This window comes from Quercus robur, chromosome 9 (assembly GCF_932294415.1).
Source record: "Quercus robur chromosome 9, dhQueRobu3.1, whole genome shotgun sequence".
Lineage (NCBI taxonomy): Eukaryota > Viridiplantae > Streptophyta > Magnoliopsida > Fagales > Fagaceae > Quercus > Quercus robur.
Genome location: NC_065542.1, coordinates 24,112,001 through 24,256,179, shown reverse-complemented (window position 1 = coordinate 24,256,179; position 144,179 = coordinate 24,112,001). Strand labels below are relative to the sequence as shown.

General features: G+C 35.0%; 6 protein-coding genes across 9 annotated transcripts in view; 1 reads left to right on the top strand and 5 right to left on the bottom strand.

The window, feature by feature from the left end:
- Positions 1–948, bottom strand: part of LOC126699951 (norbelladine synthase-like) — a 5,881-nt gene extending 4,933 nt beyond the window's left edge. The window contains exons 1-2 of one of the 2 annotated variants that reach the window (XM_050397922.1): positions 734–948; positions 1–455 (exon numbers count right to left, since the gene is read on the bottom strand). The exon at positions 1–455 is cut by the window's left edge and continues 77 nt beyond it. In XM_050397922.1, coding sequence (XP_050253879.1) covers positions 154–455; positions 734–914 — 483 coding nt within the window. In that variant the 5' untranslated portion in view covers positions 915–948 and the 3' untranslated portion in view covers positions 1–153. The remainder of the gene's footprint in view (positions 456–733) is intronic. The other variant, XM_050397923.1, reaches the window with a different exon arrangement.
- Positions 949–46,714: 45,766 nt separating this feature from the next.
- On the bottom strand, positions 46,715–91,632 carry LOC126699953 (norbelladine synthase-like). Of its 2 annotated transcripts, XM_050397926.1 has the most exons (3): positions 91,561–91,632; positions 47,520–47,670; positions 46,715–47,249 (listed from the first exon to the last, which is right to left on the bottom strand). In XM_050397926.1, the coding sequence occupies exons 1-3, from the start codon at positions 91,588–91,590 to the stop codon at positions 46,948–46,950; spliced, it is 483 nt and encodes a 160-aa protein (XP_050253883.1). In that variant the 5' UTR covers positions 91,591–91,632; the 3' UTR covers positions 46,715–46,947. The 2 variants fall into 2 exon arrangements, with proteins under 2 accessions (XP_050253883.1, XP_050253882.1); XM_050397925.1 differs by lacking the exon at positions 91,561–91,632 and having other exon boundaries at positions 47,520–47,749.
- Positions 74,113–133,129, bottom strand: LOC126699954 (norbelladine synthase-like). 2 transcript variants are annotated; one of them, XM_050397928.1, is made up of 2 exons: positions 132,788–133,129; positions 74,113–74,616 (listed from the first exon to the last, which is right to left on the bottom strand). In XM_050397928.1, exons 1-2 carry the CDS (start codon positions 132,966–132,968, stop codon positions 74,315–74,317), a joined length of 483 nt encoding a protein of 160 aa, XP_050253885.1. In that variant the 5' UTR covers positions 132,969–133,129; the 3' UTR covers positions 74,113–74,314. The 2 variants fall into 2 exon arrangements, with proteins under 2 accessions (XP_050253885.1, XP_050253884.1); XM_050397927.1 differs by lacking the exon at positions 74,113–74,616 and adding an exon at positions 131,290–131,780.
- On the top strand, positions 88,673–89,977 carry LOC126699948 (uncharacterized). The gene is made up of 2 exons (XM_050397918.1): positions 88,673–89,100; positions 89,188–89,977. Exons 1-2 carry the CDS (start codon positions 88,745–88,747, stop codon positions 89,834–89,836), a joined length of 1,005 nt encoding a protein of 334 aa, XP_050253875.1. The 5' UTR covers positions 88,673–88,744; the 3' UTR covers positions 89,837–89,977.
- LOC126699949 (norbelladine synthase-like) lies at positions 90,612–91,625 on the bottom strand. Its single transcript, XM_050397920.1, has 2 exons — positions 91,410–91,625; positions 90,612–91,144 (listed from the first exon to the last, which is right to left on the bottom strand). Exons 1-2 carry the CDS (start codon positions 91,588–91,590, stop codon positions 90,843–90,845), a joined length of 483 nt encoding a protein of 160 aa, XP_050253877.1. The 5' UTR covers positions 91,591–91,625; the 3' UTR covers positions 90,612–90,842.
- Positions 133,130–134,968: 1,839 nt separating the features above from the next.
- On the bottom strand, positions 134,969–136,565 carry LOC126699947 (norbelladine synthase-like). The gene is made up of 2 exons (XM_050397917.1): positions 136,277–136,565; positions 134,969–135,379 (listed from the first exon to the last, which is right to left on the bottom strand). Exons 1-2 carry the CDS (start codon positions 136,455–136,457, stop codon positions 135,078–135,080), a joined length of 483 nt encoding a protein of 160 aa, XP_050253874.1. The 5' UTR covers positions 136,458–136,565; the 3' UTR covers positions 134,969–135,077.
- Between the last annotated feature and the right edge of the window lie 7,614 nt (positions 136,566–144,179).

Sequence of the window (144,179 nt, the reverse complement as noted above, 5' to 3'; positions counted from 1 at the left end):
TGGAATTTCTTCCATCCAAACTACCATCTCCTAAATACATTATTTATATCTATCATCTTCGAAAACTTCATCACATACTTAAGTACATATAAAGATAAGAAATACCACGAATTTGTTATTTTATTCCATAACGTGGTATATTATTGTTCATAATCACTCTGCATTTTTAGTAGCTTTGTTTTTGATGAGATAATTTTTGGCGATTTCTCCAATTTTTGCTACTAGGTCAGTAGTGACGTACGAGGTATTTGCAATAGCTTCTTCCTTGATATCATACTCAATTATGCTTTTCATTATGCATGAATCATTGTCCTTGTCTATGATTTCAAAGCGAACACGAAAAAGAGTAAGGCCTAAATCAAGATATCCTCCTTCCAGCACCTCTAGTTCTTTCATGCGTTTCTCATTGTCATACTTTGTGAACTTCTCTCTTTGCACAGAAAACCCATGTGAGCCTAATTCATTAGAAAGGAAGTTTAATTAATGAAAAAAAAAAATGGAAGTAACTATTCAAATTGAAACTTTAAAGAGAACATAGAAGCAAATAAAGCAGTCATTCATTTCTGACTAAAGAGAGGGGGGAGCTATTTCTCCAAAGTCAATTCTTAGATTGCTTGGTATCATTCTTCTCAAAAAAAAAAAAGAAAAAGAAAAAAGATTGCTTGGTATCATTGGTTGGGTTCAAGATTACTTCTATGTTTATCAGTTTGTATTGCTTTATCAATTATCATACCTGGTGCATATGTTTTCTTCAGAATAGTCCCAATCCCTCCATCACCTTCTATGACCTCAATCTTCTCAACGATACTTCCATCTTCTACAAGAAGTTTGGCTAACCCAAGCCTGCCATAAAGCTCCCATGCTTCACTAGCGGGCACATTTACCTCCAGCTCGTGTGAGAGTTGCCCAGACATCTTTTTTTAAATGCACTTGCAAAAGCAAATATGTTGGGATGTGTTAGGCATGTTCTTTCCTTGTGATATATATAGGCTCCAAATTTGTGTGAAGTTAGTAAAGTGTCTTATCATCGAATAGGGTTCGAATATTGCCTACACCAAAAATCGATTAGTGTCTTAGCCTAATGATAAGAGCAATCATTATGGAATATAATAGACTTCATATGTTGAAATTCTAACCTATTTATTAAAAAGTTTATGTTTGGACTAGAGAAAAGTGGGTGAAGATTTAGGTATAGTACATTAGATGTTATACATTAGGTTTCTCATTTGAATGAACACTTTTGTTACTTTCACATTTAATTTTCTTTGAAAGGAAGAACACTATTTGGATGTAGCCCAATTAGGTTGAACTCATCAGGCCTTTATTAAAAAAAAATTTTAAATTTATATTTTTATGATCCGTTTTCTATGTAGGTTTGTATACCAAGTAGTGGTGGCTACAACATTTTTTGTCCAAGGGGGTTAATAAGAAATATAAATTATATAAAATCTAAAATCAAATAGAAATTGAATATATCAACCTCACAAAATGAGATATTTTCTCATTGCCTCGAGTCCGAAGGAAGATTATGTTAACACGACTATGCTTAGAAGATAAATTTTGAGTAAGAAATAAATCTTGCGGGCTACATGATTTCCTTATTATGAATAGATTCATAGTACTAGCAAAAGAATAAAAGATAAACTATAAGTTGATTTAACATTTTTTTTTCTAATACAATAAATATGTTAATTATTGTTGTTAAATAAAACTTTAATAATTATTACTTAGAATATTTTAATTTATTAGTTTATGTCTTTTAGTCTTTACCGTTCTTTCATTGAACTCAAAAGACATTTTAAGCCAAAATGTTTACAATTATCTAATTTTTTATTAGTTTACAATTCTTCAATTCGTTTTCAATTCTTTAATTCGTTAGTTTACTATTTTTTGCTAATATTAATTTATTAGTTCACAATTCTTTAATTGTTTCATTTTCTTAGTGTTAATGCTCCTACTGTACTGATTGATCCACTCAATTAGCCAACAACCACCCCCACTCACAAGTCACAAATTTGGTAAAAAATTTACAGTGTGGAAATATTTTAATTTATCAAAATCACTATTGCAAATTCACTTAACAATGTAATTGCCCATTGACCTCAACTTGCAAAAACAAAAACAAAAACAAATTCAACACATAACTCAATGAATTGATATTAAACAAACCAGCATCAATTTTATATAGAGAACCAAATATCGTGATTCAAGTGTAAGATTTAACAAAATAGATGAAAATTAATTAATAATGTTAAATGTTTTAATTTACCTCTGGTACCATAAGGTGATGCATGATGAGAGAGAGAGATTGTTTAGTATATGAGTGTGACCGATAGAATGATTGATAGTGACAGTTCACTGTGTGGGAGACATTCCCAAGAGATTTTTGTGTGTGTATTTTTCCGTGTAAAACGTTTTAATTGAGTCGGATTCTCATTCACCCACAAATTTTTGGTTCCTTTTTCTATTGGTTCCACTAATTTTTTTTGGGCGGTGAGTTCAATTTTTGTCTTCACAATTTCTGAGGTCTTTTTCTATTGGTTCCACTCATTTTTTTTGGGTGGTGAGTTCAATTAATGTTTATTGGTTCTACTCATGTAAAACGTTTTAATTGAGTCGGATTCTCATTCACCCACCAATTTTTGGTTCCTTTTTCTATTGGTTCCACTAATTTTTTTTGGGCGGTGAGTTCAGTTCTTGTCTTCACAATTTCTGGGGTCTTTTTCTATTGGTTCCACTCATTTTTTTGGGTGGTGAGTTCAATTAATGTCTTCACAATTTTTATTTTTATTTCTATTTCAAATGGGCCCTAGGTCATGGCCTAAATTGCTTCGGCCTTGGCCGGTCCTAACAACCTTTTTTTTTTCTTCGCATAAGAAACAATGCATGATTTTATCAAATCAAGTAAGGATCTGGCAGTTTTCTTTTCTCCGCTTTTTATTTATTTATTTATTTTTTTTTTAAGAGAAGATAGAAAAACTTTACTAATAAAAGAAGATAATTACAGAGTGATAATAAAAAAAAGGGTGGATCCCCTGTCCATAATTGAAAAACTTAGTACAAAAAGAGCTAGAAGAGGACCTAAAACCATGAATATATTATCACATGTTAGAGGAACTCAACGACGAGGACAATAATGATACGTAACCTTCATCATTGATCTTGACAATATAAACAAAGAAAAATTCTAGTGCTACAAAAGTTTTCACAACTTCTTGCCACAACTATGATGTGGCAGAGTGTGATTAATGAAAAAAAAATTGTGAATTTATGTATAAGTGATGATTAATCACTCACAGTCTGGCACGTCACAGTTGTGAAAAAAAAATTGTGAAATAATTTATGGTCCTAGAACTACTCATAAATAAAACTTTAGGTACTTCAAGACAAGGTGTAAGTACCATTTGGTGACACTGTTGGAAATATAATAGTAAATAAACAAGTTTGATTCAACCAATACCATCCCAAAGAATTAGCAAGAATAGAAAATAAGGAGAAAAATTGAAGAACAGACTTGTAGTGCTATAGAATCATGCATAGAGCGTTGCTCTTAAAAGTAAAATTTTTTCATTCAAAGTAAAACTCAGTGCGACTAGTTTTCTTGGCCAAACAATCCCTCTTGATTAGACTATAATGTCAACTTTCGTGATTGGTGCACTTCCACTCACGAGGTTCAAGAATAATCTTCTAATGCCTTTATGTAGAGCAAATATAAACTGTCGAAAAAAAAAATATGTGAGAGAGAAAGAAAACCATGTCTGATGGAGAATAAGAGCAAAAGAAAAAAAAAAAAAAAAAGGTTAGGGGAAAAAGCATTCCCCCCCCCTCTATGTTTGGGGTAATTCACAATTTCCCTCATTATATTTGAAACCAACCACCCTCTATGTTTGGAAAATGAGTAAATACTTCAAATCTATTACTTTTTGAGTTAAATCTAATGAAATTACAATTATTACAAATGCAATTTAAGAAAAAGCAATGCAATCTTCAACTTTTTATCTTCCTTGTGGTGTACAACTAATAATTTCTTTAAAATTTTTTGTTAGATTTAACTGAGAAAATAACAAGTTGGGGGTATTTGCTTATTTCCCAAACATTTTGGGGGGGGGGGGGGGGTTGATTTCAAAAATATAATGGGGAATTGTGAACTATCCCAAACATAAAGAGGGGAAACAAGAAAAATGCTTTTTCCCTTTAAAGTTGGATTAAGATTTTTTAGAGTTCCTAGAGTACTCTACTAGATAAATTTATTTTAATCTTGATTCTTCATTTTATAATAAATGGTTCTGATAATGCCAGATTATTAATTTAATAACAAAACCTTAAAATAATGATCTCATATCAACTAATTAAAATAAACAAATTGACATGTCAGATCTTAAGCACCGTGTTTGTGACAGTAGACTATGTTGTGGGAGATTATTCTATAAACACTCATGTTTGTTTGTTTGTTTGTTTGTTTTTTTTTTTTGTTTGGTGAAATAATATAGGATATTATTTGAGTTGGTGAAGACAATAATTGATTTTATCACCATCAGAAAAAGGCCCCAATAATTGTGGATGTGGGTCAATGAGAATAAATAATATCCTATGGTCTCTCAAAAAAAAAAAAAAAAAAAATCAATTATTGTCTTCACTATTTTGGGGGGTTCCACCGGTCCTTGTTAGTAGTCCTATTGACAATTCATGTTTTTAATTTTTTTCATAAGCGACAATGTAAAAGAGTTGGTGGTATTTTAAAGGACCTAAACTTATGTCTGTGTTCTCAAAGCTTGAATTACATGTTAGAAGAACTCATCGATGAGGACAACGATGATATGTAAATTAAAAAAAAAAAAAAATAGACAAAACCATGTATCGTTTGCTTATCAAAAAATGAAGCATTCGAACCTATGATGGTGTGAACTTTGTGATCACGTAATTTAAGTAGTAGTGAATGACGTGATGAATACAATCAAGGCGCAAGGCCAAGGTCCATTGTATTATATTAGACATATAGGTTGTCATTTCAAGTAATATTACCCTTGCACTCTAATACAGAAAAGCTGATCACTAGGCTAAGCACTTTGATGTGTCATTCTTGGATTTAATATTTTATTTATTTTGAGTTTAAATTATACCTTTTCAATTTCTCATATTACCCCTTCTCAATCTATTATTATTATTTGATAATTTTATTAGTGGTTCAAGAATTTTTCTTTTTACATGTGAATATACAATTTATTAATTTATGTTGAAAATGATTTTATTTTAGACTAAAATTTTGTTTATTTGAAAGAATACTAAACACAAATAGGTACACTTGTTTATGCTTTATTATTTTCTATTAACCTTATAAAAATGGTGAAAATTCATTTGAAAGTTGTTTAAATGTTTTTATACATGTTTTTACTAAAATTTTGTTAATGTTTACCATTTTAATACCTTTATTTTGTCAATCTCTTATTCGACGATAAGAGATTTTATTAGTTGAGCTAATTGGAACCCACAACACCCAGACTTTTTAATAGGCCTAAAATCCTCCTAAGATCGATCTTTGAATATGTATGAGAGCTTTTATCTGTTGTGCTCCTAATAGGATGGAAAACTTTAGATTTTTTCTTTTTTGCTTAGATATTAGGGTGAGCTAATTTAATCATAATTTGGGTAATTTGTTGATTAATCCTGATTTACTAAACCTTTTTGGGCCAAAACGACAACTAGGGATTCTACTAAATTTGCCGAAGTTCGTTAACGAGCATTAAATGAAGTTGGCATGCTTCTTATGGGTAAATGTGGTCAGGCCAAATTTTTAGTCACATAGAGCAGCTCAGGTATCCTTTTGGGTGTAACTAGCCAGCACTATTTAGGGTCAAACAAAAGTATCTTGGTGGTTAGGATTTATATTTAACAGAAAAACTAGCTCAGAAATCACAACCTATTTCACTTGACTAGTGGACTACTAATGGGTCTCAATAGTACCAGGTCAGGCTGTGTGTCATGAGTTATTTGGTGATGCATATAAATTTACTAACCCTTTTTAATCCAAATGAATTGCATAAATATAAGACATTTATATTTTATTTATTAATTAATATTAAAATGTATCAGTAAAAACACATCACACACTTTTTTTTTTCCTGAATTGAAACTTCTTCACACTTTTTATTTATTTATTTTTATGTTTATTTATTTTATAAAGAAGTCATTCGTCTTTATTGTTATAAAATTAGGAAGATACATCAAGATGCAACTGGTGTTGGATGAAAGATGGAATTTCTTCTATCGAAACTACCATCTCCTAAATACATTATTTATATTTACCATCTTCAAAAACTTCATCACACACTTAAGTACATATAAAGATAAGAAATACCACGAATTTGTTATTTTATTCCATAACGTGGTATATTATTGTTCATAATCAATCTACATTTTTAGTAGCTTTGTTTTTTATGAGATAATTTTTGGCGACTTATGCAATTTTTACAACCACCCCCAACCACTTGGGGTATGGGCTGACACGTGGACGTTGGAGGAAGGGTAAAGGCTAATATAAAAAGAGAAGTGAGCAATCCAGAAAAGGGACTGGGAAAAAAGGCCAAGAACTAGAGCCTCCCAGGCCATGCCGAGGAGAAAGACTTCTTGAGCAAACATGGTTCTCCTCTGTATGAGTACCATGATCATCCATTATTCGGTGACCAAGGCCTTACCTTTCAGCCCACGCTCTACAAATTATATTGTTTGGGCCCTTAACGTACGAACCCAATACCATTTTGGGATCGTTACAAATTGAGTCCTTACAATTGGCGCCGTTTGTGGGAAAGGCTTGTGTGTTGGCACAGGCGGTGGGTCGAGCTCCTGTCAAGTAGGGGCTTGAGGAAGTCTCTCCGTTATTTCCAGCAACACGCTGTTGTTGTCCTAATATAAAATTCCACTAGGGGCTACGCTTTGAAGCACCGGTGGCATGGGTAGTTCTAGGGGCTTCCAACATCAAGTTAAAGCCCCACACCTTGGCCGAGGGGCTGATCCCCTAAACTTAAAGAAAATCTAAGTTTTGGATAGAATTAAGGTATTGCATGGTCCTTGGACTCAAACCTATGGGGAGACCAACTACTTAAAGAAAATCTAAGTTTTGGACAGAACCAAGGTATTGTATGGTCCTCGGACTTAAACCTATGGGGAAACCAACTACTTAAAGAAAAATCTAAGTTTTGGATAGAACCAAGGTATTGCATGGTCCTCGGACTCAAACCTATGAGGAAACCAACTACTTAAAGAATTCTAAGTTTTGGACAGAACCAAGGTATTGCATGGTCCTCGGACTCAAATCTATGGGGAACCCAACTACTTAAAGAAAAATCTAAGTTTTGGACAGAACCAAGGTATTGCATGGTCCTCGGTCTCAAACCTATGGGGAACCCAACTACTTAAAGAAAATTCTAAGTTTTGGATAGAATCAAGGTATTGCATGGTCCTCGGATTCAAACCTATGGGGAAACCAATTACTTAAAGAAAATTCTAAGTTTTGGATAGAACTAAGGTATTGCATGGTCCTCGGACTCAAATCTATGGGGAAACCAACTACTTAAAGAAAAATCTAAGTTTTGGATAGAACCAAGGTATTGCATGGTCCTCGGACTCAAACCTATGAGGAAACCAACTACTTAAAGAATTCTAAGTTTTGGACAGAACTAAGGTATTGCATGGTCCTCGGACTCAAATCTATGGGGAAACCAACTACTTAAAGAAAAATCTAAGTTTTGGACAGAACCAAGGTATTGCATGGTCCTCGGTCTCAAACCTATGGGGAAACCAACTACTTAAAGAAAATTCTAAGTTTTGGACAGAATCAAGGTATTGCATGGTCCTCGGACTCAAACCTATGGGGAAACCAATTACTTAAAGAAAATTCTAAGTTTTGGATAGAACTAAGGTATTGCATGGTCCTCGGACTCAAACCTATGGGGAAACCAACTACTTAAAGAAATCTAAGTTTTGGACAGAACCAAGGTATTGCATGGTCCTCGGACTCAAACCTATGGGGAAACTAACTACTTAAAGAAAATTCTAAGTTTTGGACAGAACCAATGTATTGCATGGTCCTCGGACTCAAACCTATGGGGAAACCAACTACTTAAAGAAAAATCCAAGTTTTGGACAGAACCAAGGTATTGCATGGTCCTCGGACTCAAACCTATGGGGAAACCAACTACTTAAAGAGAATCTAAGATTAGCCATTAGAAAATGGATTAAGTCCTAGACAGAATGGAAGTCCCGACCTATCCTCGGATCCCCAGCTCTAAGGGAACTGATGCTAATGAGTGTTTAGGTCTGGTACAGTCATACCTCGGTCCTCGGACCGGATGCCAAAAATGGTTAAGGCTATGAATGTTGTTAGGAACGAGGCAAAACACCCTAGTACTCGGTGATCCTCTCGGATAGTTCATTTTGGGTTACCCATCCTCGAATGATCATCTCATACGCAATACAGAGCATTCAGCTGTTATCTCGGTTAGTTTTATATGTATAACCTTTTCAGGTCGGCATTATTGTGCCTGTTAGTCTCAACAAGTTCAAAATAATAGCTTTGTGTTAACAAGGGTTTCGGCCCTAAGTATCGTTCAGAATAAAAAAAAAAAAAAAAAAGATAATAATATAGCACATCCATTCACAATATAACTATTGCAGAAAAGAAAGAATACTTAGAATAAAATAAAGCCATTTTTTATTAATACAAAGAAATAGTACAGCGTACTATGAAGGGCTTAAGCAAGCCTATACCAGAAGCTAACTACAAAAGCAAAAGGAAAAGCAAAAAGGAAAAAGATATAAGGGAATGATAAATCCTTCAAAATTCTGCTCTTATGGCGACTAAGCGTGTTAGGATGACCCCATTGATGTAAGGGGAGAAAAGGCAGAAGAAGAAGTAGAAGCACCAGGATGCCCCTAGTGATGGAAGAGAAGAAGAAGCGGAGGCAAAAGGAGGCACCAGAAAAGGAGGAGAGGAGGAAGCGAGGATGCCTAGTACCCGTGCCACCTCTGACTCCCATCAGGCCAGTGCCATGTTAGCAGCGCTCGAGAGAGAGCGGATGGTACCAACGATGAGCAACCCCAGTGCTGTCGCACCAAAAATCTGATGCGACCAGCACCTGCTTCGGATTTTGGCTAAAGGAAGAAGAGGCTTCTTTCCCGCCTTGTCAAGGGGGAGAAGCGTTTTAAGTCTCTGTCTCCCTTGCCCTGACCGGGCCATCTTGAGTCTCGGAGAAACCCAGTGCTTCTGGAGAGGGTGTGGTCCCCTCACCCCCATCTTCACCCTAACCATATCACTCCCTAAGGCTTAATCCCACTGGCAGTGAGGACTTTAAGCGCAGCAGGTGGTTTGGGAATTTGAAAAGATTGAGGGGTCTGTACGTAAAGAAAATGACCTCCTACCTTGCTTCTTATGTGGAAGGCAAGTTTGGTGGCATTTAATCTGTGCAGATTTCCAAGAAAAGCTACAAACGAGATAATTCCCACTCAACTCCCAACGCCGTCTACAACCGTTGGATGGACGTTGCTTCGTAAAGGGAACTTGGTAAAGACGCGCCTTGTGTAATGAAACGGCAAAAGCACGACGTGAGTAAAACTCAAGGAATGTCTCATAACCAAGAGCATTACCTAGGCAAATGAAGAGACATCGACATTAATGGAGGACAAAGCTTGACAAGCCATGACATAGACTCGACGTTACCAAAACCCTACTCTCCGTCCGAGGGGACGGACAACAAGATTTTGAGGGGCTATTATGGGGCTAGAGAACTTGTGACCCCGACTCACTTTACTTTAGGGCTCAAGGCCCGAGTCGAGGAGGGATATAGCCAAGGACATACAGCGAAAGTCCAAATGGCCTAGAGATATAGCCGATGATGATTCTGTTCTCGGCATCCCAACGCGCTCATGAAAGAAAGGGCAAGTACGGTATAGGAACAGTTTAAGGAAAAGCTGAACACCTCCACATTGATGGAGAAAGGACCCCTGGATAATATGGCGACAAAGGACAAAGGAAAGGTTGCCATTACTGCAATTAAATACTCTGCGCCAGACAGAGCAATGCTTTTCAACTTTTACAACCATCCCCAACCACTTTGGGTATGGGTTGACACGTGGACGTTGGAGGAAGGGTAAAGGCTAATATAAAAAGAGAAGTGAGCAATCCAGAAAAGGGGCTGGGAAAAAAGGCCAAGAACCAGAGCCTCCCAGGCCATGCCGAGGAGAAAGACTTCTTGAGCAAACATGGTTCTCCTCTGTATGAGTACCATGATCATCCACTGTCCGGTGACCAAGGCCTTGCCTTTCAGCTCACGCTCTACAAATTATATTGTTTGGGCCCTTAACGTACGAACCCAATACCATTTTGGGGTCGTTATAAATTGAGTCCTTACATGTATTATTAAACTTTTATCTTTGAAATTTTTCGTTGTATATATTGAAATAAATACGAAAAAGAGGTTAGATAGTATATTAAATGTTTTTATCAAGAGCCTTATAGTTCAACTAACATTTTTTTTTCTTTTTTAACTCCAAGTTTCAAATCCCTTCGCCCCTAATTATTTAATTTTTTTTTTTATAAAGTAGGCTAGAATGTAAAATACACTTTTGAAGTTTGGATATTATTTTGATTTCATTCCCTAATGTTATATACTATTCTGATCGTTAGCCCACCTGTCCATTTTTTGTGGATTAACTTGCCACGTGTGTATATTTCGTCCAATGAAAAGATGCCAAGTCAATTAGTGATGCCACATCACTTAAATAATATCAAAATCATTATAAAATTATTATCTAAATATAACAAACCTACATAAATTAAAATATAAAATAAAATAAACAACTTTTTCTTGCCACCAAAGCATCAGCCAATCTAACAAACACAAAAAATCCCAAGCCAATTCGGCTCACAACAACAACCCAACCAACCGCATGAACCATCGTTACAACTTACAACCATCAAACCCAAGCCCAAACTTCAAACAAACCTAGCCACCATTTCTTTCACGCACACGTGCAGCCATACCAATTTCACTCATCCTCGGTTTATGACCTTTTGGAACTCCACTTTTCATGCGCCCTTTAAAGTCTCGTTCGTTAAGCTTTGATCAAAGAGAGACAATTGAATTGAGAGCTTAGGCTTTAGGATTTTAGAGAGAGAAGGAATCAAAAAGAGAGTAAGATTGATTCAGTCTGAGATGGTTGGGTTGAGATGGGGAGAATCGGCCATGGTCGGATCGGGTTAGAGAGAGAGGTTGCAAAGTCTCTTTCAATAATAATAATGTTACTTACAATTTGAATAAAGTCTCTTTCAATAATATTAATATTTTCTAATATCTATTTATAATTCAAAATTACATAAAAGTACTATTTACAATATAAAATTATGGTACAACAAGAATAAAAATAAATATTACAGTGTGGAAATTTTTTTTAATTTATCGAAATCACTATTGCAAATTCACTTAACAATATAATTGTCCATTGACCTTAACTTGCAAAAACAAAAACAAAAACAAATTCAAATTCAACTCATAACTCAATGAATTGATTTTAAACATACCATGATCAATTTTATTTAGAGAATCAAATATTGTATATCAATTGTAAGATTTAACAAAATACATGAAAATTAATTAATCATTTTAAATATTTTAATTTAAGGTGATGCATGATGACGGATAGTTGAAATCTAATTTCAATTTTATATTGGTTGAGAGAGAGAGAGAGAGAGAGAGAGAGATGACGGATAGTTGAAATCTAATTTCAATTTTATATTGGTTGAGAGAGAGAGAGAGAGAGAGAGAGAGAGAGAGATTGTTTAGTGTGTGAATATGACAGATTGAATGGTTGATGGTGACAATATACTGTGTGGGAGACAATCCTATAAACACAGTTTTTTTTTTTTTGTTTTTTGTTTTTTGTGTTTTTATTTTCCTTGTGTAAAATATTTTAATTGAGTTTGATTCTCATTCACCCACAAATTTTTGCGACCTTTTCTATTGGGCTCATTCAAATTTTTGGGGTGAGTTCAATTATTGCCTTCACAATTTATATTTTTATTTCTATCTCTAATGGCCCCTAAGTCATGGCCTAAATTACTTAGGCCTAGGCCGGTCCTAACAACCTTTTTTCCCCGTAAGAAACAATGCATGATTTTATCAATTCAAGTAAAGATCTGGTGGTTTTTTTTTTCTCCTCTTTTTTGGTTGAAGAGAAGATAGAAAAAACTTTACTAAAAAAAAAAAAAGATAATTACAAAGTGATAATAAACAAAGGGTGGATTCCCTGTCCATAATTGACAAACTCAGTACAAAAAGAGTTGGAGAAGGACCTAAACCTATCAATCTTGAATTAGGAACTCATCGATGAGGACAACAATGATATGAAACCTTCAAGATTGATCTTGACAATATAAACAAAACTTCAGGTACCTTCAAGATTGATCTTGACAATATTAAAAAAAAAACTTCAGGTACTTGAAGATAGGGCCGACCCTAGGCTTAGGCTGCATAAGGTTACATACTAGTAAAAATAAATTTTAAAGCGTGAAACAATTTTAATTTGTCAAAATTACTCTTGCAACTTCACTTAACAATATAATTTCCCATTCACCTCAACTTGCAAAATCAAAGATGGATTCAACACATACCTCAATAAATTGATATTAACCAAACCAAGATCAATTTCATTTAGAGAATTTCGAATATCATGATTTAGGTTTAATATTAAAAAAATGAAAAAATAATTATTAATTTTAAATGTTTTAATTAACCTTTGGTAAGGGCCATTAGGTGATATTGTTGGAAATATAATAGTAAATAAACAAGTTTGAGTCAACAAATATCATCCCAAATAATTAACAAGAATATAAATTAGCAAGAATGTAAATTAGTGAGAATAGAAAATAAAGACAAAAATTGAAGGACGGTCTCATAGTGCTATAGAATCATGTATAGAGTGTTGTTTTTAAAGGTTGTTTATACTTTATTATTTTCGATTAACCTTATAAAAATGGTGAAAATTCATTTGAAAGTTGTTTAAATGTTTTTAGACATGTTTTTAGTAATATTTTGTTAATGTTTACCATTTTAATACATTTATTTGTATTTTATTACTATTAAATTAATAATAACGTCATTACGGTTCGATCTCGGTTGAACCTAGGTTCAATCTTAAAAATTTTGAATCTCTCACTTTTTCGGTTCTTTGAATGGTCCGCATTGAAAACCATGGACCCAATTAAGTCACAAGACTCTTGGAAAATTTCAGGACTCAATAAGTAACTTGTAACTGACATCCTCAAAAAAAAGAAAAAAAGAAAGAAAGTAAATTGTAAATGTATATATATGTAAAACTTTCTTCTGAAGACTTGAACCTCAACCCTATAGAATCATGTATAGAGTGTTGCTTTTTAAAGGTAGTTTATACTTTATTATTTTCTATTAACACTATAAAAATGGTGAAAATTCATGTGAAAGTTGTTTAAATGTTTTTAGTAAAACTTTGTTAATGTTTACCATTTTAATACATTTATTTGTATTTTATTACTATTGAATTAATTATGAAATCATTACGATTTGACCTCGGTTAAACCTTGGTTTAACCTTAAAAATCTTGAACCTCTTATTTTTTCAGTTCTTTGAACGGTTTGCATTGAAAACCATGGAGCCAATCAAGTTACAAGGCTCTTGGCAAATTTTCGGACTCAAGTAACTTGTAACTGACATCCTCAAAAAAAAAAAAAAAGTAAGTTGTAAATGTATATGTGTGTAAAGCTCTCTCCTGAAAACTTGAACCCTTATCCCCCCAACCCACAAGAATTTATATTTTTAAAAGTGACTATTATGCTAAGGGTGTGCGGTGGTATTCTATATGTCTAATAAAGGCTAATGGTACACAACAAAGAATTAGTCCGAAGACATGAACTCGCAAGAGGAAAAATAGGTGAAACAATACTTTCAATATTGAGAGAGAGAGAGAGAGAGAGAGAGAGAGAGAGAGAGAGAGAGAGAGAGAGAGAGAGAGAGAGAGAGAGAGAGAGAGAGAGAGAGAGAGAGAGGTCACTACTGGGTATATACCCTTAGACATGGACGGAGCCATTCATGGAGCCCCCCTATTTTTTTTTAAAATAATATAATTATATAACTATATATTTAGGTACTAATTTTAGCAACTTCTCTCTTATTGATCATTGTAAGAGAAATGCTACAATTACAAACTTTTTTACAACATTTTTAGAGGTAGTAAATTTTTACTGGTTTGCATCTGGGTCCACCACTTAGATCACTTTTTTACTTATTAATATCCACTAATCACAAAAAAAATTTGTAGATTTAGTATTTTCCTCCTTTTAAAGTCCATAAAAAAAATGTATAGATCTAAAATCTAAAAAAAAAAAAAAAAATATAAGTCCAAAATATTAGCCCAACAACAAAAATTACCAATAGGTCTAATCAACTAATTTTACCAAAACCAAACAACTTAGCCATTTAAAAAACTTTAAACAAAATAATTTTGTCCTTACCAACAAAAAACACACTCTACACACACATAAAAAAAATAAAAATAAAAGAAAACCTTTGCTGGCTAAGCAATAGAGCCAAAAGCCGAAACCACTGCATATAGCTTGCAATAAAACCACCCCCCAAACTCCAAATCGTGGCTCCATCCCTGACCTTTGAGCTACTACTTCAAATGGTTTTAATTGTTGCAGTAAGATAAGTGTGTTTGGTAAGATGGGTTTTAATGGTTGATTAATGCAGGGCTTGGCACCAAGGCTTTTTTTTTTTTTTTTTTTTTTAAAGAGAGTTTCAACTTATAGTGTCCACTCCTAATGATTACTCTTTATTATCAAACCAAGACACCAATTAGTTTTTGATATATGTGAGGATTGAATCTCTGATATTTTATTTGATGACAAAAAACTTTACTAGTTGAACTAACTAGAATCTACAACAACAAAACTTTTTAGTAGGTCTAAGATGCTCCTAGGATCCATCTTTGAATATGTATTAGAGCTTTTATCTGTTGTATTCCTTATGGGATGGAAAACTTTAGATTTTTTTTTTCTTTTTTGCGTAGATATTAGGGTGAATTGATTTAATTATAATTTGGGTAATTTGTTGATTACTCCTGATTTGCTAAAACCCTTTTGGGCCAAAACGGCAACTAGGGAACCTACTAAATTTGCCGAAGTTCGTTAACGAGCATTAAATGAAGTTGGCATGCTTCTTATGGGTACTTTAACAGGGTACATATGGTCAGGCTATATTTTTAGTCACATAGCTGCTCAGGTATCCTTTTGGGTGTAACTTGCTAGCACTTGGGCTTATTCATGGGCCTTTTGATTTTGCAAGTAAAACTAACCAAGTTTGCAAACTTTATATCTTGTGCCCATGTTAAACCAAAAATAAGTTGTAACACCCCCATAATTTTATTACTAATTTCTTTCTTATACATAAATTAAAAAGGAGGCACATAATTAAATGAATTTAATTGATTTGGGCTTAAAATATTTAAATTAGATAATTATTGTGGTATAAGAGGCCCAAGTGAGATGATATAAGTAAATATATGAGTTTTAATAAGTTTTAAAAACCTTAGCCTTTACCTCTTAAGCTACGCGTATATATATAAGAGGTTTCCTTTTGTTTTAGCCGCAACACACGATTGAGCTTTTCTTTTCTTCTTTATAGCTGTGCGAGAGAATTTCAGGTATTGTTTTCTCCTGCTCTAAATTTAGAAAGTTGGAATATTCAATGGCTAGTAATTGTTCTCACGCTTATAGAAAGATATGAGCTTGTGCATCTATTATTTTTGGTACCTAGTAGAATATAATTGGGAAGCTGACCTATCATCATATTAATGGGAAAGCTGACTTATGATTGTTACAGTATTAAAATAGGCATGGAACATAGCCGTATGGCCCTCCATAGGCTTTAAGATTGATTAGATAAAAATAGTATATATACCCATATGTCTTGGAATGGAGCTAATAGGAGTTAGTTTCATGAATATCTATGATTATATTATGGTTATTAGATACCTTCCTCAGCATCGTTCTAGTGACATTAGTTATCATTTCTAAGCCACTGCGATATGCAGCAATGATTTTAAGCCAAAAATCTGATTATGCAGCAATGGTTTTAAGCCCAAAATCTGAATCTATTTAGCCACTGTAACATAGATATTATAAAGAAGTCATATACTAGCTAACTAAGTTCACCAATCTGTCATGCATCTACGCACCTATCACTGTTCAAATACTAGTCCAGCCTTATCATTTATGTTTTGCGGCATCAAGGGAATAATGGACTATTGGATTGATCAATTCAGATTATAATATGAGGCTTCTAAAGAAAAGTACTAGATTATATGATGGTTAGACATATAATGAAATGCTAGAGTGCTATAGAATTGTTGTACCTTCATGCCAATTTATAGATAGTGAAAATATGTGAAATAGAACAATCTGATCAAAGCCGAAAGTGAACAATAAGTAAATAAACGGAAAATTTTGGAAATATTAGTGTTGTCCAGGATTATACTGTTTAAGTGTGAAAACAGATTTTTAAGGGAAAATTGCGTATTGATGAACCTAATATTGGTGTTACTAGGTTCTAATTTACTGATTTATTGTGACTCAAGGGTAGTTTGTTTCATTTTTGCAAATAAGAGGTAAGTGGTATTTACTAATTTGGGGATTTTCCCAAAAATAGTTTTGATTATGAAACGATTCTTATATCAAAGAAATATGTTGATATTCTATAAATATATTGATATTCTATAAATGTTTGATGTGCACATTGTATGGAAACATTGACTATTTGTAATATGAAAAACTTGTGGGACAATCTAAACTTATTTAAACTTGTATGTGTGGATAAATCTTTGTATTTTTTTTTTTTTTTTTGAGTATTATGACTGGATTATTTGTTGTGAGCATCTTGAATTTGTTTTGAATCCTAGGACAAGTCGTGATTAAAAGCTCAATGTTGTATTTAGTTCTTTGCAAGTTACAATCATACTGTAACTAGTTCTTAGAAAGGGATGGTCCCAGAGAAGAGGATAGTGCACATTTGGTAGCTCCTTAACAAGGGAGTATACCATTAAGGACCTATAAAGGGAACTCCTTAGCAAGGGAGTGCACCTTTAGGTTCCAAATGAGCCATCCTTAAGAAAGGGGATGAAAAAGGGGTTCTAGTCCTAAAAAGGGGATAGCACAACTTTGTCAACAGGGTGTAAACGTTAACTACCAGAAAAACTTAGGAAATTGTTTGTATAATGGTGTTGGTAAATCATAATGGCTCACAATATAATGATATTTTTTTATATGAAATATTTGATGTTAAAATATTGATGGGTTACAAGTTATAACTTTGCTGTATGAATTATTTATTTAAAAGGTTTGTTCCCACACCCCAATATTAGTGAATTCCACTTATTGAGTTATCTCACCCCCCCCTCCCCCTTTTATTCCCCCTTACAGATATATTAGAGTAGAGATTTTTAGAAGACAACAGTTACAAATTATATTGTAGAATTGAAGATTTTATTATTATTTTAAGATTTTAGGTTACTGGTTGCAATATATATATATATATATATTTTAATTGGTTTCTCTCTCTTATTTTATTAAATTAATCTTTTCTCTCTCTTTCTTTCTTTTCTCTTTCTTCGTCACTGAACCCAAACCCAGCACTTCTCCTCCCTTTCATATTTTTTGTTTCTTCCTCAGCCACTTTTTCTCTATTTTTTCTTTCTTCTTCAATGAACTCAACCCTTCCCTTCTCCCCTTCATTTTTTATTTCTTTGTTCCTCCAACTCCTTGCCACACATTAGCCCCTGCCCACCAAGCTACTACTGACCCAAAACAATATTCTTTGGCGAGCTACTGCATGCTATAATATAAGACAACACATTATCGGTCTTTCTTTGATGGGATTTTTTTTTTTTTTTTTTTTTTTTTTTTTTTTGAGGAGAGGGTTTGATGAATTTGGGATCTAGATTTAGAATAAATTTGGAGAATTTGATGATTTGTATAAATTTTTTGTTGGATTCAAGAAGATAGAGGAGCAAGAGAGTAGAGGGAGAGAGAGAGTCAGATGAGAGAGGAGAGAGAATCGGATGAGAGAGAAAAAAACAATTAAAAAATCAAATAGAAAGCTAAAGTAACTGTCAAAATTTGAATGTATATACCACCGTAATTCTAAGCAGTAACATAAGGATGGGATCATGCTATAAGGATGATTTTGTTGCAAATTTGGTGGATTTAGGTTGTGGTAATGGTGGAGGTGGCTGTGGGTTGTGGGTGGCAATGGAGGTGGCTGGGATTTTGGGTATCTTCAGATGAGAGAGGGAGAGACAAATGAAGTGAGGTGTGAAAGAAATAATATTTAAATGAAGAGGTAAAAAAATAGAATCACTAATGTTGGATGTTTTGTAAAGTGAGAAGTTAAAATAAATAAAGTAGCTTTTTGTGATGCTAAATAACTAAAAAAATAGCTCCACCAATGTGGATGCTCTAAAGGCAGATATTAACTACTAGAAAGCAGAGACTTAAAAAAGGTAGTTAAGAAAAGGTGAAAACATTCACTAGAGAACAGTCCCCTTTCTTCCATCACCTTCTATTATCTCAACTTTCCCAATGAGACTTAGCTCTTCATTAATAAGTTTTGCCAACCCAAGTGTGTCATAAATTAAAGCCCCCATGCTTCACTTGCGGCCACATTTACCTCCAGTATGTGTGAGAGTTTGCCCAACCATCTATAAAGTCTCTTGCTTCTGAGCAGCTATCTATTCAGATGTATATACTTATTTGAAATTATATTTTGAAATTGCGAAAACATGATTTCAAAGGGAGTGTACTCGGAATGTGCAATAATGAGTGTATAACAAGATTTTTTCTATATATAGAATCAAAATTGTTTGGTTGATATTATAATATTGTGCCACCTAAGATTTTGAAACTTTACAATTTTATACTTAATTATTTTAACTAGCTTGTAACTCCATGCAAATGCATGGATACATTTAAAAATATACAAAAAGATGCATAATATAATTCATATATGTATAATTTAAATATTATTGATAGTCATTTTTATATTTTGTCAACTCTTTAAAAAAATTTGTAAGGATATTATTAGGAATAAAATGTAAATTGTCCATGTATTTTTTCAAATTATTGTAAAGAACTTTTATTTTTTATTTTATTTTATTTATTTTATGATTCATTTATTCTAGACTCTTTATTTTTTATACTTAATAATTCACTTGGATGAATATTTATAATGTGGTCACATATTTGATTCTAAAATTAAGAAATAACACTCTTTAAGAAAAAAAATTTAGGACATATGGTGCAAAATTGAAACTCTAATTTAGAATTCTAATTTAAGTTTCTCTCAGTTTCACCTATTATTATATATATAGATGTATAGTATTTTTTTAGCAAAATTTTATTTTAGTGATTAGGATATATATTTAATAGAAAAAACTAGCCCATAGCTTATCCTATTAGACTTGTGGGCTACTCTTGGGCCTCAACAGTAAAAGTTCATGCTGTGAGTCATGGGTTATTTGGTGATGCATATATATTTAATTACCAACCCTTTTTAATCCAAATAAGTTGCATAATTATATGACATTTTATATTTTATTTATTAATTAATATTAAAATGCACAGCCAGAAACACATCACACCTTTTTTTTTTTTTTTTTTTTTTTTTTTTTTTTCACAAAGAAGTCATTTTTCTTTATTGTTTTAAAATTAGGAAGATATATCAAGATTCAAGTATTCAACTCTACTTTATTCTCTTCACTCCCTCACAATCCAAATAGACCATAAATGTAATCAATAGTTGTCCATTAACAAATCATGGTTTGTTTTTATAAGCAAACAATTCCTGGTTTTATCTAATCGTGCATTTAAAGAGTCGGAGTAACCTGAAGGACCTGAAATTATGTTTACGTTGTCAAGATCAATCTTTAATCAAATGTTGAATTTTTCCTCAAAAAAAAAAAAAAAAAAAAAAAAAAAAAATTCACTTGTCGGATTTATAATAAGAACTCATCGATGAGGACAATGATGATACGTCGCTATCAGGATTCATCTTGACAACATATACATAAGTTTAGGCCCTTCAGGATACCACCAACTCTTTACATCATTACATGATTAAATTAAAAAATAAATTGAAGCATTGGATCCTAAGGTTCTTGTCTTCTTTATACAAAAATATTTCATTCCATAAACAGAATACAATAAATACCAAGACGGCAAGACCCAAATATTGTATTACTATATATAACTGTAGTGTACTAGACATATGGGTTAATGTGGCTATATTAATGTCTCCAATTCCAGACCATTATATATATATATATTACTAATTTCTTGTAAATTTATGAGTAATGCTACAACTACAAACTATTTTATAATATTTTTACAAATTGTTGATGTGACTAGTTTCTTATTAGTTTTTATCTAGGCTCACAATTAACATCACTTTTTCATTTACCAATAACCATTCACCACATCAACAGCTTGTAAAATTTTTTTATAAAAAAATTTGTATTTCTAATATTACTCCAGTTTTATTAGAAAAAGGTTTGCAAATTGATGTAGTATTGGACACGACTAGTGTCACTTCAATAACATAATAAGTAAATATTGAAATAGTTTTTGTGAGTGGTGAAACATAAATATATAAAACTTATTTAGTAAAATTTGTAGTATTTCTAACTAGTTGAAATACACTATTACTCTAACCAATTTCCGGAAAAAAAAAAAAAAGTAGAAAGAAATACACTCTAACTATCTATAACTTTACACAACACATGACAAAATTAATTGTAGCACATGTAGGGAATAATGTACAAAGTAATAAAAGAAGAATAATGATAACATAAAAGACAAAACGAAAATAGATAACTTGGAGGTACAAAATTGTTATCCTTAGACAATATTTGCCTCCACACTAATGTTGCTAAAGGGTGTAAGGGTCCTTTTTTGGACAGTACCCAGGTCCAAGTAGAAACAAGGATCCTAGGCCCTTTACTTGTTTTGGTGGATTGGGTTTGGTTTATCACAGCTAAATGAGACTGATTACAAACCAAGTTGTGCGCAAGTCACATAGAACTCAACAAGACGAAAAATTTCCTCCTAAGCAATAAAATACCATTATAAGTGTTTTAGTGTCATAAAATGACCTTTTACTCTTACGAAACAAGTAAAATAATTATTCATAATATTCACAATGAAAAAGAGATTGAAATAGAGTATTTAAGGCTTATCTTTTATTGTGTAAACATTTAAAAAGGTTCCTTCACTTGGTACCCCAGGTGTACTATCGTGGTACCCCGGGCATATTGTTGTGGTTCCTAGGGGTATTAGGCCTATAAGAACCCAGAATGCTGATTCTCTGAACTATACGACCTTTCTCCATGCTTATTATGCAATAGAGTTTTGATCATTTCCCTTTACCTCTATAGGTCCTTCATAAAAAACACACTATACAACACACATATCTTCAAATAATTGTTAGTTTCTTAGATTAGGATATACATTTTAATACATATACATATATGTAAATGAATTTCATGAGAATGATTCAGCTACGAGGATCCTGGCCCCAATTCTCACAGACTTAGTGCTTTTGCACAAGACTTGTGGGATTTGGAACTCAAGTCCAAGTGGCTTTGCTTGGGCATTGCCTTTCAAGATAGTTAGGTGAGGAGGATTTTTATGGGAGAGAGTGATATTTGCTGTATGCATGTTTTGGCATATGTTTCTTTGGGGGCTAAGTGATATTTTGAATGATCTCAAGGATATAGGACAAATTCCTTCACCTTGGCTCTCTTATTTTGTTTCTTTCTTTCTCTTCCTTGCTGGGCTATTAAAGCTCTAAGAATATATCTTTTGAACCTCTGAACTATCCCTCTAAATCCCCATTTTTCTTCCTCCGAAAAATCCCCCTTTTCTGCTATGCCTTAATGTTCTTTTTATAGCAAACCTGGTTTGGTACCCCGGGCGAGGACACCCCAGGTCTTCTGGGTAAAACCATGTCCTCTAGAATCTGAAAAGGTGAATTGGGTAGAGGTTTAGCTTATTTAGGCAATTATAACTCAAAAGGGGCATTTGGCTTTAGTTATAAATGAAAGATTCCTTCTTGGAAAGTCAAAACAATGGGTGGGTTGCTCGATGTACTGTGGTAGCTTTGTTAAAAATGATAGTTGAGATGAAATTGTGGGGAGGTGTCATGCACATGGGGGAACTGAGTTTTCCATTGATTCTTGCATTCCTAGCAAATATATGAATCAAGGGAAACCCTTCGGGATCCTCCTTTTACCAGAAATCACTCCCCTACCGACCAAAGCATTCCTCCCTTACTATCCACTTGGGATCCCACGGGCTTGGACTATGGGTTACAAAGATAATACCTGGTTTTTGCTGGATTTTTAATGGCCTTTGTGTGGGTTTGAACATACATAGGGCCTTGATGTTGATTCTTCTTACTGCATATCCTTTGGCCTGACCAAGATTCTTGCTGCATGTCCTCTGACTTGACTGAGATCCTCTTCTTTTTTCTTTATTGCTATTATTATTTATTTCTTTTTTCTTCTTTATGGGATTTTGGGCCTTCATGGTCCTTCTTAGCTTCATGAATTGGGCCTTCTTTTGTTAAAACCCATGGTCTTTTCTTACTTATGGAATGGGCTTTCTTGTAAAATTTTGGTCCTCAACAAAGGGTTATCGCAAACTTGTTCCCAAGATACAAGTTGTTGGGTTCTACAAATAACAACGATGGAGAATAACCACAAAATTTGTTGTATTTCTCCCTAACTTACTATTTTGTGGAATTATTTTTCAAGTGAACATAAGCCTCTATTTATACCCATAGAGTTAAATTTCATCAAAAGACACGTATGGAAAGTTAAAATGCTTCATAAAACCGTTCATAAGGCTTGAATACACATATTATTGCACACTTATTATTTTTTAAACAAAAATTGTAAGTTGAATACACTCTTTTTATTGGAAAAGGTTTCTCTCAAGCTCGATTGGAAAATGTTTCTCTACAAATTTGTTTAGAGAGAAACCCTCTAAACTCTGTTAATATCTTTTTTATTTAATGTAAATTTTGAAATTCTAATCGTTGGATTGTATGTTTTTATTATGTCCTCCATGCTTGCAAAATTTTAAGGAGATCAAATATCAATCGCTATGTCATCAATCAAAAGTTTAAATTTCAAGTTTTTGTGGTCCAAAATTATGCAAAAAAATAAGTTTAATGATCAAATAGTAAATAACATCCAATTTGAATGAAATTTGGGATGTGTGTTAAGAACATACGGAGTATGCAATTTAATGGTTAGATTTTCAAAATCCACATCCAATAAAAATATATAGGAGTTTGAAGGGTTTTTCTCCAAAATAGTTTGAAGAGATACCTTATCCATCGTCGATTATAGCAAGTGCTTGATTTATACAAGGATTTCCTTACCACCTCTCTCTCTCTCTCTCTCTCCACAACACAAACTAGAATTAAGATAATAGCTATGTTATGATAACTTTTTACACAATCATAGGCTATGTTTTGGTTTTAAAAATAAAGGACAATCATTAGGGGTGGATGCCATAAGTTGAAACTCTCTAAAAAGAGTACTTAAAATAATTATGTGATAAGTTGTGGTTAAAATATTTTTTAAAAATAAGTTGAGCTTAGAAAATCACTTTTACATGGCCTTATTACTAATACTATTTTTATTTTGTGCCAATCGCAACAATTATGAAAAAAATTGTGAAAATTTTTGTATTCTTAAACTTAAACTCTCACTAGTTTATCGTTTTACAGACTTCTTCCGAAGATTGATCAATTAAATCATCATTTGTTTAGTAGCCCATTTAAATTCAAAACTTTTGAAACAAAAGTGGTTCATGTAGCATAAAGTAGTCAGTATTTTTATAAAAAAGTTGGTTAGTGTTAAGAATATCCAAAAGCTTTAGTTAAGAGGTCTAATGTACAACTTTTTACCCAACTTAGAGCATTCGCATCAATCCGTCCAAAAGTTTCCATCTATTTTAGCATAACAACCTATTTTTTCTATTTTACACAATCACTTTATAAAAAAACACACATCAGATTATCTATTATACACCATTTTTTTTATTTAAATAATATTTTTTCACTATTTTTATTTTATTATTTCACACCCCACCCACCTTCACACAATCCAAACTTTTTTCTCCAAACACAGTCTTTCTTTCTTTCTTTTTCTATTTCTCCTTCTTTTTCTTCTTTCTTTTTCTCCTTCTCCTTCTTAGTCTCCTCCTTCCTCTTCTTCTTCTTTTGCAATTTGGGTTTGATTATTTATATGGGTTTAATGTTTTTTTTTTTTAGGAGAGGTTTTGATAAATTTGGAATCTAGATTTAGAATAAGTTTGAAGAATTTGATGATTTGTATAGATTTGTTAATAGATTCAAGAGAAGATAGAAGAGAAAAAGAGCAAAGGAAGAGAGAGAATCAGATGAGAGACAAGAAGAGTAGGATGAGAGAGGAAAGAAAAATAAATAAATTAAAAAATCAAATAGAAAGTTACCGTAACCGTGTATATATACATTGTTACTGTAGCAAAATTGGAATTGCACAGTAATATAGAGGCATCGATATAGGTAGATTTTGAGCAAAAATGTGTAAAATTATGCACTTTTTCTATTTTGCACTAACTAGTGCAAGTACTTAATGTGATGAGTTGTGATTAGAAGATTCTAAAAAAATAAGTTGAGTTAAGAAATCAATTTCACATGGGGCCATTACTTACCATTTTTATTTTGTATCAATCACAATAATTATGAAAAAAGTTGGGAAAAATTTGTGTCCCTAAACTTATTGGAGATGAACAGGTCCATAATCCAACCAAAACCAAAACAAAGACTAATTGGCCTGACAAGTTGAGTCTAAGAATTAATGGATTCGGACTTTGATATCATGTTAGAGCATCCAATCAAAAAGCTTAAGTTAGTAGATGGAGTGATCTGACAAATACATGTTTCTATAATCAAGAACACACTCAACTAGAATTTTCTTATCAATTAATCCTCCATGAGTTCTTTTTGCTGCAAAAGTAATTGATTTATAAGAGGCATTGAAACATTTAAGTACATAGAAAGATGAGGAATACCACAAGTTTGTTATCTCATAAGGTGGTTTTTCACTGACAAATTCCAAAGATACATAATTAGTGTTCATCTTTAGCAGCTTTGTTTTTGGTGAGATAATTTTTGGAGAGTTCTGCAATATTTGCCACTGCGTCAATAGTAACATACGAGGCATTAGCAGCAGCCTCTTCCTTGACATCATACTCTATTGTGCTTTTGATTATGCATGAATAATTGTCTTTCTCTATGACTTCGAATCGAATAAGAAAAAGAGTAAAGCCTAACTCAAGATATCCTCCTTCGACCACTTCTGTTTCTTTAAGGCGTTTCTCATTGTCAAGCTTTGTGAACTTCTCTTTGTAAACAGTAAACAAAGGTGGGCCTAATTCAATAAAAATAAAGTTGAATGACAAAGATAATGTAACGATGCAAATTGAAATTACCTTCAAAGAAAAAATAGTTGCATAATCAGTCATTCATTGATTTATCAAAAAAAAAAAAAAAAAATCAGTCATTCATTTCTTTATTTTTCCAAGCAATAAAAGAACCTAAATCTCTTGAGTCCGGATCTCATTTACATCAAAAATTAATTGATATATTAGTTATTTAGCTTGGTGATAAAAAACAATCATTATACGGTGGACACTATAGGTTTAATTCTTTACTTAATTGAAATAGAGCATGAAATTGATTGCATATTTTTAATATTGACCCAAGATTGTCCTAAAATTTAGTCTTTGCTCTAAATAAGCAATTAATTGACATTATAAAAACAACATTTTAATGCTGCACAAACAGATCTTATCTAAATGTCTTTAAGGTTCCAAGAGGTGGTATCTAACAATTTTCGCATAATAATTCTAGGAATATACCCAAATTCACAATATACTGAAGTGGTCATTTGAGACTCTAAACGATGGACACTTTTTGCCCCCCACTTTTTACATAAACATACCTTTTTTTTGTTCCATTACACACAATGGGTCACTCCATTGAGTTGAAAAAATTTGGCTTGTTCATAGTATTGTTGATTTTCGCAATTGTAAACATCCTCATGACACTTTTTTACTATACACTCCATTGAGTTCCATTACACTTTTCTGTTCCATTAATTTTTATTATATTACATATCATCGATTATATTTGATAAGTATATATTATATGTTACTAAATAAGTTAAAAAAAGTAAATTGTTGCTCAAATATTATATTGTTTCTTTATATTCACCTTTTTAAAAAAAAAGTTTAATTAGATGATAAGAGATCAATAACTATTTTATTTGTAAAATACTTGATCAAATCATGAATAATATTCGATAATATAAAATTCGGCAATATAATTTGGAATATATCTAACCAATAAAAAAATATTGACTAGTGTAACATTAACAAAAAGTTACACATGTACTTGATTGTGTTCCTATACACACACATATAACCTTAGCTATAGACTACCGCACATCCTTGGTGCCGTGGTCACTTCACAAGTATAAGTACTTATGGAGTGTGGGGGGCAAGGGTCGAGGTTCAAGTCTCTAGGAAGGAGCTTCACACACATATACACTTAGATTAAGCTAGAGTATAAATTCTATCTTGTATCAAAAAAACCTTAGCTATAGTGGTCTAATGTTCTGCCAAGTGTCACATTTCTTGATAATTCTCTTCATTTGGCCCTCCGCATCATCAAACATTCGCATTTATATCAAAGTATTAGTTCATTATCTTGTGTTAATGGGTAGATTCATTATCTTGTGTTTATGGATAGATGCATTTATACTTTGACAAATCCACTCAATAAATTTTTATTGGTGGCAAATTTTGGCAAATATACTATTGGTGTAAAATATTCTTTTTATGTCCTCCATGATTGCAAATTTTCAAAATGATCTGATCCTAATAACTATATCATCTATAAAATGTTTAAATTTTAAGTTTTTGTACTTTAAAATTATGTTTAAAAAATAGGCTTATGGATTGAATGGTAAATATCATTTGATTGGCACAAAATTTGGCATGTATGTTATAGAAAACATATAATCCAACAGTGGCACTTAAAAAAAAAAAAATAGGTGGTGTAAGTAATATTGCTTAAGAGTAATGCTAGAGATACAAAATTTTTTAACAAAAGTATTTACAAACTACTAACATGGTGAGTGATTATTGGTAAATAAAAAAGTGATGTTAATGGTGTGCCTAGATGAAAACCAAAAGAAATTGGCCACATCAATAGTTTGTAAAAATGTTGTAAAATAGTTTGCGGCTGTAGCATTTGAAAGTTCAAAAACGTGTACAAAAACACTTTTGAACGTTTAGACCCCCAAAAACCAACTTAACCAACCCAAGCAATATGTCAAACAACTAGTGTGCGGAAACTTAACATATGCTATAATATGGAATTGATTAAACAACTATCTAAGCCACAACAAAATAAACCACAGCAGATAATGTAAAGGCAGAGATAGAGAGGAAGGAAGATGCAAACACAGGGATAACACCAGATATGTTATCGAAGAGGAAACCGAAGACCTCGGCGAAAAACCTCTCCGCCGCCCTCCAAGCGGTAATCAATCCACTAGAAAATACAGTTGGGATACAAGGACAGCAATAGACCCTCCAAGCCTAATCTACCCAATGCACCTAAGCCCTCCAAGCTTCTTGCTCCAACGAGGTTGCGCCGAACCTTTTTCTTTTCTAACTTTCCGGATTCCGCTACTACACCGTAGCATCAACCAATAAAGATTGGCTCCTTCCTAACTGCTTCCCAGAACTCCAAACGTCTGTCTCACAGAGATGATAATGGTGAGAACCAGGTTTGGTATAATGCCTCTCAAGGATTTGACAATGGAGAGGAAGAGAGTGAGGGAATTTGATGAGACTCTAAGGTAGAGATTGTGGGTGAAACAATCTGGTTTTTCTTTAGGGTTTCTCTCTCAAAATTCTCTCTAGAAGCTCTCTTTCAATCGTGGGTTAAAAAGGTATTTATACTAGAGTGAAGAGGAATGCAAAACGTCAGGTTTTTCCAAAACAGGGGTGGCTCGCGGCTTGACCTCGCGGCTTGACTAAGTCGCGAGTTCCAGTCGCGAGTTAACCGTATGGCCAGTTGTCCTGTTTTGTCCTGTAGTGCTCCAGCTAGCATGACTGTTCATCTTCCAGCATGCTTGGCACGTGTGCATCTTCTGGCGGGTTGAAGCCGCGAGTCCACCCGCGAGTCCCAGCCGCGACACTCTGTTTTCTTGCACACTTTTGAGCAATCTTCGTACTATCTCACTCACTACCCTTACAACAATCCCACCTAAATACAGGGTTACTAAATGCTGAATTACAAGCAAATTTGGCACGGAATAAAGCCAATTAGATGGTTGAATAAATTCAACCTTACAATCTCCCTCTTTGGCTATTCCGTGACAAAACCCTAAAACAGACTCTAGACTTAACATGTGAGTTGGGAACAGTTGAACAAAACTCACTCACACCTAACTCTAGAAGTTGTGAAGCACTTGAATCATATGAACATAAACTCCTGAAACACAACAATACACCATGATCATTGAAAGCAGAAAATTATAAATGCATATGAAACAGGTAGAATGAGATCAAGCAAAGATGGAGTTAATAAACAAACCATGGCTTGATCAACCAAGTGAACACCACAAGGTAGTGATCACAGTGCTCATTCACACTTGGAATGAACACAAAGACATACAAGTTAACAAGCACAAGGCAAGACACTTGTATGCACAACACTCAACCAATGCATAGCACACAAGGCATATGCATCTAGGAACAATCCTACAAGGGCACAAGAGTGACAGTACATAGACCAAAATGCAGAACATTTAGATTAAGTACTGATTTCAACATAGCATAAAGGCTGCACTTAAGCATGGTACATACCATAAAGCCTACAGACTATGCATAAAACAATAACCCTAAAAGCTTACATAAGCATATGGGTACAAACCAACAAATACCTGAATAACATCATCAAACATATATTAAAGTTTAAACCAAGAGTATATGAAAAGAGTTAGAAACAGTTATACACCAAAACACAGTGTATCTAAAACCATAAAAACCATAAGTTTAGAAGATAAGACAAAAAGCAAAAGTATGACAGAAGTATGTGTGTACTCCCCCTATCACTATGCACACTTCCCTTTGAACTTTTCTCCCCCTTACTGAATGCTCTCCCCCTTTTTGTCACGAATAGCTAAAGACTCTCGTCCAACTTTCGTTGAATCTCATCTAGCTGATTCTCCATAGTCTCGAGGCGCATTTGGACATGGTTGTTTGTGGAGTAGAGAAGTGCCACAAGCTCATCAACGCGTTTCTGAATATGCTCAAGAACACTGCCAACTCTGTCAGTATGAGAAGCAGTTTGTGCTTGCGGAATACCAGCCGGTGAAGCTTCAGGAACATCACGAGATGCAGATGTGGTATGTGCAGGTGTCTCTGAGTCAGGGGCAAATGAAGGAACCGGAGAGATGTGAGCACTTCTTGGTGATTTGGAGGAGTGACTTCTGCTCGCTTGAAGAGTGAACAAAGAAATGGGACGTTGACGAGTCAACATTTTACCATCTGCAGGAGGAGTAATGCCTGCACTAAGGATGAGCTTCATGACGAGACTGCAAAATGGAATGATTCCTCGAGCTGTAGATCGACACGCGGTCTTCCTCAAGTTGTAGTAGATGTGAGCACATATATCAATGGGGGCTCCGGTAATGAGATCACACAGAAATATAGCTCTCCCAAGATTGATGAATGTAGTGTTGGACAGTGGGTAGAGATTGGTGAACATGATCAACTTCAGTGTGGTCAGCTCAGGTGCAAACTTTGCGGTGCTGATGGAAGTTCCTGCACTTGATACCTCATGATCGTGTCCTAGGATTTGTAAGATTTCCCCAACCTCTGGATTTCGTTCATCATAGGGAGTTAAATTCACATTCTGAGGTCTGGTGATGCCGAGAAGATTTGCGATGGAGTCTGGGGTAACACTAAACTCTGTTCCTCTGACCCAGAAAACGAGGACAGGTCCAAGATCAGATGCATTGGAGAAGCATTCTTTGACCAGCTCATCCATTGGATCATCAAAGTTTCCGAACAAGTTTGCCCAGTCTCGTTTCTCAAAGATTCGAGGGATGAAAGTAGTCCCTAAGGTGTTGAACTCTACTACCCGCTCCACTATAGTTGTTGACTTGTCAAACACATTTGAGTAGGCGTGTGAGTTCAGGGGAACTCTGAATCTATCCTCATTGGGATCTTGAGATGCTTGAGATGATAGACGAGTCCTTTTAGCAACTGGGGTTGCTGGTTCGTCAGCAACAATGTCTTTACCCCTGGAAGATCGACGAGACATCTGCAAGAGAACAGGCCAACAGAAAAGAACCAAGCAACAATACCCCACAAAAAATTGTCAACAAGATTCAGTATAAACAATATTTCAATATGAAAACCAGACTTAATATAGTGCAGACCCAACCAATCCTTCCAACAATACACAGAAGCACAAACTAATACGTGCATCAAACTTGGTGAAAGTGCACCAAGACAAAGAAAGACATCACAACTGTCATTGAGACAGGTTAACATGACCATGATATGCAATAAGAAACAGCATTTGAACATTTAGAGCAGATAACATAAATCACTCCATCAGAGACATGAACATGGGGAAAATATTTCAATCATGAAGAAACCAAACATCCACACAGGAGCACGTGGTTGAGAAACAAACATTATGTTATCAGATCAACTCAGAAACCAAAACCAAACACCAACATCAATATTCAGGCAAGAGTAATGAGTAAGTCACATAGACACCAAACCCATTTCAGAAAAGATTCTCAGATTCAATAACAAGCAAAAATCAGAACAATGAAAAACACATTGTGATTGCTCAGCATGAAAACAGGTGAGAACAATATCAAACAAGACACTCCATACCCATTACACATAGAGATAAGTATAACGAATACAATACCAGTCCAAACAGCAACAGAAATATGCAGGAAAAAGAAAATGAGATTGAGAAGACAAAACCCATACCTTTTCTTGATGATTTGGAGAAGAAACGAAGCACCAAAGGGGTTTAAAAAATGGATTCACGAAGAGTTTTGGGAGGAAACAACAGTTTTAAAAGAAAATGAACAGTTACAAAAGTTCGAGGGAAAACTGAAAGAGGTTTAAAAACTGCTCCTGTTTCTGCAAAACACGCGATTTTCGCGACTGGATTAAGTCGCCACACAGTCGCCAGCTCAAGCCGCCAAAGCACTCAAGAACCAAATTTTGAAAAATTTTTCTAAGTGTTTTTCGCGACTGGAAGGTCTACCCGCGAGTGAGTCGCGAGCTGAGCCGCGAAAATCTCTGAGTGATCCTCGCGACTGGACCTTCCACTCGCGAACAAGTCGCCAAACATGACCAGCGAAGATGCGACTGAGGCTCGCGACTTGACATACCCGCGACTGAGCCGCCAAAACAGGGCAAAACTGTATTTTTGAAATTTTCAGATTTTTCCAACAAAACACATTCCAAAAACACCTAAAACACTCAAAAATCTTTTTGTGCTTGAATTAACAAAGATTGAGCATGTGAAAACACATTTTATCAAGTACAATCACACAAATGAATATGGCATTTATTGAATATAAACTTGTGTGTTGTGTGTGGATATCAACAATGAGATAGTCCTTTGTCTAATGTGAAGCTTCAATGATCAATTCAACCAAGGCATACACAATTAGCACTAGATCATGTGACCAATCTCAATTATAGAAATATGAATATATGACCTCCCACATAACTTGATAATCATAACTTGGAGTTTTTCATTTGACTCCACTTTCAGCCTTAACATTTGATCTTTTGAGGCAATCATCTCTCATTGTGAGAGGGATATGTAACATTTCTCTTTGAAGAACAGGCCTTTGGCCTTTTTGAATAAAATTTCACTTTTAATATAAGGTCGCTTACCCTTTTTCCTAGTCAAATACTAGAATGTGCGACAGGCTTTTGCAGCTCAATATCTCTTTTCATTTGGAGATTTACATTTGGTGAGCTCTTTTTAGCAAAAAAAAAATAAAAAGTGGGAAGAGATATAGACACAAGTCTATGCATGTTTCAAGATCAACATAACCATTCACTAATCATTCATGACAAGTTTGAAGATCTATTTACAACAATCACATAGATGTCAAGATTTTTCCCATAGTGATATGAGTGCATGAAAACAAGTAATGCTCGAAAATGCACAAAGCCATTAGCACAAAGGTACAAGGCAAAACGAGTTTTAAGACAAAACTCAACAAAGTCAATCAAGCTTTTTGATTTTCAAATTTTTATGTAATTTTTTGGATTTTTGACATAAGAAACAAAAAGATTGATAAAACACAATTTAGAAATATTCACAAGAAGAATAATCAAGCAAACAGCCAAAATCAAAAACAACAAGCATACCAAACAAACATAGTCACAAAGCATAGGAAGTATTAATGCATGGACATGTTGTAATGCTTATGCATGAGTACCCCTTTTCACCCACACGTCACTTGCGTTTGGGGTGATTTCCTTAAAGGATTGGGTACGGGAGTTAGGGCTTTCAAACCTTCGTGAGAAGCTTTCCAAGCAGTTGGTGAATGCACCAATCATCTTCATCACGTTCATCATTCCGGGATCTCCATTTTGCTCTCTGGGTTGATCACCTGCCCAAGTTCTCCTATCAATTCTTGGTCCTCCTGACCTTTGAGGAGTTGCACTGTTCTTTGCTCTCATCTTTTGGCAATTTGGTCGAGTGTGCCCTTGAAGTCCGCAATAATGGCATACATACACTCCTCTAGGACCTCTTTGTGGTCGTGGACGTGACTTGGCACGAGACTCAGACCTGCCCACATACTGATTACGATGATTCAGCATCTGTTGGTCCACCACATTCTTCTTCTCCTCCACCTCGAGCTTCACACCAGTAGGGTCAGCTACAACTGGATCTTTGGCTTTGACAAACTTCACTTCTTTGGTGACATATCCAGTTGAACTACTTCCTCCGGTATATCCCAGTCCAGATTTGTCTGAGAAGCTCTTTTGAGAAGATATAACATCGTCTAGCTTCTTGGTGGTGACCCTCTCTATTTTTGCATTTGCTTGAACAACCTCATTCTCAAGAAATCTTACTTTAGTGTAAGCTTCGGACAGCTCACCATTCAGAGTTTCAATCTCGCATTTGGCCTCCCTATACCGGATTAGGAGACTTTTGTAGTCCTCCTCAGCCTTCTTCATCTTTCTCACAGCAGCCTTGGCAACCCTTGTGTATTCACCTGACTTCTCCAAGAGTGAGTTGTAATTTTCTTGAAGAGTTGCTGTGCTTTCTTCTTCTTCAGCTTCTGACTCTTCAACAATTCCTAGTGAGTCATCATCACTATGTTCTCCAAGGTCTTGAACAAGCAAATTCAATTCATCCGAAGACTCAACATGAGCAATAGTCATGAAAGCTGAATAGTTCCCTTCTCCATCACAGCTCTCTTCAGATTCTGAGTCGGACGAGTCTGAATCACTCAAGGTCGTGGCATACACCTTGCCTTTCGATTTCAAATAATTAGGACATTCCTTCTTGAAGTGTCCATGCCCGTTGCATTCAAAACAAGTGACACCTTGTGTGGATTGGGATTCTTTTCCATCTTTCCTATTGAAATCCCTCTTCTCTCTTCCAGAATTTTGGAATTTTCTCTTATCATCAAATTTTCCATTGTTTTTGAATTTCAAAAACTTTCTGAAATTTTTAACAAGATAGGCTACATCTTTGTCCACCATGTCTTCTCCCGATGAGCCTTGATCTTCCACCTTCTCATTAGTGGTCTTTAGAGCAAGGGATTTGCTCTTCCGTTGATTTGGCAGCGACATCTCATAGGTCTGCAGAGAACCAACCAGCTCCTGTACTCTGATGTCGTCAAGATCCTTGCTCTCTTCAATGGCTGTCACCTTAGCACGGAAGCTTTCCGGCAATGATCGAAGGATCTTCCTTACAATCTTTGAGTCCTCCATCTTCTCCCCCAAGTTAAACTTACTGACAACCACTTCATTTAACTTCCCATAGAAAGAGTCGAAAGACTCATCCTCACTCATCTTGAGCTCCTCAAACCGAGTGGTCAGCATTTGTAACTTGGTATCTTTTACTTTCTTCGTGCCTTCATAAGTTGTTTCCAGAATCTCCCATGCATCTTTGGCAATGGTAATGTGAGAAATCCTGTGAAATTCATCTGGAGACACACCACAGAAAATAGCATTTAGTGCTTTACTGTTAGCATTAGATGCAGCAAGTGCTGCCTTATCCCATGTGGATTTGGCTGCCTCAGGTTTGGTCCAACCAATCTCAACAGCATCCCACACGGATTCATCAATAGAGCATAAAAAAGCTCTCATACGAACCTTCCAAAATGCATAATTACTTCCATCAAAATATGGAGGTGCATTAAGGGATTGAGACCTATCCATCTCAAAAAAAAAAAGGGAGTCAAGGATCACACAATGGTAATTAAACCAAACAGCTGTGTACCCGCTCTGATACCAATTGAAAGTTCAAAAACGTGTACAAAAACACTTTTGAACGTTTAGACCCCCAAAAACCAACTTAACCAACCCAAGCAATATGTCAAACAACTAGTGTGCGGAAACTTAACATATGCTATAATATGGAATTGATTAAACAACTATCTAAGCCACAACAAAATAAACCACAGCAGATAATGTAAAGGCAGAGATAGAGAGGAAGGAAGATGCAAACATAGGGATAACACCAGATATGTTATCGAAGAGGAAACCGAAGACCTCGGCGAAAAACCTCTCCGCCGCCCTCCAAGCGGTAATCAATCCACTAGAAAATACAGTTGGGATACAAGGACAGCAATAGACCCTCCAAGCCTAATCTACCCAATGCACCTAAGCTCTCCAAGCTTCTTGCTCCAACGAGGTTGCGCCGAACCTTTTTCTTTTCTAGCTTTCCGGATTCCGCTACTACACCGTAGCATCAACCAATAAAGATTGGCTCCTTCCTAACTGCTTCCCAGAACTCCAAACGTCTGTCTCACAGAGATGATAATGGTGAGAACCAGGTTTGGTATAATGCCTCTCAAGGATTTGACAATGGAGAGGAAGAGAGTGAGGGAATTTGATGAGACTCTAAGGTAGAGATTGTGGGTGAAACAATCTGGTTTTTCTTTAGGGTTTCTCTCTCAAAATTCTCTCTGAAAGCTCTCTTTCAATCGTGGGTTAAAAGGGTATTTATACTAGAGTGAAGAGGAATGCGAAACGTCAGGTTTTTCCAAAATAGGGGTGGCTCGCGGCTTGACCTCGCGGCTTGACTAAGTCGCGAGTTCCAGTCGCGAGTTAACCGTATGGCCAGTTGTCTTGTTTTGTCCTGTAGTGCTCCAGTTAGCATGACTGTTCATCTTCCAGCATGCTTGGCACGTGTGCATCTTCTGGCGGGTTGAAGCCGCGAGTCCACCCGCGAGTCCCAGCCGCGACACTCTGTTTTCTTGCACACTCTTGAGCAATCTTCACACTATCTCACTCACTACCCTTACAACAATCCCACCTAAATACAGGGTTACTAAATGCTGAATTACAAGCAAATTTGGCACGGAATAAGGTGATCATGATCCACATACATAGGTTGTAAGATTCAACTATTTATAGGTTCACAGGTTGTATTCAATATAAATGAGAATTATAACTATTTATTCACAAATATATATATATATATATATATATATATATATTGAGAAACAAACATACACACATACACACATACACAAGGTAGAGGGAAAGAGGTTCTAACACAAAAGCATACTACAAACTCCACTCAAAAGCCATGGTAACTTTTAAGAGAGGGTAGGGTAAGTTATACTACAAAAAAGAAGAAGACCATGCACATAAATATTATACTTATTAAATATTGGGAGTTAGAATATAAGCCACTAACTCTTAATTAAAAAATTTGAAACTCCCATACATATAAGGGTCTGCAATGAACTCGGTTGGGCCGATCTGACTTGTTTTTACTTAGCCCATGGGCCTAGTGGGCTATTGACCACTCAACTGGCCGAGTTAGTTTGACACAGCCCAAAAGGGAAAATTTCAATCCATGGCCATCATTGACCAATGCTAACCAAATCAATTTAAGTATCCTAAATCCTAATAGTTATGATATATCAACAAAAAAAATCAGTCCTTGACTTATTTCATAGGGCTAGTGGTATACCCATGGTCCTCAAAAGCACCAGGTTGAGGCTGTGGGCTATTTGGTGATACATATACATTTGCCAACTCTTTTTAATCCAAATCAATAGCATAATTATAAGAAATTTTACATTTTACTAATTAATTAATAATAAAATCCACCAATAGAAACACAATGTACATTTTTTTTATTAAATTTATTTTGAGAAGAAGTCATTCGTATTTATTTCTTGAAACTTTGGAAGATACGTCAAAATGCAACTGGTGTTGGATGAAAGATGGAACTTCTTCCTTCCAAACTACCATCTTCGAAAACTTCATCACACACTTAAGTACATATAATAAAGCTAAGCAATATCATGAATTTATTATTTTATTCCAGAGCGTGGTATATTATTATTGTTCATAATTAAGCTGCATTTTTAGTTACTTTGGTTTTAGGAAAAAACATCATTTTGGTCCCTACATTTTGGATTCACAGTCAATTTAATCCCTACATTTTGATAAGAGTCAATTTGGTCCTTGTTATTTTCAACTTGTAATCAATTTGGTCTATACCATTAACTCACTAATGGAAACTGCCTACGTGGCAAATGGTGTACTTAGTTGGCACACTTGAAGCTGACATGGCTACTAAAATTACAATAAAAAATGCCATGTCAGTATCTAAATAAAATAATAATAATTTATCAATTTTTTTTTTTAAAAAAAAGGAAAAAAACCAGATGATATTGAACAAGAACCCACATCTCCATAAATCAAAATCAATATCTAGCAAACTCAAATCCAATTCTAATCAATCTCAACAAATTCCAATCAACTTTAATCAAACCCAAATCAACTTCCACAATTCTCGGTTCATCAGTCCCTTGCCTATATCAACAAAAACCATTGACAACAAACTCATCAAACTAGCGACCTATGTCCCATTCTTCGAACCTAGTGATCTCAGATATGGCATCGTGTTCAAGATCAGATGGGTTCATGATAGAACAATTCCTTATTTGAGATTGAGAGAGAGAGAGAGAGAGAGAGAGAGAGAGAGAGAGAGCTTGTTTACTGTCGGGGGCGATTTTTTGTACGTAGCCACGTGTCTCCTACTGGAAGTGTGACTTTCCTAAGCCCAGATTTGTTTTAGGGAGTCCAACCCGGAACTTGACATTGGGCCGCATAGACCGATGACTTCCGGTATATTTTTAATCCTACAAAATAGATGAAACCCAAAGTCTTAGAATCATGATAATGGTTGAAATAAATAAATAATATAATTAGCGTGATAGCTTTGATTAAATGGGGAGTTGATATGCTATTATTATGTTTATTAAGTGATGTCCAATATTAGAAAATAATTAATTAGGTATCAAATGTCCAATAATGGGGTGAGTCCAATAGTCCATATCCAGCCGCAGTTCATGATTTATGTTCAACATAATAAGGTATGTTCGGCAATGGTCCATGTCCAAATAATATATGTCCAATGGTAGTTCATTTCCAAAAAATATGTGTCCAATGGTGGTTCATGTCCAAATAATATATGTGCGATGGTGGTAGATCGATTTATTAATATGTATGTTCATTAATGAAGTATTAGTGAGATCATCTTCATTAAATAGTGAGATGATATTAAAATAACTTGCATCCAGTGGTAAAATAATAATGAGTTAACATATACTTAATAATGTAATTTCAAAGATGAAGAAAGTATTGACTTATCTATCGATTTATTAATATGTATGTTCATTAATAAAGTATTAGTGTGATCATGTTTATTAAATAGTGAGATGATATTAAAATAACTTGCATCCAATTGTAAAATAATAATGAATTAACATGTACTTAATAATGTAATCTTGAAAATAGAGAAAGATTGACCTATCTTCACAGTTTGTAGCTCTAGCCGTAGAACAGCAGTGGACTTATGACGTTTCAGTAGCATGATAAAATGAATCCAGCGGTACAATATGATATTATGAGTCCTTCGATGGTGACTTCATGATTGAAGGGGAAAAATGAGTGCAACTAGAGGGAGAGAGAATATGTCTAGACGTGTGCATTGGTTGGTTAAGTTCATCCTCTTTGTCATGCATCTAAATAATTTTCTCCATGTAATGTCCTTTTAGTTTTTAGTCAAGTATGAGTGATATTGCCTTCCATAAGAAGGGCTTTTAATTTTATAAGTTTTTGTTTTTCATAAGAAGGGCTTTTAGCATTATAAATATATGTCTTCCATAAGAAAGGGCTTTTAGTAATAAGTTCTTGGAAGAGTGTTTGATATGTTTTAAGATGTGTGGAGATGATAAGATATATATATATATATATATATATATATATATATATATAAATATATTTTGTGAGACATGGTGTTTGTAATACGTATAGGAATTATATGTAGATACTTTGTTGGACATGGATCTTGTATATGTATACTTTGTGAGACATGGTGTTTAAAGATATATGAGAAGTATGTATGGGTATTTTGTGAGGAATGTTTTTGTAAAATATATGAAAGTGTGAGATAGATAATATGGAGGTTAATTATAGTAAATACGTGAGATTAAAACTGCTGCTAGAGTGGTTTTTTTATGTTATGTCATGGGTTATGTTGCTTTCTAAGAAGGGAGATTTTGTATGAGAAATAAAGAATGAGATAGAGATGTGTTTTTGGACAGCAAAATGATGAAGTTTCAGAATATTAAAGTGTGGGAGAGATGGATAGTGTGTAATGGTGTGGTGTAATAGGTGTAATGTAATGGTGTTATCTAAGAAGAGATATCTTTGTAAGGGAGATGGAGAAGTATGGAGGAGTTTAGAGATATATGCAGCAAAGTGAAGTTTCAGAATATTAGGGATGAGATAGGGGATCCTCCCTGGTGTGTGGCTTGGTCCTCTTTATATAGAGCCAAGCATGTAACTAGATTAGAACTAGTTGAAGGGAAATTTAGCAAATAAGGAAAAGTCTCTGACAAAGTAAGTGGTTTCATTAGTGGGATTTTGTTTTTTAGCCAAAAGAAGCAAAGTTAGAGACTTAAAGGTGTTGTCACAGCTGTTAGCTATCAAATGATGCCATTTGAAATGAGATCTTTTGCTCGGAGGGAAAATATTTGGCATTAAATTCATGGTTTAGCTAAAAATGGTAAGATAATCTTTATGAGATCCTTCTATTTCTGGTACCACAGCTGGAGCCACTGTAGAATGTGCTGGAGCTGTTTGCAGCTTTTGCTGGAGTTGTTATTGGTATTTTTGGCTAAGTTTCTTCTTTTGGAAAATTATATGCTTAGTCCATATATAATTTTGGTAAGTAATAGACTAGTTGGTTGATATTTGATGAAGTTTTAGAGATGTAATTATGGTCTTTTTGTATTTTAACCAAATCTTGGAGAGTAAGGAGAGCATTTTAATGCTAGAAATGAGATATTAATATATATTTAGCCATGTGAAGATATTTCTTGAAGGCTTTGTGAATGAGTGAATATAATGTTGTCGGCTGCTAGAGATTACAGTTGATAGTACTATTAGAGTAGTAAAATAGGCGTTGTTGGACTTGTGCGCTGCATTGGCTATCTCATAGGTACAATGATAATAGATTAATGTAGCTGAAACTTCCATAGATGGAGTAGTAGCTTCGTTGAACTTAAAAAGCTTCATTTTATTTTTGGTAGATTGATTGATCTTTATCTAGATCCATGTGTAGCTTTCTTGAATGAGCTGCTGTAATAGTGAAAGACCAAGCCCCCAAGTGTAATATCACCGCAACTTTGGTGATGTATGAGATTTTAAAGATTCTAGCGGGGTGATGGATATGATTATCATGACTTGAATATGTGTGGGGGCTGCCACAGCTTGATATAATAGGACTCCAACATAAATCTTTGTTGATAAATAGAGCTTTATTTGGTGCTTGTAACTTTGTGATGAATGCCAATTAAAATGTTCTTGAAAGAGATTGGCCATTGTTGGACCAATAGAGTTATGTAGTGGAAGTGCCTCTATTTACATATTTAATACTTTTTTGATCAATACCCAATTGTAGCCCCCAGAAATGGAACCATTGAATCAATGAATTAAGCCCCCAAGTGTGTAGAGGCATTGGATAAGCATAGATGTGTGATGTGAGAAGCACCTTGACAAGTTCAATGGTGGAATCTTGGCACTTTGATGTTTGAAATAGCTCTAACACTTGTGGTAATGATCTTGTATAATGATGTTTTGCTTGAATATGCTTGATTAGTAGAAATCTGACTGCTGGAGGTGCTGTATAGACTGTAATACCGTTGGTATTCTGAACATGAGCAGCTAGAGTTTTGATTTGGATGTAACCACTAGATTCCTTTCTGAACTAGGACATGGCGTACCTAGCAGTCGAGATGATCAATTTTTGTAGCAAATTGAGACCTTCCAGCCATAAGGAGCTTGTTTTGTTTGTCCAGGCAGGTTGCTGGATATGTGTTCAGTTATTGCTGGAGTAATCTTTTCTTGATTTGAATAAATGGTTCCTCATTCCTTGGCGGCTTTGTGACTTGCTGAATGTATTAATGGTTGTCGAGTAGATGATGATAATTGAGAGCATTGGATCTCCATCTCTTTGTTGGTGAGCTCTTAGGAAGGTATGGTTGGTATGAGTTCCAGTGGTAAAATAGTATGAGCTAGATTTGCTGCAGGTATCACTGCTGAGCCGCTAGCTATTTCTTCTTAACTACACGAGCTTTGTTAATTAATTTGCCATGGGTTTGAACCATGGGTTTTGATTATGGGATTGAATTCCATTGATAAAATAACTTTGCCATGGACTTGAATCATGGACTTTTCAAAATATTGCCAAGTTGTATTGGGCTTGGGCTTTGATGAATAATTTGCCGCGGGGTTTTGATAAGATATTGCCGAGCATTACCTACAAAAACTTATATTTGTGAAGTGATTATCACACAAAGGGTGTACGGTGGTATTTTATATATCTAATAAATGCTAATGGTGCACAACAGAGAATTAGTTTGAAGACATAAACTTAGAAGAGAGGAAAAATAGGTGAAACAATACTTTCAATATTTATGAATCACAAATACAACAGAATGAGGAAAATAAAGAAAATGGTGAAGAGAGAGAGAGAGAGAGAGAGAGCATTGTGTTGCTACTCGTATGGAATATATACCCTTAAGCTACTACTTCAGATGGTTTTAACTTTTAATTGTTGCTCATGGGCCTCAATAGTATTAGGCCCAGTTGTGGATCATGGTTATTTGTTGATGCATATAAATTTACCAACCCTTTTTATTTTAAATGAATTGCATAATTATAGGACATTTTATATTTTATTTATTAATTAATATTATAATGCATCAGTAGAAACACATCACACACTTTTATTTTAATTTTTAATTTTTTTTTTAATAATGTGAAGTCCTTCATATTTATTGCTTTAAAATTAGGAAGATACATCAAGATGCAACTGGTGTTGTATCACAATCTACCATCTCCAAAAACTTCATTACACACTTAAGTACATATAAAGATAAGCAATACCACAAATTTATTATTTTATTCCAGAACGTGGTATATTATTGTTCATAATCAAGCTGCATTTTCAGTAGCTTTGTTTTTTATGAGATAATTTTTGGCGACTTCTGCAATTTTTGCTACTAGGTCATTATTGGCATACGAGGTATTTGCAACAGCCTCTTCCTTGACATCATACTCAATTGTGCTTTTGATTATGCATGAATCATTGTCCTTCTCTATGATTTCGAAGCGAACACGAAAAAGAGTAAAGCCTAAATCATGATATCCTCCTTAAATCACCTTTAGCTCTTTCATGCATTTCTCATTGTCAAGCTTTGTGAACTTCTCTTTGTGCACAGTAAACCCATGTGAGCCTAATTCAATGGAAAGGAAGTTTATTTATTTATTTTTTTTTATGGGAAAAAGGAAGTTTAATTAAAAAAAAAAAAAAAGAGATGGAAGCAACTATTCAAATTGAAACTTTAAAGAAAACATTGTAGCTAGTACGTGTCTAATAAAATTTTCCATATTGGAATTAGCAGCATTGACACTGCCTATTTGTAAAGGCAATCACTTACTAAAAACTTTTATATATGTACTTGATGGGACTGACGAACTCAGTTTACCTGGACGATCTCATCAAATACACTTGTCCACTTCGGTGTGACACACACGAGGACAGAGAAACCATTAATGGGAGCATTCAATACCTTGAGCAGCTACCAAACAGTTGGTAGACCGTTAAAATTTCATCAAAACCCATATTCATGAGCCTTGAGGCGTTACAAAGAAGGCACTAAAGCCACAATCAAGGCCCCCAACGGCTAAGAACCACAAAGCTGTATATATACACTTCAAACAACTACAAACCAGGTACATAGATACACACATCCAAAAGCACTCATAAGTAAAACTGATATTCTTTGTATTCTTCAAAAAGCTTTCTGATACTGACTTTGGCATCGGAGACGTTGTGGCAGACACCACACCCGTGACCACTTTGAGGGAGCAATCTTACTGTATTCACAGGGTCCCAGACGAAGACCTAGCTCCATCTGAATGCACTCATAAGGACTGACGATTTTGGCATCATCAATACTAGCTACACACTTCATGTGTGTGTATATATATAATTATTTTTTTTAAAAAATTAAAACATTGACAAGCTTGTAACCTGGCATAAATGTTTTCTTGAGAATAGTCCCACTCACTCCATCGCCTTCTAAGACCTCAATTTTCTCAAAGGCGCTTCCATCTTCTACAAGAGGTTTTGATATCCCAAGCGTGCCATAAATCTCCCATGCTTCACTAGCTGGCACGTTTACCTCCAGCTCGTGTGAGAGTTGCCCAAACATCTTCATTTTTTATTTTTCTATTTATTTTATGTTATTTTGCTTCAGAACACTAAGGGTCTGTTTGGGAACCGTTTATTTTGCTGAAACTGAAAACTTTTTGCTGAAAGTACTATAGATAAATGTAAAAGTTAGTTGAAATAGTATAGTAAATTTCATGAATAGTACCAAAAAGTGTAGTGAGACCTATGAATAGTAAGAAAAATAAGCTAAATAATAAAATAAGTTGGCAAAATTCATTTATCCAAACGCACACTAATAATATATGCTGGGATGTTCTTGACTTCTTTACTTGTGATATATAGTGCCCGTTTGGGTCGACTTTAAGGGGGCCAAAATGAGTGTTTTCTAGCCTAAAACTCAAAACGCGTGTTTGGTAAATTTTTTCAAAAGTGCGTTATACAAAAGTGCATTTTTCAGCTCAAAGGATTTCCATGTTTTGGCACGGCAGCTTTGAGCTGCAGTTGCAAAACGTACAAACGCGTTTTCTCAAAACAAAAATATTACTGTTGGTGGGTTTCTCTTTTTCCTAAATTGCCCATAGTTTTTTTTTTTTTTTTTGCTCCTCTATGCTGCTATGTTGCGGCATCTCATCATCTTCTTCTTCTTCTTTTTCTGTGCTGCTTCTTCCTCTTCTCTTCTCTATTTTATTTATTTATTTACATCTTACATATCTAATCTCAAAAAAACCTTTTGAATTCGGTAGAGTTTTTGATAAATGGAACATATGGAGGAGAGAGAGAGAGAGAGAGAGAGAGAGAGAGAGAGCTCAAACTTGTGTGTGTGTGTGTGTGTGTGTGTGTGTGTGTGTGTGTGGAAGGGGGGGGGGGGGCTTTGTGTGGAGGAAAGTAAAAGAAAAGGAAGATAAGAAGATGAGGACAAAGTGAACGAATGGATGAGAAAAAAGTGAAAGAAAAAAAAAGGTTTTTGGGTTTGGGTATGTAAAGCAACGTGGAAGAAAATATAGAGAGTAAGAACACAAATTATTTCACAATTTCTTTTTCACAATTGTGATGTTATAGAGTATGTGGTGGAGAAAAAATTGTGGGTACATGTATAATCCTAGAACAACTCATTTAAAAGATAAGTGTTAATAAAATTTTATTTTACAAAGATTAATTTTAAATTAGTATTGTGAAAATATTGTGACATTTTATTATATCTCTAAACTTTTTAAATTAGTACTATTTTTCTTTTTAAAAAAAATGGTACTATTGACAGAATATTTTAATAACAATTTCATAATAAAGTTTACATAGTAAATTGTTATTAGTTCTCATTTAGACCTACTAGTGACATTTTTTTTCCCTACCATTAACAACTTGTTATATAGACTTTATTGTGAAATTTTTGTGAAAATATTGTGTCCATAACTTGCATTAAGAGAGGTAATTAAAACAAAGAATTCTCTTTATATAGACATTGTCCTTTTTAGTAATTTACTTTTCAAACTGCCACTTTTATAAGTACTAGCCAAACACTCAGTTTTTTCAAAATACACTTTTTAATAGTTTTTACCAAACACTCAACTTTTATGAAAAACCCAATTCGTACCATACTTTTTAAAACCCCACTATTTCAAAAAGCATAATATCTTTTTCAAAAAAGCATAATATCAAAAAGCTGAATCAAACTCACCAATACTCTAAATTTATATATCTCTAAATTTATATATCTCGTAAAGTCTTTTATGATTGGGTGCATTGCTCACAACGTACGTTCCAGCCGACACTAGATGTAATAAACTAATAATAGCTTATATATATTGAGCTTGTCCCTCTTGTCTTCTTATTTCCCCTTACAGAGCTGTCCCCTTGGAAGCATTGTCCCTCTTGCAACCAATGTCCCTCGTCTTCTCAGGCCACGAAGTCAGCATTTGGTTTAATGCAAAGCCAACCAAAGTGTGTCCTACACAGTTACGTACACGCTGGAGAAAAAGAATAGAAGAACAGTTGAAAGAATATCTTAGAGATTGAGAGCTCCACAAAAGCCATTCGGCCATTGTGTGACGGAAATACACAGTGATAGACAGCTCTACAACCACAGAATGTTTTTTTTTTTGACAAACTACAACCAGAGAATGTTAGTTTTTAAAAGAAGATATCAATTATTACTGGGTTTTGTGGTGAGAGGCATGTGGCCTGTCTGGATTTGCTGTTTTCACTCACTCATAACTCAAAACTCAAAACTCATTATTCATCACTTAAAATCAGTAGATCCCACACATGAGAAGCTTGTTTGGATGTGTTTTTATTTTTTGTTTCCATCACTTAAAACTCATCAAATTGAGTTATCAATTTGTGAGAATGAAAAAAAAAATGGTGTTTTTAATTTATGAAAATAGAGTTACGGTGCCAAATTCGTAAATTCCCTAATATAATTATAATTAACGGGTATAATTAACGGGCCTCATGGACAGAGTCTTGTCACCCCCCCCCCCCCTCCCCCCCCCCCCTCTTCACTTTTCAGACCAAACCTATTTCAACTATACTCTTTCCTTTACTTTTCAACCCTAACAGAGTTGGGTATAAGTTAGGGATTTTCAAGTGATAAAAAATAAGTTATAGGGTGATAAGTTTTGAGTAATGAGTTTTGGGTGATGAGTGATGAGATATCACTCACTCACCATCCAAACAAGCCCTTATATTCTAATAGTATTCTAACAATCCCTTTAAACTCATGTTAGGTAAAGTGATATGAACTTGAAGTACAAAAAACGTCCTCCTAGAAGAGTTCTAAAAGTATTCCAACGCAAGACACCAACAACGTTTTTCAAGATTAGAGCATTAACATAGGTAAAGCTATAACATAAAAAAGTAAAGCCAAACTTAAGATATCTTCCTTCATCAATCACCTCTACTTATTTCATGCGTTTCTCATTGTTATGCTTTGTGAACTTCTCTACATGCTCAGTAATCCCAGGTGTGCCTAATTCAATGAAAAGAAAGTTGAATGAAAGAAAGATGAAGTAATGATTAAAATTTAAACTTTAAAGAAATATTATCATGATTTTTAAATAGAGTTTGTAGTGTGCCTTATATTAGAATCATATTCTCTCTTCCTTGTACATGCACATGTGTTTCTAAAATAATGAAAGTCTCCAAATCCACTGTGGAGACTATTTCGAGTAATAGCATATTTACATGCTTATATATGAAAAATTATTAATGTGGTATAAATTTTACTAAAAAGCAGTTTATAAATTGATGTAGATTAGCGTTACTTTAATAATATAATAAATAAATATTCAAATAGTTTTTTGTTTTTTTTTTTTGTTTTTTATGATTGATGATACATTTTCTTTTTGATACAATGATTGATGATATTAATTTATAAAATTTGTAACATTCCTAACATATTAAAATAGACCATCACTAATATAGAAAAGACAAAAGAACTTATAAAAAAAAATAAAAAAAGACAGAAGAAAACAAATACGCTCTAACTACTAGTTAAATTCAAAACTACTATCTCCTAAATAAAGAAGCCATTCATCTTTATTGCTTTAAAATTAGGAAGATACAACAAGATGCAACTAGTGTTGGATGAAAGTGGAATTTCTTCCATCCAAACTACCATCTCCTAAATACATTATTTATATCTATCATCTTCGAAAACTTCATCACACACTTAAGTACATATAAAGATAAGAAATACCACGAATTTGTTATTTTATTCCATAACGTGGTATATTATTGTTCATAATCACTCTGCATTTTTAGTAGCTTTGTTTTTGATGAGATAATTTTTGGCGATTTCTCCAATTTTTGCTACTAGGTCAGTAGTGACGTACGAGGTATTTGCAATAGCTTCTTCCTTGATATCATACTCAATTATGCTTTTGATTATGCATGAATCATTTTCCTTCTCTATGATTTCAAAGCGAACACGAAAAAAAGTAAGGCCTAAATCAAGATATCCTCCTTCCAGCACCTCTAGTTCTTTCATGCGTTTCTCATTGTCATACTTTGTGAACTTCTCTCTTTGCACAGAAAACCCATGTGAGCCTAATTCATTAGAAAGGAAGTTTAATTAATGAAAAAAAAAAATGGAAGTAACTATTCAAATTGAAACTTAATTTAAAGAGAACATAGAAGCAAATAAAGCAGTCATTCATTTCTGACTAAAGAGAGGGGGGAGCTATTTCTCCAAAGTCAATTCTTAGATTGCTTGGTATCATTCTTCTCAAAAAAAAAAAAAGATTGCTTGGTATCATTGGTTGGGTTCAAGATTACTTCTATGTTTATCAGTTTGTATTGCTTTATCAATTATCATACCTGGTGTATAAGTTTTCTTCAGAATAGTCCCAATCCCTCCATCACCTTCTATGACCTCAATCTTCTCAACGATACTTCCATCTTCTACAAGAAGTTTGGCTAACCCAAGCCTGCCATAAAGCTCCCATGCTTCACTAGCGGGCACATTTACCTCCAGCTCGTGTGAGAGTTGCCTAGACATCTTTTTATAAATGGACTTGCGGAAGCAAATATGTTGGGATGTGTTAGGCATGTTCTTTCCTTGTGATATATATAGGCTCCAAATTTGTGTGAAGATTAGTAAAGTGTCTTATCATCGAATAGGGTTCGAATATTGCCTACACCAAAAATCGATTAGTGTCTTAGCCTAATGATAAGAGCAATCATTATGGAATATAATGGACTTCATATGTTGAAATTCTAACCTTTTTATTAAAAAGTTTATGTTTGGACTAGAGAAAAGAGGGTGAAGATTTAGGTATAGTACATTAGATGTTATACATTAGGTTTCTCATTTGAATGAACACTTGGTTGTTACTTTCACATTTAATTTTCTTTGAAAGGAAGAACACTATTTGGATGTAGCTCAACTAGGTTGAACTCATCAGGCCTTTATTAAAAAAAAATTTAACTTAATATTTTTATGATCCGTTTTCTATGTAGGTTTGTATACCAAGCAGTGGTGGCTACAACATTTTTTGTCCAAGGGGGTTAATAAGAAATATAAATTATATAAAATCTAAAATCAATTAGAAATTGAATATATGAACCTCACAAAATGAGGTATTTTCTCATTGCCTCGAGTCCGAAGGAAGATTGTTCATGTTAACACGACTATGCTTAGAAGATAAATTTTGAGTAGGAAATGAATCTTGTGGTCTACATGATTTCCTTATTATGAATATATTCATAGTACTAGCAAAAGAATAAAAGATAAACTATAAGTTGATTTAACATTTTTTTTTTCTAATACAATAAACATGTTAATTATTGTTGTTAAATAAAACTTTAATAATTATTACATAGAATATTTTAATTTATTAGTTTATGTCTTTTAGTCTTTACCGTTTTTCTATTGAACTCAAAAGACATTTTAAGCCAAAATGTTTACAATTATCTAATTTTTTATTAGTTTACAATTCTTCAATTCGTTTTCAATTCTTTAATTCGTTAGTTTACTATTTTTTGCTAATATTAATTTATTAGTTCACAATTCTTTAATTGTTTCATTTTCTTAGTGTTAATGCTCCTACTGTACTGATTGATCCACTCAATTAGCCAACAACCACCCCCACTCACAAGTCACAAATTTGGTCAAAAATTTACAGTGTGGAAATATTTTAATTTATCAAAATCACTATTGCAAATTCACTTAACAATGTAATTGCCCATTGACCTCAACTTGCAAAAAGAAAAACAAAAACAAATTCAACACATAACTCAATGAATTGATATTAAACAAACCGGCATCAATTTTATATAGAGAACCAAATATCGTGATTCAAGTGTAAGATTTAACAAAATAGATGAAAATTAATTAATAATTTTAAATGTTTTAATTTACCTCTGGTACCATAAGGTGACGCATGATGAGAGAGAGAGATTGTTTAGTATATGAGTGTGACCGATAGAATGATTGATAGTGACAGTACACTGTGTGGGAGACATTCCCAAGAGATTTTTGTGTGTGTATTCTTCCGTGTAAAACGTTTTAATTGAGTCGGATTCTCATTCACCCACAAATTTTTGGTTCCTTTTTCTATTGGTTCCACTAATTCTTTTTGGGCGGTGAGTTCAATTATTGTCTTCACAATTTCTGGGGTCTTTTTCTATTGGTTCCACTCATTTTTTTGGGTGGTGAGTTCAATTAATGTTTATTGGTTCTACTCATTTTTTTGGGTGATGATTTCAATTCTTGTCTTCACAATTTTTGAGGCCTTTTTCTATTGGTTCCACTCATTTTTTTAGGTGATGAGTTCAATTCTTGTGTAAAACGTTTTAATTGAGCCGGACTCTCATTCACCCACAAATTTTTGGTTCCTTTTTCTATTGGTTCCCCTAATTTTTTTTGGGCGGTGAGTTCAATTCTTGTCTTCACAATTTCTGGGGTCTTTTTCTATTAGTTCCACTCATTTTTTTGGGTGGTGAGTTCAATTAATGTTTATTGGTTCTACTCGTTTTTTTGGGTGGTGAGTTCAATTCTTGTCTTCACAATTTTTGAGGCATTTTTCTATTGGTTCCACTCATTTTTTTGGGTGGTGAGTTCAATTAATGTCTTCACAATTTTTATTTTTATTTCTATTTCAAATGGGCTCTACGTCATGGCCTAAATTGCTTCGGCCTTGGCCGGTCCTAACAACCTTTTTTTTTTTCTTCGCATAAGAAACAATGCATGATTTTATCAAATCAAGTAAGGATCTGGCATTTCTCAAAAAAAGAAAAAAAAAAAAGTAAGGATCTGGCAGTTTTCTTTTCTCCGCTTTTTATTTATTTATTTTTTTAAGAGAAGATAGAAAAACTTTACTAATAAAAGAAGATAATTACAGAGTGATAATAAAAAAAAGGGTGGATCCCCTGTCCATAATTGAAAAACTTAGTACAAAAAGAGCTAGAAGAGGACCTAAAACTATGAATATATTATCACATGTTAGAGGAACTCAACAACGAGGACAATAATGATACGTAACCTTCATCATTGATCTTGACAATATAAACAAAGAAAAATTCTAGTGCTACAAAAGTTTTCACAACTTCTTGCCACAACTATGATGTGGCAGAGTGTGATTAATGAAAAAAAAAATTGTGAATTCATGTATAAGTGATGATTAATCACTCACAGTCTGACACGTCACAGTTGTGAAAAAAAAATTGTGAAACAATTTATGGTCCTAGAACTACTCATAAATAAAACTTTAGGTACTTCAAGACAAGGCGTAAGTACCATTTGGTGACACTGTTGGAAATATAATAGTAAATAAACAAGTTTGATTCAACCAATACTGTAGGGACACGATTATTTAACGGCCCAAGAATAACGTTGGGCTCGCACATGAAAGATCCCTCACAATATGATTTGTAGAGAGTGGGCTTAAAAGGCTTGTTCTGGATCGCTGGGCGACGGTCTGATCCTGACTTTGGGGAGGGGGTTCATGTAGGAGGTGGTTCGGCCTGAACGTCCGGGCTATACAACGATGTAGCCTGAAGGGTTGGACTCCTCGGACTTAGTCCGAGGAGCATCGAGTTCCTCCCCCTCTCCCTCCCCTTGTCTCTTGGCTTTCGTTTCTTTTTATACTCGTATTTTTCCCTCTCTTTAGGGTCCACGTGTCAGCTTTACCTTCGGGGCAGAGGACTTGTCCTATCAGCCCATATCTCAAGTGGTTGGGAGTAGACGTAAATGTTGAATTGCTTGGTCAAGAATAGGGGCTTGTCAGGCACAGAGTTCTCCACTACAGTAGAGGCAGTCTTTTCACTTATTCTATCCGTGCATTAAGCTTATCATTGACAATAGGTTTCCTCAGATTAGGTCATGGGCCTTGATATATAGAGCGGGCCTGGGCCATGAATTTTCTGGCCCACAAATACCATCCCAAAGAATTAGCAAGAATAGAAAATAAGGAGAAAAATTGAAGAACAGACTTGTAGTGCTATAGAATCATGCATAGAGCGTTGCTCTTAAAAGTAAATTTTTTTCATTCAGAGTAAAACTCAGTGCGACTAGTTCTCTTGGCCAAACAATCCCTCTTGATTAGACTATAATGTCAACTTTCGTGATTGGTGCACTTCCACTCACGAGGTTCAAGAATAATCTTCTAATGCCTTTATGTAGAGCAAATATAAATTGTCGAAAAAAAAATATGTGAGAGAGAAAGAAAACCATGTTTGATGGAGAATAAGAGCAAAAGAAAAAAAAAAGGTTAGGGGAAAATGCATTCCCCCCCTCTATGTTTGGGGTAATTCACAATTTCCCTCATTATATTTGAAACCAACCACCCTCTATGTTTGGAAAATGAGCAAATACTTCAAATCTTTTACTTTTTGAGTTAAATCTAATGAAATTACAATTATTACAAATGCAATTTAAGAAAAAAAAATGCAATCTTCAACTTTTTATCTTCCTTGTGGTGTACAACTAATAATTTCTTTAAAATTTTTTGTTAGATTTAACTGAGAAAATAATAAGTTGGGGGTATTTGCTTATTTCCCAAACATTGGGGGGGGGGGGGGGGGGGGGTTGATTTCAAAAATATAATGGGGAATTGTGAACTATCCCAAACATAAAGAGGGGAAACAAGAAAAATGCTTTTTCCCTTCAAAGTTGGATTAAGATTTTTTAGAGTTCCTAGAGTACTCTACTAAATAAATTTATTTTAATCTTGACTCTTCATTTTATAATAAATGGTTCTGATAATGCCAGATTATTAATTTAATAACAAAAGCTTAAAATAATGATCTCATATCAACTAATTAAAATAAACAAATTGACATGTCAGATCTTAAGCACTGTGTTTGTGACAGTAGACTATGTTGTGGGAGATTATCCTATAAACACTCATGTATGTATGTTTGTTTGTTTTTTTTGGTGAAATAATATAGGATATTATTTGAGTTGGTGAAGACAATAATTGATTTTATCAAAAAAACAAAACAAAGTTTGATGAATCCCATCAGAAAAAGGCCCCAATAATTGTGGATGTGGGTCAATGAGAATAAATAATATCCTATGGTCTCTCAAAAGAAAACAAAAATCAATTATTGTCTTCACTATTTTGGGGGGTTCAACCGGTCCTTGTTTTAGTAGTCCTATTGACAATTCATGTTTTTAATATTTTTCATAAGCGACAATGTAAAAGAGTTGGTGGTATTTTAAAGGACCTAAACTTATGTCTGTGTTCTCAAAGCTTGAATTACATGTTAGAAGAACTCATCGATGAGGACAACGATGATATGTAAATTAAAAAAAAAAAAAAAAAAAGAAAATTAGACAAAACCATGAATCGTTTGCTTATCAAAAAATGAAGCATTCGAAGCATTCGAACCATGAATGACGTGATGAATACAATCAAGGCGCAAGGCCAAGGTCCATTGTATTATATTAGACATATAGGTTGCCATTTCAAGTAATATTACCCTTGCACTCTAATACAGAAAAGCTGATCACTAGGCTAAGCACTTTGATGTGTCATTCTTGGATTTAATATTTTATTTATTTTGAGTTTAAATTATACTTTTTCAATTTCTCATATTACCCCTTCTCAATCTATTATTATTATTTGATAATTTTATTAGTGGTTCAAGAATTTTTCTTTTTACATGTGAATATACAATTTATTAATTTATGTTGAAAATGATTTTATTTTAGACTAAAATTTTGTTTATTTGAAAGAATACTAAACACAAATAGTTACACTTGTTTATGCTTTATTATTTTCTATTAACCTTATAAAAATGGTGAAAATTCATTTGAAAGTTGTTTAAATGTTTTTATACATGTTTTTACTAAAATTTTGTTAATGTTTACCATTTTAATACCTTTATTTTGTCAATCTCTTATTCGACGATAAGAGATTTTATCAGTTGACTTAATTAGAACCCACAACACTCAGACTTTTTAATAGGCCTAAGATCCTCCTAAGATCGATCTTTGAATATGTATGAGAGCTTTTATCTGTTGTGCTCCTAATAGGATGGAAAACTTTTAGATTTTTTTCTTTTTTGCTTAGATATTAGGGTGAGCTAATTTAATCATAATTTGGGTAATTTGTTGATTAATCCTGATTTACTAAACCTTTTTGGGCCAAAACGACAACTAGGGATTCTACTAAATTTGCCGAAGTTCGTTAACGAGCATTAAATGAAGTTGGCATGCTTCTTATGGGTAAATGTGGTCAGGCTAAATTTTTAGTCACATAGAGCAGCTCAGGTATCCTTTTGGGTGTAACTAGCCAGCACTATTTAGGGTCAAACAAAAGTATCTTGGTGGTTAGGATTTATATTTAACAGAAAAACTAGCTCACAAATCACAACCTATTTCACTTGACTAGTGGACTACTAATGGGTCTCAATAGTACCAGGTCAGGCTGTGTGTCATTAGTAATTTGGTGATGCACATAAATTTACTAACCCTTTTTAATCCAAATGAATTGCATAAATATAAGACATTTATATTTTATTTATTAATTAATATTAAAATGCATCGGTAAAAACACATCACACACTTTTTTTTTTCCTGAATTGAAACTTCTTCACACTTTTTTTTTATTTTTTATTTTTTTATGTTTATTTATTTTTTATGCTTTTTATTATGCATGAATTATTGTCCTTCTCTATGATTTCAAAGTGAACACGAAAAAGAGTAAGGCCTAAATCAAGATAACCTCCTTCCATCACCTCTAGTTCTTTCATGCGTTTCTCATTGTCATACTTTGTGAACTTCTCTCTTTGCACAGAAAACCCATGTGAGCCTAATTCATTAGAAAGGAAGTTTAATTAATGAAAAAAAAAAGATGGAAGTAACTATTCAAATTGAAACTTTAAAGAGAACATAGAAGCATAAAGCAATCTACAACCACTCCCACTCAGTGACTGACCCGACCCACACACTTAGCCTACAACTACTCCCACTCACAAGTCACAAATTTGGTCAAAGACTCAAAAGTGTAAAAAGACAAAAACTTAAAACTCAAAAACACTACAAACAATAAACACTGAGAGGATCAAAGACTCAAAACTCGAAAAAAATTAAAAATTTATATCAAAAGACTGTAATCACACACACAGTGAAATAGAGTTTATCTAAAGACTATAAAACACACTGAGAGAGAGAGAGAGAGAGAGCTGAAATCCCAGATCAAGCAGCGGTGGTGGTTATGCAACCTTACTTTTTTTTTTTTTTGAGAAATTATGCAACCTTACTTGGTTAGACTTGGTCTTGCTATTTTTTTTTTCCCTAAAGTTTAGAAGTTAAATTTAGCTGTGCTTAAAAAAATTAGGTTCAAGGTCAAGTTGTGCAAATTTTTATTGTAGGAGGGTCAAATTTTTTTTTTTTTTTTAAAGATATTATATAATTTTTTTTCCAAGGGGTTCATTTGAATCTCTTGCCTTCAACGTAGCACCACCCTTGAATCCTTGATACCAAGGTCATATTAAATTTTCTACATTGTAGATAAAAATATTAATGACACTATTCATTAATTTTTTTTTTGGTTGTTGATAATTTGATAGTTGGGAGAGAAGAAGTTTGAACCTTATACATTTTGGTTGAAAACTCCTGGGAGAGCTAATTGAGTTTGAAGGCTCTCGGAAACATTACTCATTGACTTGCAAAGCTAGTTTCAAATATAAATGTTTTCAATGTCAGTTATAGCTAACATTGAGTGGTTTATTTCATAAATGCATTATAGATTTTCTTATGAGTTATTCACTTTATTCTGTAACATGCTTAATTTTATTTTTATTAATGTAAGGTCACGTTTCGCGACGAACCGCAGTAGAGTTGGGTTCGCACGTGAATGGGCCCAAACAATATCATTTGTAGAGAGTGGATTCGAAAGGCTAGGCCTTAGTTCCCCAGCGGTGGTTCTGGTGGTGTTCATATGTGATTTAAGCGCTTTCACCCTTGGAGCCTTTCTTCTGGAGGTGGACTGGAAGCCTTTCTTTTTTGGCCAGTCATCCCAGCCCCCTTCTCCAGATTACTTATTTTTTCTTTTATACTAGCCTGCGTTCACTTTCCTTCGTTCACGTGTAGGGTCAACCTTTCCAAGACTGATACTTGTCCCGTCAGTCCAAGTCCAAAGTTGTTGGGAGCGGTTGATAAAGCTAAAGGATAAGGTTCTGTTAGGCGCAGAGCTATGCATGGGGAAGGTAGTAAGGGCAGCCTTTCCTAGATATTTTAGATTTCCTTCCAAGTATGTCCCTTTACCGTTTTGCCCCTCCTCTTGGTGGATCTTTGGGTCAGCCGAGGACTGCACTGTCCTCGGCTGCTTCTCCGGGCCAATTGGGTCTTATTATTCTTGAGCTCGGGCCATGACCTTTTTTCGGCTTAGGCCTTTGGACTCCCCATCAGCAAGTGGGCCTGGCCCATCAATTATTGGGCCCCACAATAGCCCCTCAAAACCCTGCTGTCCGATATCCTGGTTGGAGAGGAGGGTTTTGATAATACCAAGCATTTATTATGGCTCATTTAATTCAGCCTTTGATTAACGCTGGCGACTCTTCACCTGACCAGGGAATGTACCGGTCTGCAAGGGATTCCCCTTAATTTTTGCATGATGCTCTTATGCCGTTTGGTTATCCGAAGTGCGCCTTTAATATCTTCCTTTTACGAGACTTCCCAGATTCATCGGTTTTTGATGGCGTGGGGGAATGGAACGGACGCATTCATGTTTGCAGATTTCCTTGGAGATCTGAACACATTAAGTACTCTCCTCTTCGTCCCCTATATAAAGAGAAAAAACAAGAGCTGTTTCTCCCACAGATGAATCCCTTTAATCCCACCAAAATTTAAAAACCTCAGATTCCTTCCTGAGTTTACTTTTACTCTCCGGTCATATTTTAACCTGAAATATATTCTCCATAGAAATAAGCAATGAAAAAACTATTCCCCTCCCAAAAACACCGTGTTCTAATGAAGCTCGAAATGGCTCGGTCAGGACAAGGATGGCGGAGACTCAAAATTTGTCTCGCCTTTCTTTCAGCCAAAATCCGAAGCAGGGACTCGTCACGTCACACTTTCGGCGTGACTGAGCCGAGGACACACATCGTCATTACTACCCGCTCTCTCATGAGCATACCTAATATGGCCCTAGTGTGTTAGGAGTCAGGACTGGGGCAGGGACTAAGTGTCCCTGCTTCTTCCTCTCTTCATTCACTGGCGCCTCCTTCTGCCTCTCTTTCTCCCTTCTCATCTTTTCCCTCTTCTTCTCCTCCTTCTTTTACTCATGTCCTCCATCTTCCTCATTCATCTCCTCCATCTTCTTCTTCCTTTTCCTTCAAATTCTTCTTCCTTCTCCTTCAAATTCTTCTTCCTTCTCCTTCATCTTTTCTGAAGAGGGTTCTTCTCCCGATATGAGCAGTACTGTGGCAGAGATTGGAGAGACTTTGAAGACGAGTTTAAAAGACACCTGACTGTTTACCTATCTGTGTTGCGGATGTTATTGTTGCTTCGGCAGTTCACCTTTTGTATAGGCTTGTTTAAGCCCTTCTTTGTACGTTGTAATAATTTTTCATATTAATAAAAGTTATTGTTATTCTACTTCGCATGTTCTGTTTCTATGTTTTTACAAATATGCAAGCACTGCTCGGCACGATAATATAGCATTTGAATCAATGATAATTAAGGCCGAAATACTCGCTAATATAAAGATGTCACCATAACTTTAATAGGATTATTTGACACAGCAATGCTTGTTTATGAATAACGATGCTTACCTCAAAACAATGCCGAGATTAGAACTGAGTACTTGATGCGGTGTAGGAAGTAACCATCCGAAGACATATTACCCGCAAAATGAAACAGCCTCCTTAAGTTACTGTACAGCGGGGCGTTTCGCCATCCTCTTATCACTCTTACAAGCCTTAACCTTTTTCAGTATTTGAGCCGAGGACCTTCCCCATCCGAGTATTTAGTTTCCCAATAGGCTTGAGTCCGAGGGTTGTAGTTCAGTTTCTCCTTTTCCTCAGGTATTTCGCAAGGTGCCGAGCAGGAGGTTGTCCTTGGCAACGGTTATTCCAAGGCGTGGGCCATTGTCCCTGGGCCCCCATGCAGAACAGGCCTGGGCCGCGAATTCACTTGGCCCACAACTTAAAGGGTATTTATGTAGTTTTTGGTTACGCAGTACTTTTTGGCGTCCCAATGTTCGAGGTGCACCTTCTAGAGACTTCTTTAATCCCCTGGTTGCAGGTGGCGTTGGAGATTGAGCCAGAGCCATCTTGTCTGTAGCGTTCTTTGGGATGCTGCGTGAATTAAATGCCACCACCTTATCTCTTTAAATAAATAGGAGAGAAAGTTACTTCACCTTCGCACCAATTCTTTAGTTTCCTCCCAAATCACAACTCCCACATCTAGTGCTATCCCCCCTTAGCATAACATGTTTGAGGCGAGGGTTGAGGAGAAGAAACTCTCTCCGCCACAGAGGCGCCGTGTCCTCCTGAGACTCAGAATGGTGAGGTACGGGCAAAGGAAGCATAAATTTAAGAGAGTACTCCACTTCAACAGAGGGGAAAGGGTGTTTCTCCCTCTTCTAGTCAAAATCCGAAGCAGGTTCTGTTCATGCCAGAATTTTGGTGTGTCAGAAGAAAGATTCTCCGCCATCAACGTCTCTGCCTTGTCGCAGGCAAATTTTTGGTGAAGGCTTCTCAACTTCCAGCTCCCTGCACCTTTCCTTCAGCGGTGTGAGGCTCAAGTTGGGTTTCTTTTGCTGCCTGAGTTATGGGCATATAAAGGCATTGAGGAAGAACAAGGTCTTGGAGCAGTAGCCAACTTCTCCTCTGATCCACTTCCTCGGCTTTATCTTATTTTCTTGTATCTTTCCTTCTTTGTGGTAATGTGGTTAGCTTTAGAAGCTGACCTCTCGTCTGTACTACCTCTTTTGCTTTGTTTTATTCTCTTGTATCTTCCTTTCCAATTATGTAGTGAGCTCTGACATAAGCTGATTCCAGCTTTTCATTGTACGCTGTACTGTTTCTTTGTTTTAGTGAAAATGGAAACTTATTTACTTGTTTTGAATACTGTTCTTTTGGCAACACCACTTTGTGAATGAGTGTGCTCCATGTGTTTGTTTCTTCTCAGCGATATTTAAAGCAAGAACCCGTGAAATACAATCCAACTAATTCTAATTTGCCGACACTACCAGGCATAATAATAACAATTCACAGTAAGTTGAACTTAGGAAACTAACCGAGATAATGGTTGAACGTTCTGTAATAAGTGCGAGAATACTGTCTGAGAACGACAAATTCTAAATAATTCATCCAAGGGGATGACCGAGCATTGAATGACTTCGCTTATGCTTTTGGAAACATGTTGCCTCATTCCGTACTAGTTCCTTTGGTGTTGAGGATCTGAGGGCAAAAATAGAGAATCCATGTAGTTCAGGAATTAACCCACTTGTTAATGGAGAGTTTTCCTCAGGGAGATTCTAAGGTCCACGTAACGTAGTTTTTCCTTTTAAATAGTTGGTTTCCCCAGAGGCTTGGGTCGGAAGACCATACAAGGCCTTGGTTCTGCCCAAAACTTGTATTCTCTTTGTAAGTAGTTGGTTTCCCCAGAGGCTTGGGTCCGAGGACCATACAAGGCCTTGGTTCTGTCCAAAACTTGTATTCTCTTTTTAAGTAGTTGGTTTCCCCAGAGGCTTGGGTCCGAGGACCATACAAGGCCTTGGTTCTGTCCAAAACTTGTATTCTCTTTCTAAGTAGTTGGTTTCCCCAGAGGCTTGGGTTCGAGGACCATTCAAGGCCTTGGTTCTGTCCAAAACTTGTATTCTCTTTTTAAGTAGTTGGTTTCCCCAGAGGCTTGGGTCCGAGGACCAATCAAGGCCTTGGTTCTGTCCAAAACTTGTATTCTCTTTTTAAGTAGTTGGTTTCCCCAGAGGCTTGGGTCCGAGGACCATACAAGGCCTTGGTTCTGTCCAAAACTTGTATTCTCTTTTTAAGTAGTTGGTTTCCCCAGAGGCTTGGGTCCGAGGACCATTCAAGGCCTTGGTTCTGTCCAAAACTTGTATTCTCTTTTTAAGTAGTTGGTTTCCCCAGAGGCTTGGGTCCGAGGACCATACAAGGCCTTGGTTCTGTCCAAAACTTGTATTCTCTTTTTAAGTAGTTGGTTTTCCCAGAGGCTTGGGTCCGAGGACCATACAAGGCCTTGGTTCTTTCCAAAACTTGTATTCTCTTTTTAAGTAGTTGGTTTCCCCAGAGGCTTGGGTCCGAGGACCATACAAGGCCTTGGTTCTGTCCAAAACTTGTATTCTCTTTTTAAGTAGTTGGTTTCCCTAGAGGCTTGGGTCCGAGGACCATACAAGGCCTTGGTTCTGTCCAAAACTTGTATTCTCTTTTTAAGTAGTTGGTTTCCCCAGAGGCTTGGGTCCGAGGACCATACAAGGCCTTGGTTCTGTCCAAAACTTGTATTCTCTTTTTAAGTAGTTGGTTTCCCCAGAGGCTTGGGTCCGAGGACCATACAAGGCCTTGGTTCTGTCCAAAACTTGTATTCTCTTTTTAAGTAGTTGGTTTCCCTAGAGGCTTGGGTCCGAGGACCATACAAGGCCTTGGTTCTGTCCAAAACTTGTATTCTCTTTTTAAGTAGTTGGTTTCCCCAGAGGCTTGGGTCCGAGGACCATTCAAGGCCTTGGTTCTGTCCAAAACTTGTATTCTCTTTTTAAGTAGTTGGTTTCCCCAGAGGCTTGGGTCCGAGGACCATTCAAGGCCTTGGTTCTGTCCAAAACTTGTATTCTCCTTTATTTATTTATTTTCTGAAGGTTAGCCTGATGTTTGAAGCCCCTAGACTTGTCCATGCCATTGACACTGCGAGGCGTAGCCCCTAGTGGGAACTTATGTTGGCATAACAACACTGTGTCGTCGGTCGTACAGGCATCCTCGTAAACCCTTGCTCGACAGAAGCTCAACTTCACCACCGCTCGAGCTAACGCGCAAGCCTTCCCCACAGACGGCGCCAATTGTAGGGTCACGTTTCGCGACGAACCGCAGTAGAGTTGGGTTCGCACATGAATGGGCCCAAACAATATCATTTGTAGAGAGTGGATTCGAAAGGCTAGGCCTTAGTTCCCGAGCGGTGGTTCTGGTGGTGTTCATATGTGATTTAAGCGCTTTCACCCTTGGAGCCTTTCTTCTGGAGGTGGACTGGAAGCCTTTCTTTTTTGGCCAGTCATCCCAGCCCCCTTCTCCAGATTACTTATTTTTTCTTTTATACTAGCCTGCGTTCACTTTCCTTCGTCCACGTGTAGGGTCAACCTTTCCAAGACTGATACTTGTCCTGTCAGTCCAAGTCCAAAGTTGTTGGGAGTGGTTGATAAAGCTAAAGGATAAGGTTCTGTTAGGCGCAGAGCTATGCATGGGGAAGGTAGTAAGGGCAGCCTTTCCTAGATATTTTAGATTTCCTTCCAAGTATGTCCCTTTACCGTTTTGCCCCTCCTCTTGGTGGATCTTTGGATCAGCCGAGGACTGCACTGTCCTCGGCTGCTTCTCCGGGCCAATTGGGCCTTATTATTCTTGAACTCGGGCCATGACCTTTTTTCGGCTTAGGCCTTTGGACTCCCCATCAGCAAGTGGGCCTGGCCCATCAATTATTGGGCCCCACAATTAAAATTGTATATATTGTATGAGTTTAAATTGACTCGTTTATTTTGATTTTTAAGTTTATTTGCTTATGTACAACTTTTTACAAGTATACATTTTTATGCTAATGTAATCTTTTTTGAAAGCCTCATTTTTTTCAAAGTACAAATATACTTTTGCAAACTTTTAACATGTTGTTAAGCCTCATTTTTTTTGTTATTTACTTTTTTCTTTAGCATGTTATATATATATTTGGTTAAAATTGTATATATTGTATGAGTTTAAATTTACTCATTTCTTTTTGCTTTTTAGTTTATTTGCTTATGTACAACTTTTTACAAGTCTCAATTTTTATGCTAATGTAAACCATTTTGTAAGTCTCTCTTCTTCTTCTTCTTCTTCTTCCTCTTTTTTTTTTTTTTTTTTTTTTTTTTTTTAAATTTTTAATTTTATAAAAAAAAATACAAATATACTTTTGAAAACTCTCAATAAATAACTTTCAGAAAAAAAAAAAAAAAAAATCCAGAAACTTAGTTTATGAGTGAGTTAACTTTATTTCATGTAATTTTGTCTATAGCATGTATACATATTTTTTCTTCTTTTTCTTTTATAGATTATTTAAACTAGTAGATTATTAAAACTAATTATTGGATTATAAGTTAAGGATTTATGTATTATTAAACTTTTATCTTTGAAATTTTTCATTGTATATATTGAAATAAATACGAAAAAGAGGTTAGATAGTATATTAAATGTTTTTATCAAGAGCCTTATAATTCAACTAACATTTTTTTTTTTCTTTTATAACTCCAAGTTTCAAATCCCTTCGCCCCTAATTATTTAATTTTTCTTTTATAAAGTAGGCTAAAATGTAAAATACACTTTTGAAGTTTGGATATTATTTTGATTTCATTCCCTAATGTTATATACTGCTTTGATTGTTAGCCCATCTATCCATTTTTTTGTGGATTAACTTGCCACGTGTGTATATTTTGTCCAATGAAAAGATGCCAAGTCAATTAGTGATGCCACATCACTTAAATAATATCAAAATCATTATAAAATTATTATCTAAATATAACAAACCTACATAAATTAAAATATAAAATAAAATAAACAACTTTTTCTTGCCACCAAAGCATCAGCCCAAGATCTAACAAACACACAAAAAATCCCAAGCCAATTCGTCTCACAACAACAACCCAACCAACCGCATGAACCATCATTACAACTTACAACCATCAAACCCAAGCCCAAACTTCAAACAAACCCAGCCACCATTTCTTTCACGCACACGTGCAGCCATACCAATTTCACTCATCCTCGGTTTATGACCTTTTGGAACTCCACTTTTCATGCGCCCTTTAAAGTCTCGTTCGTTAAGCTTTGATCAAAGAGAGACAATTGAATTGAGAGCTTAGGCTTTAGGATTTTAGAGAGAGAAGGAATCAAAAAGAGAGTAAGATTGATTCAGTCTGAGATGGTTGGGTTGAGATGGGGAGAATCGGCCATGGCCCATGGTTAGATCGGGTTAGAGAGAGAGGTTGCAAAGTCTCTTTCAATAATAATAATGTTACTTACAATTTGAATAAAGTCTCTTTCAATAATATTAATATTTTCTAATAGCTATTTATAATTCAAAATTACATAAAAGTACTATTTACAATATAAAATTATGGTACAACAAGAATAAAAATAAATATTACAGTGTGGAAATTTTTTTTAATTTATCGAAATCACTATTGCAAATTCACTTAACAATATAATTGCCCATTGACCTTAACTTGCAAAAACAAGAACAAAAACAAATTCAAATTCAACTCATAACTCAATGAATTGATTTTAAACATACCATGATCAATTTTATTTAGAGAATCAAATATTGTATATCAATTGTAAGATTTAACAAAATACATGAAAATTAATTAATAATTTTAAATATTTTAATTTAAGGTGATGCATGATGACGGATAGTTGAAATCTAATTTCAATTTTATATTGGTTGAGAGAGAGAGAGGGAGAGAGAGATTGTTTAGTGTGTTTAGCACAAAAAAAAAAAAAAAAAAAGATTGTTTAGTGTGTGAATGTGACAGATTGAATGGTTGATGGTGACAATATACTGTGTGGGAGACAATCCTATAAACACACAGTTTTTTTTTTTTTTTTTTTTTTGTGTTTTTATTTTCCTTATGTAAAATATTTTAATTGAGTTTGATTCTCATTCACCCACAAATTTTTGCGACCTTTTTCTATTGGGCTCATTCAAATTTTTGGGGTGAGTTCAATTATTGCCTTCGCAATTTTTATTTTTATTTCTATCTCTAATGGCCTAAATTACTTAGGCCTAGGCCGGTCCTAACAACCTTTTTTCACCATAAGAAACAATGCATGATTTTAGTAAAGATCTGGTGTTTTTTTTTTTTTTTTTTCTCCTCTTTTTTGGTTGAAGAGAAGATAGAAAAAACTTTACTAAAAAAAAAAAAAAAAAAAGATAATTACAAAGTGATAATAAACAAGGGGTGGATTCCCTGTCCAAAATTGACAAACTCAGTACAAAAAGAGCTGGAGAAGGACCTAAACCTATCAATCTTGAATTAGGAACTCATCGATGAGGACAACAATGATATGAAACCTTCAAGATTGATCTTGACAATATAAACAAAGCTTCAGGTACCTTCAAGATTGATCTTGACAATATTAAAAAAAAAACTTCAAGTACTTGAAGATAGGGCCGACTCTAGGCTTAGGTTGCATAAAGTTACACATTAGTAAAAATAAATTTTAAAGCGTGAAACAATTTTAATTTGTCAAAATTACTCTTGCAACTTCACTTAACAATATAATTTCCCATTCACCTCAACTTGCAAAATCAAAGATGGATTCAACACATACCTCAGTAAATTGATATTAACCAAACCAAGATCAATTTCATTTAGCGAATTTCGAATATCATGATTTAGGTTTAATATTAAAAAAAATGAAAAAATAATTATTAATTTTAAATGTTTTAATTAACCTTTGGTAAAGGCCATTAGGTGATATTGTTGGAAATATAATAGTAAATAAACAAGTTTGAGTCAACAAATATCATCCCAAATAATTATCAAGAATATGAATTAGCAAGAATGTAAATTAGTGAGAACAGAAAATAAAGACAAAAATTGAAGGACGGTCTCATAGTGCTATAGAATCATGTATAGAGTGTTGTTTTTTAAAGGTTGTTTATACTTTATTATTTTCGATTAACCTTATAAAAATGGTGAAAATTCATTTGAAAGTTGTTTAAATGTTTTTAGACATGTTTTTAGTAATATTTTGTTAATGTTTACCATTTGAATACATTTATTTGTATTTTATTACTATTAAATTAATAATAACGTCATTACAGTTCGATCTCGGTTGAACCTAGGTTCAATCTTAAAAATTTTGAATCTCTCACTTTTTCGGTTCTTTGAATGGTCCGCATTGAAAACCATGGACCCAATTAAGTTACAAGACTCTTGGAAAATTTCATGACTCAATAAGTAACTTGTAACTGACATCCTCAAAAAAAAAAAAAAAAAAAAAAAAAAAAAAAAAAGTAAATTGTAAATGTATATATATGTAAAGCTTTCTTCTGAAGACTTGAACCTCAACCCTATAGAATCATGTATAGAGTGTTGCTTTTTAAAGGTTGTTTATACTTTATTATTTTCTATTAACATTATAAAACTTGTGAAAATTCATGTGAAAGTTGTTTAAATGTTTTTAGTAAAATTTTGTTAATGTTTACCATTTTAATACATTTATTTGTATTTTATTACTATTGAATTAATTATAAAATCATTACGATTTGACCTCGGTTAAACCTTGGTTCAACCTTAAAAATCTTGAACCTCTCATTTTTTCAGTTCTTTGAACGGTTTGCATTGAAAACCATGGAGCCAATCAAGTTACAGGGCTCTTGGCAAATTTTCGGACTCAAGTAACTTGTAACTGACATCCTCAAAAAAAAAAAAAAAAAAAAAAGTAACTTGTAAATGTATATATGTGTAAAGCTCTCTCCTGAAAGCTTGAACCCCAATCCTATAGAATCATGTATAGAGTGTTGCTTTTTAAAGGTTGTTTATACTTTATTATTTTCTATTAACATTATAAAACTTGTGAAAATTCATGTGAAAGTTGTTTAAATGTTTTTAGTAAAATTTTGTTAATGTTTACCATTTAAATACATTTATTTGTATTTTATTACTTTTGAATTAATTATAAAATCATTACGATTTGACCTCGGTTAAACCTTGGTTCAACCTTAAAAATCTTGAACCTCTCATTTTTTCAGTTCTTTGAACGGTTTGCATTGAAAACCATGGAGCCAATCAAGTTATAGGGCTCTTGGAAAATTTTCGGACTCAAGTAACTTGTAACTGACATCCTCAAAAAAAAAAAAAAAAAAAAAGTAACTTGTAAATGTATATATGTGTAAAGCTCTCTCCTGAAAGCTTGAACCCTAACCCTTATCCCCCCAACCCACAAGAATTTATATTTGTAAAAGTGACCATTATGCCAAGGGTGTGCGGTGGTACTCTATATGTCTAATAAAGGCTAATGGTACACAACAAAGAATTAGTCTGAAGACATGAACTCGCAAGAGGAAAAATAGGTGAAATAATACTTTCAATATTGTGAGAGAGAGAGAGAGAGAGAGAGAGAGAGAGAGAGAGAGAGAGAGAGAGAGAGAGAGAGAGAGAGAGGGCACTACTGGGTATATACCCTTAGACATGGACCGAGCCATTCATGGAGCCCCCCCTATTAAAAAAAAAATAATATAATTATATAACTATTTATTTAGGTACTAATTTTAGCAACTTCTCTCTTATTGATCATTATAAGAGAAATGCTACAATTACAAACTTTTTTACAACATTTTTAGAGGTAGGAAATTTTTACTGGTTTGCATTTGGGTCCACCACTTGCATCACTTTTTTACTTATTAATATCCACTAATCACAACAAAAATTTGTAGATCTAGTATTTTCCTCCTTTTAAAGTCCATAAAAAAAATGTATAGATCTAAAATCTTAAAAAAAAAAAAATAAAAATACAAGTCCAAAATATTAGCCCAACAACAAAAATTACCAATAGGCAATAGCAAAGCTAAAAAAAAAAAAAAAAAGAGACTAATCAACCAATTTTACCAAAAACAAAAAACTTAGCCATTTAAAAAACTTTAAACAAAATAATTTTGTCCTTACCAACAAAAAACACACTCTACACACACATAAAAAAAATAAAAATAAAAGAAAACCTTTGCTGGCTAAGCAATAGAACCAAAAGCCGAAACCACTACATATAACTAGCAATAAAACCGCCCCCCAAATTCCAAATCCTGGCTCCATCCCTGACCTTTTAGCTACTACTTCAAATGGTTTTAATTGTTGCAGTAAGATAAGTGTGTTTGGTAAGATGGGTTTTAATGGCTGATTAATGCAGGGCTTGGCACCAAGGTTTTTTTTTTTTTTTTTTTTTAAAGAGAGTTTCAACTTATAGTATCCACTCCTAATGATTGCTCTTTATTATCAAACCAAGATACCAATTAGTTTTTGATATATGCGAGGATTAAATCTCTGATATTTTATTTGATGACAAAAAACTTTACTAGTTGAGCTAACTAGAATCTCAACAACAAAACTTTTTAGTAGGTCTAAGATGCTCCTAGGATCCATCTTTGAATATGTATTACAGCTTTTATCTGTTGTATTCCTTATGGGATGGAAAACTTTAGATTTTTTTTTTCTTTTTTGCGTAGATATTAGGGTGAATTGATTTAATTATAATTTGGGTAATTTGTTGATTACTCCTGATTTACTAAAACCCTTTTGGGCCAAAACGGCAACTAGGGATCCTACTAAATTTGCCGAAGTTCGTTAGCGAGCATTAAATGAAGTTGGCATGCTTCTTATGGGTACTTTAACAGGGTACATATGGTCAGGCTAAATTTTTAGTCACATAGCTGCTCAGGTATCCTTTTGGGTGTAACTTGCTAGCACTTGGGCTTATTCATGGGCCTTTTGATTTTGCAAGTAAAACTAACCAAGTTTGCAAACTTTATATCTTGTGCCCATGTTAAACCAAAAATAAGTTGTAACACCCCCATAATTTTATTACTAATTTCTTTCTTATACATAAATTAAAAAGGAGGTGCATAATTAAATGAATGTAATTGATTTGGGCTTAAAATATTTAAATTAGATAATTATTGTGGTATAAGAGGCCTAAGTGAGATGATATAAGTAAATATATGGGTTTTGATAAGTTTTAAAAACCTCAGCCTTTTACTGGTATTGTTTTCTCCTGCTTGCAATTGTTGTCACGCTTATAGAAAGACATGAGCCTGTGTATCTATTATTTTTGGTACCTAGTAGAATATAATTGGGAAGCTGACCTATCATCATATTAATGGGAAAGCTGACTTATGATTGTTACAGTATTAAAATAGGCATGGAACATAGCCGGTATGGCCCTCCATAGGCTTTAAGATTGATTAGATAAAAATAGTATATATACCCATATGTCTTGGAATGGAGCTAATAGGAGTTAGTGTCATGAATATCTATGATTATATTATGGTTATTAGATACCTTCCTCAGCATCGTTCTAGTGACATTAGTTATCATCTCTAAGCCACTGCGATATGCAGCAATGATTTTAAGCCAAAAATCTGATTATGCAGCAACGGTTTTAAGCCCAAAATCTGAATCTATTTAGCCACTGTAACATAGATATTATAAAGAAGTCATATACTAGCTAACTAAGTTCACCAATCTGTCATGCATCTACGCACCTATCACTGTTCAAATACTAGTCCAGCCTTATCATTTATGTTTTGCGGCATCAAGGGAATAATGGACTATTGGATTGATCAATTCAGATTATAATATGAGGCTTCTAAAGAAAAGTACTAGATTATATGATGGTTAGACATATAATGAAATGCTAGAGTTCTATAGAATTGTTGTACATTCATGCCAATTTATAGATAGTGAAAATATGTGAAATAGAACAATCTGATCAAAGCCGAAAGTGAACAATAAGTAAATAAACGGAAAATTTTGGAAATATTAGTGTTGTCCAGGATTAAATTGTTTAAGTGTGAAAACATATTTTTAAGGGAAAATTGCGTATTGATGAACCTAATTTTGGTGTTACTAGGTTCTAATTCTATTGATTTATTGTGACTCAAGGGTAGTTTGTTTCATTTTTGCAAATAAGAGGTAAGTGGTATTTACTAATTTGGGGATTTTCCCAAAAATAGTTTTGATTATGAAACGATTCTTATATCAAAGAAATATGTTGATATTCTATAAATATATTGATATTCTATAAATGTTTAATGTGCACATTGTATGGAAACATTGACTATTTGTAATATGAAAAACTTGTGGGACAATCTAAACTTATTTAAACTTGTATGTGTGGATAAATCTTTGTATTTTTTTTTTGAGTATTATGACTGGATTATTTGTTGTGAGCATCTTGGATTTGTTTTGAATCCTAGGGCAAGTCATGATTAAAAGCTCAATGTTGTATTTAGTTCTTAGCAAGTTACAATCATACTGTAACTAGTTCTTAGCAAGGGATGGTCCTAGAGAAGAGGATAGTGCACATTTGGTAGCTCCTTAGTAAGGGAGTATACTATTAAGGATCTATAAAGGGAACTCCTTAGCAAGGGAGTGCACCTTTAGGTTCCAAATGAGCCATCCTTAAGAAAGGGGATGAAAAGGGGGTTCTAGTCCTAAAAAGGGGATAGCACAACTTTGTCAACAAGGTGTAAACGTTGACTACCAGAAAAATTTAGGAAATTGTTTGTATAATGGTGTTGGTAAATCATAATGGCTCACAATATAATGATATTTTTTATATGAAATATTTGATGTTAAAATATTGATGGGTTACAAGTTATAACTTTGCTGTATGAATTATTTATTTAAAAGGTTTGTTCCCACACCCCAATATTAGTGAATTCCACTTATTGAGTTATCTCACCCTCCCCCCCCCCCCCTTTTATTCCCCCTTACAGATATATTAGAGTAGAGATTTTTAGAAGACAACAGTTACAAATTATATTGTAGAATTGAAGATTTTATTATTATTTTAATGGTATTAAATATTGTACTGGAGAATTATTTTGAGGATATTTTATCTTTGGTGGGATTAGAGCTCTGATAATTGGGATGAGATTGTAGGTTACTGGTTGCAATATATATATTTTAATTGGTTTCTCTCTCTTATTTTATTAAATTAATCTTTTCTCTCTCTTTCTTTCTTTTCTCTTTCTTCTTCACTGAACCCAAACCCAGCACTTCTCCTCCCTTTCATATTTTTTGTTTTTTGTTTTGTTTTGTTTTGTTTTTTTTTTCCTCAACCATTTTTTCTCTATTTTTTCTTTCTTCTTCACCTTTCTTCTTCAATGAACTCAACCCTTCCCTTCTCCCCTTCATTTTTTATTTCTTTCTTCCTCCAACTCCTCGCCACACATCAGCCGTACCCACCAAGCTACCATTGACCCAAAACAATATTCTTTGGCGAGCTACTGCATGCTATAATATAAGACAACACATTATCGGTCTTTCTTTGATGGGATTGTTTTTTTTTTTGAGGAGAGGGTTTGATGAATTTGGGATCTAGATTTAGAATAAATTTGGAGAATTTGATGATTTGTATAAATTTTTTGTTGGATTCAAGAAGATAGAGGAGCAAGAGAGTAGTGGGATTTTTTTTTTTTTTTTTGAGGAGAGGGTTTGATGAATTTGGGATCTAGATTTAGAATAAATTTGGAGAATTTGATGATTTGTATAAATTTTTTGTTGGATTCAAGAAGATAGAGGAGCAAGAGAGTAGAGGGAGAGAGAGAATCGGATGAGAGAGAAAAAAACAATTAAAAAATCCTAAGCAGTAACAGAAAGATGGGATCATGCTATAAGGATGATTTTGTTGCAAATTTGGTGGATTTAGGTTGTGGTAATGGTGGAGGTGGCTGTGAGTTGTGGGTGGCAGTGGAGGTGGCTGGGATTTTGGGTATCTTCAGATGAGAGAGGGAGAGACAAATGAAGTGAGGTGTGAAAGAAATAATATTTAAATGAAGAGGTAAAAAAATAGAATCACTAATGTTGGATGTTTTGTAAAGTGAGAAGGTAAAATAAATAAAGTAGCTTTTTGTGATGCTAAATAACTAAAAAAATAGCTCCACCAATGTGGATGCTCTAAAGGTAGATATTAACTACTAGAGAGCAGAGACTTAAAAAAGGTAGTTAAGAAAAGGTGAAAACATTCACTAGAGAACAGTCCCCTTTCTTCCATCACCTTCTATTATCTCAACTTTCCCAATGAGACTTAGCTCTTCATTAATAAGTTTTGCCAACCCAAGTGTGTCATAAATTAAAGCCCCCATGCTTCACTTGCGGCCACATTTACCTCCAGTATGTGTGAGAGTTTGCCCAAACATCTTTAAAGTCTCTTGCTTCTGAGCAGCTATCTATTCAGATGTATATACTCATTTGAAATTATATTTTGAAATTGCGAAAACATGATTTCAAAGGGAGTGTACTCGGAATGTGCAATAATGAGTGTATAACAAGATTTTTTCTATATATAGAATCAAAATTGTTTGGTTGATATTATAATATTGTGCCACCTAAGATTTTGAAACTTTACAATTTTATACTTAATTATTTTAACTAGCTTGTAACTCCATGCAAATGCATGGATACATTTAAAAATATACAAAAAGATGCATAATATAATTCATATATGTATAATCTAAATATTATTGATAGTCATTTTTATATTTTGTCAACTCTTTAAAAAAATTTGTAAGAATATTATTAGGTATAAAATGTAAATTGTCCATGTATTTTTTAAAATTATTGTAAAGAACTTTTTATTTATTTTTATTTTTTATGATTCATTTATTCTAGACTCTTTAGTTTTTGTACTTAATAATTCACTTGGATTAATATTTATAATGTGGTCACATATTTGATTCTGAAATTATGAAATAAAACTCTTTAAGAATAAAAATTTAGGACACATGGTGCAAAATTGAAACTCTAATTTGGTGATGCATATATATTTAATTACCAACCCTTTTTAATCCAAATAAATTGCATAATTATATGACATTTTATATTTTATTTATTAATTAATATTAAAATGCACAGGCAGAAACACGTCACACCTTTTTTTTTACAAAGAAGTCATTTATCTTCATTGTTTTAAAATTAAGAGGATATATCAAGATTCAAGTATTCAACTCTACTTTATTCTCTTCACTCCCTCACAATCCAAATAGACCGTAAATGTAATCAATAGTTGCCCATTAACAAATCATGGTTTGTTTTTATAAGCAAACAATTCATGGTTACAAACAATTCATGTTTTTATAAGCAAACAATTCATGGTTATAAATGAAATATTCCTTCTTGGAAAGTCAAAACAGTGGGTGGGTTGCTCGATGTACTGTGGCAACTTTGTTAAAAGTGACAGTTGAGATGAAATTGTGGGGAGGTGTCATGCACATGGGGGAACTGAGTTTTCTATTGATTCTTGCATTCCAAGCAAATATATCAACTAAGGGAAACCCTTCGGGATCCTCCTTTTACTAGAAATCACTCCCCTACCGACCAAACCATTCCTCCCTTACTATCCACTCGGGATCCCACGGGCTTGGACTATGGGTTACAAAGATAATACCTGGATTTTCCTGGATTTTTAATGGCCTTTGTGTGGGTCTGAACATACATAGGGCCTTGATGTTGATTCTTCTTACTGCATATCCTCTGGCCTGATCGAGATCCTTGCTGCATGTCCTTTGACTTGACTGAGATCCTCTTCTTTTTTCTTTATTGTTATTATTATTTATTTCTTTTTTCTTCTTTTTAGGATTTTGGGCCTTCATGGTCCTTCTTAGCTTCATAAATTGGGCCTTCTTTTGTTAAAACCCATGGTCTTTTCTTACTTATGGAATGGGCTTTCTTGTAAAATTTTGGTCCTCAACAAAGGGTTATCGCAAACTTGTCCCTAGGATACAAGTTATTGGGTTCTACAAATAGCAATTATGGAGAATAACCACAAAATTTCTTGTATTTCTCCCTAACTTACAATTTTGTGGAATTATTTTTCAAGTGAACATAAGCCTCTATTTATGCCCATAGAGTTAAATTTCATCAAAAGACACGTGTGGAAAGTTAAAATGCTTCATAAAACCGTTCATAAGGCTTGAATACACATATTATTCACACTTATTATTTTTTAAACAAAAATCGTAAGTTGAATACACTCTTTTTATTGGAAAAGGTTTCTCTCAAGCTCGATTGGAAAATGTTTCTCTACAAATTTGTTTAGAGAGAAACCCTCTAAACTTTGTTAATATCTTTTTATTTAATGTAAATTTTGAAATTTTAATCGTTGGATTGTATGTTTTTATTATGTCCTCCATGCTTGCAAAATTTTAAGGAGATCAAATATCAATCGCTATGTCATCAATCAAAAGTTTAAATTTCAAGTTTTTGTGATCCAAAATTATGCAAAAAAATAAGTTTAATGATCAAATAGTAAATAAGATCCAATTTGAATGAAATTTGGGAAGTGTGTTAAGAACATACGGAGAATGCAATTCAATGGTTAGATTTTCAAAATCCACATGCAATAAAAATATATAGGAGTTTGAAGGGTTTTTCTCCAAAATAGTTTGAAAAGAAACCTTATCCATGGTCGATTATAGCAAGTGCTTGATTTATACAAGGATTTCCTTACCACCTCTCTCTCTCTCTCTCCACAACACAAACTAGAATTAAGATAATAGCTATGTTATGATAACTTTTTACACAATCATAGGCTATGTTTTGGTTTTAAAAATAAAGGACAATCATTAGAGGTGAATGCTATAAGTTGAAACTCTCTAAAAAGAGTACTTAAAATAATTATGTGATAAGTTGTGGTTAAAATATTTTTTAAAAATAAGTTGAGCTTAGAAAATCACTTTTACATGGCCTTATTACTAATACTATTTTTATTTTGTGCCAATCACAACAATTATGAAAAAAATTGTGAAAATTTTTGTATTATTAAACTTAAACTCTCACTAGTTTATCGTTTTACAGACTTCTTCCGAAGATTGATCAATTAAATCATCATTTGTTTAGTAGCCCATTTAAATTCAAAACTTTTGAAACAAAAGTGGTTCATGTAGCATAAAGTAGTTAGTATTTTTATAAAAAAGTTGGTTTGTGTTAAGAATATCCAAAAGCTTTAGTTAAGAGGTCTAATGTACAACTTTTTACCCAACTTAGAGCATTCGCATTAGTCTGTCCAAAAGTTTCCGTCTATTTTAGTATAACAACTCATTTTTTCTATTTTACACAACCACTTTATAAAAAAACACACATCAGATTATCTATTATACACCATTTTTTTATTTAAATAATATATTTTCACTATTTTTATTTTATTATTTCACACCCCACCCACCTTCACACACTCCAAACTTTTTTCTCTAAACACAGTCTTTCTTTCTTTCTTTTTCTATTTCTCCTTCTTTTTCTTCTTTGTTCTTTGTTCTTTCTTTTTCTCCTTCTCCTTCTTAGTCTCCTCCTTCCTCTTCTTCTTCTTTTGCAATTTGGGTTTGATTATTTATATGGGTTTAATGTTTTTTTTTTAGGAGAGGTTTTGATAAATTTGGAATCTAGATTTAGAATAAGTTTGAAGAATTTGATGATTTGTATAGATTTGTTAATAGATTCAAGAGAAGATAGAAAAGAAAAAGAGCAGAGGAAGAGAGAGAATCAGATGAGAGACAAGAAGAGTAGGATGAGAGAGGAAAGAAAAATAAATAAATTAAAAAATCAAATAGAAAGTTACCGTAAATGTGTATATATATATATTGTTACTGTAGCAAAATTGGAATTACACAGTAATATAGAGGCATCGATATAGGTGGATTTTGAGCAAAAATGTGTAAAATTATGCACTTTTTCTATTTTGCACTAACTAGTGCAAGTACTTAATGTGATGAGTTGTGATTAGAAGATTCTAAAAAAATAAGTTGAGTTAAGAAATCAATTTCACATGGGGCCATTACTTACCATTTTTATTTTGTATCAATCACAATAATTATGAAAAAAGTTGGGAAAAATTTGTGTCCCTAAACTTATTGGAGATGAACAGGTCCATAATCCAACCAAAACCAAAACAAAGACTAATTCGCCTGACAAGTTGAGTCTAAGAATTAATGGATTCGGACTTTGATATCATGTTAGAGCATCCAATCAAAAAGCTTAAGTTAGTAGATGGAGTGATCTGACAAATACATGTTTCTATAATCAAGAACACACTCAACTAGAATTTTCTTATCAATTAATCCTCCATGAGTTCTTTTTGCTGCAAAAGCAATTGATTTATAAGAGGCATTGAAACATTTAAGTACATAGAAAGATGAGGAATACCACAAGTTTGTTATCTCATAAGGTGGTTTTTCACTGACAAATTCCAAAGATACATAATTAGTGTTCATCTTTAGCAGCTTTGTTTTTGGTGAGATAATTTTTGGAGAGTTCTGCAATATTTGCCACTGCGTCAATAGTAACATACGAGGCATTAGCAGCAGCCTCTTCCTTGACATCATACTCTATTGTGCTTTTGATTATGCATGAATCATTGTCTTTCTCTATGACTTCGAATCGAATAAGAAAAAGAGTAAAGCCTAACTCAAGATATCCTCCTTCGATCACTTCTGTTTCTTTAAGGCGTTTTTCATTGTCAAGCTTTATGAACTTCTCTTTGTAAACAGTAAACAAAGGTGGGCCTAATTCAATAAAAATAAAGTTGAATGACAAAGATAATGTAACGATGCAAATTGAAATTAACTTCAAAGAAAAAATAGTTGCATAATCAGTCATTCATTGATTTATCAAAAAAAAAAAAAAAATCAGTCAGTCATTTCTTTATTTTTCCAAGCAATAAAAGAACCTAAACCCCTTGAGTCCGGATCTCATTTACACCAAAAATTAATTGATATATTAGTTATTTAGTTTGGTGATAAAAAACAATCACTATACGGTGGACACTATAGGTTTAATTCTTTACTTAATTGAGATAGAGCATGAAATTGATTGCATATTTTTAATATTGACCCAAGATTGTCCTAAAATTTAGTCTTTGCTCTAAATAAGCAATTAATTGACATTATAAAAACAACATTTTAATGCTGCACAAACAGATCTTATCTAAATGTCTTTAAGGTTCCAAGAAGTGGTATCTAACAATTTTCGCATAATAAATCTAGGAATATACCCAAATTCACAATATACTGAAGTGGTCATTTGAGACTCTAAACGATAGACACTTTTTGCCCCCCACTTTTTACATAAACATACCTTTTGTTTGTTCCATATGTGCATCATACAGGACACACATATAACCTTAGCTATAAACTACCACACATCCTTGGTGCCGTGGTCACTTTACATGTATAAGTACTTATGGGGTGTGAGGAGCAAGGGTCGGGGTTCAAATCTCTAGGAAGGAGCTTCACACACATATACACTTAGATTAAGTTAGAGTAGAAATTTTATCTTGTATCAAAAAATCCTTAGCTATAGTGGTCTAATGTTCTGCCAAGTGTCACATTTCTTGATAATTCTCTTCATTTGGCCCTCCGCATCATCAACCATTCGCATTTATATCAAAGTATTAGTTCATTATCTTGTGTTAATGGGTAGATTCATTATCTTGTGTTTATGGATAGATGCATTTATACTTTGACAAATCCACTCAATAAATTTTTATTGGTGGCAAATTTTGGCAAATCCACTATTAATTAGTGTAAAATATTCTTTTTTTGTCCTCCATGATTGCAAATTTTCAAAATGATCTGATCCTAATAACTATATCATCTATAAAATGTTTAAATTCTAAGTTTTTGTACTTTAAAATTATGTTTAAAAAATAGGCTTATGGATTGAATGGTAAATATCATTTGATTGGCACAAAATTTGGCATGTATGTTATAGAAAACATATAATCCAACAGTGGCACTTTAAAAAAAAAAAAAATTAGGTGGTGTAAGTAATATTGCTTAAGAGTAATGCTAGAGATACAAAATTTTTTAACAAAATTTTTACAAACTACTAACATGGTGAGTGATTATTGGTAAATAAAAAAGTGATGTTAATGGTGTGCCTAGATGAAAACCAAAAGAAATTGGCCACATCAATAGTTTGTAAAAATGTTGTAAAATAGTTTGTGGCTGTAGCATTACTCTATTACTTAAAGTTACACTAGGTGTAAGGTGATCATGATCCACATACATAGGTTGTAAGATTCAACTATTTATAGGTTCACAGGTTGTATTCAATATAAATGAGAATTATAACTATTTATTCACAAATATATATATATATATATATATATATATATATATATATATATATATTGAGAAACAAACATACACACATACACAAGGGAGAGGGAAAGAGGTTCTTACACAAAGGCATACCACAAACTCTACTCAAAAGCTATGGTAACTTTTAAGAGAGGGTAGGGTAGGGTAAGTTATACTACAAAAAAAAAAAAAAAAAGACCATGCACATAAATATTATACTTATTAAATATTGGGAGTTAGAATATAAGCCATTAACTCTTAATTAAAAAATTTGAAACTCCCATACATATAAGGGTTTGCAATGAACTCGGTTGGGCCGATCTGACTTGTTTTTACTTAGCCCATGGGCCTAGTGGGCTATTGACCACTCAACTGGCCGGGTTAGTTCGACATAGCCCAAAAGAGAAAATTTCAATCCATGGCCATCATTGAACAATGCTAACCAAATCAATTTAAGTATCCTAAATCCTAATAGTTATGATATATCAACAAAAAAAATCAGTCCATGACTTATTTCATAGGGCTAGTGGTATACCCATGGTCCTCAATAGCATCAAGCTGAGGCTGTGGGCTATTTGGTGATACATATACATTTGCCAACTCTTTTTAATCCAAACCAATAGCATAATTATAAGAAATTTTACATTTTACTAATTAATTAATAATAAAATCCACCAATAGAAACACAGTGTACATTTTTTTTATTAAATTTATTTTGAGAAGAAGTCATTCGTATTTATTTCTTGAAACTTTGGAAGATACGTCAAAATGCAACTGGTGTTGGATGAAAGATGGAACTTCTTCCTTCCAAACTACCATCTTCGAAAACTTCATCACACACTTAAGTACATATAATAAAGCTAAGCAATACCATGAATTTATTATTTTATTCCAGAGCGTGGTATATTATTATTGTTCATAATTAAGCTGCATTTTTAGTTAGTTTGTTTTTAGGAAAAAACATCATTTTGGTCCCTATATTTTGGATTCACATTCAATTTAATCTCTACATTTTGATAACAGTCAATTTGGTCCCTATTATTTTCAACTTGTAATCAATTTGGTCCATACCATTAACTCACTAATGGAAACTGCCTACGTGGCAAACGGTGTACTTGAAGCTGACATGGCTACTAAAATTACAAAAAAAAATGCCATGTCAGTATCTAAATAAAATAATAATAATTTATCTATTTTTTTTTTAAAAAAAAAGGAAAAAAATCAGATGATATTGAACACGAACCCACATCTCCATAAATCAAAATCAAAATCCAGCAAACTCAAATCCAATTCTAATCAATCTTAACAAATTCCAATCAACTTTAATCAAACCCAAATCAACTTCCACAATTTTCGGTTCTTCAGTCCCTCGCCTATATCAACAAAACCCATTGACAACAAACTCATCAAACTAGCGACCTGTGTCCCATTCTTAGAACCTGGTGATCTCAGATATGGCATCGTGTTCAAGATCAGATGGGTTCATGATAGAACCATTCCTTATTTGAGAGAGAGAGAGAGAGAGAGAGAGAGAGAGAGAGAGAGAGAGAGAGAGAGAGAGAGAGAGAGCTTGTTTACTGTCGGGGGCGATTTTTTGCACGTAGCCACGTGTCTCCTACTGGAAGTATGACTTTGCTAAACCCAGCATCGTTTTAGGGAGTCCAACCCGAAACTTGACATTGGGCTGCATAGACTGATGGCTTCCGGTATATTTTTAATCCTACAAAATAGATGAAACCCAAAGTCTTAGAATCATGATAATGGTTGAAATAAATAAATAATATACTTAGCGTGATAGCTTTGATTAAATGGGGAGTTGATATGTTATTATTATGTTTATTAAGTGTTGTCCAATATTAGAAAATAATTAATTAGGTATCAAATGTCCAATAATGGGGTGAGTCCAATAGTCCATATCCAGCCGTAGTTCATGGTTTATGTTCAACATAATAAGGTATGTTCGGCAATGGTCCATGTCCAAATAATATATGTCCAATGGTAGTTCATTTCCAAAAAATATGTGTCCAATGGTGGTTCATGTCCAAATAATATATGTACGATGGTGGTAGATCGATTTATTAATATGTATGTTCATTAATGAAGTATTAGTGAGATCATGTTCATTAAATAGTGAGATGATATTAAAATAACTTGCATCCAGTGGTAAAAGAATAATGAGTTAACATATACTTAATAATGTCATTTCAAAGATGAAGAAAGTATTGACTTATCTATCGATTTATTAATATGTATGTTTATTAATGAAGTATTAGTGTGATCATGTTTATTAAATAGTGAGATGATATTAAAATAACTTGCATCCAGCTGTAAAATAATAATGAATTAACATGTACTTAATAATGTAATCTTGAAAATAGAGAAAGATTGACTTATCTTCACAGTTTGTAGCTCTAGCTGTATAACAATAGTGGACTTATGATGTTTCAGTAGCATGATAAAATGAATCCAGCAGTACAATATGATATTATGAGTCCTTCGATGGTGACTTCATGATTGAAGGGGAAAAATGAGTGCAACTAGAAGGAGAGAGAATATGTCTAGACGTGTGCATAGGTTGGTTAAATTCATCCTCTTTATTGTGCATCTAAATAATTTTCTCCATGTAATGCTCTTTTAGTTTTTTAGTCAAGTATGAGTGATATTGCCTTCTATAAGAAGAGCTTTTAATTTTATAAGTTTTTGTTTTTCATAAGAAGGATTTTTAGCGTTATAAATATATGTCTTCCATAAGAAAGGGCTTTTAGTAATAAGTTCTTGGTAGAGTGTTTGATATATTTTAAGATGTGTGGAGATGGTAAGAAATATATATATATATATATATATATATATATATTTTGTGAGACATGGTGTTTGTAATACGTATAGGAATTATATGTAGATACTTTGTTGGACATGCATCTTGTATATGTATACTTTGTGAGACATGGTGTTTAAAGATATATGAGAAGTATGTATGGGTATTTTGTGAGGAATGTTTTTGTAAAATATATGGAAGTGTGAGAAAGATAATATGGAGGTTAATTATAGTAAATCCGTGAGATTAAAACTGCTGCTAGAGTGGTTTTTTATGTTATGTCATGGGTTATGTTGCTTTCTAAGAAGAGAGATTTTGTATGAGAAATAAAAAATGAGATGGAAATGTGTTTTTGGGCAGCAAAATGATGAAGTTTCAGAATATTAAAGTGTGGGAGAGATGGATAGTGTGTAATGGTGTGGTGTAATAGGTGTAATGTAATGGTGTTATCTAAGAAGAGGTATCTTTGCAAGGGAGATGGAGAAGTATGGAGGAGTTTAGAGATATATGCAGCAAAGTGAAGTTTCAGAATATTGGGGATGAGAGAGGGGATCCTCCCTAGTGTGTGGCTTGGTCCTCTTTATATAGAGCCAAGCATGTAACTAGATTAGAACTAGTTGAAGGGAAATTTAGCAAATAAGGAAAAGTCTTTGACAAAGTAAGTGGTTTCATTAGTGGGATTTTATTTTTTATCCAAAAGAAGCAAAGTTAGAGACTTAAAGGTGTTGTCACAACTGTTAGCTATCAAATGATGCCACTTGAAATGAGATCTTTTGCTCGGAGGGAAAATATTTGGCATTAAATTTATGGTTTGGTTAAAAATGGTAAGATAATCTTTATGAGATCCTTCTATTTCTAGTACCACAGTTGGAGCCACTGTAGAATGTGCTGGAGCTGTTGCAGCTTCTGCTGGAGCTGTTTGCAGCTTCTACTGGAGTTGTTATTGGTATTTTTGGCTAAGTTTCTTCTTTTGGAAAATTATATGCTTAGTCCATATATAATTTTGGTAAGTAATAGACTAGTTGGTTGATATTTGATGAAGTTTTAGAGATGTAATTATGGTCTTTTTGTATTTTAACCAAATCTTGGAGAGTAAGGAGAGTATTTTAATGCTAGAAATGAGATATTAATATATATTTAGCCATGTGAAGATGTTTCTTGAAGGCTTTGTGAATGAGTGAATATAATGTTGTCGGCTGCTAGAGATTATGGTTGATAGTACTATTAGAGTAGTAAAATAGGCGTTGTTGGACCTGTGGGCTGCATTGGCTATCTCATAGGTACAATGATAATAGATTAATGTAGCTGAAACTTCCATAGATGGAGTAGTAGCTTTGTTGAACTTAAAAAGCTTGATTTTATTTTTGGTAGATTGATTGATCTTTATCTAGATCCATGTGTTGCTTTCTTGAATGAGTTGCTGTAATAGTGAAAGACCAAGCCCCCAAGTGTAATATCACCGCAACTTTGGTGATGTAAAAGATTTAAAAGATTCTAGCGGGGTGATGGATATGATTATCATGACTTCGAATATGTGTGGGGGCTGCCATGGCTTGATATAATAGGACTCCAACATAAATCTTTGTTGATAAATAGAGCTTTATTTGGTGCTTGTAACTTTGTGATGAATGCCAATTAAAATGTTCTTGAAAGATATTGGCCATTGCTGGACCAATAGAGTTATTTAGTGGAAGTGCCTCTATTGACATATTTAATACTTTTTTGATCAATACCCAATTGTAGCCCCCAGAAATGGAACCATTGAATCAATGAATCAAGCCCCCAAGTGTGTAGAGGCATTGGATAAGCATAAATGTGTGATGTGAGAAGCACCTTGACAAGTTCAATGGTGGAATCTTGGCACTTTGATGTTTGAAATAGCTCTAACACTTGTGGTAATGATATTGTATAATGATGTTTTGCTTGAATATGCTTGATTAGTAGAAACCTTACTGCTGGAGGTGCTGTATAGACTGCAATACCGTTGGTATTCTGAACATGAGCAGCTAGAGTTCTGATTTGGATGTAACCACTAGATTCCTTTGTGAACTAGGACATGGCGTACCCAGCAGTCGAGATGATCAATTTTTGTAGCAAAGAGATAGTTGAGACCTTCCAGCCATAAGGAGCTTGTTTTGTTTGTCCAGGCAGGTTGTTGAATATGTGTTCAGTTACTGCTGGAGTAATCTTTTCTTGATTTGAATAAATGGTTCCTCATTCCTTGGCGGCTTTGTGACTTGCTGAATGTATTAATGGTTGTCGAGTAGATGATGATAATTGAGAGCATCGGATCTCCATCTCTTTGTTGGAAGCTCTTAGGAAGGTATGGTTGGTATGAGTTCCAGTGGTAAAATAGTATGAGCTAGATTTGCTGCAAGTATCACTGCTGAGCTGCTAGCTATTTCTTCTTAACTGCACGAGCTTTGTTAATTAATTTGCCATGGGTTTGAACCATGGGTTTTGATTATGGGATTGAATTCCATTGATAAAATAACTTTGCCATGGACTTGAATCATGGACTTTTCAAAATGTTGCCAAGTTGTATTGGGCTTGGGCATTGATGAATAATTTGCCACGGGGTTTTGATAAGATATTGCTGAGCATTACCTACAAAAACTTATATTTGTGAAGTAATTATCATACCAAGGGTGTACGGTGGTATTTTATATATCTAATAAATGCTAATGGTGCACAACAGAGAATTAGTTTGCAGACATGAACTTAGAAGAGAGGAAAAATAGGTGAAACAATACTTTCAATATTTATGAATCACAAATACAACAGAATGAGGAAAATAAAGAAAATGGTGAAGAGAGAGAGAGAGAGAGAGAGAGAGAGAGAGAGCATTGTGTTGCTACTCGTATGGAATATATACCCTTGAGCTACTACTTCAGATGGTTTTAACTTTTAATTGTTGCTCATGGGCCTCAATAGCATTAGGCCCAGTTGTGGGTCATGGTTATTTGTTGATGCATTTAAATTTACCAGCCCTTTTTATTTTAAATGAATTGCATAATTATAAGACATTTTATATTTTATTTATTAATTAATATTATAATGCATCGGCAGAAGCACATCACACACTTTTATTTTAATTTTAATTTTTTTTAATAAAGAGAAGTCGTTCATATTTATTGCTTTAAAATTAGGAAGATACATCAAGATGCAATTGGTGTTGTATCACAATCTATCATCTCCAAAAACTTCATTACACACTTAAGTACATATAAAGATAAGCAATACCACAAATTTATTATTTTATTCTAGAATGTGGTATATTATTGTTCATAATCAAGCTGCATTTTCAGTAGCTTTGTTTTTTATGAGATAATTTTTGGCGACTTCTGCAATTTTTGCTACTAGGTCATTATTGGCATATGAGGTATTTGCAACAGCCTCTTCCTTGACATCATACTCAATTGTGCTTTTGATTATGCATGAATCATTGTCCTTCTCTATGATTTTGAAGCGAACACGAAAAAGAGTAAAGCCTAAATCAGGATATCCTCCTTCAATCACCTTTAGCTCTTTCATGCATTTCTCATTGTCAAGCTTTGTGAACTTCTCTTTGTGCACAGTGAACCCATGTGAGCCTAATTCAATGGAAAGGAAGTTTAATTTTTTATTTTTTTTTGATGGGAAAAAGGAAGTTTAATTAATTAAAAAAAAAAAAAAAAAAAGAGATGGAAGCAACTATTCAAATTGAAACTTTAAAGAAAACATTGTAGCTAGTACGTGTGTAATAAAATTTTTCATAATGGAATTAGCAGCATTGACACTGCCTATTTGTAAAGGCAATCACTTACTAAAAACTTTTATATATATACTTGATGGGACTGACGAACTCAGTTTACCTCTACGATCTCATCAAATACACTCGTCCACTTCGGTGCGACACGGACGAGGACAGAAAAACCATTAATGGGAGCATTCAATACCTTGAGCAGTTACCAAATAGTTGGTAGACCGTTGGAACTTCATCAAAACCCATATTCATGAGCCTTGAGGCGTTACAAAGAAGGCACTAAAGCCACAGTCAAGGCCCCCAACAGCTAAGAACCACAAAGCTGTATATATACACTTCAAACAACTACAAACCAGGTACATAGATACACACATCCAAAAGCACTCCTAAGTAAAACTGATATTCTTTGTATTCTTCAAAAAGCTTTCTGATACTGACTTTGGCATCAGAGACGTTGTGGCAGACACCACACCCGTGACCACTTTGAGGGAGCAATCTTACTGTATTCACAGGGTCCCAGAGGAAGACCCAGCTCCATCTGAACGCACTTATTAGGACTGACGATTTTGGCATCATCAATACTAGCTACACACTTCATGTGTGTGTATATATATAATTATTTAAAAAAAAAAAATTAAAACATTGACAAGCTTGTAACCTGGCATAAATGTTTTCTTGAGAATAGTCCCACTCACTCCATCGCCTTCTAAGACCTCAATTTTCTCAAAGGCGCTTCCATCTTCTACAAGATGTTTTGATATCCCAAGCGTACCATAAATCTCCCATGCTTCACTAGCCGGCACGTTTACCTCTAGCTCATGTGAGAGTTGCCCAAACATCTTCTTTATTTATTTATTTATTTTATGTTATCTTGCTTCAGAACACTAAGGGTCTGTTTGGGAACCGCTTATTTTGCTGAAACTGAAAACTTTTTGCTGAAAGTGCAGTGAGACCTATGAATAGTAAGAAAAATAAGCTAAATAATAAAATAAGTTGGCAAAATTCATTTATCCAAACACACACTAATAATATATGTTGGGATGTTCTTGACTTCTTTACTTGTGATATATAGTGCCTGTTTGGGTCGACTTTAAGGGGGCCAAAACGAGCGTTTTCTATCCTAAAACGCAAAACGAGTGTTTGGTAAATTTTTTCAAAAGTGCGTTATACAAAAGTGCATTTTTTAGCTCAAAGGATTTCCATGTTTTGGCACGGCAGCTTTGAGTTGCAGTTGCAAAACGTAAAAATGCATTTTCTCAAAACAAAAATATTACTGTTGGTGGGTTTCTCTTTTTCCTAAATTGCCCATAGTTTGTTTGTTTTTTTGCTCCTCTATGTTGCTGTGCTGCGACATCTCATCATCTTCTTCTTCTTCTTTTTCTATGTTGCTTCTTCCTCTTCTCTTCTCTATTTTATTTATTTACATCTTACATATCTCAAAAAAACCTTTTGAATTCGGTAGAGTTTTTGATAAATGGAACATATGGAGTAGAGAGAGGGAGCGAGAGAGAGAGAGCTCAAACTTGTGTGTGTGTGTGTGGAAGGGGGGGGAGGGGCTTTGTGTGGAGGAAAGTAAAAGAAAAGGAAGATAAGAAGATGAGGACAAAGTGAACGAGTGGATGAGAAAAAAGTGAAAGAAAAAAAACGGTTTTTGGGTTTGGGTACGTAAAGCAACGTGGAAGAAAATATAGAGAGTAAGAACACGAATTATTTCACAATTTCTTTTTCACAATTGTGATGTTATAGAGTATGTGGTGGAGAAAAAATTGTGGGTACATGTATAATCCTAGAACAACTCATTTAAAAGATAAGTGTTAATAAAATTTTATTTTACAAAGATTAATTTTAAATTAGTATTGTGAAAATATTGTGACATTTTATTATATCTCTAAACTTTTTAAATTAGTACTATTTTTCTTTAAAAAAAATGGTACTATTGACAGAATATTTTAATAACAATTTCATAATAAAGTTTACATAGTAAGTTGTTATTAGTTCTCATCTAGACCTACTAGTGACATTTTTTTTCCCTACCATTAACAACTTGTCATATAGACTTTATTGTGAAATTTTTGTGAAAATATTGTGTCCATAACTTGCATTAAGAGAGGTAATTAAAACAAAGAATTCTCTTTATATACATATTGTCATTTTTGGTAATTTACCTCTCAAACTGCCACTTTTATAAGTGCTAGCCAAACACTTAGCTTTTTTAAAAAGCACTTTTTAATAGTTTTTACCAAACACTCAACTTTTATAAAAAAACCTAATTCGTACCGCACTTTTTAAAACCCCACTATTTCAAAAAGCATAATATCTTTTTCAACAAGCATAATATCAAAAACCTGAATTGCACTCGCGAATACTCTAAATTTATATATCTAGTAAAGCCTTTTATGATTGGGTGCATTGCTCACAACGTACGTTCCAGCCGACACTTGATGTAATAAACTAATAATAGCTTATATATATTGAGCTTGTCCCTCTTGTCTTCTTATTTCCCCTTACAGAGCTGTCCCCTTGGAAGCATTGTCCCTCTTGCAACCAATGTCCCTCGTCTTTTCAGGCCACGAAGTCAGCATTTGGTTTAATGCAAAGCCAACCAAAGTGTGTCCTACACAGTTACGTACACGCTGGAGAAAAAGAATAGAAGAGCAGTTGAAAGAATATCTTAGAGATTGAGAGCTCCACAAAAGCCATTCGGCCATTGTGTGACGGAAATACACAGTGATAGACAGCTCTACAACCACAGAATGTTTTTTTTTTTTTTTTTTTGACAAACTACAACCAGAGAATGTTAGTTTTTAAAAGAAGATATTAATTATTGCTGGGTTTTGTGGTGAGAGGCATGTGGCCTGTCTGGATTTGCTGTTTTCACTCACTCATAATTCAAAACTCAAAACTCATTATTCATCACTTAAAATCGGTGGGTCCCACGCATGAGAAGCTTCTTTGGATGTGTTTTTATTTTTTGTTTCCATCACTTAAAACTCATCAAATTGAGTTATGAGTTTGTGAGAATGAAAAAAAAAATGGTGTTTTTAATTTATGAAAATAGAGTTATGGTGCCAAATTCGTAAATTCCCTCGTATAATTAACGGGCCTCATGGACAGAGTCTTGTCACTCCCCCCCCCCCCCCGGGCGGCTCTCTTCACTTTTCAGACCAAACCTATTTCAACTATACTCTTTCCTTTACTTTTCAACCCTAACAGAGTTGGGGTGTAAGTTGGGGATTTTCAAGTGATAAAAAATAAGTTATAGGGTGATGAGTTTCGGGTGATGAGTGATGGGATATCACTTACTCATCATCCAAACAAGCCCTTATATTCTAATTGTATTCTAACAATCCCTTTAAACTCATGTTAGGTAAAGTGATATCAACTTGAAGTACAAAAAACGTCCACCTAGAAGAGTTCTAATAGTATTCCAACGCAAGACACCAGCAACGTTTTACAAGATTAGAGCATTAACATAGGTAAAGCTAAAACATAAAAAAGTAAAGCCAAACTTAAGATATCTTCCTTCATCAATCACCTCTACTTGTTTCAGGCGTTTCTCATTGTTATGCTTTGTGAACTTCTCTACATGCTCAGTAATCCCAGGTGTGCCTAATTCAATGAAAAGAAAGTTGAATGAAAGAAAGACGAAGTAATGATTAAAATTTAAACTTTAAAGAAATATTATCATGATTTTTAAATAGAGTTTGTAGTGTGCCTTATATTAGAATCTGGGATGCACGGACGCGGCGCCCAGGGTCGCGCACCCGCGTCCGACGCGGCGGGACGCGGCGACGCGGGAGGGACGCCGCAGACCGCGCGTCCGTCCCGCGTCGTGCCGCGTCCCGCCACGTGGCAGTGCCCGAATCGGGCCGACGCGGGCCGACGCGGCTCAGATCGGCGCCGATACGGCCGAAATCGGCGCCGACGCGGCCGAAATCGGGCCGACTCGGCCTGTATCGGCCGTATCGGCCTGTATCGGCCGTATCGGCCTGTATCGGCCGAAACGGCCGAAACGGCCGAGTCAGGCCGAAATTAAAAAAAAAAAAAAAAAAAAAAGGTGCAAAACGCACCGTATTACTAAACCTAAGACTCCTAACTACCCAGACCCCCTCAAACCCTCACATTTCGTCCAAACTCTCAAAGTTCATCTCTCTCACTCCGCCCCTCATCTCCCTTCTCTGTGTGTCACTGTGCTCTCTCTATTCTCTGCGTTTTGGGCGTTCTGTGAGTGCTGTGTGCACACTGCCCTGCTTCAGCCTTCAGGTGTGCACTCTCTTTACTCTTTTCTTGAATTTTTATTGTTTGTTCTTTACAATTTCTCTCTAAATCTGAAAATTTATATCCTTGACTGCTTGCTGTGTTTTTTTACTTGTTTTTTCAATTATTTCTTGTGGGAGTTGAAGGGTTTTGTTAACATGTGATTTGTGGTTTGTGGGAGTTAAAGCCTTGAAGGGTTCTGTCATCTGTGTTTGTTTGCTGTGAACGTGGTTGCTGTGTTCTGGTTGCTGTGTTTTTTTTTACTGAACTTGGTTTAATTTATCATTAATTTATTGTGTTAATAGTTATTATTTGTAGGTTATTTGTGAGAGTTAAATGGTTTTTTTGGTTCTGTGGTTTTGCATTTTTTTGCTGTGAACCTGGCTGCTGTGTTTTGTTGCTGTGAATTGGTTTGATTTATCATTAATTTATTTAGTTAATAGTTATTATTTGTAGGTTAAATTGAATCTATTGAATTTACAATGGACGAAGTTAATAGCACAGAAAGTTCACAAGAAGTGTCAAATGCTGAATCTCCTCTTTGGCAGTATGTGACTAAAGTAGAAAAACCGGCTGGTGCATCTGTTAAATCTGGTGGAAACACATATTTTAAGTGCAACTATTGTGATATAGTTTTTATGGGATCCTATTCTAGGGTTAAGGCTCATTTATTACAAATTTCCGGCAAAGGTATTAGAGCATGCCGTAATGTGTCAAAGAGCCATAGGTTGGAAATGCAGCGAATGCATGATCAAGTTGAGGCTAATAAGTTAGAGCAAGAACAGAGAAGTCAAATTCCCTTACCCCCACCTCCACCTCCCCCAGGCCGTGGGATACCTATTTCCCCATTTCGGAGACAAGAAGGGAGTGATAGTAGTCATAGTACAAATCCGGTTGATGCTAAGAGGAGGAAGGTGACTATGAATACTACTTTGGAGAAAGCATTTCAGAATAATGCTAGACATGATTTAGATAGTAGAATTGCTAGGATGTTTTACACCGGTGGGCTTCCGTTTAACTTTGCAAGGAACCCACATTATCGTAGTTCCTATGCATTTGCTGCTACTCATAGCATTCCGGGTTATCTTCCTCCTGGATATAATGCTTTGAGAACAACACTTTTGCAAAAGGAAAGAGCCCATGTTGAAAGACTCTTGAAACCAATTAAGGACTCTTGGCTTGAAAATGGTGTAAGTATAGTTTCTGATGGATGGTCAGATCCACAAAGGAGGCCTCTTATTAATGTTATGGCTGTATCAGATGGGGGTCCAGTATTTATAAAGGCAATTGATGGGTCAGGTGAGTTCAAAGATAAGCATTACATTGCTGGGGTGTTGAAGGATGCTATAAAAGAGATTGGGCATGAAAAAGTTGTCCAAGTCATCACTGATAATGCAAATGTGATGAAGGCTGCTGGAGCTCTTATTGAGGGTGAGTATCCTAAAATATTTTGGACACCTTGTGTTGTCCACACTCTCAATCTAGCTTTGAAGAATATTTGTGCAGCAAAAAATACTGAAAAGAATGAAGTTACATATGAGGAATGTAGTTGGATTACACGTGTTGCTGATGATGCATCCTTCATACGTGTTTTTATCATGAATCATTCTATGAGGTTGGCAATGTTTAATGAATTTTGTCCATTAAAATTGCTTCAAGTTGCTGATACTAGGTTTGCTTCGGTGGTTGTAACATTGAAAAGGTTGAAGTTGATAAAAAGATGCCTTCAAGCCATGGCTATTAGTGACCAATGGGCTTCTTATAGGGAGGATGACGTTGGAAAAGCTCAAAAGGTGAAAGATATGATTCTAAGTGATCTTTGGTGGGATAATATTGATTATATCCTTGAATTCACGGCACCCATTTATGATATGCTACGAATAGCCGACACAGATAAGCCTTGTCTTCATCTTGTGTATGAGATGTGGGATTCCATGATAGAGAAGGTGAAAGCAGTGATATATCGACATGAAGGCTTGGAAGATGATCAATATAGCTCATTTTGGGTTGTGGTGTATGATATACTCATTGATCGGTGGACTAAAAATTCTACACCACTACATTGCTTGGCTCATTCCTTAAATCCTAAGTAAGTATATTCATTATCTATTTTCCTTAGTTCACCCTTTAGTAAAACACACATTTGATCTATATTTGTTTTTTAATCTTTAACTAGGTATTATTCCATTGAATGGATTTCGGAGAATCCAAAACGCATCCCTCCACATCGGGATCATGAAATTTCTATGGAAAGAAGCAAGTGTTTGGAGCGATACTTTGAAGATGAGAATGACTTAACGGTGGTGAAGTATGAGTTTGCTAAATTTTCAGGAGGGAGGTTTCCTTCACCAAGTGCCTTGACGGATAGGTGGACCTTACTACCGTTGGTTTGGTGGCAATACCATGGCTCCGCATTTCCAACTCTTCAAACCCTTGCCCTTAAACTTCTTGGACAACCTTGCTCATCCTCATGTGCTGAGAGAAATTGGAGCACGTACAAATTCATTCATTCCTTAAAAAGAAACAAAATGGCTCCTGCACGCGCTGAGGATTTGGTATATGTGCATTCTAATCTTCGACTCTTGTCAAGGCGCAATGAAGAGTACATACATACCGCAACAAAGATGTGGGATATTGCGGGAGACTCTTGGAATGAGAGCGACATGCATGGAGGAGCTGGAATTCTTGAGAATGCAGCTCTTACACTTGATGAGCCAGAGTTGGAGGCTATAGTTATTGGGAATGTTAACACTAGTGCTACTACTAGTGAAAGTGAAGTTCGAAGTGAAGCTATTGATCTTGAGGATGATGATATTTGTGTTTGATTGTTTTGTTGATTATCTTTTATTTTGTTTTAGTTTCAAACTTATGAGTTGTATTCTAATTTCCAAACATCATGGAATGTTTTAGTTTCAATCTTGTGGATTATATTTAATTTATGAACATCATGTTTTAGTTGTTATCTACTATTGCTCTTAAATTTGGTATTTGTTTATATAATGTGAAAAAGTAAAAGTATGCTTAGCAATATATTAAACATATATTATAAAAATATTTTTAATAATTTTTTAATCGCCGAGTCCTGCCGCACCCGCACCCACCTTTTTCAAAAATTGCCGAGTCCCGCACCCGCACCCGCACCCGCACCCGAGTCTCGAAACGCACCCGTGCTTCATTGATTAGAATCATATTCTCTCTTCCTTGTTCATGCACATGTGTTTCTAAAATAATGAAAGTCTCCAAATCCACTGTGGAGACTATTTCGAGTAATAGCATATTTACATGCTTATATATGAAAAATTATTAATGTGATATAAATTTTACTAAAAAGCAGTTTATAAATTGATGTAGATTAGCGTTACTTTAATAATATAATAAATAAATATTCAAATAGTTTTTTTTTTTTTGGATTGATGATACATTTTCTTTTTGATACAATGATTGATGATATTAATTTATAAAATTTGTAGCATTCCTAACATATTAAAATAGACCATCACTAATATAAAAAAGACAAAAGAAGTTAAAAAAAAAAAAAAAAAAAGACAGAAGAAAACAAATACGCCCTTACTACTAGTTAAATTCAAAACTACCATCTCCTAAATAAAGAAGACATTCATCTTTATTGCTTTAAAATTAGGAAGATACATCAAGATGCAACTAGTGTTGGATGGAAGATGGAATTTCTTCCATCCAAACTACCATCTCCTAAATACATTATTTATATCTATCATCTTCGAAAACTTCATCACACACTTAAGTACATATAAAGATAAGAAATACCACGAATTTGTTATTTTATTCCATAACGTGGTATATTATTGTTCATAATCACTCTGCATTTTTAGTAGCTTTGTTTTTGATGAGATAATTTTTGGCGATTTCTCCAATTTTTGCTACTAGGTCAGTAGTGACGTACGAGGTATTTGCAATAGCTTCTTCCTTGATATCATACTCAATTGTGCTTTTGATTATGCATGAATCATTGTCCTTCTCTATGATTTCAAAGCGAACACGAAAAAGAGTAAGGCCTAAATCAAGATAACCTCCTTCCAGCACCTCTAGTTCTTTCATGCGTTTCTCATTGTCATACTTTGTGAACTTCTCTCTTTGCACAGAAAACCCATGTGAGCCTAATTCATTAGAAAGGAAGTTTAATTAATGAAAAAAAAAAATGGAAGTAACTATTCAAATTGAAACTTTAAAGAGAACATAGAAGCAAATAAAGCAGTCATTCATTTCTGACTAAAGAGAGGGGGGAGCTATTTCTCCAAAGTCAATTCTTAGATTGCTTGGTATCATTCTTCTCAAAAAAAATAAAGATTGCTTGGTATCATTGGTTGGGTTCAAGATTACTTCTATGTTTATCAGTTTGTATTGCTTTATCAATTATCATACCTGGTGTATATGTTTTCTTCAGAATAGTCCCAATCCCTCCATCACCTTCTATGACCTCAATCTTCTCAACGATACTTCCTTCTTCTACAAGAAGTTTGGCTAACCCAAGCCTGCCATAAAGCTCCCATGCTTCACTAGCGGGCACATTTACCTCCAGCTCGTGTGAGAGTTGCCTAGACATCTTTTTTTAAATGGACTTGCGGAAGCAAATATGTTGGGATGTGTTAGGCATGTTCTTTCCTTGTGATATATATAGGCTCCAAATTTGTGTGAAGATTAGTAAAGTGTCTTATCATCGAATAGGGTTCGAATATTGCCTACACCAAAAATCGATTAGTGTCTTAGCCTAATGATAAGAGCAATCATTATGGAATATAATGGACTTCATATGTTGAAATTCTAACCTTTTTATTAAAAAGTTTATGTTTGGACTAGAGAAAAGAGGGTGAAGATTTAGGTATAGTACATTAGATGTTATACATTAGGTTTCTCATTTGAATGAACACTTGGTTGTTACTTTCACATTTAATTTTCTTTGAAAGGAAGAACACTATTTGGATGTAGCCCAACTAGGTTGAACTCATCAGGCCTTTATTAAAAAAAAATTTAACTTAATATTTTTATGATCCGTTTTCTATGTAGGTTTATATACCAAGCAGTGGTGGCTACAACATTTTTTGTCCAAGGGGGTTAATAAGAAATATAAATTATATAAAATCTAAAATCAATTAGAAATTGAATATATGAACCTCACAAAATGAGATATTTTCTCATTACCTCGAGTCCGAAGGAAGATTGTTCATGTTAACACGACTATGCTTAAAGGATAAATTTTGAGTAGGAAATGAATCTTGCGGTCTACATGATTTCCTTATTATGAATATATTCATAGTACTAGCAAAAGAATAAAAGATAAACTATAAGTTGATTTAACATTTTTTTTCTAATACAATAAACATGTTAATTATTGTTGTTAAATAAAACTTTAATAATTATTACATAGAATATTTTAATTTATTAGTTTATGTCTTTTAGTCTTTATCGTTTTTTTATTGAACTCAAAAGACATTTTAAGCCAAAATGTTTACAATTATCTAATTTTTTATTAGTTTACAATTCTTCAATTCGTTTTCAATTCTTTAATTCGTTAGTTTACTATTTTTTGCTAATATTAATTTATTAGTTCACAATTCTTTAATTGTTTCATTTTCTTAGTGTTAATGCTCCTACTGTACTGATTGATGCACTCAATTAGCCAACAACCACCCCCACTCACAAGTCACAAATTTGGTCAAAAATTTACAGTGTGGAAATATTTTAATTTATCAAAATCACTATTGCAAATTCACTTAACAATGTAATTGCCCATTGACCTCAACTTGCAAAAACAAAAACAAAAACAAATTCAACACATAACTCAATGAATTGATATTAAACAAACCAGCATCAATTTTATATAGAGAACCAAATATCGTGATTCAAGTGTAAGATTTAACAAAATAGATGAAAATTAATTAATAATTTTAAATGTTTTAATTTACCGCTGGTACCATAAGGTGATGCATGATGAGAGAGAGAGATTGTTTAGTATGTGAGTGTGACCGATAGAATGATTAATAGTGACAGTACACTGTGTGGGAGACATTCCCAAGAGATTTTTGTGTGTGTATTTTTCCATGTAAAACGTTTTAATTGGGTCGGATTCTCATTCACCCACAAATTTTTTTGGGTGGTGAGTTCAATTATTGTCTTCACAATTTCTGGGGTCTTTTTCTATTGGTTCCACTAATTTTTTTGGGTGGTGAGTTCAATTATTGTCTTCACAATTTTTGGGGTCTTTTTCTATTGGTTCCACTCATTTTTTTGGGTGGTGAGTTCAATTAATGTCTATTGGTTCTACTCATTTTTTTGGGTGATGAGTTCAATTCTTGTCTTCACAATTTTTGAGGCCTTTTTCTATTGGTTCCACTCATTTTTTTGTGTGGTGAGTTCAATTAATGTCTTCACAACTTTTATTTTTATTTCTATTTCAAATGGGCCCTAGATCATGGCCTAAATTGCTTCGGCCTTGGCCGCTCCTAACGACCTTTTTTTTTTTCCTCCCATAAGAAACAATGCATGATTTTATCAAATCAAGTAAGGATCTGGCAGTTTTCTTTTCTCCGCTTTTTATTAACTTATTTATTTTTTTAAGAGAAGATAGAAAAACTTTACTAATAAAAGAAGATAATTACAGAGTGATAATAAAAAAAGGGTGGATCCCCTGTCCATAATTGAAAAACTTAGTACAAAAAGAGCTGGAAGAGGACCTAAACCTATGAATATATTATCACATGTTAGAGGAACTCAACGACGAGGACAATAATGATATGTAACCTTCATCATTGATCTTGACAATATAAACAAAGAAAAATTTTAGGGCTACAAAAGTTTTCACAACTTCTTGCCACAACTATGATGTGGCAGAATGTGATTAATGAAAAAAAAAAATTGTGAATTCATATATAAGTGATGATTAATCACTCATAGTCTGGCACGTCACAGGTGTGACAATAAAATTGTGAAATAATTTATGGTCCTAGAACTACTCATAAATAAAACTTTAGGTACTTCAAGACAAGGCGTAAGTAATATTTGGTGACACTGTTGGAAATATAATAGTAAATAAACAAGTTTGATTCAACCAATACCATCCCAAAAAATTAGCAAGAATATAAATTAGCAAGAATAGAAAATAAGGAGAAAAATTGAAGAACAGACTTGTAGTGCTATAGAATCATACATAGAGCGTTGCTCTTAAAAGTAAATATTTTTTTTCATTTAGAGTAAAACTCAGTGCGACTAGCTCTCTTGACCAAACAATTCCTCTTGATTAGACTATAATGTTAACTTATGTGATGGGTGCACTTACACTCACGAGGTTCAAGAATAATGTTCTAATGCCTTTATGTAGAGCAAATATAAATTGTTGAAAAAAAAATATGTGAGAGAGAAAGAAAACCATGTCTGATGGAGAATAAGAGCAAAAAAAAAAAAAAAAAAAAAGGTTAGGGGAAAAAGCATTCCCCACCCCCCCCCCCCCCTCTATGTTTGGGGTAATTCACAATTTCCCTCATTATATTTGAAACCAACCACCCTCTATTTTGGAAAATGAGCAAATACTTCAAATCTATTACTTTTTCAGTTAAATCTAATGAAATTACAATTATTACAAATGCAATTTAGGAAAAAAAAAAAAAAAAAAATGCAATCTTCAACTTTTTCTCTTCCTTGTGGTGTACAACTAATAATTTCTTTAAAAAATTTTGTTAGATTTAACTGAGAAAATAACAAGTTAAATATAATGGGGAATTGTGAACTATCCCAAACATAAAGAGGGGAAACAAAAAAAATGGTTTTCCCTTCAAAGTTGGATTAAGATCTTTTAGAGTTCCTAGAGTACTCTACTAAATAAATTTATTTTAATCTTGACTCTTCATTTTATAATAAATGGTCCTAATAATGCCAGATTATTAATTTAATAACAAAACCTTAAAATAATGATCTCATATCAACTAATTAAAATAAACAAATTGACATGTCAGATCTTAAGCATTGTGTTTGTGACAGTAGACTATGTTGTGGGAGATTATCCTATAAACACTCATGTTTGTCTGTTTGGTTTTTTTTTTTTTTTTTTTTTTTTTTTTTTTTTTTGTGAAATAATATAGGATATTATTTGAGTTGGTGAAGACAATAATTGATTTTATCAAAAAAACAAAACAAAGTTTGATGAATCCCATCAGAAAAAGGCACCAATAATTGTGGATGTGGGTCAATGAGAATCTAACTCAAATAATATCCTATGGTCTCTCAAAAAAAAAAAAAAAAAAAAAAAATCAATTATTGTCTTCACTATTTTGGGGGGTTCCACCGGTCCTTGTTAGCAGTCCTATTGACAATTCATGTTTTTAATTTTTTTTATAAGCGACAATGTAAAAGAGTTGGTGGTATTTTAAAGGACCTAAACTTATGTCTGTGTTCTCAAAGCTTGAATTACATGTTAAAAAAATTAGACAAAACCATGAATCGTTTGCTTATCAAAAAATGAAGCATTCGAACCTATGATGGTGTGAACTTTGTGATCAATTAATTTAAATAGTAGTGAATGACGTGATGAATACAATCAAGGCGCAAGGCCAAGGTCCATTGTATTATATTAGACATATAGGTTGCCATTTCAAGTAATATTACCCTTGCACTCTAATACAGAAAAGCTGATCACTAGGCTAAGCACTTTGATGTGTCATTCTTGGATTTAATATTTTATTTATTTTGAGTTTAAATTATACTTTTTCAATTTATCATATTACCCCTTCTGAATCTATTATTATTATTTGATAATTTTATTAGTGGTTCAAGAATTTTGCTTTTTTACATGTGAATATACAATTTATTAATTTATGTTGAAAATAATTTTATTTTAGACTAAAATTTTGTTTATTTGAAAGAATACTAAACACAAATAGTTACACTTGTTTATGCTTTATTATTTTCTATTAACCTTATAAAAATGGTGAATATTCATTTGAAAGTTGTTTACATGTTTTTAGACAGGTTTTTACTAAAATTTTGTTAATGTTTACCATTTTAATACCTTTATTTTGTCAATTTCTTATTCGACGATAAGAGACTTTATCAGTTGAGCTAACTGGAACCCACAACATCAAGACTTTTTAATTGGCCTAAGATCCTCCTAAGATCCATCTTTGAATACATATGAGAGCTTTTATCTGTTGTGCTCCTAATAGGATGGAAAACTTTAGATTTTTTCTTTTTTGCTTAGATATTAGGGTGAGCTAATTTAATCATAATTTGGGTAATTTGTTGATTAATCCTGATTTACTAAACCTTTTTGGGCCAAAACGACAACTAGGGATTCTACTAAATTTGCCAAAGTTCGTTAACGAGCATTAAATGAAGTTGGCAAGCTTCTTATGGGTAAATGTGGTCAGGCTAAATTTTTAGTCACATAGAGCAGCTCAGGTATCCTTTTGGGTGTAACTAGCCAGCACTATTTAGGGTCAAACAAAAGTATCTTGGTGGTTAGGATTTATATTTAACAGAAAAACTAGCTCACAAATCATAACCTATTTCACTTGACTAGTGGACTACTAATGGGTCTCAATACTACCAGGCCAGGTTGTGGGTCATGAGTTATTTGGTGATGCATATAAATTTACTAACCCTTTTTAATCCAAATGAATTGCATAAATATAAGACATATATATTTTATTTATTAATTAATATTAAAATGCATCGGCAAAAACACATCACACACCACTTTTTTTCTTTTTTTTTTTGAATTGAAACTTCTTCACACACTTTTTTTTTTTTTAATGTTTATTTATTTTATAAAGAAGTCATTCGTCTTTATTGCTATAAAATTAGGAAGATACATCAAGATGCAATTGGTGTTGGATGAAAGATGGAATTTCTTCTATCGAAACTACCATCTCCTAAATACATAATTTATATCTACCATCTTCAAAAACTTCATCACACACTTAAGTACATATAAAGATAAGAAATACCACGAATTTGTTATTTTATTCCATAACGTGGTATATTATTGTTCATAATCAAGCTACATTTTTAGTAGCTTTGTTTTTTATGAGATAATTTTTGGCGACTTATGCAATTTTTGCTACTAAGCCAGTAGTGACATACGAGGTATTTGCAACGGCCTCTCCCTTGACATCATACTCAATTGTGCTTTTGATTATGCATGAATCTTTGTCATTCTCTATGATTTCAAAGCGAACACGAAAAAGTGCAAGGCCTAAATCAAGATATCCTCCTTCCATCACCTCTAATTCTTTCATGCGTTTCTCATTGTCATACTTTGTGAACTTCTCTCTTTGCACAGAAAACCCACGTGAGCCTAATTCATTAGAAAGGAAGTTTAATTAATGAAAAAAAAAGATGGAAGTAACTATTCAAATTGAAACTTTAAAGAGAACATAGAAGCATAAAGCAATCTACAACCACTCCCACTCACTTTAGCCTACAACCACTCCCACTCACTGACTGACTCGACCCACTCACTTTAGCCTACAACCACTCCCACTCACAAGTCACAAATTTGGTCAAAGACTCAAAAGTGTAAAAAGACGAAAACTTAAAACTCAAAAACACTACAAACAATAAACACACACACAGAGAGACGATCAAAGACTCAAAATTCGAAAAAAAATTAAAAATTTATATCAAAAGACTGTAATCACACACACAGTGAAATAGAGTTTATCGAAAGACTATAAAACACACTGAAATGGTGAGAGAGAGAGAGAGAGAGAGCCGAAATCCTAGATCAAGCAGCGGTGGTGGTTATGCAACCTTACTTGGTTAGACTTGGACTTGCTAATTTTTTTTTTCCTAAAGTTTAGAAGCTAAATTTAGCTGTGCTTAAAAAAATTAGGTTCAAGGTCAAGTTGTGCAAATTTTTATTGTAGGAGGGTCAATTTTTTTTTTTTTTAAGATATTATATAAATTTTTTTTCCAAGGGGTTCATTTGAATCTCTTGCCCTCAACGTAGCGCCACCCTTGAATCCTTGATACCAAGGTCATATTAAATTTTCTACATTGTAGATAAAAATATTAATGACACCATTCATCATTTTTTTTTTGGTTGTTGATAATTTGATAGTTGGGAGAGAAGAGATTTAAACCTTATACATTTTGGTTGAAAACTCCTAGGAGTGCTAATTGAGTTAGAAGGCTCTCGGAAACATTACTCATCGACTTGCAAAGCTAGTTTCAAATATAAATGTTTTCAATGTCAGTTATAGCTAACATTGAGTGGTTTATTTCATAAATGCATTATAGATTTTCTTGTGAGTTATTCACTTTATTCTGTAACATGCTTTATTTTATTTCTATTAAAATTGTATATATTGTATGAGTTTAAATTGACTCATTTATTTTGATTTTTAAGTTTATTTGCTTATGTACAACTTTTTACAAGTATACTTTATTTATGCTAATGTAAACTTTTTTGAAAGCCTCATTTTTTTTAAAGCACAAATAGACTTTTGCAAATTTTTAACATGTTGTTAAGCCTCATTTTCTTTGTTATTTATTTTTTTCTTTTGCATGTTATATATAAATTTGGTTAAAATTGTATATATTGTATGAGTTTAAATTTACTCATTTCTTTTTGCTTTTTAGTTTATTTGCTTATGTACAACTTTTTACAAGTCTCAATTTTTATGCTATTGTAAACCATTTTGAAAGTCTCACTTTTTTTTTTTAATAAAAAAATACAAATATACTTTTGCAAACTCTCAATAAATAACTTTCAGAAAAAAAAAAAAAAAAATCCAGAAACTTACTTAGTTTATGAGTGAGTTAACTTTATTTCATGTAATCTTGTCTATATCATGTATACATATTTTTTTTTCTTCTTCTTTTATAGATTATTTAAACTAGTAGATTATTAAAATTAATTATTGGATTATAAGTTAAGGATTTATGTATTATTCAACTTTTATCTTTGAAATTTTTCGTTGTATATATTGAAATAAATACAAAAAAGAGGTTAGATAGTATATTAAATGTTTTTATTAAGAGCTTTATAGTTTAATTGACACTTTTTTTTTTATTTTTTTTATTATTATTTTTTTTTTATACTCCAAGTTTCAAATCCCTTCACCCCTAATTATTAATTTTTTTTTATTATTATAAAGTAGGCTAAAATGTAAAATACACTTTTGAAGTTTGGATATTATTTTGATTTCATTCCCTAATGTTATATACTGTTCTGATCGTTAGCCCACCTGTCCATTTTTTGTGGATTAACTTGCCACGTGTGTATATTTCGTCCAATGAAAAGATGCCAAGTCAATTAGTGATACCACATTGCTTTAATAATATCAAAATCATTATAAAATTATTATCTAAATATAAAAAACCTACATAAATTAAAATATAAAATAAAATAAACAACTTTTTCTTGCCACCAAAGCATCAGCCCAAGATCTAACAAACACACAAAAAATCCCAAGCCAATTTAGCTCACAACAACAACCCAGCCAACCACGTGAACCATCGTTACAACTTACAACCATCAAACCCAAGCCCAAACTTCAAACAAACCTAGCCACCATTTCTTTCACACACACGTGCAGCCAGCCATACTAATTTCACTCATCCTCGGTTTATGACCTTTTGGAACTCCACTTTCCACGTGCCCTTTAAAGTCTCGTTCATTAAGCTTTGATCAAAGAGAGACAATTGAATTGAGAGCTTAGGCTTTAGGATTTTAGAGAGAGAACGAATCAAAAAGAGAGCAAGATTGATTCAGTCTGAGATGGTTGGGTTGAGATGGTGAGAATCGGCCATGGTCGGATCGGGTTAGAGACAGTGGTTGCAAAGTCTCTTTCAATAATAATAATGTTACTTACAATTTGAATAAAGTCTCTTTCAATAATATTAATATTTTCTAATAGCTATTTATAATTCAAAATTACAAAAAAGTACTATTTACAATATAAAATTATGGTATAACAAGAATAAGAATAAATATTACAATGTGGAAATTTTTTTTAATTTATCAAAATCACTATTGCAAATTCATTTAACAATATAATTGCCCATTGACCTTAACTTGCAAAAACAAATACAAATTCAACACATAACTCAATGAATTGATTTTAAACATACCATGATCAATTTTATTTAGAGAATCAAATATTGTATATCAATTTTAAGATTTAACAAAATACGTGAAAATTAATTAATAATTTTAAATATTTTAATTTAAGGTGATGCATGATGATGGATAGTTGAAATCTAATTTCAATTTTATATTGGTTGAGAGAGAGAGAGAGAGAGAGAGAGAGAGAGAGAGAGAGAGAGAGAGAGAGAGAGATTGTTTAGTGTGTGAATGTGACAAATTGAATGGTTGATGGTGACAATATACTGTGTGGGAGACAACCCTATCAACACAAAGATTTTTTTTTTTTTTTTTTTTGTGTTTTTTTTCCTTGTGTAAAATGTTTTAATTGAGTTTGATTCTCATTCACCCACAAATTTTTGCGACCATTTTCTATTGGGCTCATTCGTATTTTTGGGGGATGAGTTTTTTTTTTTTTTTTTTTTTTTTTTGAAGAGGATAACATCCTTAGAATTCATTCAACAGAGATAGAATCAAAACACAAAGCCTCCACCATTTTGGGGGGGGGGGGGGGGGGTGGGGGAGGGGGTGAATCTATAATCCATTCAATATCCTCCACTAAGTCCTTGGTATATCTAGCTAGTACATGGGCAACATTATTTGCGCTTCTTTTAACAAAAGCAACCTACACACAACTAAGCCTATCAAGCAAACACAACACATCCTGGAGAATATGTCCCAACCAAGACGACAGTCGCTTCCTCGTGCTCAATGCATCCATTAGAGCTTGGTTATCTCCTTCAAGAACCAACTCTGAGAAACCACACTCCACTGCAAATTTCACTGCTCTACAACAAGCAAAAATCTCCGCCTCTTCACTACCCGTCACAGGTGGACCCTTTGTTGATAAAGCCGCCATAACTTCTCCTCTATCATTTCGGATAATGGCTCCAACCCCAGAATTTTCACCATCCTGAAAGATTGACGCGTCAAAGTTCAACCTGAAGCGTTCCACAGGTGATGGTCTCCATCTCGACGGACACGGTATATTAGGTGAGGCGGATAGCTGGACATTGGCTTGCCGAAACTTCGCTAGAAAATCTAGCGCACGCTTGATTAACACCTCGGGTGGCTGTAGCTGCTTCCCATGTATTATACCATTTCTTTGGTTCCATATGATCCACGCTTGGACCATGAAAAGCTCAAGGTCATCAGTAGACAAGCGAGCAATAAGTAACTCCATAAGCTGAAGTATATCACCTTGTTCTCCAGTGCATTTTTGCAGACGAACCGGACACCCTGCCAAAACATCTCGTGCCACACCACAGTCCCAGAGAGCATGTATACCTGTTTCTGCTTCAAATTTGCACACCTCACACCTGTTATCTTGTATTATCTTTTTGTGCACCAAATTTACCCGGGTGGGCAGTATATTGCAACAAGCGTGCCAGCCAAACACTTTAATTTTGTTTGGCTCTTTCAGCTTCCACAGAACCTTCCATATAGCACCTCCCACCCCTCCGTTGGAACACTCTGCCTAATCTGCTTCCTTCTGCAATTGCCGAGCTACTTGATACCCGGACCTCACAGTGTAATCCCCTGACTTGGTGAAGGTCCAAAATAGAGAATCATGAATAACTCTTCTGCTTAGCGGCACACGCAATATAGCTTCCCCATCTTCACGGTTGAAATGTTGCATGACAAACTCTTTGTCCCACCACCTAGTATTTGGGTGTATGAGGTCAGCAACCATACAATCTTCTTCAACATTATGAGCTGGATGTAAGACTTTATTGGTAGGGTAGTTGGGAATTCATGCATCCTTTAGAGCCTGGACTGAAGTTCCATTACCCACCCTCCAACAAGACCCCCTCTAAATCAATGGCTTGGCTACTAAAATGCTCTTCCAAGTGAAAGAACTATTGGGAGAATCAATGGCCTCCAAAAAACTGCATCTAGGGAAATATCGTGCTTTAAAGCAACGGCTAAGTAAGGACTCTTGATCTTGTACCAATCTCCACCCTTGTTTGGCAAGCATGGCCAGGTTGAATTACCGTAAGTCCTTGAACCCCATTCCCCCGCTTGCCTTTGGTCTAATTAATTTTTCCCAACTCAACCAATGGATCTTCCTCTCATTTCCAACTTGCCCCCACCGAAACCGAGCACAAAGGGCTTGAAGTTCTTCACACAACTTGACTGGCAATTGAAAAACACTATAAGTTGGGATTGATTGAGCCACAACTTTAATAAGTATCTCCTCACCTACTCTTGAAAGCATTTTCCCTTTCCACCCTTGAAGTTTTTTCCACACTTTGTCTTTTATAAACGAAAAAGTATGGTATTTCTTCCGGCCCACTAGAGTAGGGAGACCAAGGTCTGATTCAAATCTGTCCACTTCACTCACCCCCAATAAAGCTTTGATTACATCTCTATGTTGAAGTGAAGTATTACTGCTGAAATAGGATGACGATTTATCCATGTTTATGCATTGGCCTGACGCTTCTGCATACAATTTCAAAATCTCCATAATTGCCTTTGTCTCCTTATCTTTGGCTTGGCAAAATAGTAAGGAATCATCTGCAAACAACAGGTGAGAAATACTAGGAGCTCGCCTACAAATAGAAACACCATGAATAATCCCATCTAATTCAACCTTCTGCAAGAGAGATGTAAATCCTTCTGCACATAAAAGAAACAGGTAAGGTGATAGAGGGTCACCCTGACGGATTCCTCTAGATGGATGAATCAAGCCATATGGCTTTCCATTAATCAAGACCGAAAATGAAGGAGATGAGACACAACTCGTAACCCTATCCACCCAAACTTCTGGAAAACCCATCTTGATCATTATCCTTTTAAAAAAATCTCATTCTACCCTGTCATAGGCTTTACTGACATCCAGCTTCAAGGCAAGTGCTCCAGTTTTGCCTTTCTTTCTTCCCTGCATCGTATGTAGGGCTTCATAGGCAACTAGCACATTATCTGTAATTAATCTTCCTGGCACGAATGCACTCTGGGTTGGGGATATAATATGGGGTAGAATTTGCTTCAACCTGTTAGCTAGCACCTTTGCAATAATTTTATAAATGACATTACAAAGGCTAATAGGCCTGAAGTCAAAGACCTTAATAGGATTTTAATTTTTGGAATGAGCATAATAAAAGTACGATTAAAGGCAGGAGGCATATAACCAGAACTAAGAAATTCAAGAACAGCAGACACAACATTATCACCAACAATATGCAAAAACTTTTGATAAAAAAGGGCATTCATATCATCTAGTCCAGGAGCCTTTGTAGGTCCCATTTAGAACAAAGCAGCTTTAATTTCATCTACAATATATTCACTGGACAGTGTTTGTTGCATTTCAATGGACACCTTCTGTTGTACTGCTTCTAGACACTCCTCATTTTGGGAACATGAACCTGTGGAAAACATATTATTAAAATAGTCCACAGCTACTCTTGCCACTTCTTCTATGTCCTCACGCCAACTACCCTGTGGGTCCAAGATCCCTTTAATATAATTTCTCTGCCTTCTCTGAGATGCTTTTGAGGGAAAAAAGCTTGTATTTTTATCCCCATGTTTAATCCAATTTACACGAGACCATTGAGCCCAGTATACTTCCTGCTTTCTCAGCCATTCATCAAGCTTTTGCTTACTTGAATAAATTCACTTCTGTGCTGTATAGTGGGAGGAGCATAAGTCAGCCATTCGATTTGCTTTTGTAAAGCCTTTATCTCATTTGTGCCAGGATGGGTTTTAGCAGCTCCCCAAGTCTTCAGCTCTGAACTACAACCATTTATCTTCAATCTGACCATCTCCAATGCCGTCTCACCAACCCCACTGTTTTCCCAAGCCTCTTGGACTACCTTGGTGCAGTCATCCCACAATAGCCACGCTTCTTCAAATTTGAAACCACGTTCTCTCCTTGCATGTCTTCTCAGAGCTACATGGTTCTGGAGTATCAATGGGAGATGATCCGATGCATGCAAAATAATGTGTGTAACTGTAGTTTCAGGGAACTTCAACTTCCAAGCTTCATTAGCTACAGCCCTGTCCAGCCGTTCCTTGGTATTTGCCGCCCCAAGTCTCCTATTATTCCAAGTATAAGGGAAGCCAATGAACCCTAGATCAGTAAGATGACAACGCTCCAAAGCTTCTCGGGAAGTGTCAAGTTGTCTAGATGAAACTGGTCGGCTACTTAACTTCTCCATCGAACACAACATCTCATCAAAATCTCTAATGCACATCCAACCACCATCAACATATGAAGAAATATGAGAAAGAAGGATCTAAGACTTAAAGCGGTCTTTTGTTTCTGGCCATCCATAGAATCCAGTAAGCAACAATTGAAAACCATCACTTTCGGTCACCCAAGCAGAGATTTGGTTATCCGAAAATTTAAATACATCCAACCTTATATCTTCCTTCCATAGCATAGCAAGTCCACCGCCCAACCCCGGTTTTTTAACAGAAAACTTATTCTTGTACGGTAACTCACTGCACCATTGTTTTACTCCTTCGATATCGAGCCGAGTTTCCATGAGGAAACAGATTTTAGGAGCTTGATCCTTCACTATTTTGTGAAGGCTACGAACTGTCCAAGGGTTCCCAAGCCCTTGGCAGTTCCAACTCAGAAGTTTCATTGCTCTCGGCAAGGGCAGTCATCCACCCTCGCCGATGTGTTTTCTGCTTTGCCATCTTCCTTGTCTCCCTTAGTACATTTATAATACGTAGGTTCTGCATCTTTGTTACAATCTGCATTCATAACATCTTCCAGCCCTCTTTTACCCATTATGGACTTCATTTTATTATTAGTTGACACTATTGGCCCAATATCGATTCTATTCAACCTGGTCCATGTTGTTTTTGGCTTATTGGGCTTTGCCTCCGTATGGCCCAAACTAGAATTAGTTATGTTGGATGTACCGTTAGCCTCATCCTTTAAGATTTGGTGCACAGCTCCCTTCGATGAAAATAACGGCAAAATATCATCCATGTTAGAATTTATATCAGCATTAACTTCCATATTTTTTCCAGAATTTCTGCAATGCTCCCTCCAACCACGTAGTTTCCATTTCGAGATTCTTGTTCTAACCTATACTCTGAAACCCTAGCCATCGCCGTTATCACTTCTGTCCCCTTATCATTCTCCGTTGCCGGTGTATCAGTGCTACCCACCGGTTCAGACCTCATCGGATTCTCTTTGCTTCACCGTGGCGGAGATTTGCTCCTTCCACTATCTTCTTTCAGCCATTCTCCATATTGGTATTCAACATTGTCATTCTCCTTAGATGCTGCAAAGTGCGCCGGGCAATGATGAAGATCGTTTCCAAGGATCCCATAGTAATGGCAAAACATAGGCAACCTTTCATACTTATACGTAACCCAGTGACGTTTGCCATCCGATCCCAATATAAAGCCACCTCTCCGAACTGGTTTGGAGATAGGAAGGGCTACCCTAACTCTCAAGAAAAACTTCTAGTCATCTGTGTGCCGTCGACGCTACACATCCTCAACCACCCCCATTTTATTTCCCACCTCCGACGCCACCTTTGGGGACATCATATCAAATGGCACCCCCCAGATTTGGACCCACAGTGAAGCACGCTCCAAGGCTACATTATTAGCGCTCATACCTGCCCTCCATCGAGTAAGCATTAGAAGCTGATTATTAAAAGTCCATGGGCCACCCTTCAAGATCCGATTTAGTTCATACTCTGACTGGAACTTAAACTGAAAAAGATTACTGCCCACCTCAGAGATCTGCAAACCTTTCTCTAGCCCCCACGCTCGCCGAAGCATGTTCTTTGTTGCCTTCCTGTTATAAGGTTTGCAAGTTAAGAACTTTCCTATCAAACTCAAAACACAACCCTCAAGCTCATCCATTCGTCCCTCTTCGGAGACTTGAATATCTTCTTCCTCTTCGGCCGTTAACTTAAGATTGGTCATTCGGTCAACAACATCGTCATCCATAGTTCAACTACTATCACTTAAGCGTTTAGAGCAAAATGAGAAAGGGAGAGCCCTTGGGCATACCAAGGGAGGCAAGGCTTGTTGCACAAGGTTACACACCAGTAAAAATAAACTTTAAAGCGTGAAACAATTTTAATTTGTCAAAATCATTCTTGCGACTTCACTTAACAATATAATTTCCCATTCACCTCAACTTGCAAAATCAAAGATGGATTCAACACATACCTCAATAAATTGATATTAACCAAATCAAGATCAATTTCATTTAGAGAATTTCGAATATCATGATTTAGGTTTAATATTTTAAAAAAAATGAAAAAATAATTTTAAATTTTAAATGTTTTAATTTACCTTTGGTAAGGGCCATTAGGTGATACTGTTGGAAATATAGTAGTAAATAAACAAGTTTGAGTCAACAAATATCATCCCAAATAATTAACAAGAATATAAATTAGAAAGAATGTAAATTTGTAAGAACAGAAAATAAAGAGAAAAATTGAAGGACAATCTCATAGTGCTATAGAATCATGTATAGAGTGTTGTTTTTAAAGGTTGTTTGTACTTTATTATTTTCAATTAACCTTATAAAAATGGTGAAAATTCATTTGAAAGTTGTTTAAATGTTTTTAGACATGTTTTTAGTAATATTTTGTTAATGCTTACCATTTTAATACATTTATTTGTATTTTATTACTATTAAATTAATTCTAATGTCATTACGGTTTGATCTCGGTTGAACCTAGGTTCAACCTTAAAACCCTTGAACCTCTCCCTTTTTCGGTTCTTTGAATGGTCTGCATTGAAAACCATGGAACCAATTAAGTTACAAGACTCTTGGAAAATTTCAGGACTCAATAAGTAACTTGTAACTAACATCCTCAAAAAAAGAAAAAAAGAAAAAGAAAGTAAATTGTAAATGTATATATATGTAAAGCATTCTTCTGAAGACTTGAATCTCAACCCCATAGAATCATGTATAGAGTGTTGTTTTTAAAGGTTGTTTATACTTTATTATTTTCTATTAACATTATAAAAATGGTGAAAATTCATGTGAAAGTTGTTTAAATGTTTTTAGACATGTTTTTAGTAAAAAAATTTTAATGTTTACCATTTTAATACATTTATTTGTATTTTATTACTATTGAATTAAATATAACGTCATTACGATTTGACCTTGGTTAAACCTTGGTTCAACCTTAAAAACCTTGAACTTCTCATTTTTTTTTTCTTCAGTTCTTTGAACGGTTCGCATTGAAAACCATGGAGCCAATCAAGTTACAAGGCTCTTAGCAAATTTTCGGACTCAAGTAACTTGTAACTGACATCCTCAAAAAAAAAAAAAAAAAAAAAAAAAGTAACTTGTAAATGTATATATGTGTAAAGCTCTCTCCTGAAAACTTGAACCCCAACCCTTATCCCCCCAACCCACAAGAACTTATATTTGTAAAGTGACCATTATGCTAAGGGTGTGTGGTGGTACTTTATATGTCTAATAAAGGCTAATGGTTCACAACAAAGAATTAGTCCAAAGACATGAACTCGCAAGAGGAAAAATAGGTGAAACAATACTTTTAAACAAAATGAGGAAAATAAAGAAAATTGAGAGAGAGAGAGAGAGAGAGAGAGGGCACTACTGGGTATATACCCTTAGACATGGGCGGTGCCATTCATGGATCCCCCCCCCCCCCCCTAATTTTTTTTTCTTCAATAATATAATTATATAACTATATATTTAGGTACTAATTTTAGCAATTTCGTTCAATAAAATTACATTTTGTCCCCCTTACTGATCATTATAAAAGAAATGGTACAATTACAAACTTTTTTACAATATTTTTACAGACTATTGAGGTAGCAAATTCTTACTAGTTTACATCTAGGTCCACTACTTACATCACTTTTTTACTTATTTGTACAAAGTTGGGCCCCAGGTCCTCTGGGCCTTGGGCCCAAGCCTCACAATACATTATATGACCCTGTCCCCATTTTGGACTTTTAGCCCTAATCTGGACATCCCATGGCCCAATTTGGGCCCAAGATAGGACTGCACTGTCTCGGATACCCAAAGCAAGCCCCTCCTGATCGTCTTTAACCTGGTCGGGGGTATCATTGCTTGGAGATACCTTGTACTCGGCTGCCCGGTAGTGCTTTCGGGAATAGCATTGACGAGCGAGTTTTTGGAGGTGGGAACTAATTCCAATGCCACTACCAACTTTCCTGACAGAACGTCCACTTAGAGATGATGGAATTGGACCACCTATAGTAGGAAACTCTAAGCCCACTATACAAATTAGTTGTGAGCCCAAATCCAGGCCCATCCCCATTAAAGATATATTGGGCACACATAATTGGCACTGTCTGTGGGGATCTCCTACGAAGCTGTGATTCTGCTAGGGCGTGCACGAGAAAATGTCTGAAGGTTAATCAGGGAGTTATGCTGAAAGTGGCTCTAGGGGGTCTTCCTGGGGATCCATCTGGCAAGAAAGAAGGTAGAAGGGATGCGAAGATAGGGAGTATGAGGAGGAAGGGCAGTCTGGCCTTGGAAAAGGGTCGTTTCAAACGTACCGGACAATGTCCGGTGCTTCGAGGCGCAATCGTTTAGACTGAAGGAATGAAGAGCTTGAGCGAGGGATGAGGAACTTGAACATCTTTGTAGGTTGGTAAGGGACTTGGAGTTGGAAGCGAAAGGTAGGCATCGGAGAAGGGACCATGAGAAGCAAGGAGAAGGGTTGGCTAGTGTGGAAGGTCGTTATGGAGCAGGGTCCCATCAATCCAAATCTCATCAACACTAAGATCACTTGCGGGAGTATGCAGATCGGGACTTGATTTCCCCGGAGGAGGGACGACCTCGGAATGCTGCCATGGAGGCGCATTACACTAAGCTGCTCGATCACCATTCTCGAGGGACATTGAACGAGCACCTATGCCAAGCAGATTTACATGGCCGCCGTTCAATTCTTATGATGGAAAGACGGACTCGGTAGAACATGTAAGCCATTATATTCAAATAATGTCTTTGCACACTCATAACGATGCACTGATGTGTAAGGTATTTCCTTTGAGTCTTGGTTCCACTGCTTTGAGGTGGTTCAATGGGTTAAGGAAAGACTTGATTCACAGTTTTTCCGAGTTGATTCAAGAGTTTGGTGTCCGGTTCATGGCCTGCAACCGAGTTTCGCAGCCTGTGGATACATTGCTATCAATTAAAATGGGGGCTAGGGAAACCCTCCATAGCTACGCTAACCAGTATTGGGAGTTGTACAACAAGATTGGCGGAGGTAACGAAAAAATTGTAGCAAGTACTTTTCGGTTGGGATTGCCCGAGGATTCCGAATTGTGAGACTTGTTGACAAGCTGACCTCATAAGGATATAAGGCAGTTGATGAGGTGTATTGAAGAATATAAACGGTTTGAGGATGACCGGTTGCAGAGTAAAGGTAAGGCCTTGGTCATAAATCATCCTCGGCAAAGCAGTTTTCAGTCAAGGCCCTGGAAGGATTTGAGGATTCAAGAGCCATGGTCACAGATAGGGGAAGTGAATGTAACATTCAAGGAGCCGGTGCACAGGATTGTGACGAATAAAAAATGAGCTGTACTTCTGGTGGCCAAACAAGATGGGGGGTGACCCTTTAAGGAGGAATCAAAACCTGTATTGTACTTACCATAGGGACAATGGGCATACCACCGAACAATGCAAAGTGTTAAAAGATCATCTAGAGTAGTTAAGGAAGGCGGGGTATTTAAAAGAGTTCGTAGTGGACCCAAGGAATCAGGAAGCTAGCCAGGGTACTCAGCCTTAGGGGAATCATCCATGCAGCTTCAAGGGGTACACGGGTGTCCAAGAGGAGAGGGGTGCTAACCGTGGTGCCGGCAGAAAATTGCACGGACAAGCAACCCTCCGAGAAGAAGTTGAAGTTTACTAAGGAGCCTATTGCCTTTAACGATGATGATCTAGAGGGAACGATTCAATAACATGACGACGCTTTGGTGGTTATGGTTCGGATAAATGGGTTTATAGTAAAAATGGTATTAATAGACCAGAGGACTAGTGCTGAGGTGATGTATCCCAACTTGTTCAAGGGGCTCTATTTAAAGAATCGATATCTCTCTAAGTATGATACGCCCTTGGTGGGGTTTGATGGCCGGATGGTGATCCCAAAGGGGCAAATTTCACTTCCCATGAATATGGAAGACAAGGAAGTGACGGTGACATTTATAGTGGTCGCTTTGTATTCTCCGTATATGGCGATCCTTGGAAGGCCATGGATCCATGCAATGGGGGCAGTTCCGTCCACCCTACATGTAAAGGTCAAATTTCGTATTGATCAAGGTATTGCTATAATAAGGGGAAATCAACAAGTGGCCAAGCAGTGCTTGGTGGCCGCAGTTAACCGAGAAGTCAAGCAAAAAGAATCAACTGAGGAAGTTCCCTTATAGCAATTACAGGAACTCCAAGGGGAAATGGGGGCTAGTTGTGCTGAAGACCTAGTAAAAGTAAGGATACTTCCGGAAGATGACAGGAGTTTTCTGATAGGAGCAAGTATGAAGGATGAAGATAGGGTGGGGATGCTGCTGTTTCTCACATAGAATGTGGATGTGTTTGCTTGGAACCCGTATGAGGTGCCCAGGGTGGACCTTGAGTTCATAGTTCACTGGCTTAACGTGGACCCATTGTCCCCCCCCCCCCTTTAAGAAGCAGAAGCCAAGGAGATCGACTAAAGAACATGTTGAAGCTGTTAGGCAAGAGGTTAAGAGGTTGAAGGAGGCCGGGGCAATAAAGGAGGTTTTTTTTCTAGAATGGCTTGCAAATACTGTAGTGGTAAAAAATAAGAGCGGTAAGTTAAGAGTTTGCGTAGACTTCACTGACCTGAATTGAGCATGCCTAAAGGTCCCGTTTCCCATGCCGAAGATCGATCATCTAGTAGATGCCACCTATAGGCACCCAAGGATGAGTTTTCTAGACGCTTTCTAGGGTTATCATCAGATTGCCCTTGCCGTCCAGGATCAGGAAAAGACAGCATTCATTTCCCTTAATGCTAACTACCACTATACCGTGATGCCATTTAGGCTAAAGAATGTTGGGGCCACTTATCAACGGATGATGACGAGAATGTTTCGAGATAAGATTAGGCGGACGGTTGAGGTGTACTTTGACGATATGGTGGTGAAAAGCAAACGGGAGGCACAGCATATTGGCGATCTCAAAGGGGTGCTTGAGGTATTTCGACAACATAAGTTGCACCTCAATGTAGACAAGTGTGCTTTTGGAGTGGGGGCTAGCAAGTTCCTATGGTATTTGATCATCAATTGAGAAATAGAAGTTAACCCCAATCAGATTGAAGCCGCGAAGCAACTCAAGCTGCCAAGTAATCCGAAGGAAGTCCAAGTACTGACCGGCATGTTAGTTGCCCTTAATTGGTTTATTTCCAAGTTTGTCGATCGTTGCTATTCGTTTTACCAGCTTTTGGAGAAATGGAAGGGATTCTAGTGGAATGAGGAGTGTGAAAAGGCTTTTTAGGACTTGAAGGAGTACTTGGTGCAGGCCCCTATGTTGACAGCCCCAGAGCCTAGGGAGGATTTATTCATGTATCTCTTGGTGTCGAAACATGCCATTAGTGCCATGCTTTTGAGGGATTAAGGAGTGCAACAACCAGTGTATTATATCAACAAAACCCTGGTTCATGTCGAGACAAGGTACTTGCCCCTGGAGAAATTGGTGTTAGCGCTAGTTCATGCTACGATGAAGCTACCTCACTATTTCCAAGCTCACACCGTCTATGTGTTGACTAAATATCCTTTGCAATCGTTGTTGAAAAGAATTGACTTCACAGGTCGAATAGCTAAATGGGGGACTTGACTTGGCTCCCTTGACATTAGATACAAGCCAAGAAGTTCGGTAAAGGGCCAGGTTCTTGCCGATTTCGTTGCAGAATTTTCCCCAAGGAAGGAGATGGAAGTGATTTGTCATGTGGACCTTCACCTGTGGAAGGTATTCTTGGACGGCGCGTCTAGTGCAGCGGGAGCTGGGGCTGGGATTGTTATCATCACTCTGGAGGGGATAAGACTGGAACACTCTTTCTAGTTGGGTTTTAGGGCTTCTAACAACGAAGCCGAGTATAAAGCCTTGCTTGTCAGATTGAGGGCTGTTCTGGATATGGGTGCATAGGAAGTGGAGATTTACTCGGATTCTCGATTGTTGGTTAGTCATATACATGGCAGTTTTAAAGCTCAGGATCCCTGAATGAAGGAGTACTTGTGAATGGTAAGGCAGGTTATGAGTCGGTTTCTCAAGGTAAAGGTAGTCCAAATGGCCCAGGGGCAGAATCGACATGCAGACTCTCTGGCCACATTGGCGTTGTCAATGATTGAGGAGGTACCTTGAATGATCAAAATCGAGCTTGTGGCAGAACCAAGTATTAACTCAGCAGTAGGTGTTTTGGTGGTAGCGATGTCCAAGCCGTGTTGGATGGACCCAATCATTAACTTTTTGGCCAAGGACCGGGTGCCAGATGATGAAAAGGAAGCTGGCAGGGTACACTGGGCAATCGCTCGGTACTAGTTTTCGGTGGACCACAAGCTGTACCAGAGATCTTTTGGAGGGCCATATCTTTTATGCTTGAGCCCCGAAAAAGTTAATGAGCTCTTGACTGAACTACCCGAGGGGGTGTACGGTAGTTATGTAGGAGGATGTTCATTGGCACACCGAGTGATGACCTAGGGGTTTTGGTGGCCATAGATGTAGAAGGATGCCGCCGAATATGTACGGAAGTACGAGCAATGCTAAAAGCATGCCCCGTTGATTCATTAGCCAGCAGGTAGTCTAAATCCCATTAGCAGCCCCTGGCCTTTTACCCAATGGGTGCTGGACATTGTCGGTCCGTTTCCCCAAGCCACGAGCAATCGGAGATTTGTTTTGGTACTGTGGATTACTTCACTAAATGGGCGGAGTCTGAGGCATTGGCTAATATTCGGGACGTAGATGTTAAAAGTTTGTGTGGAGAAACATAGTTACAAGATTTGGGGTGCTAGAGTCCCTCGTATCCGACAATGGGTTATAGTTCAATAGTAGAGCTTTTTGCGAGTTTTACAGTAATCTTGTCATTTAAAACAAATATTCCACCCTGGCCTATCCTCAGAGCAATGGCTAGGCTGAAGCCACTAACAAAGCGATTGTGACTGGATTGAAGAAAAGATTGGAGGGCACGAAGGGTAGGTGGGCCAAAGAGCTGCCCAATGTTTTGTGGGTGTACCGAACAACCCTAGAAGATCCACGGGAGAAACTCCATTTTCCCTAATGTACAGGGCAGAGGCAGTCATACCAACCGAAGTAAACCTATGTAGTGCACAAGTTACGGGATTTACCCCTGCCCAGAATGTCGAATTAATGGTGAAGCATTTGGATTTGCTAGAAGAGTGCCAAGAATCTACGACTATACGTTTGGCAGAGTATCAACAGAAGCTTGCCCGAAGGTACAACTGGGATGTGAAGACAAGGGAATTCGGCGTTAGGGACTTAGTGTTTTGGAAAGCGATTGGAAGTATGCGAGACATTAATGCAAGGAAGCTGGCCCCAACCTGGGAAGGGCCTTATAGAGTTACCACCATCACAAGCGCGGTAGCATACTATTTGGAAGACTTAGATGAGAGACCACTTCTCCGACCATGGAATGTTTGCAATCTAAAGAAGTTTTACCATTGAACTGTTGGTGCACATGAGTAGGGATAGGGCATAATGGCGTATGTGTGTAATGTTAAGTAATATAAAGGTGATGTTTATTCATACAAATATGCTCACACTCTTGGTTTCATCGTTGTTAATTTACTAACCCCGGTCAACGAACGCGAAGAAAATTTATTTACCTAAGGACAAAAACCTGTTCCTGGTTCGATTTTCATCATAGGACAGGTGGAAACCTTATCTTAAATTTTATCTAAGGACAGAAAATTGTTCCCGTTTCGATTTTCATCATCGGATAGGTGGAAACCTTGTCTCAAATTTTATCTAAGGACAGAAACCTGTTTCCGGTTCGATTTTCATCATCGGACAGGTGGAAACCTTGTCTCAAATTTTATCTAAGGACAGAAACCTATTCCCGGTTCGATTTTCATCATCGAACAGGTGGAAACCTTGTCTCAAATTCTATCTAAGGACAGAAACCTGTTCTCGGTTCGATCTGCATCACCGGACAGGTGGAAACCTAATCTCAAATTTTTTCTAAGGATGGAAACCTGCTCCTGGTTCGATCCTAATCACCGAGCAGATGAAAGCCTTACACTAAATTATTCTAAGGACAGAAGTTTGCTCCCTGTTTAATCCTAATTACCGAGCAGATGGAAACCTTATACTAAATTATTTTAAGGACAGAAGTTTGCTCCCGATTCGATTCTAATCACCGAGTAGATGGAAACCTTATACCAAATTATTCTAAGGACGGACGCCTATCCCTGGTTTAACCCCAATTAGTGCTAAACGTGCAGAAACCTTATAATGGAATTTTTTTAAGGGCGGAAGCCTTGTATTAACACTCATTCCTCAAAAGGATGGGAGCCTAGCATTCACTTTCATTAAATACTCAAGCGTGCACTTTATTTGACTATAATTAACGATGAGGCATAAGCCTAGCATTTACTTCCAACCACAAAAAAACCACTTGCGATCTGCTTCCAACCACTGAACAGAAGTGAACTATGATCATTATAAGTGAGAAAGAAAAGTATGACAAGTAATTCAACAAAAAAAAAAAGTAACAATTTATTTCTAAGTAGATGTCCAATTACCACCTTAAATGACTAACCAAGCAAGATAAAATAAGTGCAAGTTAATATTTAACCAGTGTTTTGTCACCACACCTCGATGACCATAGGTAATAACCAAATAAAGAAAAGGTAAATAATAGAACAGAAAAACAATATTCAAATGGAAAAAAATCCTCTTCAAACTTATGCGGCAGGATCGGCAAACTGCAACAAAGCAGCATCTTCGACAGGTTGTATTGGTGGTTCCTCGACTGGCTTACCGAAGGGGAGTGGCTGGGACTGTACGTCTACGGTAGCGTTAAGGTTGCTGGTGACCTCAAGGTCGACCATCTCCATGTGCGTATCAATTGTGTGCACCAGCTCCCTCATGTTGGGGGTGTCTTCCTCATCAACGGTAATGGCTTGACTCTGAACGGGGGGAGGGGGAGCTGGGTAGGGAATTTGCTCAAGATTCCTCAGTGAAGAATCCTCAGCTACCCCCATCGTTTGTAGGGCTGCCAACCACCCATCCCCAAACCCTTGATGCCGAGCTTGGTAGACAATAGGCTTCACAGAGTTTTCAGCGTCCGCAAAGCCTTCATTATACCACTTTTGCCCCCAAGCCTCAAGGGCCGCTTTAGGGTCAACAATTTCATCGGCTTGGGCCAAGTTCAGGCTTTCTACCTCTGCCAATTTAAGCTTCGTACTCCCTAACTTAACCTCCACCTCAGTCAGCTTCTTCTCCACCACCAACTGGGCTTTCTCAGTAGACTGCGCCCTCTTCTCGGCAGCCTCAAAAACTTTGCCCTTCTCCTTCGCTGTGGCAGTTGCAATGTCCCTGAGGGCCTTCTCCCATTTGGTGTCCTCGGCAAGTTCCTTTAGTCTCCCATCAAGGATGTGAGTCAGCTGCGTGGCTTGACAATGCAACAATGGTAAGTGTGAGGGTAAAGGAAAAATGCACGCATCAAAACAAATGGAAAGAGGGGTAGAAAGTTACCACTATAGTATGCCATTGAAACCACCTAGCCAGTGATTCCTCGGTCCAGTCCGAAAAAAATTGGACATCCTCAGGCAATAAGAGGCCCTGCACCAGGCTCTGGGCAACCCGCCCCCTTCGCCCTGGGCCCATGTCCTTATGCTGGTGGACACGGGCAGAGGCTTATCTCTAAGCTTGCAGGCGACTTTCCATCCCGCCTTGGGTCGAGAGGAGGATGCCATGTTCATCCTGACCTAGGCAGTTGGCCGGGAATCACCAACTGGCTCCCAGATCACAATCTCGCTAGACGCCTTAGGAGGGGTCCTCGTGGGAGCGTCACTTGGGACCCTGGGCGGTAGATCGGTGAGGCGCTGCTTCTTTTTAGTGCGGCCAATAGGAGGAGGAGGAGGAGGAGTCTGGTCCTTACCATAGGGCTGCTGGGGCTGGGCCACGGGATGAGTACCAGGGAAGAACTAATCGATGGTCATGGTTCGCTTAGTCACCATCTCTTCGTCTTGATTTGCCTTGCTCCTAAGGAATTGACTGACTTGGCTACTGCTAGCTTGGTTGCTTGGGCTGGTGTTCCTTGCTCTTCGATAGGTATGTGGACTCTACAGCTTTAAGATAATAGTTCTGTTGAAGTGTCCCTTATCGGTGCAATAGAGTCTACAATGGTGTACTGGGGCCGAGGTCTCTAGCTTCGCCTACAGTTAGTTGTGGGGGGAGAAAATTGGCATACCACACGTCAATGTACGACAATGATGGACTGTCCATTAACAAAGCCGGCCCAAAAGCCTGCCAAGTTGAATAAACAAGAGTGCAATCGAGAATGAGGTGTGATGCCCGAAGCTGCCCGTCGAAGTTTACAAATATTTCGGACTAGAGCACGAAGTTCAGATTTCTCATGTGCACTACTCTACTGTCCGACCTGAACCTTTTGTTGTCTGCATCAAAATAATACAAAAGCTGGTTAGTACCTATTTGAGCAAATCAATCACGAATAAAATACAATTAAAGAGTAAAAGATGCTCGGTGCAGACCAACATCGCGCGGTGAAAGTGGGCAAGGGAGCTCATTGGCAAGCCAGTTGCCACTCACCTGAACATATTCTCCCGTGAAATTTCTGTTAGAATTGGGAAGGCATGATATAAGCCTTACTCGTAGATCTCTAGCTTTTAAATAATAGTTAAACCTAATATTACCACACAAACTATACATGAAATTTTTGTCATGATGGTTTAACTGTAACCCGTATATTTGGTTTAATCTACTAACAAAACTAATGACTCGGTAAAAATTGGGAGGAAATTGATCAGGACACAGACCATAGAACCTAAGGGTACTAAGCAAAAAAGGGTCCATGGGAAACCTAACCCCTCCCTCTAGGATAGCCATCAAGGGAAAAAATGTTGTGTTGGTCCCAAAACAACGGTGGAGGGCGATGTCACCCTCGTGACAATACGCCACATCCACGTCCCTAGGGATATTGAAGGCCTCCCTAAAGTTAGCCAGGGACGCCTTAGAAGACAGAAGATGGGAAAACCCCATTCTTAAACTCTAAAGCGAAGGAAAAAATTGAAAGAAGAAGAAGAGAGTAGAAAAACTTACTGTGGGCTCTAAGGAATGGGTGATCCTGATTGAAAGATCTATGCATCGGAGAGGAGTGCTCAGCAAAGAGAGATTTTGAAGAGTTAGGAAGCAAAAGGTGATCTGAAGGAGGAATAGGAAGTATTTATAGGGAGGGAGCATTTAATGAAGTGGAGAGGCAGGAAAACCCTTTTGGATTCTTTTTATAACCCCCACATGTGCAGCCTCGATTTGCGAACCGTCAAGTTATGATGGCGGTTAATCCTGATAGCCTGGTGTAACGCTCCTTTTAAGAGCGCATTAATGGCCATCCTATCTGTTTAATGGCTGACGCCTGAGCTTCCCAAGGGGTCTCTAGCACATGCCTTCCTTGATTCATGCCCGGGATCCGGACCCGAATCAAGGGGAGGCTATTGTATGGGGCTGGGCCCTAGGCCCCCTGGGCCTTGGGCTTAAGCCTCGCGATACATTATATGACCTTGTCCCCATTTTGGACCTTTAGCCCCAATCCGGACACCCTAAGGCCCAAGATAAGACTGTACTGTCTCGGATACCTAAAGCGAGCCTCTATCGATCATCTTTAACCTGGTCATGGGTATCATTGCTCAGAGATACCCTGTACTCGGCTGCCCGGTAATGCCTTTGGGAATATCGTTGCTGAGTAGGCTTTTGGAGGTGGGAATCAATTCCAATGCCACTACCACCTTTCCCAACGGAACGTCCACTCAGAGATGATGGAATTGGACCACCATTCGCACTAGTAAGGGGGAGTAATCATAACACCTCCACTAATCTTTGGCTATAAATAGGAGGATTAAGGGAGAAGTGGGGGTTCGTGTGTGTGGAGAGAAAACTGAGAAAAAGAATATAAACACCAATAGTAACGAGAGTTGCTTGGAGGAGGGAAAGAGAGGGGTTAATCTAAACCAAAGGGCGTAAGGGGGTTGCCGAGCAGGGGACCACCCATAGTAGGAAACTCTAAGCCCACTATACAAATTAGTTGTGAGCCCAAATCCAGGCCCACCCCCATTAAAGATATATTGGGCACACACATTATTAATATCCACTAATCACAACAAAAATTTGTAAAAAAATTTGTAGATCTAGAATTTTCCTCCTTTTAAAGTCTATAAAAAAATTTATAGATCTAAAATCTAAAATATATATATATATACAAGCCCAAAATATTAGCCAAACAACAAAAATTACCAATAGGCAATAAAAAAAAAAAAATTTGAGACTAATCAACCAATTTGACCAAAAACAAACAACTTAGCCCTTTAAAAACTTTAAACAAAATAATTTTGTCCTTACCAACAAAAGACACACTCTACACACACATAAAAAAAAAAAAAAAAATTAATAATAAAAGAAAACCTTTGCTGGCTAAGCAATAGAGCCAAAAGCCGAAACCACTGCATATAGCTAGCAATAAAACCTCCCCCCCTAATTCCAAGTCCTGGCTTCGTCCTTGCCCTTAGAGCTACTACTTCAAATGGTTTTAATTGTTGTAGTAAGATAAGTGTGTTTGGTAAGATGGGTTTTAATGGCTGATTAATGCAGGGCTTGGGACCAAGGCAATTTTTTTTTTTTTTTTTTTAAGAGAGTTTCAACTTGTAGTGTCCACTCCTAATGATTGCTCTTTATTATTAAACCAAGACAACAATTAGTTTTTGGTGTATGCGAGGATTGAATCTCTGATCTTTTATTTAATGACCAAGGCAATTTTTTTTTTTTTTTTTTTAAGAGAGTTTCAACTTGTAGTGTCCACTCCTAATGATTGCTCTTTATTATTAAACCAAGACAACAATTAGTTTTTGGTGTATGCGAGGATTGAATCTCTGATCTTTTATTTAATGACAAAAGACTTTACTAGTTGAGCTAACTAAAACCCACAACAACAAAACTTTTTAGTAGTTCTAAGATGCTCCTAGGATCCATCTTTGAATATGTATTAGAGCTTTTATTTGTTGTATTCCTTATGGGATGGAAAACTTTAGATTTTTTTTTCTTTTTTGCTTAGATATTAGGGTGAATTGATTTAATCATAATTTGGGTAATTTGTTGATTAATCCTGATTTACTAAAACCCTTTTGGGCCAAAATGGCAACTACGGATCCTACTAAATTTGCCAAAGTTCGTTAACGAGCATTAAATTAAGTTGGCATGCTTCTTATGGGTACATGTGGTCAGGCTAAATTTTTAGTCACATAGAGCAGCTCAGGTATCCTTTTCCTTTTGGGTGTAACTCGCTAGCACTTGGGCTTATTCATGGGCCTTTTGATTTTGCAAGTAAAACTAACCAAGTTTGCAAACTTTATATCTTGTGCCCATGTTAAACCAAAAATAAGCTGTAACACCCCCATAATTTTATTACTAATTTCTTTCTTATACATAAATTAAAAAGAAGGCCCATGATTAAATGGATTTAATTGATTTTGACCTAAAATATTTAAATTAGATAATTATTGTGGTATAAGAGGCTCAAGTGAGATGACATAAGTAAATATATGGGCCTTGATAAGTTTTAAATACCTTAGCCTTTTACCTCTTAAGCTACAGGTATATATATATATATAAGAGGTTTCCTTTTGTTTCAGCCGCAACACACGATTGAGCTTTTCTTTTCTTCTCTACAGCTGTGCATAAGAATTTCAGGTATGGTTTTCTCCTGCTCTAAATTTAGAAAGTTGGAATATTCAATGGCTAGCAATTGTTCTCACGCTTATAGGAAGACATGAGTCTGCATCTATTATTTTTGGTACCTAGTAGAATATAATTGGGAAAGTTGACCTATCATTATATTAATGGGAAAGCTGACTTATGATTGTTACAATATTAAAATAGGCATGGAACATAGCCGTATGGCCCTCCATAGGCTTTAAGATTGATTAGATAAAAATAGTATATATACCTATATGTCTTGGAATGGAGCTAATAGGAGTTAGTTTCATGAATATCTATGATTATATTATGGTTATTAGATACCTTCCTCAGTTCTAGTGACATTAGTTATCATCTCTAAGCCACTGCGATATGCAGCAATGATTTTAAGCCAAAAATCTGATTATGCAGCAATGGTTTTAAGCCCAAAATCTGAATCTATTTAGCCACTGTAACATAGATATTATAAAGAAGTCATATACAACTAACTAATGAAATGCTAGAGTTCTATAGAATTGTTGTACTTTCATGCCAATTTATAGATAGTGAAAATATGTGAAATAGAACAATCTGATCAAAGCCGAAAGTACACAGTAAGTAAATAAATGGAAAATTTTGGAAATATTAGTGTTGTCCCGGATTAAATTGTTTAAGTGTGAAAACAGATTTTTAAGTGGGAAATTGCGGATTGATGAACTTATTTTTGGTGTTACTAGGTTCTAATTCTATTGATTTATTGTGACTCAAGGGTAGTTAGTTTCATTTTTACAAATAAGAGGTAAGTGGTATTTACAAATTTGGGGATTTTCCCAAAAATGGTTTTGATTATGAAACTATTCTTATATCAAAGAAATATGTTGATATTCTATAAAATATTAATATTCCATAAATGTTTGATGTGCACATTGTATGGAAACATTGACTATTTATAATATGAAAAACTTGTGGACAACCTAAACTTATTTAAATTTGTATGTGTGGATATATCTTTGTATTTTTTTGAGTATTATGACTGGATTATTTGTTACGAGCATCTTGGATTTGTTTTGAATCCTAGGGCAAGTTGTGATTAAAAGCTTAGTGTTGTATTTAGTCCTTAGCAAGAGACAATCATACTATAACAAGTCCTTAGCAAGGGATGGTCCCATAGAAGAGGATAGTGCACATTTGGTAGCTCCTTAGCAAGGGAGTATATCATTAAGGAATAAAGGGAACTCCTTAGCAAGGGAGTGCACCTTTAGGTTCCAAAGGAGCCATCCTTAAGAAAGGGGATGAAAATGGGGTTTCAATCCTAAAAAGGGGATAGCACAACTCTGTTAATAGGGTGTAAACGTTGACTACGAGAAAAACCTAGGAAATTGTTTGTATAGTGGTGTTGGTAAATCATAATGGCTCACAATATAATGATATTTTTTTATATGAAATATTTGGTGTTAAAATATTGATGCGTTACAAGTTATAACTTTGCTGTATGAATTATTTATTTAAAAGGTTTGTTCCCACATCTCAATGTTAGTGAATTCCACTTATTGAGTTATCTCACCCCACCGCCCCCCCCCCCCCCTTTTATTCCCCCTTACAGATATAATATATTAGAGAGATCATTGGAGTAGAGATTCTTGGAAGACAACAATTATAGATTATATTGTGGAATTGAAGATTTTATTATTATTTTAATGGTATTAAATATTGTACTAGAGAATTATTTTGAGAATATTTTATCTTTGGTGGGATTAGAGATCTGACAATTAGGATGAGATTTTAGGTTACTAGTTGCAAATATATACTGTAAGGACACGATTATTGAACGGCCCAAGAATGACGTTGGGCTCGTACATAAAAGATCCCTCACAATATGATTTGTAGAGAATGGGTTTAAAAGGCTTGCCTTTGATCGCTGAGCAACGGTCCGGTCCTGATTTTAGGGGGGCTCATGTAGAAGGTGGTTCGGCCTGAACATCCAAGCCCTACAACGATGTAGCCTGAAGGGTTGGACTCCTCGGACTTAGTCCGAGGAGCATCAAGTTCTTCCCATTCTTCTCCTCCTTTTCCGCTTCCCACTTCTCTTGGCTTTCGTTTCCTTTTATACTCGTATTCCTTCCTCCCTTTAGGGTCCACGTGTAAGCTTTACCTTCTGGGAAGAGGACTTGTCCTATCAGCCCATACCTCAAGTGGTTGGGAGTAGACGTAAATGTTGAATAGCATGGTCAAGAATAGGGGTCTGTCAGGCACAGAGTTCTCTACTACAGTATTGGCAGTCTTTTCACTTATCTTATCCCTGCATTAAACTCATCCTTGACAATAGGTCTCCTCAGATCAGGTCCTGGGCCCTGATATAGAGCGGGCCTGGGCCATGAATTTTGTGGCCCCACAATAGCCCCTCAAAATCCTGCTGCCCGACTTTTAGTTGGGAATGAGGGTTTTGGTGACTTTGGGCCCACATCATGGCTCGTTCAAGTTCTGCACTCCACTCATACTTGTGTTTTTACATTCACATGGGAGATGTGCCAAATTAAGAGTCATCCCTTCGTTACTCACGTGAGTACTCTGAAGTTTCAACAATCGAAGTGCGCCTTCCCGAGGATCTTGAGATCCTACGGTTGTGAATGGCGTGGGAAATTGAGCCCAGACCTGCCTTGTTCGTAGCGCTCTTTGGAAAGCTGCACGAATTAAAGGCTTCCTCCCTACCCTTTATATAAGTAGGATAGGAGGTTAATCTTCTTGCATACAAACCCTTTGGCTCTCTTCAGAATCATAACCCTTTCTCCATAACTAGTTCCTACCTCCAGTGTCATCTTCCCTTAGTGCCATATGTTTGAAGCTTGGGCGGAGGTGGAGGAACTTCACCCGCCACAGAGGCACCGGACCCTTCCAAGACTTAAAGTGATGTGGTCTGGGCAGGGGAGGCACAGATTTAAGGTGTCCTCCTGCTTGGGTATGGTGGGAACGGTACCCTCCCCTCTTTCAGTCAAAATCTGAAGCAGGTTCTGGTCACACCAGATTTTTGGTGTGTCAGAAGAAAGATTTTCCACCATCAGCGCCGTCTGCGATACCACAGGCGTGGTTCCGTGGAGGCTCATCACCTTCCGGTTCTCTGCACCTTTTCTTCAGCAGCGCTAGTCCGAAGCCAGGCTCTCTACACCTTTTCTTCAATGGTGCAGGCCCCACGTTGGGTTCTTTGGCTGCCTGAGTTATAGGCATGTAAAAGTGTTGAGGAATGGTTTTCCTTGAACAACGTCTTGAAGCAGCAGCCAGCCTCTCCTCTGTGCTACTTCCCCGACTTTCTCTTTATTCTCTTGTATCTTTCTTTTCGCTTATGTAGTTAGCTTGAATATAAGCTTATTCCAGCTTTTCATTGTACGCTGTACTATTTCTTTGTCTTAATAAAAGAGGAATTTATTTACTTGTTTTGAATATTTTTCTTTTTTGCAACAACTACTTTGTGAATGTGTGTGCTCCATGTGTGTTTTTCTTCAATGATACTTAGAGCAGGAAACCTTGAAACATAATCCGACTAACTCTAATTTACCAACATTACCAAGCATAATAACGATAATTCACAGTAAATTAAATTTAGGAAACTAACCGAGATAACAGCTGAATATTCCGTAATACGTGCAAGGAGACCGTCCGAGAACGATAAACTCTAAATAATTTATCCGAGGGGGCAACCGAGCAGTAAGGGACTCCGATTGTGTTTTTGGTAACATATTGCTCTATATTGCATCAATCCCTTCGGTACCGAGGATCCGAGAGCAGACTTGGGAATCCCTGCAGTTTAGAGATTAACCCAATTGTTAATGGAGAGTTCTCTTCGGATAGATTCTAAGGTCCATGTAACGTAGTTTTTCTTTTAAGTAATTGGTTTCTCCATAGGCTTGAGTCCGAGGACCATGCAAGGCCTTGGTTCTGTCCAAAACTTGTAGTTTTTTCTTCGTGCACTTGGTTTCCCCATAGGCTTGGGTCCGAGGACCATGCAAGGCCTTGGTTCTATCCAAAACTTATGATTTTTCTTTGTGTACTTGGTTTCCCCATAGGCTTGAGTCCGAGGACCATGCAAGGCCTTGGTTCTGTCCAAAACTTATGAATTTTCTTTGTGTACTTGGTTTCCCCATAGGCTTGAGTCCGAGGACCATGCAAGGCCTTGGTTCTGTCCAAAACTTGTAGTTTTTTCTTTGTGTACTTGGTTTCCCCATAGGCTTGAGTCCGAGGACCATGCAAGGCCTTGGTTCTGTCCAAAACTTGTAGTTTTTTCTTCGTGTACTTGGTTTCCTCATAGGCTTGAGTCCGAGGACCATGCAAGGCCTTGGTTCTGTCCAAAACTTGTAGTTTTTTCTTCGCGTACTTGGTTTCCCCATAGGCTTGAGTTCGAGGACCATGCAAGGCCTTGGTTCTGTCCAAAACTTGTAGTTTTTTTTGGTGTACTTGGTTTCCCCATAGGCTTGAGTCCGAGGGCCATGCAAGGCCTTGGTTCTGTCCAAAACTTGTAGTTTTTTCTTCGTGTACTTGGTTTCCCCATAGGCTTGAGTCTGAGGACCATGCAAGGCCTTGGTTCTGTCCAAAACTTATAGTTTTTTCTTTGTATTTATTTGTTTTTCGAAAGTCAGCCCCTAGACCATGGCGGGGAGAGTTGGCTTGAGGCCAGAAGCCCCTAGAGCTGCCCACGCCGTTGGCACTGCAGGGCGTAGCCCCTAGCAGAAGTTTATGTCGGAGAAACAACTGCATGTCGCCGGAGATGGAGGAAATCCCGCGAACCTCTACTTGCTAGAGAGTTGACTCCACCGCCACTTGGGCCAATGCACAAGTCTTCCCACAGACGGCGCCAATTGTAAGGGCACGATTATTGAACGGCCCAAGAATGATGTTGGGCTCGTACATAAAAGATCTCTCACAATATGATTTGTAGAGAATGGGTTTAAAAGGCTTACCTTTGATCGTTGGGCAACGATCCGGTCCTGATTTTAGGGGGGCTCATGTAGAAGATGGTTCGGCCTGAACATCCAAGCCCTACAACGATGTAGCCTGAAGGGTTGGACTCCTCGGACTTAGTCCGAGGAGCATCAAGTTCTTCCCATTCTTCTCCTCCTTTTCCGCCGCCCACTTCTCTTGGCTTTCGTTTCCTTTTATACTCGTATTCCTTCCTCCCTTTAGGGTCCACGTGTAAGCTTTACCTTCTGGGAAGAGGACTTGTCCTATCAGCCCATACCTCAAGTGGTTGAGAGTAGACGTAAAGGTTGAATAGCATGGTCAAGAATAGGGGTTTGTCAGGCACAGAGTTCTCTACTACAGTATTGGCTGTCTTTTCACTTATCTTATCCCTGCATTAAACTCATCCTTGACAATAGGTCTCCTCAGATCAGGCCCTGGGCCCTAATATAGAGCGGGCCTGGGCCATGAATTTTCTGGCCGCACATATACATATATATATATATATATTTTTTTTAATTGGTTTCTCTCTCTTCTTTTATTAAATTAATCTTTTCTCTCTCTTTCTCTCTTTTCTCTTTCTTCTTCACCGAACCCAAACCCAGCACTTCTCCTCCCTTTCATTTTTTTTTTTTTTTTTTTGGTTTGTTTCTTCCTCAGCCATTTTTTCTTTCGTCTTCACCTTTCTTCTTCAATGAACTCAGCCCTTCTCTTCTCCCCTTCATTTTTTATTTCTTTCTTCCTCCAACTCCTTGCCACACATCATCTTCTGCCCACCAAGCTGCCACTGACCCAAAACAATATTCTTTGGCAAGCTACAGCAAGCTATAATATAAGACAACACATTATCGGTCTTTCTTTTTTCTTTTTACACAAAGTCGTACTTACCGTTGAATAATGACATTTTTTTTTGCTTTATGAATGATTTGTAAATAGAAATTTTAAGATATTGCAATTATAAAAGACAAGTATACCGATGCCAGAAAAAGTAATGTCCACATGAAAGTGTATGTGAGAAAAAATTGGATGTAAGAGCATATGCATTAGTCATTCTAAAATTTTTTTACAAAAAGAACCTACTTTTTTTATTTTACATCATCATTTTTACAAAGTACCCATATCAATTTATCTATTCTACACCCTCTTTTATTTAAATAATATTTTTCTCACATTTTTTTTTATTTCTCACCTACCCATATGACCCCACCAACTTTTAACCCACACCACTCACTTTTTTTTTTTTTTTTTTTCTTAACACTATCTTTCTTATTTTCATTCTCCTTTCTTTTCTTTCTTCTTTCATCTTTTTCTTCTTCTCCTTCTCCTTCTTCTTCTTTTTCTTCTTCTCCTTCTTCTTCTTCTTTTTCAATTTGGGTTTCACTATGGGTGGTGATTTTGGGTTTGCAATTTGGGTTTGATTTTGGGCGGATTTCATTGCTATTGTGAGTGGTGATTTTGGGCGAATTTCAGGTGGATTTTTTTGTTGTTACTGTTGCTTCTTCTTCTTCCTCTTTGGCATTTTCTTCTTCTTCACTTCTGCATTTTGGGTTTGATGGGATCTAGATTTAGAATAAATTTGAAGAATTTGATGATTTGTATAATTTTTTTGTTGGATTCAAGAAGATAAAGGAGAAAGAGAGTAGAGGGAGAGAGAGAATCAGATGAGAGAGGAGAGAGAATAGGATGAGAGAGAAAAAACAATTAAAAAATCAAATAGAAAGCTAGAGTAACTGTGAAAATTTGAATGTATATACCACCGTAATTCTAAGCAATAACATAAGGATGGGATCATGCTATAAGGATGATTTTGTTGCAAATTTGGTGGATTTAGGTTGTGGTAATGGTGGAGGTGGCTGTGGGTTGTGGGTGGTTGTGGAGGTGGCTGGGATTTTGGGTATCTTCAGATGAGAGAGGGAGAGACAAATGAAGTGAGGTGTGAAAGAAATAATATTTAAATGAAGAGGTAAAAAAATAAAATCATTGATGTTGGATGTTTTGTAAAGTGAGAAGGTAAAATAAATAAAGTAGTTTTTTGTGGTGCTAAATAACTAAAAAAATAGCTCCACTAATGTGGATGCTCTAAAGGCAGATATTAACTACTAGAGAGTAGAGACTTAAAAAAGGAAGTTAAGAAAAGGTGAAAACATTCACTAGAGAACAATCCCCTTTCTTCCATCACCTTCTATTATCTCAACTCTCCCAATGAGACTTAGCTCTTCATTAATAAGTTTTGCCATTAAAGCCCCCATGCTTCACTTGCGGCCACGTTTACCTCCAGTTTGTGTGAGGGTTTGCCCAAACATCTTTAATCTCTGGCTTCTGAGCAGCTATCTATTCAGATGTATATACTCCTTTGAAATTATATTTTGAAATCGCGAAAACACGATTTCAAAGGGAGTGTGCTCGGAATGTACAATAATGAGTGTGTAACAAGATTTTTTCTATATATAGAATCAAAATTGTTTGGTTGAAATTATAATATTGTGCCACCTAAGATTTTGAAACTTTACAATTTTATACTTAATTATTTTAATATATAGTATTTTTTTAACAAAATTTTATTTTAGTGATTAGGATATATATTTAATAGAAAAAAACTAGCCCATAGCTTATCCTATTAGACTTGTGGGCTACTCATGGGTCTCAACAATAAAAGTTCAGGATGTGAGTCATGGGTTATTTGGTGATGCATATATATTTAATTACCAACCCTTTTTAATCCAAATAAATTGCATAATTATATGACATTTTATATTTTATTTATTAATTAATATTAAAATGCACAGGCAGAAACACATCACACCTTTTTTTTTTTTTTTTTTTTTTTTTTTAACTACAAAGAAGTCATTTATCTTCATTGTTTTAAAATTAGGAGGATATATCAAGATTCAAGTATTCAACTCTACTTTATTCTCTTCACTCCCTCACAATCCAAATAGACCATAAATGTAATCAATAGTTGCCCATTAACAAATCACGGTTTGTTTTTATAAGCAAACAATTCATGGTTTTATCTAATCGTGCATTTAAAAAGTCGGTAGTAACCTGAAGGACCTGAAATTATGTTTATGTTGTCAAGATCAATCTTTAATCAAATGTTGAATTTTTCCTCAAAAAAAAAAAAAAAAAAAAAATCACTTGTTGGATTTATAATAAGAACTCATCGATGAAGACAATGATGATACGTCGTTATCAGGATTCATCTTGACAACATAAACATAAGTTTAGGCCCTTCAGGATACCACCAACTCTTTACATCATTACATGATTAAATTAAAAAATTATGAAATAAATTGAAGCATTGGATCCTAAGGTTCTTGTCTTCTTTATACAAAAATATTTCATTCCATAAACAGAATACAATAAATACCAAGACGGCAAGACCCAAACATTGTATTACTATATATAACTGTAGTGTACTAGACATATGGGTTAATGTAGCTATTTCAATGTCTCCAATTCCAGACCATTATATAGATATATATATATATATATACACACACACTAATTTACTGTAAAATTGAGTAATGCTACAATCACAAACTATTTTACAAACATTTTTAAATTGTTGATGTGACCAGTTTCTTATTAGTTTTCATCTAAGCTTACCATTAATGTTGCTAAAGGGTTATTGCAAACTTGTACCTAGGATACAACTAAGTTGTTGGGTTCTACAAATAGCAATTTCGGAGAATAACCACAAAATTTCTTATGTTTCTCTCTAACTTACTATTTTGTGGAGTTATTTTTCAAGTGAACATAAGCCTCTATTTATACCCATATGGTTAAATTTCATCAAAAGACACGCATGGAAAGTTAAAATGTTTCATAAAACCGTTCATAAGGCTTGAATACACATATTATTGCACACTTACTATTTTTTAAACAAAAATCGTAAGTTGAATAGACTCTTTTTATTGGAAAAGGTTTCTCTCAAGCTCGACTGGAAAATGTTTCTCTACAAATTAGTTTGGAGAGAAATCCTCCAAACTCCGTTAATATCTTTTTATTTGATGTAAAATTTGAAATTCTAATCGTTGGATTGTATGTTTTTATTATGTCCTCCATGCTTGCAAAATTTTAAGAAGATTAAATATCAATCACTATGTCATCAATCAGAAGTTTAAATTTCAAGTTTTTTTTATCCAAAATTATGCATAAAAAATAAGTTTAATGATAGAATAGTAAATAACATCCAATTTGAACGAAATTTGGGATGTGTGTTAGGAACATACAGAACATGCAATTCAATTGTTAGATTTTTAAAATCCACATCCAATAAAAATATATAGAAGGAGTTTGAAGGGTTTTTCTCCAAAATAGTTTGAAGAGAAACCTTATCCATGGTCGATTATAGCAAGTGCTTGATTTAAACAAGGATTTCCTTAACACCTCTCTCTCTCTCTCTCTCTCTCTCTCTCTCTCTCTCTCTCTCTCTCTCTCTCTCTCTCTCTCTCTCTCTCTCTCTCTCTCCAACACAAACTAGAATTAAGATAATAGCAATGTTATGATAACTTTTTACACAATCATAGGCTGTGTTTTTATTTGATAATAAAGGAGTGGATGCCATAAATTGAAACTGTGATGCCCCAATTTGATTGATTGTGTGATGTGTATGGGTGTGTGATGAGTCTCACATCGGGTATTTACTAGGTTGAACTGGACTTTATTAACAACTACAAGGAGCCTCAATTGTGACTAGTCCTTTTGAGGTATAGCGTAGATGTGGTTAGCGTTTTTCCTTAGGTTGTTACATATGGTATCAGAGCTGGCCTAGTAACCCCGTATAGGCTCAGAGACACTACCCACAAAGTGGGTCCTAACGAGGACGTTAGGGATTTAAGTTGGGGAGATTGTGATGCCCCAATTTGATTGATTGTGTGATGTGTGTGGGTGTGTGATGAGTCCTACATCGGGTATTTACTGGGTTGAACTGAGTTTTATCAACAACTACAAGGAGCCTCAATTGTGACTAGTCCTTTTGAGATATAGCGCAGATGTGGCTAGCACTTTTTCTTGGGTCGTTATAGAAACTCTTTAAAAAGAGTACTTAAAATAATTATGTGATAAGTTGTGGTTAAAATATTTTTAAAAAATAAGTTGAGCTTAGAAAATCACATTTACATGGCCTTATTACTGATACTATTTTTATTTTGTGCCAATTACAACAATTATGAAAAAATTGTGAAAATTTTTGTATCCCTAAACTTAAACTCTCACTAGTTTATCGTTTTACAAACTTCTTATTTAAATTCAAAACTTTTGAAACAAAAGTGGTTCATGTAGCATAAAGTAGTCAGTATTTTTATAAATAAGTTGGTTAGTGTTAAGAATATCCAAAAGCTTAAGTTAAGAGGTCTAATATACAACTTTTTACCCAACTTAGAGCATTCACATCAGTCCGTCCAAAGTTTCCGTCTATTTTAGCATAATAACCTACTTTTTCTATTTTACACAACCACTTTATAAAAAAGCACATCAGATTATCTATTATACACCATTTTTTTTATTTAAATAATATTTTTTCACTATTTTTATTTTATTATTTCACACCCCACCCACCTTCACACGCTCCAAACTCTTTTCTCTAAACGCAGTCTTTCTTTCTTTCTTTTTCTCTTTCTCCTTCTTTTTCTTCTTTCTTCTTTCTTTTTCTCCTTCTCCTTCTTAGTCTCCTCCTTCCTCTTCTTCTTCTTTTGCAATTTGGGTTTGATTATTTATATGGGTTTCATTTTTTTTTTAGGAGAGATTTTGATAAATTTGGAATCTAAATTTGTATAGATTTGTTAATAGATGCAAGAGAAGATAGAAGAGAAAGAGAGCAGAGTAAGAGAGAGAGTCGGATGAAAGAGGAGAAGAGAAGGATGATAGAGGAAAGAAAAAAAATAAATTAAAAAAATCATTGCCGTAATCGTGTAAATATAAATGGTTACTGTAGCAAAAATGGAAATGCACAGTAATATAGAGGCACCGATATGGGTAGATTTTGAGCAGAAATATGTAAAATTATGCACTTTTTCTATTTTGCACTGACTAGTGCAAGTACTTAATGTGATGAGTTGTGATTAGAAGATTCTAAAAAAATAAGTTGAGTTAAGAAATCAATTTCACATGGGGCCATTACTTACCATTTTTATTTTGTATCAATCACAATAATTATGAAAAAAGTTGTGAAAATTTTGTGTCCCTAAACTTATTGGAGATAAACAGGTCCATAACCCAACCAAAACCAAAACAAAGACTAATTGGCCTGACAAGTTGAGTCTAAGAATTAATGGATTTGGACTTTGATATCATGTTAGAGCATCCAATCAAAAAGCTTAAGTTAGTAGATGGAGTGATCTGACAAATACATGTTTCTATAATCAAGAACACACTCAACTAGAATTTTCTAATCAATTAATCCTCCATGAGTTGTTTTTGCTGCAAAAGCAATTGATTTTTAAGAGGCATTGAAACATTTAAGTACATAGAAAGATAAGGAATACCACAAGTTTGTTATCTCATAAGGTGGTTTTTCACTGACAAATTCCTAAGATACATAATTAGTGTTCATCTTTAGCAGCTTTGTTTTTGGTGAGATAATTTTTGGAGAGTTCTGCAATATTTGCCACTGCGTCAATAGTAACATACGAGGCATTAGCAGCAGCCTCTTCCTTGACATCATACTCTATTGTGCTTTTGATTATGCATGAATCATTGTCTTTCTCTATGACTTCGAATCGAATAAGAAAAAGAGTAAAGCCTAACTCAAGATATCCTCCTTCGATCACTTCTGTTTCTTTCAGGCGTTTCTCATTGTCAAGCTTTGTGAACTTCTCTTTGTAAACAGTAAACAAAGGTGGGCCTAATTCAATAAAAATAAAGTTGAATGAGAAAGATAAAGTAACGATGCAAATTGAAATAAACTTCAAATAAAAAAAAAATAGTTGCACAATCAGTCATTCATTGATTTATCAAAAAAAAAAAAAAAAAAATCAGTCATTCATTTCTTTATTTTTCCAAGCAATAAAAGAACCTAAACCCCTTGAGTCTGGATCTCATTTACACCAAAAATCATTTGATATATTAGTTCGATGATAAAAAAACAATCATTATACAGTGGACATTATAGGTTCAAATATTTACTTAATTGAGATAGAACATGAAATTGATTGCATATTTTTAATATTGACCCAAGATTGACCTAAAAATTAGTCTTGCTCTAAATAAGCGATTAATTGACATTATAAAAACAACATTTTAATTCTGCACAAACAGACCTTATCTAAATGTCTTTAAGGTTCCAAGAAGTGGTATCTAACAATTTTTGCAGAATAAATCTAGAAACATACCCAAATTCACAATATATTGAAATGGTCGTTTAAGACTCTAAATGATGGACACTTTTTGGCCCCCACTTTTTACATAAACATACCTTTCCGTTTTGTTCCATTACTCACAATGGGTCACTCCATTGAGTTGAAAAAATTGGGCTTGTTCATAGTATTGTTGATTTTGGCAATTGTAAACATCCTCATGACACTTTTTGTATCAAAGCCAATGAAAAAATTTTCCTTTTCTTTTAGACTTCTCTTTTGATACCAACTAAAAAAGATCTATTTGGATATCAAGAAAAAAAAAATTGACATAGAACAAAGAAAAAAAAAAGTTTAAAGGAATTACATTTGCTTCAATGTTTTTGTACGATGTTAATTTTTGCAATAACTGATGGAAGGTTTTCGATGTAGGCTTAATGGAATTAGTGGCACTATTTATTATACTTACTATTAAAGCCAAACATGCACCGCTAGAATTAAAACAGAAAATTTAAAAAGGTAAAAACATTCACCAGCTTCAATTGCTTTGTAATACCTGCAAATGTTAGCTTGAGAATAGTCCCAGCCCCTCCATCACCTTCTATGACATCAATTTTCTCAATGCCACTTGCAGGCTCTTCTTCAACAAGTTTTGCCAACCGAAGCGTGCTGTAAAGCTCCCACGCTTCACTTGCCGGCACGTTCACCCCTAGCTCGTGTGAGAGCTGCCCAAACATCTGTGACTTCTCTTGCTTCTGAACAGAACCCCAGCTAACTGTTATGATGTATTAGGCATGCTCTTTCCTTGTGATATATATATTCTCAAAATTTATCTATGGACAAAGTGAAAATGCTTTAGAATTTTGGGCAAGTCGGCTTCCAAAGATTCTTTTGCTGCTGGCATAGACATGGCAAAACGGGTTAGAATTTTCTGACCCGACCCAAAGCAAAAACGGTTGACCTGTGACCCGACCCTGGTTTTTTTGCGGGTCAACCCGACCTGAACCCGAACCATTTTTTTAAAACCTTTTTTTTTTGGTAAAAAAAAATAGTAAAATTAAGACAATATTGATTTAATTGTTTGTTGTGAGCTTTAAGAAAACAATTGATGCATTTACATAACTGCATGCAAATTAATTGAAAGATAAATAGTTGTGCATTCTGTAATGAGTAAAGATTTTTAAATATCAAATAGTAAAGTACATGTCAAGATAATCTAGTTACAGTAGAGTTAAAAACATAAATTTAAAACTGTAGACATGTGTGAGAAACATTCATAAGTGTGAAAATAGTGAAACCAAAGTATCAAATTAGCATAAATTATGAATGCTTAGACCTATTTTTTTAACAATTTATGTCCAAAATAAATGGCTTTTCAAAATAAATTATGATATTTCCTAGTGTGTGTGTTGTTTAACAATGATATGATATTCATAAAATAGACCAGGTATAAATAAGTAAGCAATCAAACTTTAATGTATATCTCAATTGAAATAGAGTGCTAACCACAATTGATAATATATTATAAAATTTATTTTCAAGATTGTAAATTTCTTATATGTTTTTATTCTTTATCAAATAGGTTATCCAATAAGTCATTTGTAATTTTGTTTTATATTTTGGAATGTTGATATTGTGTAGAAATAAAACTTGTGTATTTGTTTTACTTATCTTTATATTATTTTGTTTTAGATAACAATGTTAGGATTTGTATAATTTTAAAATTATTAAATAAGTATTAATAAGTTTAACTGAGTTTATTCTTAATATAAGTGGTGAATTCAAAATAATGCATTTTACATCAAGTAATTTGTTGCATAACTTTCCAAATGGCAAATAAATGTTGTTTTCTTTATATAAAAAAAATAATAATAAAATAAAAAATTCATGTGAAAAATGCGGGTCAACCCAACCCGACCCGCAACCCAATTTACCCGAACCCGTTTTTAACTTGCTTAAAATGATCTGTTTTTGACTCGTGACCCAATTGACCCGCTTGAACCCGACCTGACCCGCCCGTTTTGTCATGTCTATGCTCACATATTGGTTTGTCAAATGAGCCAATAGGAAGAGAGCAATGCTAAATGCAATTATTAGTCCAATTAACAATTCATGGTTTTATTTATCTAATCATGTGAAGTGTTTGTATCCTAGGCCATTGTTTATGTTGTCAACATCACTCTCGAACGCATGTAGAATGACTCGAATCTTTTCACGCCGGCTATCATTTTTTTATATTTCTTTGTGTAGATCATAGCATTTAGAAATATTATGGTTGAATATTTAGAAGAACTCATTAGTGACGTCGAAAGTGTCATTGGATTCTAAGGTTGCGAGAGCGTGATGATTTGAAAATGGTTAGAATTGCCAGGCAGGAGCCCAAGCTTATTGTATTAAACTGTGATTATGCTATTGAATTAGAGTTAGGTGTGGCTAATTCATCAAAAAAGTTAGGTGTGGCTATTCGTCAAACTATTCAATTACAGTTAGGCGTAGCTATTCGTCAAAAAAGAGTTAGGTGTGGCTATATAAACATCTCTGTTATGTTGGTGCCTAGAATAAGTGTAGGCATAATTGTTTGGAATCTCAAATCGCTTATTTGAAAATAATAGATTTTATTAGTTGAGCTTACAACATACTACTAGTCCTGCAGCTTAAACCCTCCTCCCCCCTCCCCCCCTCTCTAAGACTTTTAAACACTTTGTACATGGGGAAATGCTAATCACTTACAAGGCCCTTGACCAATTTGAAACATTTAAATACATAAAAAGTTATTCAATACCACAATTAGCAAGTTTGTTATTTAATAAGGTTGTATTTCACCAATAAATTGCAAAGATTCATAATTAATGTGTATCTTTAGAAGCTTTGTTTTTGATGAGATGATTTTTGGCGAGCTCTGCAAGTTTTGCCACTGCATCGATGGTGGCATATGATGCATTAGCAGCAGCCTCTTCCTTGACATCATACTCAATTGTGGTTCTCACCATGCATGTATCACTGTCCATCTCGATGACTTCAAAGCGAGTGTGATGAAAAGTAAAGCCTAATTCAAGATATCCTCCTTCAATCACCTCTGCTTCTTTCAAGCGTTTCTCATTGTCAAGCTTTGTGAACTTCTCTTTGTAATAAGTAAATCCAGGTGTGCCTAATTCAAGGAAAGAAAGTTCAATGAAGAGAGATGAAGTAACTATTCAAATTGACAGTTTAAAGAAAACATGGTAGCCTAATCAGTATTTCATTTTTAACTAGCATGAATCGTGCAACTTTCCACTCTATTTTTTTTTCTTTTTTTTTAAATCCATTTTATCCTTCAAATTAAATAAGACAAATTTTAAAGTATAATATTAATAGGGTCCTTGCTACTAATGTATTGGATTTTCAATTGGTGTAATTAATGCTTAAAAATTTTCAATTCATTTTTTAATTGTCATCTCTCAACACTCATTCATACTCTGACGGTACCTAATAATTTTCCTGACCTATATGACTAGGTAAGGCTATTGGTGATCCATAATTAATGCAGTATCTTTACTTAATTGAGTTATACACCTTAGCATTAATAAGAATCTTAGACTAAAGGGTCATGTATTAGACTATTAAGTATGCAGTTGTAACCATGGACAAAAAAATCAGTCTTGCTCTAAATATGCAATTGATTGACAGTGTAAAAACATCATTTACATGCCACACACATCTCATATGAATATATTCTAAGGTTGCAGGAATTGGAATCTATCAATTTTCGCAATTGAAAACATCCTCATGACAATTTTGATTTCAAATCCTGTCAACAATTTTCCCTTTTCTTCTTTTCTTTTTTCTGGTTATCTACGTCTGCTTCTATGTTTTTGTAGAATATTAATTACTTTTTGCAATAGTTGATGGAAGGTTTGCGAGGTAGGCTGGATAAAATTGGTGGAAATATTAATTATTAGTATTATTTAACTAGTAAAGGGAATCGTTCACCAGATACTATAAACTTAAAAAGAAATTAAAAAAAAAAGGGTAAAAACATTGATTAACTTCTATGACTTTGAGGTACCTGGTGGAAATGTTAACTTGAGAATGGTCCCAATCCCTCCATCACCTTCAGTGACCTCAAATTTCTGAATGAGAGTTCCGTCTTCTTCAAGAAGTTTTGCCAACCGAAGCGTGCCATAAAGCTCCCAGGCTTCACTAGCGGGCACGTTTATCTCAAGCTCGTGTGAGAGTTGCCCAAACATCTCTAACTTCTTAGCAGAACCCAGCTATGTTTTGGGATGAATGAAGTGTTGATGCACAGCACCAATGTTGGATAAGCTTTGTGGATGTGTGGTTATAACTTACAATGCACTAACACACGCACAAAATATATATATATATATATATATAGCTAAAGAGTAGTATTTCATTTGAGCGTAGTATTTTTAGTCCGCTTTAGTCTTATTTGGTCAACTTTGATCTCATTTTGTTCACTTTGGTTGATTTGGTTTATTTATTAGTTTACTTCGGTCTCATTCAGTCCATTTTAGTTCACTTTAGTTCTATTTGGTTCATTTTGGACTAATTAGGCCATAAATTGATTCTCTCTGTAGCTTGTCTTTTAGTTTTGGGCTAAAAATTACAAACAAATATTATAAATTAGAGATATGGGCCCTAAATAAGCAATAAAAATGATAATTATTTAAAATATTACCTTACCTTAAAATTCAAGTTTCAATAATATAGACATTATACTTTTATATATCAATATGTATTATTATTGAATGCAAATTACATTATATGTTCCATTACATAAAACTTAAAAAAAATATATAGAAAATAGTTTTAAATAACACATGCATAATTTAATCTACAAATTTTACATTATATTTTTTAAATAATTTTTATAACATTTTTCCATGTATTGCGTGAGTGTGCTAGTCACATTTTCAATATATGAAAACACACAATGTGTAGTACCCATTAGGTTGGCACAACTGTGGTACCCATCAGGAAATCGTGCCCTTTCCATATTGGGGGGTTTTGTCCATCTTCACTCGTACATTTCCCTGATGGACAATTGTCTTTTGTCCATCGCATTGACAAGTTAGATTTGAAGAGGGGAACCCATTATAGAGAATTTTTATTTGCTCAAGAGTCACATGGGAAGATAATTTAGGGGGTTTCATTTTTCACTATGAGGTATTTTTGATTGTTGCAACTACATAAAGTTGAAGTTTCCAGATTGAAGATCTTACTCTTGTACTGGTTTCTCTGGGTCCTAGTATTTTGTGGTGAGATTTTATTTACTCTTAAAAATTTATTATTTTATTTTTTTCAATTTATTGTGAACTCAAGTTTTGAGCATAAACTTGAGTATTGTAAATTTGTAGTCTCTATTTTATTGTAGGTTTTATTTACTCTATGAATTTTTTTCCTATACATTGGAGGATTTTTCACATAAATTTGGTGTTCTCATTTTGCTCTATTCATACGTAGTTTTTGTTACATATTTTTTTTAATGAGTTATATGATTTTTTTTAAAAAAATAATATACATGAATAGTCTTACAATTTGCCACATAATGAATTGGAAAAAATAGGTAAGAGATTCCCTTTACTGTTCGAATTTTGCTCTTGTGAGCTATAATGGGAAAAGAACAATACCAAATGCAATATTTTGTCCCATTAAGTTATTAAGCATTCACATTAGTGGAGGCATAAATTTAGTAATTTGACACTACAAAAAGCTACTTTATCTATTTTACCCAATGGAGTTAATACCGTACCGGAGACCATTTTGATTTGATCAAAGAAATGAAATATTTCGGTACCAGTTGATACCAGTGTACTATTTTGGAGTTTACGATATATATATATATATATATATATATATATATATACATAAATAAAAGCTTTCTTTATATAAATTATAATCTATATAGGTTTAATATATTAGTCATTTTATATTACCCGAGTATATTCAGGAAAAAAAAGTACAATATTTACAATAAACTACAAGTGAAGGAATGAATTGAAGTTTACCAAAAAAAAAAAAAAAAAAAAAAAAAAGGAATGAATTGAAGCACACAAAAAAAGAAAAAGAAAAAAGTGAAGGAATGAAAGATAAAGAAAAAGAAAGATATACTCATTTAACAAAGTGCATTAAATTGCCACACCCCTTCTACCTAGCCATCTGACATCATTGACAAAATAGTTAGATAAGAAAATTTGAAAGACATAAAACTGAAAGCACACCGTTGTAGTGCATTAGCAATGAAGAAACTGTTAGGTTCTAAAAGTTTAGAACAATTGGCAAATCATGAATACAAACTTATCTAGATATAGATTTTAGAGTCTATAGGTATTATTAGACAATACTTAAGGTGATTCAAATCAAGAACCAAGAACAGGCTTGACCGATCGAAACATAGGTTTGTAGAATTTTAAGTCGGCCCAAACAATAGTTCAAGCCCATTAAGGATTAGGGTTTCAAATCAACTTCTCCTAGTATATGAAGGAAACTCTAAGCACATTTTTATAAGGCTTTCCAGAGAGAGAAGTGTGTGCCTCTTTTGTAGATCTAGGGTTTTGTACCCAAAAAGCTTTCTTATGTCTTCTATCGGTGTTATTCCTTGAAGAATCTAAAGATCCGATGTTGTAGAAGTTGCTGCCTTCTCTAGTCATCAAAGGTGCTGATTATCAAAACCTTCAAGGGTGGTCTTGGAGTCACAAATAGGAGAGTTTGTGTTTTTCATCACAAGTGTGGGTACTTGTGTTGCAAATGCCTAATAGAGAAGGAGTCCATGAATTCGGAATTTGCACGTGGTTGTGTTAGTAAGTTCTACATGTAATAACAATAGGATATTAATGGTCTAAGTCTTACTGTAAACTTCGATTCTCTATAGTGGATTTGCTTCTTACCTTGAAGATAGCTAGGTTAAATCATTCCCAGGTTTTTTACCAGTTTGGTTTTCTTAGGTGATCATATCATTGGTTTCTTTATTTTTCGCTGCTTTACATGATATGACTTTATTGTTTTAACCTAGATCTGAATAATAAACTTAAGTATTCACTTGGTTAATTAATTTGGTTAAACAATTTAGTTTACAGGGATTCAAAACCTAACAGAAACCAAAGACGCAGAGGAAAAAAGAATAGCAAAGAAGGAGAATAAAGAATTTGTAGCAGCAAATACAATGGAGAGGAATGGGATCTAAATTAGAAAAGGGTTTAGAAGGGAAAAAAAAAAAAAAGATTTGGGGCACAGTCTTAGTCATTAGGCACTAAATTAGTGAGTCACATACCCATTTTTCTTTTTCTTTTTTTTCCTTTTCTTTTTATTTTTTCTTCTTGTTTGTACCAATTTGAAACTGCCTTATCGACCGAAATGCCTGAAATATCCAAAAATGCCCAGAACAGACCAGTATGACCCAGTATCTAAGGCAGTACAAATCATAGCAGTTTCTATACCAGTGTAGGTTTCGGTACGAAAATTTCCTGCCATACTGGCCAGTACAGTACGGAATTGACTACCTTGATTTTACCTTCTCGCTTTACAAAATACCCAATATCAATGGTTTTATTTTAACTTTCAACACAAAAAAATATAAATAACACAAAAAAATAATATATCCACTACAACAAACAATAATCACAACCACCACCACCATTGCAACCACCACCGCCACCGCAACCACTACAATATTTATTGTAAAAATATTGTGGTAGCATTTCTTAATTTAAATTTCTTATTACTCTTTATTTTATTTTTCCCTTTATCTCTTTATTTGTTTTCATCCATACACGTTTCTTTCCTTTCATTTTTTCATTTTTCCTCTTTTTTTCTCCTCCACACACCTATACTTCATTTCTCTCTCTCTCTCTCTCTCTCTCTCTCTCTCTCTCTCTCTCTCTCTCTCTCTCTCTCTCTCTCTCTCTCTCTCTCTCTCTCTCTCTCTCTCTCTCTCTCAGATTGGCAGATAACAAAGGCTACAAAGAGTTAGCCTTTTAAATCAACATTCATGCATTCCGCCTCATACGCTCTACTGCCGCTCGTCCTCCCCCTATCGCGGCTCAAATCGGTCAGATTTGCTATCTTTTTTAAAAAAATTATGATTTGATAAGTTTTAAAATTGTGATTTGAGTTTGTATTTTGATTGTAAATGAGTTTAGATAGTGATGTTTGAGAGAGAAAATATTTGGAATGGTTGAGTGGAGGAAGAAAGAAAAAAAAATGAAAGGGAGGAGAGATCGGCGAGGTCGGCATTGGGTCAGTGAGATTGGCGAGTGAGACGAGGTGGAGGAAAAGAAAAAATTTGAGTGCAAGACACGAAGAGTGGAGAAGTGAAAAGTGAGGAGAGATGATCAACGGGTAGAAATGAGGAAGGAGGAGAAAAAAAATTTATAATATTCTGACCAATGTAAACACAACATAAAATATATTTTTTTTACCTGTAGGGTGTGTTTGTTTGGAGGTAAAATAGGGTAGATGGAAAATTTTGGAAAGAAAATGGGAAGAAAAACTTTTTTGGAGTGTTGGGTGGGGAGGAAGGAAAATAAATGGTGGGGTCTAGGTGTTTTCTCCCTGGGCCCACCAAAAAGTTTTCTTTTCAAAATGGAGAGAAAACTGAAAGGAGAAAATGAGGCTACTTAATGAACAAAAATGTGCACATGGGCAATTCGTCCAATTTCTTTTCTTTTTTGTGCTTTTGTGGTAGTTGCCTCTTCCTTTTTTTTTTTTTTTTTATCTTTTCCTTTCCTAGAAGTTGCCTTTTTTGTTTTGTTTTTTTTTTTTTTTTAACTAGACATGATTTTTATTTTTTAATAAATTGGGTGATTGCTTTTTATTTTTTATTTGGTTGTTTGTCACTTTTTTGTTTTAATTGGACATCATTTTTTAACAAAGGTGTATGAGTAAATTTATACAAATTCACTTTTTCCATCTCTCCACTTTTCCACTCCCAACCAAACAAAAAGGACAAAAATTAAAATATTTTATATTCTCCCACTTTTCCATTTTGCCACCATTTTCTATCTTCCCACTTTTCCATCCCTCCAACTAAAAGAACCCTTAAGCTTTGCAATGCAGCCTTAGTTTTGTAATTGGTGATACTAAAAATAGCAATATGGCTTTTTAGCACCATTAATAATAATGCTCTTATAGTTCATGGTTTTATCTAACCACGTGTAGAGTTGGTATGCTAAACCATTTTTTATGTTTCCAAGATCACATCTTGGATCTCTAGCTCCAAATAAATCTTTATTGACAACCATACAAAGAAAAAGTTTTAGGTGTAGGGAGGCTGATTAGTCATAATATTTAGTAATATTATGGATGGATGAAAACTCTTGTATACTGTACTGTGTTACACACAAATTGAAAATGTGAAAAATTTCAGTTTATAAAATCTCACTGTGCATGTGAACATTAATGATGATTGTTAGGGTTTTTTTTTTTTTTTTTTTTTTTTTTACACCTAACTTTATTTGAGTACCACCTATTTATACCACTATTATTATGTTAATAACAAATATTTCATTCCTCATTATCGAAATTGAGTCATGATATAAACTATCACAAAAGGCCCAAAAAAATCCTATTTTATCCAATTTTATTATCACTATTTAGCTAAGCCCAAAACCAGCCCTATGAACCCAATACACATATCTTATTCTATTTAAATCCCAAAAATACTTATGCTTGGCAGTATTTGAAAAGCTCATGATTCAAATCCATGGCAAAACAATTTTATCAATGGAATTCAAATCCATAATCAAAGCCCATGGTTTGAACCCATGGCGATTTATTTATCCAAAGCCCAATTCACATTGGCAATATCAAAACTCAATTCTCATTGGCAATATCAAAAGCCAAACTTACATTGGCACTATTAAAAGCCCAAGTTAACTACTTGGTACTATTTATCGAAAGCCCAAGGTTATCAATACTTGGCAAAATACTATATCATAATTATTTCACTTAAAGGTCCAATAATAAACAATACTTTAGATTCTTAAACCTATTACCATAATATTACAAGCTCATGAAATTTATGAATTATCTACTCTCAAAACCCATGGTGATCATCTTATAAAAGCCCATGGAAAGATATGATTATTAGACCCATGACATTTATTTATTATAAACTCATGTTCACTATCTAGCTTACATCACAACATTCATAATATTTATTACCAAACTCATGGTAATTATTCATTCTACATGTCCATTATGATTATCTATAGAGAAACTCATGAGAACATCACATTATTCCATTATAGTGGTTGTTACCATATTTATTTAAAACCAATGGTAAATATTATTTTCAAAAACAATATTGGAGGTCATTATTTAAAAAAAGCCCCAAAGAAAATATCATTTACAAAGTAATCCATAGTAAAAATTATGAGAAACTATACAAGTTATTATTTAAAGCCCATGGGAATTAATACCCAAAATCTATCATAAATATTTATTAAAGCTCATGAATTCATTTTATTTCTACTAACAACTAAAGCCCACAAGGAGTAAAAAACCCATGGAAAAGCATATCTTTAATGCCCATTTTGTAGGCCCAAGAATCTCGTGGAGTAGGAAACAAGCCCAAGTAAAGAAAGGGCCATGTGGCCCAACTAAAGGTGCTGAAATGGAGCAAAGTTCCAGTCCAAAAAGGTCCCAGTAAGAGGCTTGAAGGTAGGCAACTAGCCCTTGTTCATCCCTAACCAAAGAAACAACTAGAGACCCCTATAAGAGAACCAAGCCTTTGAGGATGAACTAGGGGCTGTCCCATCAGTTTTCTGTCACCTTCTACCTAACATGAACAGTGCCCAAGGGCTGTCATATCAGCTAAAGTCTAAAGGATGATGGGACTCCATCATCTTCCTCAAGATTGCACCTCCAGCGGAAGGGGAGCTGAAACCAAATTATCCAAACTTCAACAAATTGATGTTATAAACGTTAAAAACGTTCAAGACGTGATTCATGTGCCAAGCCCATGAATCCTAAAGGGGAAAAATTGGGAACATGTGATTTGGAGGGCATAAATGGATCTCCAACGAAACCCCTTGAAGTGGACTAGTAGCTTGACACATGGCTTGGGGTGTTGAATCTTACTTCTTGGGGGTCTAAATCTCAGTTGTAGCACTAGGATTCTTCCTTAATACTTGCCTTAATCTCATTGGTTGAACACAATCTCAGCAATCTTAGCATTTAATGCAAGATTACCCCAAACACTCCAAAATGCCATCGTTACCCAAAGAAACAAGGCAGCCCCAAAAGCAAATCTCCCATTTTTAGGCCAAATCCAGGTTATTAATTCAGCTATCAAGGCACCCCTGAATCAGACCTACGTTTTTTGGATTCTTGTTAATTAATGCTTCTCTAAGCTCCATTATAAAAGCATAAGCATTTCAGCCCACAAACACACAACTACCCCCTCTAAAACTCTTGATTTATTTACCATTTTACTTGTGGTTTAGCTCTCCTTAAGCTCACCACTCACCCCCCTTTAGCCCACTACTCACTTAAGCCTTAACCTTAGTGTTAATCCCATCCCACTCACTCAAAACAACCCACATTACCTCATTCATGCCTTATGCACACATACTCATCAAAATCTTAGTTTAATACTTGCTGCACTGAGCTTGGATCTTTCTCTCCCTTCATTCCATCCTAGTTTTCCTCTTGTATTTGTAACTATAAAGCCTTTAATCCTTATTTAGTATTATTATGATGAAGGCCATAATGTTTTGGAAACTATGAAAGTTTTCCCTATGTTGACTTAATAATAATAAGGAAAACATATGATTTTTACCATGTAAACACACTTATCAACCTAAAATTACCCTACCGCTAGAGATAATACCGTACTGCTAGAGGACTGATTTGAACTATGATGCTGTAAAAGGACTAATAATATAACAAACTAATAACAGTAACGAGTTTATTGTGCTTTATTGTTGTCTTCTTGTTAGGGTGCAACC

Coding starts and splice junctions, on each gene's coding strand:
- LOC126699948 (XM_050397918.1), top strand. CDS start 88,745: ATGGCTATTAGTGACCAATGGGCTTCTTATAGGGAGGATGACGTTGGA. Junction 89,101..89,187: donor GCTCATTCCTTAAATCCTAA/GTAAGTATATTC, acceptor ATCTTTAACTAG/GTATTATTCCATTGAATGGA.
- LOC126699949 (XM_050397920.1), bottom strand. CDS start 91,590: ATGTCTAGGCAACTCTCACACGAGCTGGAGGTAAATGTGCCCGCTAGT. Junction 91,145..91,409: donor GAAGAAAACATATACACCAG/GTATGATAATTG, acceptor CTAATGAATTAG/GCTCACATGGGTTTTCTGTG.
- LOC126699953 (XM_050397926.1), bottom strand. CDS start 91,590: ATGTCTAGGCAACTCTCACACGAGCTGGAG. Junction 47,671..91,560: donor AACTCTCACACGAGCTGGAG/GTAAATGTGCCC, acceptor CACGAGCTGGAG/GTAAATGTGCCCGCTAGTGA. Junction 47,250..47,519: donor GAAGAAAACTTATACACCAG/GTATGATAATTG, acceptor CTAATGAATTAG/GCTCACATGGGTTTTCTGTG.
- LOC126699954 (XM_050397928.1), bottom strand. CDS start 132,968: ATGTTTGGGCAGCTCTCACACGAGCTAGGGGTGAACGTGCCGGCAAGT. Junction 74,617..132,787: donor TCTCAAGCTAACATTTGCAG/GTATTACAAAGC, acceptor TTATTGAATTAG/GCCCACCTTTGTTTACTGTT.
- LOC126699947 (XM_050397917.1), bottom strand. CDS start 136,457: ATGTTTGGGCAACTCTCACACGAGCTTGAGATAAACGTGCCCGCTAGT. Junction 135,380..136,276: donor CAAGTTAACATTTCCACCAG/GTACCTCAAAGT, acceptor TCCTTGAATTAG/GCACACCTGGATTTACTTAT.